Here is a 114,360-nt window from a genome sequence, read left to right as displayed (position 1 = left end):
ACTAGATCTCAATACAGCTCAAGAATGAATTTAAAGAAAACAGTCACCAGCGAGCCCAGGTCAGGGTGGAACAGGTGTGGGGTTTCTGCTTTACGGTCCCACTGCCTCACGCCGTGTGACAAGGTGGCCGTGAGGACAGACACCAGGCAGCCCCAGCCTCACGCCACCCGCCTTCCCAGGACCCTCGCTCTCCCTCTGGGCCTTCTCCAGACCTTGTGACATCTGCACGGAACAAGAGCCAGAAAGAATGAGGCTCAGTGGCCTCTGCCAGCACACCTGGCTGGGCTCCCAGCCAGCACCCCTCCGTGGAGTACGGGGAGTCCGGCTTTGCAGCCGCTGCACCAGTGAGCACGCAGGTGTCACGCACAGCCCCATCCAGGAGCGGATCTGCACATGGCGTCGCACGCCTACCCGAGCTGCCGCCGCACGTGGACATAAACACGATGCCTTTGGAAAGGCTGTAATCCCCGAGTGGTCACTTTCACAATAGCGTCATCATTATTGTTGTCGCAAAAACATTAACAAGGCACATGAAACCACAAGATGACGAGCCTTTATATTCTCAGTTGGGATCAAAGGCGGTATGGATGGTGGAGAAGGAGAGGGAGGGCTGGGAAGAGCCTGGAGCGCTGCTGAGAGAGGCTCCGACCCCGGCCTGGAGCTGGGTGCCCCATGGAAGGCGGCAGTCACCAGGGTCAGAGCCTGGGCCGCCTGCAGGTCCGGCGGAGACCTGTCCCCCAGGGCTGGGGACGTCTGCTTGCATGGAGTGGCCCACTCTGCGGCCGGGCCTTTAGAAGGGACGAAGGGAAGGGCTCATGGGCCAGGCTGCCCACAGCACTGTTCACGCCTGTGTTCACAGCCCCCGGGTGCAGCTTGGCTCCAGGCTGAGGGTCGGCCTGGGTCACAGGAGCAGCTCTCCAGTTCAGCCTCCCACCCTGTCGCTGACCAGCTGTGCGCCTGCGGGAACCACGGGGCCCCGTGGGCCGCTGTAAAATGGGGCGATGCCAGCACCAGAAACCACACAGCCTGAAACCTGGACCAGATGGTGTGTGTGAACTGCCCCCGGGCTGCCTGGACAGTAGCTCGTCAATGCGTGTTATGCGGGGGCTGGGCGCTGGGGGGCCAGGCAGCGGGGCGGGGTGCAGCGGTGAGCTGGGGAGGCCCAGCTCCGTTGAGGGGGTGACCTCAGCCACCCACGGCAGCCCACCTCCAGGGCTTGGTGCCGGCCCTGGGCTATGTGAGGTCACCACACCACCACAGACTGGAGATATGGCAGTGACACAGAGCGACGGGCACCTGCTGAGCTGAGGCCCCTGCAGGAGGTTCAGGTGCTTGGCGGGTGTTCGGGGGGTTCAGCTGAACGGAAGGGAGAGGCAAGCGGGGGCCCAAGCAGGAGGTGAGGCAGGGCAGTCTCCGGAGGCAAGGGGTAGGGGCCGATGCAGGGCAGGCGCTGCAGGGAAAGAGCAGGGAGAGCGCCCAGGGGCTGGGCGATGCGGAGGGGGCCGAGCGCAGGAGACCCCCTGCCCACTGCCCAGGAGTCCAGCCAAGGCCAAGGGGATGGGGGGCAGGGCGAAAGCAGCCCTGGGGCCCCACCCCAGCCCTTCCCTGTCCTTGATGAACCCGAGGCAGAAAGAGGCCAGCGGGTCCCCACCAGCCGGGCCAGGACCTGCAGTTGGCTTTTCCCAGAGACCCCCTCCTCTACCTCCTGTTCCCGCCAAAGGACCCTCCCCAGGGGCCTCCTGTCCACTCGGATCCCCCCACCGTCTCTCCAAGACCCAGGCTACCACCAGACAGGGAAGCTGGTTGCCTCTGAAGTCCCGGGTGGTGCCCCAGGGTCCTCTCCTGCAAGTGGAAGGGCCTCTCGGGCGCCTCCAGAATGGGGGGTGCGGGGACACGGGGTGAGAGGTAGGGTGGGGTGGGGAGCTGTCCCCCAAAGGGCCCGCGCAGAACCGCGGGGACTACTGCACCCTCGACACCCTAAGAGGCCGCCTGCCCCGGGTCCTCGTCGCCGCCTGGCGCCAGCCGCCTACGCCCCTGGTTTGGCTCCGCCCCAGCCGGAGGCGGGCGGGAGTTCCGGGGGCCGGTGCGCTGCGGGCGGCGGCCGCGAGGGGCGCTGCGGGGGCCGCGGTTAAAGGCCGGGCACGGGGGCGCGCGCTCAGAGGGAGCCGCGCCGCCGCCGCCGCTGCCGCCGCAGCTGCCTCCGCCGCCCGCCCACGCTCCCCGCGGCTGACAGGAACCCGGTCGCCGGGTCCCTGCCGCCCCCGCGGACGCCGGCCCCCGCCCCGGACCCCAGCCCGGCACCTGGGCTCGGCGCCGGGAGCGCGCGCGGGCGGGCGGGCCGGGGGCGACATGGGGAAATTCCAGTCCAAGCACGGTGAGATGCGGGGCGGCGGGCAGGCGGGCGGGCGGGCGGGCGCGCGCCGGCCACTCACTGTCCCTTCCCTCTCCCCGCGCCCTCCGGCCGCGCCGCAGCCGCTGCAGCCTTCAAGCGGAGAGAGAGCCCCGAAGGTGAGCGCGCGGGGCGGCGGCCAGGGCGCGCGACTGCCACCGGGGCTGGGACCCGAGCACAGAGCGCGACGCGCTTTCTGCCGTCGAGGCCGGGTGGGGTGGGGTGGGGTGGGGTGGGCGGGGGCGGGGAACCTTGCCTTGGGGCCTCCGGGAGCGCACAGGTTTCCCCGCCCCAGACCGCGACCCCGGTCCCCCGCCGGAGCCCCGCGCCCCAGGCCGCGCGGCGAGGGGTGGGCGCGCCTGGCGGCGGGGCATCGTCCAGGCGCAGCTCCCGCGGGCTTACCGGGCGTCTCCTTCCCTCCTCGGCGCCCCGTTTCCCGCGCGTCCGCCCACGGGGCCGCAGGGGACAGCTTCGTGGTGTCTGCGTACCTGGGTGGCCGCAGAGGCACGGAGGAGGCGGAGCGGCGGGGCTGCGTGGAGCACGGCACAAGGGACAAGCAGGTAGGCGTGGTGGGCCCGGCGGCCCCGCCGGGGCCAGGGGACCTGAGTAGCAAAGTTGTGCCCTCTGACCCGGACTCAGGACCCCAGGACAGAGAAGGCGAGGGCCCCGATGGCCCAGCGAGAGTGACTCGGGCTGGGCCAGACGGCCCCTCCCTCTGGGGGAGGGGATGTGGCGCGAGGCCTCGCTCTCCCAGGCTGGAGGAGTGGGGGCAGGGCTGGGGAATGACCTGCTGTAGGATCAGTATACCGCACAGCAGTGGCGGCCACAGCGTTAAAGGCCACCGTGCTGCCCATCTGCCGTGTGGGTGACCGCAGGCCTGCGGGGATGCTCACGGGAAAGCCCAGGGACACCCGGGCTGCAGGTGCTGTCAGGGGTCGCAGGGGTCCCACTCAGGACCCAGCGCCCCTGCGAGTGGATTTGGAAGGGTGTTCCGTCCAGGCCTGGGGCACCAGAGGGGCCTTGGGCAAACCAGACTGCGCACGTTCGCCCGGGAGGAGAGAGGCCGGTGGATGGTCTCGGGCGTTAGTGTGGACTGGAGTTGGGTCGGTGGCCGTGCCAGACGACGGAGACCCCCTCCTCCACCACTGCTTGTTCCCCTCAGAGTCCCCCGCAGACAGAGTACAGCAGCGCATGGACGTGTCAGCTTTCCTTTTGGAAAGACACTTTTCTGGCCGGTTGATAAATGAAAAGTTCTGAGTGTATTTGTAAACACTTGTGTGGCCTCGTCCCGAGAAGGGGCCCAGACACGCCCTGAGATCAAACACACAGTAGAGTTATGATTCCTGTGTCTGGGAGTGAAATTTGAATCCCACGCCTGTGAAGGTAGGAACTCCAGTTTACAGTGTTTGCTGGGCACTCATGGGAAGGTTGCATAAACGTGTGCTCCTGCGCACCACGGGGCCGCCCCAGCTGCTCTCTGGCCCTCCTTTGGTCTGATTTAGTTTGCCTGGGCAGGTGGGTGCTGATAACGGGACGGTGTTTCCTTCCCACTTGGTCCTCCTGTGTGTAGGGGGCGGCAGGTAGTCCAGAGCGGTGAAGGGCATGTCCACCACCTAACCCTGTCCTGCCAGCCACCCGGCAGGGCCGTCGTCAGCTCAGCACAGCAGGTCCCACACGCAGGCGGTGTTCGTCCCGGGCTGCGGGCTACGGAGATGGAAAACAAAACGCTTCCGCTCTGGCCGCGGGTTATAGTGCCAGGTTATGACGGTTTCTTAGGCCAATGGATTCCATGCTCTCGGGACGTTCTTGAAAGAACAGTGTGGGGTTTGGCTTGGGTTGTTCCCTTGTTGTTTTGTTCGCAGCTGTGGTCTGAATGTTTGTGTCCCCCCCCAAAATTCATGTGTTGAAACCTACCCCCCTGTGTGATACATTCAGAGGCTGGCCTTTGGGGAGGCGATTAGGCCCCGAGGGCAGAGTCCTCACGACGGGATCAGTGCCCGTATGCGAGCCCCAGAGCACCGCGCGGCGTTACGGGCAGAAGGCCAAGCCTGCCGGCCCCTCGGTCTTGGACGTCCAGCCTCCGAGACTGTGAACGATGAACTTCTGTTGTTTATGAGCCACTGCTCTGTGGTGTGTCGTCGCCGCAGCCTGAACGTACTGTGACAGCCTCATTCATGACGCCACGATGTAGGAAGAAAAGAATCTCAGGATAAGGGATGGGCCTTTAAATGTAATACATTTGATCTTTTCTCGCCTTTTCCCATCTTTCCTCATCTGGCCATGGGGCTGTGAGCCACGCTGGGAGTTTAGACCCCCCCCGGCCCAGGTGCTCAGGTTTCTCGCTGCCGCACCGCCGACCCCCCTCACCGGGCACCTCCACTCCTGCCTCTGCCCGGAAGTTGCTCTGTCGGGGGACATTGGGGTGTCAGGTCCTACGTTCCTCCTGTTTCCTGTCCTTCCCCTTGTGTGGTGTCCAGAGCCCCGTCACCGTCCCTGCCCTCCCAGGCGATGTCCCAAGGAAGGCCAGCCTGACTGTGCAGTGCCCCCAGAACACCTGACTGGGGTCAGCGAGGGGACACGTCCTCCTGTGCTTCCACGCAGGTCAATCCTGGTGCGCCGTGTTGCCACAAGAACTGTCCCAAATGACCTCGTGGAAATTAAGTGCATGTCCACCACCTAACTCTCACCTGCCCTCACTCACCATCCACCCCCCGCCCCAAAAATAAACGAAATGAGGTTGATTTTGCCCACTAATTAGTGAGCCGTGCTGGCCCCTGGTGCCCGCGTAGTGCACGTCTAATAAGGTCTCTGATAACTATTAGTGTTTTCGGGCAGGTAGATGCCCGCTTCATGGTCTAGAGTGGTCCTCCTCCTTGATTCTGAGAGACGCTGCCTCACTTCATTGCCACGGGCCCCCAGGGGCCTGGGGTTGTGCAGGTGCTGGCCAGTGACGCGGGACATTGGCAAGAGCGGCACAGAGGATGCAGCAGTGGGTGACTGAGGCTGCACGTGCGTTACAGTCCAGAGGAGAGACGGCGGTCACAGCGTCAGCGCTTGACTGCGCTGTTCCAGAGGTGGGGCTGGCGGAGGTCAGGGCGAGGCCCTGTGGGGGTCCAGCTGCCCCTCCTGGGCACGTGCTCACTTGCCATCTGCCCATCTGATTTCTCCATGCTCCCTGCGGGGCGGGAAGAGTCCAGAAGACAAGAATCACCACTAACAACTGAAACTTTGTTGTGACTGAAACCCAGATTTCTATTGAGTAAGCGCAAGAAAGGGGATTCCAGCGGCTCCAGAGGCGTGGGGGCGCCCCGAGGCTTCTGGTTGCCCCCGTCCCCTGCCCCCGTCCCAGTCACCGTGGAGCCACGGTGTGCGGTGTAAACCACACGTTACGGGGCTGTATCCTGTCCTGTGGACGCCAGGGCTCCTCCTCAGCCGTCGGGCCGCAGCCGCGTGGAAGGAGTGGCCTGGGTGGACAGGTGGTGGCGCTGTAGCCACCGTGCAGCTCCACAGGCTGACCCCTGGCCTTCCATGACCCGTGCTCTGGGGACGCGTGATCTGTGGAGTCCTGGCCTGTGTGCGGCGTCTGGGCACCACTCCAGGACCAGCCAGGGGGGCTTGGCTTTCTCTCAGGGGCCCTGTTTCTGCCCTTGGATGTGGCCTGGCCGTGTGTGAGGCCAGCACAGGTGCGCACGCAAGCCTGGGGGCTCCTCTGGGTTTGGGGGGGCACCAGCCACAGGCCTGAGGGCCCAGACCTCACAGATCGGCAGGGAATCCCCCCAAGGTCGGGTGGTGTCAGTGTCCCTCCCCCCGCCCAAGCTTCCGGAACTGCAGATGGCCTCCCTGGACGCCGCTTGGCCTACGGATGAGCCAGGTGGTCGTGACTGAGGCACCTCTGGGGGGCCGCTGGGCTGGGGACCCTGGAGCCACAAGGCTGCTTTGTGGGAAATGCCTGGAGCGGGCGGGGAGGACGGGGCGGCCTGAGGACCCTGCGAGGCAGCCCGCTGCTCAGTGTGTCCCGGGGTGACTGGCTCACGTGTGCCTCTTCCTCACCTGGAAACCTGGGTGGGTGCTGTCTGCAGGCGGGCCTCCCGGCGGGGAAGGGGAGCCACCGTGCCCCCCTGGCTGTCCCCGGGCTCGGGGGTGCAGGAGGTTGGGGTCGTTTGTGGGCCTGCAGCCAATGGCGTCTGACGGCCAGTGGGCGCCGAGGGCACGCGGACGGGCCAGACGCCATGCACGGGGCACCCGCCCCAGCCAGGTGCCCAGGGAGGGCGTGAGGGCAGAGCGTGTGCCTGCCTCGCACGTGCTCTGGCATCCTCACGTGGTTGGCAAGGGCTCTGGGATGTGGACCCGGTGAGGCTGCGGCCGGCGCCCCGACCTCAGGGCCCGGGTGGATGGGCAGAGGCTGTGCCCCAGGGCAGGACAGTGGTGGACGCAGACACCGCCCTCGGGGTGCTGGTCTCTGGAGAAGCCCCCAGCTTCGGTGGGAGACGTGGCATTTGCCTGCCTGCCCTGGGGACACATTGGCACGTGACACTGACCCACCACTCTCACGTGTGCCCTTGGGGGCAGCCCCCGAGAAGCCCCGTGTGCAGACCAGGGACGGTGGTCGGACGGAGGACGGGGAAGTTCATGGAGCGCCCCAGCTCGGGGACACTGTTTTGAGAGGAGGAGCCTGCAGGATGGCGGGGGGTCTCGAGCAGCCCAGTTGGCTGCTGGGTGAGCAGAAACATCAACTTTGCAGGAGTGAAAGCAGAGACCCGCTGTCACCCTGCTCTCCTCAGGGCGTGACAGGCCGCTGTGGGAGACCATGGTGCCACACCCAAGCGGCACCTGTCCCTTATCTCACCTTCGCTCTCCTTCGTGGAGAAGTAGTTAAAGGAACGACTTAGAGGGCTTTTGTCGAAGTCTTGCCTGTTATCTTCTTTGAAAATCCATGCCAGTCTGCAGTCTTCAGAAATCAGCCCTCAGCCCTGGTAGCTGCCCGGCGAAACTACCAGCTTTTAAGCGGGGCTGAGCGCAGACCCAGATGCAGTGGGAAACCCAGAGCGTCGGCGTGGCCCCGGCCGCCGGCCCGGCAGTGCTGCGCGGCCGGCTTGGAGCTCTGCTGAGGAGCGAGCCAGGCCCTCACAGCCTCGACGCTGTGGGGTTCGCGGTGAGATCAGGGCCGTGAGTGCCAGCGGGTAGATTCTGTCCTGGGCGCCGTGACCCCGCCGTGTGTGCCGAAGCAGACTGATCTCTCATCTGAGCCACAAAGTGACCAACGAGATCTGTAGTTTAGCTTCACGTCCCTGTTGGCGGCACCTGGTTCTCCAGCCGCCGTCACCTGGGCGGCCAGCGCTTCGCAGGGCAGCACGGCCGTGGCTCAGCCGGTCCGCAGACCCTCCCTGGGTGGGGAGGAGGCGGGCGGTGCTGCCCTGCCCCTCTGACCTGCCTCTCCAGGGGTCAGGAGTTAGGTCACGGGTCCCCATTCCCCGGCCGGGCCGCACAGCAGGAGGTGAGCGGCGGGCGAGACAGCGAAGCTTCACCTGCCGCTCCCCGTCTCCCCGTCTCTTCCCCACCGCTCCCCGTCGCTCCCCGCCGCTCCCCATCGATCCCCATCGATCCCCTGTCGCTCCCCGTCTCTCCCCGTGTCTCCCTGTTGCTCCCCGTCTCTCCCCATCGCTCCCCATCTCTCCGCATCTCTCCCCGTCTCTCCCCGTCTCTCCGCATCTCTCCCCGTCTCTCCCCGTCGCTCCCCATGTCTCCCCGTCACTCCCCATCTCTCCCCGTCGCTCCCCATGTCTCCCTGTCGCTCCCCGTCGTTCCCCGTCTCTCCCCGTCGTTCCCCGTCGCTCCCCGTCTCTCCCCGTGTCTCCCCGTGTCTCCCTGTTGCTCCCCGTCTCTCCCCATCGCTCCCCGTCTCTCCCCGTCTCTCCCGGTCGCTCCCCGTCGCTTGCACTACTGCCTGAGCCATCCCCCACCCCCGTCCGTGGAAAAATTGTCTTCCACCCCACCAGCCCCTGATGCCAAACAGGTTGGGGACCGCTGGGTTAGGCCGTCTCTTTCTCTGGAGGTGAGACATCGAGGCCACCCATGTCCCCTGTTCTCACTCCCACCGTATGGCCAGGGGGCAGCCAGCCAGGCAGCCCCAGCAAGGTTGTCACAGAAACACTGCCCGCAGGTGACGACTGGGAGCCCCGTGACGTGGCCCTTTTGAAATGTGGGCGGCTCCCCCCACCCCCAAGCCTTCCTCTATCCCGTTGTCCACGGGAGGCAGCCTGCGCAGTGGCCTCATTGCCACCCAGACCCTGCTCTGGGCTTGGAGCTGCCCGCCTGTCACTTGCCCGCACGTCTCTGGGCCACAGCCTGTGCTCCGTGGCGCGGAGGCCGCATGCCTCTGCTTGGGTCCTACGAGGAGACACGAAGCGAGGGACGTGCGGAGAGCAGGATGGGAGCGGGCGCTGGTGCCACGGGGCAGGGGCTGTGGTGGACGGCAGCCCACCCGTGGTCAGTAAGCGTGACGGGCCCGAGCTTCCTGCCTCTCACCCCAGGGCCCTGTGAGCTGCGCCCGCAGGTCAGCAGCCCCCCGAGAGACTGGGTGCTCCAGGCGGGCCCGGCGGGCGTGGGGTCGTGCTGGCCCCTTCCTCTCCTTCTCCCTGAAGAGGGGAGGCCTGTGGCTGCCGTCCCCAGTCCCCGGTCCCCGGAGTGGAGGTTCGGTCCCGGCCAGGCACAGCCCATCTCCTGAGTCTGTCCTGCGCTGGGTTCGAGGGAAGCCGCCTGCTGGGTTGCTGCATGTTGCTGCCCTGGGCCTCGGGCCTCGGGCCTCCTGGGCGTGAAGTGGAGCCTCTCCCAGGTTGACCCTGCATCAGACAGTCGCTGGCTTTGGAAGAAAACGCCTGTGTCGAATGGAAGCCCTTGAGAAGGATGCCGCGGCCGGAAGCAGGCCTGGCGTGCGGGTCACCGCAGCGCCGCTGGGTTGGTGACCAGCCCCCAGGAGTGCGCGGCGGGCCTGCCCTCCCCACGGGGCCCGGACGCCTGCGGCCCTTCCTACCCAGCAAGGTGCCCTCTGGACGGCTACGCGTGTGGAGCGAGGGGCTGACAGCATCGCAGCAGGAACCCTGGCTGCTGGGAGGGGAGGAGGGTGCCCGGCCCTCGCGGGGAGAGGTGGCGATGGGCCGAGTATGGGTTTCCTGGGGCAGCCGTAGCAAAGCCCCACGGACAGACGGACAGGCGGACGGACGGGGCGGCGGCCTGCTTGTCTCCATCCCGGAGGTGGAGGGTCCAGGTGTCCACCTGCCACTTCCCACCAGGGCCTCGCTCCCCTGCCAGGAGGCGCCGCCCCCCCTGTGTCCTCCCAGGGTCACCCCCCTGAGACGTGACGGTCTCTTCGTCAGGACACAGGCTGTGGGATCCGGGTCCGCCCCGGTGACCTCATCTTACCAGAGGGCCTCCGCGGCGACCCCACCTCCGCACACGGTCACCTTCTCGGGAATTGGGGTGCGGTGCGGCCCTAATGGGCCTGAGGCTTTCCTTGGCTCAGGGCCGGCTCTATGCCCTGCATGTCCACCCTCCACGTGCACCCCGTGCAGGCCCCGCCGCTGCTCTGACAGCCGACACTCAGCCAGCTTTCTGGGCTCTGCCGTCCCGACCAGGCCGGTGGCTTGAGTCCCTGTGCCGGTGCATCTCTGGGGCGGGGTCTCCTGGGGACAGAGGCCCGAGGGGGGCCTGGGCCTCGCACAGGGGAGGCTCCCGTGGCCATGCTGACCAAACGGTCATCCGCCCTTGTGCGGCGGCTGCCTTTGCACCCCCGCTGGGAGCTGCACGGGCGTTGCTGCCCCGGGTCCCCCTGGAAGGGCTTCGGGGAAGTGGGGCCTGGGGGAGGGGACCGCGTGCCTGCCTTTCTGGTTCCTGCCTCCAGAGCTGAGGTCTGTAATCCTCCGGTTGTCGTGCTTGGAAGAGGGTGGATATTTCTATGCTGGTTCCACGGCCTCCCGTTAACAGCTCTCATAAAAGAGCCTCCTCTGTTCTGTGGAGAAGAAACCCTTGAAACGCGCCTCCCTCCCTGAGCACTGATTCCTTTCCCTGCAACCAGGAGGCAAAGAATCTCTAGGAGGGCCGGGCCCTGGGGTGTCTCACAACCCCGGGTCTAAGCCTTGCCCGTGGGGGTCTGTCTGCAGCTCCCGGTTTCACCCCCTCCGCTCTCTTCTCCCCCCACCCCTTCCCTTCTCCCCCTCCCCCGCCTTCTTTGGGCTGTAGGAGGTTGGCGGCCCTATCCAGAGGCCAGTGGACCCTGACATCCTGGGGCACGTTGTATCCTGGCCTGAGGGCCATCTGCCCCTCAGATCTTTCTCCCCCAGGAGGACGGAGCCGTCCCTGCCTGGGGGGTTGCAGATGCCCACGTGTATACCCTAAACCCACGAGGTGCCGGCCCACTGCCCTGGGGTCCCTGGATCCTCAGGGGAGGGTTGAGCAGACCCCAGACCTCACCAGGAGGCGTTGGGAATTCTTCCTGAGGGAGGCTGGACCCGTGATCTTCCCTGTGGTCAGCAGGCACTGGGGCATCTGACCGTGGACCTTTCCAGAGTTCTAGGTCTTTGATGGCTAAAAGCACACGTTGGGAATGCCTTAAAGTTAAATGTTTTAAAGTAGTTATGTAGAAGAGAAGCCTTGGGCTCCCTTCGTGGGTCTCCTGGGGTGGCCGTGACAAAGTACCACCAACTGGTCGGCCTAAAATGACAGACGTTTACTCTCTCACCATTCTGGAGGTCAGAACTCGGACACTGAGCTGTCCCAGGGCTGCGCTCCGTCTGCAGGCCCTGCGGGGGGTCCTCCCTGCCTCTTCCAGCTTCTGGGGGCTCCAGGCCCGTGAGAATGTAGTCTAACGCCGCGGATTTCTACGTGGGTGCGAAAGGGATTCCGACACTTTCTTTCCGCGAGCTGATCGGGAAGAGGCCCTGCACCTCGCGGCCCGCAGGCCCGTCCGGGGCACCTGGTTTCTGTGTTCAGGGCTCGCGGCCTGCGCCCTTTCCTCCTCGGTACGCGCCCCTCGGTGGCCCCTCTGGCCCTTTGGCAGCAACAGGTCAAACGTCTGTGTTGGCCTCTCCCCGGCCTGGGAGCACCTGTCCGGCTGCCGCTGGGACGTCCACTCCCCACAGCCTGGGCAGAGCTCCTGATGCACCCCTGGACCTGCATCCACAGCCTGGCCTGCTTGGGACAGCCCCGTGGTCCCCGGGCCCTCAGTCTCTGGCATCCCCATCGCTCAGCAGATCTGCCAGCCCCCCGGTCGGCCTGGAGTCGAGAACTGCCCATGTGGGCCTCCTGCTGGGCCTCTGCGCCAGCCAACTGACCACACGCGGCCAGGTAGGCACGTCCCTCCGCCCAGAGCCGCCTGCTGCCCCTTGGAGCCTGTGCCGACCGACTCCCGCCTGCCACCCCGGCCACCCTCGTGTCCGGTCTGCCGGGTTTCACGTGTTGCTCCGGCCCCTGGGACTTTTGCTCAGTCCTTGGCCTGGGCCCTGCCGTGGACATCTGGCCTGTCCGGGGGGCCTCAGGCTGCCTGCTAGGACTGTCCGCCTTGCCTGTTTCAGACCCCTGCCCTTCTACCTGCCCGACTGAGTCATCTTCCCAGCACTGGCCAGCCGGAGCTGGGTCACTGAGGTCCTAAGGGTCCCGGGCTGGGGAAGCCCCGCTGCGGGGCCAGAGTCCAGCTGGCGACCTCTGTGACCTCGGCCGATCACCGCGTCTCCACCTGGGGGTGGGGGTGGGATTTGGGTGCTCCCAACCGGCGCTGGATGTGGGCTGTATCCACGCCGCCCACAGCGGTCGCTGCCGGCCACGCTGGTGCCTGGAGTGTGGCGAGTGCCAGGGGAGCTGGATTTCTAACGTGGTTTCATTCATAAATTCAAATGTAAGTAGGCACACGTGGCTGTGGCTGCCACGTGGACAGCACAGCTCCAGAACGCTCCATTTGATGTCTGCTAAGCCCCGGGGCCCCTCCCCCTGCAGCTGCAGTCTGGAGAGTGCAGAGCCCCAGTGAGCTTGGCGGGTCTCACGTATCTCAAGGAACTGTCAACGGCCAGTGTCCGCAGGCATAGGCAAATCCCTGCTCATTTTTCAACATGCTGGAGGTTTGGGTTTTCACATTGGCCGGAATCCTTTTAGATGCAAGAAAGCAAGGCAGATCGTTAGCACCAGGGGTTCAGTAGTTTTTGTTCGGTGAGCATGTAATGCACCTAAATGTACAAACGTGCAAATGGGGGCGAGGACCGTCGGAGACGCACACCTTGGCTCGGGAAGGAGGATAAACCGAAGTTCAGCAACATTGACCCCCCTCCGTCCCTCGCTGGGGCCGTGAGCAGGGAGAAGGCCGTCCTCGGTGGCCTCAGATCCAGGTGATACGCCGCGGTCTGCTTCTAGCCCACAGGACCCTCTCCCCAGAGGGGTGTCAGCAGAGCAGCAGAAGCGGTGAGGAGTCCGTCTCACACCACAAATCAAATTGGCGGGGCCGCTGCCGAGGGGCCACGGGAGAGAACACGGGCGGGCACGGCCGTGCAGCGATCGTCCGTGTCACGGCTCTTCCCACACCCGCACGTAAACGCACCCGCGAAGTCAGAGGTGCTGGAGTTTGTGGGTGAGGAAGGAGGACAGTGAAAGGAGATCTTGGAAGAGAAAGTCTGGGGTCCAGACTCCACTGGCATCAGCGTCCACGGCTGTCGAGTACACGGAACCCTCCCGGGCTGCCCGGGCAGCAGGCGGAGGACGGCAGGCTCAGGGTTCCTTCACGGGACGGCACACCCGCATCTGAAGCTGGTGTTCGTCTGGGTTTTCCTGAGTCACGTGGGGATCCCAGGTGGCTGTAAAGGGCACGCAGAGGGTGCTAGGGTGTCCGTATGGTGGGGCAGCTCCTCCAGGGGTACTGAGTGCCCTGGGATGGAGGACCCCACGCCCACCCATGAGCCCGGACACCCGCTTCTCCTCTGAGGCTCTTGAGGAAAACCTGGAGAAGGGCTGTGAGGCAAGAGCGGGTCTCCTGCGCTCGGGGTTCTTCCCATGCTCCCCAGAGTCTCCCAGACCACGCGGCTGCCCTGGGCCCGGCGTCGCTTCTGAGGCGAGATCATCGTTTAACAAAGACGCTTTTCAAAGGAAGAAATGCAGGTGGCCAACAGGCACACAAAAAGGTGCTCAGTAGCGCTAATCATCACGGAAATGCAGATCAAAACCACAAGATGTCACCTCCCACCTGTCAGGTGGCCACCATCGAAAAAAGAAGAGATAGCAAGTGTTGACGAGGGAGTGGAGAAAAGGGAACCCCCGTGCACTGCTGGTGGGAATGAAGATTGGCGCAGCCCCTGTGGAGAACAGTCTGGAGTTTCCTCAAGAAGTTAAAAACAGAACTACCACGTGATCCAGCAATCCCACTCCTGGGTGTGTATTCCAAAGAAAGCAGAAACACTAACTCAGAAAGATAACATGTGCAGCCCCACGTTCACTGCAGCACTGTTCACGATAGCCGAGACACGGAAGCCACCTGAACGTCCATGGATGGATGGATGGATAAAGAAGATGTGGTGTGTATATACAGTGGAATGTTATTCAGCAACAAAGAAGAAAATCTTGCCCAAAACATGGACGGACCTTGAGAGCATTATGCGAAGTGAAGTAAGTCAGGCAGAGAAAGACGAACGCCATGTGATCTCTCTCGTATGAGGACCAGAAATATGCAGAGACGAGAGCTCTGATTGCCGGGGCTGGGGGTGAGGGTGGGAGGAATGGTTGAAGGAGGGCTTAGGCAAGGCAAGTGCAGCTCTCCTCAAAACACTTTCTGTCTTTCACGGGTGGGGTCTTAACTCCGTTGCTTGAAGGGTGGGTTTTGGTTCCTGTGTGTAGAATTGGGGAGGGGGTGCTGGGCTCTGTCGGCCTTGACGCACGGGGGCCGGAAGCAGCCTCAGAGCCACGAGGAGGTGTTTCCACCTGACACCACACAGGTACTGCCAAAGAGAGGAAAACCCTGATCGCTCTCAGAGCTCGGCCCTCGGGCTCCGGAGCCGTGACCAAGTACAAACCGTTAGCGTCTCCAGCCTGTTTATCTCTGCTGCGGGCCCTGGCATCACTCGTGGACACGTGAGGCCTTCTAAACTAAAAACGCAAGTGCGTGGGGTTCTTTTCCACTTTGGAGTTGATCTTCCTTTGAAATAGAAAACATGAGGCTTAAATATGAATGAAAGAATGAAAAGCCCAGTGGTTTTTCCAGAGGAAGAAGCCAGATAGAGGAGGATGAATCTGGGTCTGCAGCCCAAACCCAGTGGCGTTAAACGCCGTCTGAACGGGAGCGCTGGAGGGCACGGTGGTTCAGGCACGTGGGGGACGAGGGCCTTGTTGGTATTTTGCGTGTTGTGACCGCTGCGGCCAGGAAGCTTGGAGGGCAGCAGTAGGCCCTGGAAGGATGATCGCCCGCGATCTTCCGTGTTCTGTGAAGTTCCTCGTTAGCTCTGAAGATGGAAACAGGAGCAGGCACGACCGGGAGAAAAGCCGGTCTGCAGATTTGTTGCGAAATGGTTTAGTGTTAAACAAAAAACAGAATTGCAGGGTGCTGAGAACTGAGCCACTGAAGGCGTTTTGGCATGTTTTATGCGCACTTCTCAATATTCTGGGGTAGAGATTGTGTGGGGGGGGCATGCGTGGGCCTGCATATGTGTATGTGCATGTATGTGTGTACACGTGCATGTATGTTTCCATGCATATGTATATGTGTGTACATGACGTGTATACATGTGTATACATATGCAGGGGGTGTGTGTGTATCTTCTCACTGATCCTCCTCTTCTTGTTTTCCTTGCACATGTCTTAGGGTGGAGTTATTTCCCCAGCAGGTGGCCTGTGTGCCCCTACCGCCCCGCTGTAACTTATCCACAGCCGTGGGCTGTGGACCAGCTCCTGGGCTGAGTCCCCCGGGGGGCGTGTTTTCAGGCTTTCCTGCCACACGCGTGCCAGCCGTTCTCCGGTGGGGTAAGGTGTCCTCACCCAGGAAGCAGGTTACGGCTGTGCGGGCACGTGAGGTCTGTAGGCATTTATTTTAGGAGGCCCTTTGATCCTCGAACGACTGAGTTTCTAGACCTCCAGTTCCAAATGTGGTTATTACCAGGCTGGTTAAACGGCACTAAAGCAGGGGCACCGATGGGCACATCTAGAAATGCCCCTCGGCTCCTGAAGTGCGGTTGCAACTTGGAAAGCAAGACACCGAAGGCCTCTGTGGTTGTGGGCAAGCCCCGCACTGCCCCTCCCCCGAGGCCTTTCACTTTGAAATCAGGAGCTCACAGCCACAGCCGCCGTGGCCCCTCGAGTGGAGACCCTCCGTGGCGTCGTCGCACCTGAGTAGGAATTACTAAGCCCCAGAGCTGCGTCGTCACATCTGAAACCGTTCCGCCGCTGAAGCCGAGACTCCCACCACCTGGCGTTTCCAGACAGACGCGCCAGCCTGGCGCCTTCCAGCCAGTTCTGCTCAGGCTGCCTCGGTCTCCCTTGCGGGTGTTTCTGAGATGTGTGCCCACCAGGCCTTCAGGCAGCGGGGTGGGCAGACCCCCTCTGCCCTCCGTTCTCTCCCGCCTGAGGCCACTGTCCCCCCTCCTCCCGCTGTCCCACCCTGCCTCCTTCCCCGTCCACTCTGCTGTACCCCTGACCTTTGACTCTGGGGCGTCTCCCCCGCCCAGCGCCCCAGCCCTTGGGGTTTCTGCCTTTGCCTTCTCCCGCATGGCCCGGTTCTGTCCAGTGCATGGTGAGCCCAGGCCTCCCCACCTCTCACCCCACACCAATCCCGCCACATCCGGCGTCCTGACAGCCCCGAGCTGGAGCCCGGCTTCCTCTCCGGTCCCCCCACTTGGCCCAGGTCGCCCTTGCCTAGATGTCACATCGCCCCGCCCCTTGCCCAGCCCCAGGCTCCTCCCAAACTGCCCCAAAGTAGCCTTGGTCGCCTTGGTCACTGAAGTAGCACAAGCCTGCTGGGCATGTCCCCTGAGGACCCCGGCCTCCTCGCTGAGCCCCCGAGCCCCTGGCTGCCTGGGATGCCTGCTCCGGCCCCGCATCTCCACCCTCTGCCACGACCGGGTCCCCATCCCGGTCCCCAGCGGGCCGCCCAGTTTGCAGGATTAACCACGGGTGGGGCTGCCGTCCAGGGCGGGTGCGGCTGTCCTCGTGGCTTCTGGCGAGCCAGCTCCCTGGCAGTGCTGACCGCAGAGCCGGAATCAGTGTGGCTCTGACGGCCCCTTCCAGCCGTCCCCAGGGCCCTCCCCACATGCCGCTTCAGAGCTACCTGCTTCAGCTGCCCAGGGCGGGGAGGTAAGGCCAGGCTCTGTCTCTGATGATCAGAAACCCTGCTGGACTGATCGACATTCCACGAGGGCCGACAGCCCACGCGGGGGGCCGGTGTGAGCCGGGGCCGGGGTGGAGAGCCCGTGGGGCAGCCAGGCCGTGTGGCTGGAGAGGTGCCCTGCGTCGCTGGGAGGGGCTCGCTGGGGTGGTGGGCGCGGCAGGAGCGATCTGTCTGGTTTCCGAACGGGTGGGAGCGCGTGGTGAACAGCACCTTCGGGATGGTACCTGTGACCCTGGGCGTGGGCCCCGCAGGCCCCGGGCCCCGGGCGTCCTCCTGGCACTGGGGCCACCCTCTCCTGAGGGAGCTGGGGAGCACCAAGGATGTCCTACCAGGAGCCATTAGCTCTGGAGGGTGCCCCCAGCTGGCCTGCTAGGTCCCCCTCCTCCCCGCGGCCCTCCCGCTGCTCCCCCGGGGGAGCCCCTCCCCTCCCCCTCCCCCCTCCTTTCCCCTCCCCCATCTCTCCTCCTCTCTCTGACTTCCGGTGTTGTTCTCCTCCCCCTGCTTGAACTCCCATCCACACTGGGCCCCCCTTCTACCCCCCCCCCTGCAGACATCTCACCTCGGGACTCCGGAATTCACCCAGTCCAGGCTCTCAGAAGCGGCCTTGAACTTACATCCCATGGGACTGTACTTCCAGACCCCAAGATGCTCTATGGGCTTTAGCTCCTGAGCTGCAGGGGGGCTGCAAACTTCTCTGAGTGGATCACCCCGTATTTTTACTGTTCCAAGATCAGCGGTGGGACCAGAGCCGTCCCTGGGGGTGGGTGCATGCAGCCTGGCTCTCGCAGGGGGACCGTCTGGATTCTTGAGACAGCAACGTGTCCTTGGACCCTCCGCAGAAAGGAAATTGGACTCAACACACAGAGCTAGTTTTCCGTCCTCTGGGGAAAACTGGTTCTCAGAAACGCAGGCCTGGGGCCCCCTCGGAGTCCAAAGAATCCACTGTGGGAGCAGACGCGGCTCTCAGTCCGCCCTCGCGGTTTGCGTTGTGACCCTGGCTTTGGAGCGGGGCTGCGGTCTCCCCACCCCTGAGGCCGGAGGAGGGGCCTGGTCGCAGCTGGGTTTCTGGCCAGTGTGCTTCCCTGTCTCCCCTACTTCAGGAGAAGGCCCTGTGGTTAGCGTGTGCGTGGGCAGTCACTCTGCACCCCGGCCTCGCGTCACTGGGAGGACAGCCGAGGCTGCGAGGCCGGCAGCCGGTTCAGGATTCTCAGCCGCCTTTCGGCTTCTGGGCGGTGCTGGACTCATTCTCATCCCAGGACCCACGACTGTTACCTCATATGGAAAACGGGTCTCTGCAGATGTCATTAAACTCAGGATCTAGAGACGAGAGATGGTGCTGGTGGCCCAAACCGCCACCAGGTGTATCTCTGTAAGAGGAAGGAGGGGGGCGGGGGTGCTGACCCAGAATGGAAGATGCGCCCTGGAGAGGACGCGTGGCCACAGGGCGGAGGTTGGCGGGATGCGGCCACGAGCCCAGAGACGCTGGGGCCCCCGGGAGCTGGGAGAGGCAGGAGGGACCCTCCCTGGGGCCTCCGGGGGAGCCCCTGCCACACCGTGGTTTCTGTTTCTCTGTTTTAAGCCACCCAGCTGGTGGCCGTTTGTTACGGCCGCCCCAGGACACGGACACACCGTCCTCCGGGCCCTGTGACCCTTGACAGCTCCTGCTTATTGAAGCCCAAATCCCCCAGACCCCCGCGCTAAGCCCTGGCGAAGAATCTGGGTTGAATCAACCTGGCTTTTTGAAGGAAACACAGTGCAGGGTCATCTGTTTGGAAAAGAGGAGACGCCTGCCCTTCCTGGAGCAAAACAAGGCCTGAACTAACCCCATGGGCTGCTGCCTGGAAGGGCCTTGAGTTTTCCCGGCAGCATCGGCGGGGGGTGGTGGCGGAAGGCCGGGATGTGAGCCCCCGCCCGCCCTGAGGCTTGTCACAGGCCCGCGGCCACGCCAGGACCCTGGGTGGACCCGGGTTCAGAAGCCAAGCAGCCCGGTGGATGCCGGGCACCCCTCACGGCCGACTGCAGGGAAGCAGGTTCCCATGCAGGTGGGCGGACACAGGAAGGGGCGGCCGGGCCAGAGTGGCCGGGGAGCTGGGCTGCAGGATCGACCAGGAGGTCCCCCTGGGGTCTCGAGTTTGCAGCGGATTGTAAGGTCCTTCCAGGATGCCCAGCATGTTTGTCGAGCAGTTTCTAACCAGACCCTTTAACAGGCCGATGAGGAAGCAGGTTTGTAAAGGCCATCTTTTCACATGCTCCGCCCCGTTCACGGCTCCATGGGAAGAGCAGAAACTCCGGCCGCACCGATTCCCTCGGGGATCTTCCCGGGAGTCGGGGGGCGGGGAGCCTCTGCTCCGTCAAGAGTGTGGGGTTTCCAAGGAAAACGGGCGGCCCCGAAAACCCGGGAACATGTTTCCTAAGGCCGCAGAGCCGCTGAATTTTGAAGGAATATGTGAACGTTGACGTTTGGAAAGCGGACGGTGTTCAGGAGGTGATCGTTTGCATCACCGAAGGCTTCTCCTTTTCAATCAGCCAGACATCCCCACATCCACGTGGCCTTAAACAGGAGCCCATCTCCTGCCACGCAGCCAGGCTCGCGTGAGGGGTGGACGGCCCAGCGTCGACAGCTCTGGCGGCTGGAGGGGGCACCCTGGCCGTGGGAACGTGCGGCCAGACCTCTTGGCTTTCTCACGGGAGGCCAGGGTCTGAGCTTTTAGGTGGTATGTCCCAACACCTGTGTGCCTGTAGGCCTCACCTGGGCAGATGGGCCGTCCCGGGCCTTTCGGCAGGACCTGGCCAGGCCAAGGGCCGCTTGCTGGGAAGGACCAGGAATTCAGTTTTGTGCCATGGCTCATGGAGCAGATGTTCTCGGGAGTCTGAGCTCAGGACAGAGGCACGGCAGGGTACGTGGCCTCTGGGCCCCCCCGAGAGCCCCTGCGGGTGAGGGGGGCACGGATGGGACCATGGGGACCCTGCAGCGAAGGCCGCGGCCACCCAATGTTGACGTCCAAAGAAGGACAGGGAGAATAAAGCTTCAGGATGCGTGGGCCCTGGTGCCGTCCCGGGGGGCCAGCAGAGCGCCTGGCGGATGCTGGAGAGTGAACACAGACGCTGCAGGGGCGAGGGCGGAGCTGCCCCGGCCTGGTGCCCCGGGGGTTGGCAGGGGCTCAGGCCCCGCATGGATCGTAGAGCATGGCGATCTCGTAGGCCCTCCTGGCTGATGTGGGAGTCCCGGGGCCGCGTGGGGATGGAGCCCGTGACCAGGAGAGTCAGGAGGTGGTTGGTGCCCAGGACCATCCGGTCAGGCGGGGAAGCAGGAAGCGGGAAGGTGGGGGCCGGACCGGAGAGCGAGGTGAGGGTGGAGGATTCTGTATGCAGGAGGCCGGGGCTCCTCTGGGGGCGCAAAGGGGAGCGAGGGGGGAGGTTGACGCTGGGGAGGGTCTGCAGCGGGGGCTCAGAGCAAGGGGGTGCACGCCAGCACGGGAGGGGCATCCCAGGAGGGGTGGGGCTGGACCGCCCTGGGGCAGGCGCTGCGGCGGAAGCGGGGCCCTTGAGCGGGGCCATCAGAAATGGGGCGTCTGTGTGCTCCCCGGTCGTGCTTGAGGGCCCCGGTTTTCGGGCCACTTAGGAGGTCGCCCTGCGGGGAGTGGCCGCGCATCTGGTCAGCAGCCCTGCGGGAGGTTTTTTATGTTGCAGTTAAAGCCCTTGGCCCTTGTATTGAGCCAGAGCGGTGAAGATTAAAGGGCATTTTGGTGCAACCAGGACGGATGTGAAGGCACCAGTCGCGGGAGAAGCACGGTTGCGTTCCCTGCAGCGCCTTCTGTTCCCTGAGTGCCGTGCATCGCAGCGGTGGCTGTCGACTCAGATCTTAAACGCTGCGTGTTCTAGCCTTGGGGTGTACGTGGATGAACTGCACGCGCAGCCGTATCAGGGAAGGAGGTCACGACGGGCTGTCGTATCCGTCCTGGCCCGTCGTGTCCTGACTGTGTCTGTGATTGTAGGCGAGCAGCTCAGGGTCCAGCCAAGGGTCTGTGCAGACCGTTTCTGTCTTGACCCTCCCCCAGCCCAGAGCATTTATCGTCTTGTCTGTAACCAACACAATACGCCAAAAGCAAGTCTCAAATTATTTTAGAACAAAAAATGGGATGAAGTTTTGAACTTGCAACTTTTTTAAGCTCACACGTAGAGGACTTGGGTGGGTCTTGTTTTTCTTCTGACCTCTCAGCCGGGCCAGGCGAGCGATGTGGAAACCCTGGCTTCCTGCCTGTCGCTCCAGCTGCTGGTGGCCGAGGCCTCCGGGCCAGCCGCTCCACCAGCCGTGCGCCCCGGCGCTTTCCCAGAAGTGCGTCTCGGGGCCTCAGCCGTTCCACCCCGAGACTGGCTCTTCTAGCAAGAAGTGCTGTGCTCTGTTGCCAGCTGACCTGCAAGCCTCCGGCACCTGGTCCGGAAGCCACCGCTGCTCCCCACAAATGCCTGGGACCTCAGCTTCATGACTTATTTTGATTTTACAGAAAAAAATTTAACCAAAAATCAGGTTTTCAGGAAAAGTGACTGGAAGTTATCTTAACGTCCACCCGGGAGAGAGCTCAGCCCTGTCTTTGGGCGGGAGAGGACCTTGTGAGCCCGGGCGCTGCGTGTGCAGGGCGTTCACAGGACCCCAAGGACGCTTGGAGCTATAGGCGAAGCGGGTGCTTTCGATGCCAGCAGGCTGGGTGGCCGAGGGAGTGGCGTCTTAATAATCGGGTGACTTCTTATTAAAACAAGTTCACTGCTCACCTGGCGTGCTGAGAGAACTATGGAAGTAGCCTTATTCTGAAGGGTGTGACGTGGAGGGGGTTAGGGCAGGGGATTAGGAGAGAGGAAGACGCCAGGGGCACCTGTAGGGGCTCTGGAGACAGGCGGCAGGGGTCCCCCTCCTTCCTGGGCCCAGCGACACCGTCTCCACCCCGCATCCTCCTCGAGGCTCTGTCTGGGCAGCGATGGTCCCTGCACCGTCTGGGTGCTCCTGTGGTGCCCACGGCCGTCAGAGCCCCAGGCCAGGTTCCCTGATGTCACGTGCGTAGGGGCCCCCAGCACAGCCGGGATCTCACCCAGAGGAGCCCGCGCTCTGTCCCTCGGCCCCGCCCTGCTGCACCCGCGTTCCTTGGGAGACCCCAAGGCCTGGGGGGGGGTTCCCTTCCCCACGCAGAGCGGGGCATCTGGGCCGGTCCTCACTGAACCCAGGGCAGCATGTGCGCAGAACAGGAGGTGTGCGTCTGTCTCCTCGTTCCCGTGGACCCAAGTGTCTTAGGGTGTGTTTGGCATCAAGGTCTTCTTCAAAGTAATCAGTCTGAAGATCTGGGTAACAGCATTCCAGGTGTTTTTCGTGGGGTTTGTTTTGATTTGTTTGTTCTCACAAAGAACAAGCTAGAGACGCAGAGCTGTGTTTGAGGCTGGCCTGTGTCCCCTCTCCTCCTGCCGACGGACACGGCCATCCCGAGGGCACTGGTGGGCCTGGCACGAGGGGCTGGGTCTGGCTGGTGGCATCAGGCCCCTAGATGAGGAACCTGGGAGCAGGGACCAGTGTCACAGCCGCGTGGGCCGAGCCGGCACAGGGCCTTCTGCTGTTCCGGTGGTGGCTGGGGCGCCTCGGGCTGGCAGAGGCTCTGGCACTCACCGGCCAGGGCAAGGATGCCGCCAGGCCGCCCCCGCGGGGCGCAGGCGTTGTGGCCCCCTCTCCCTGCCGCCCAGTTGGTCCCGCACGTGGCCCCTCCCGGCCGGGCCTGGTTAGCACCCTCCGAGGCACCGGCATGGGGACACTGCTTCCCACCCCCAGTCCACCTGCGTGAAAAGGCGACAGAGGGACAGTCTGACCCAACAACACCACCACGTGGAGATGACGTCAGGCCTGTTTGTGGACAGGTCGGGGCTGGTCCCCGGCCGCTGCCCGCAGCCGGAGGGGCAGCGGTCGGAACCCTCCACCATCCCCTGCGGGGCCCCGAGCTTGTGGGGTGTCAGGCGACCTGGCGGGGCAACCCCACTGGGTCTCCTGCCGAGTTGACTCCAGCCTGGGCCTGAGCCCTTGGGAGAGATGAGGGGCCCCAAGTGGCCTGGAGGTGCTGCGTCAGGAGGTGCGATAGAGCCTTGGGGCCCAAGAGGGCCGTGTAGCCAAGCAGCCTGGGGGGCCGTGTCCTCACACACATCTGAGCGTTGCATCCTTGGCCAGGCTCTCAACAGCTCTGTGGCTTCGGAGTCAGAACGGAAACGTGGGGGACAGAGACGTCCGTCTGCCCAAGAGTCACCTGGGGAAACACCCGGGTCCTGGGGGCGACGCCACGTGACCCGCCACTGGGGCCCTGGATGGAGCCGGGATCCGAGGCAGCTTCCCTGGCCGTGTCGCCCCTTCTTCCCGTCTCTGTGCTCTGACTTTTGTGGGCTGTCTCCACGGGCCACGTGAACTTCTGTTCTGTGGTTTCCTGGCTGAAACACCCTTTGGATACGTTGGAAGTCTTGTCCCGTTTTTCCGTAACTGGTCTTGGGATCGGCCCTGGAAGCCGGGGGGCTTCTGTCTGTGCCCTCGGCCCGGCCGCCCTGGAGGAGATGCCGTCCCCCTGCAGCCCCGGCCCCTGGGTTCGCGGGGGTTTCGGGGGCAGGTCACTCGGGTTCTTGCCCGGCTGTGATGGGAGGTACTGCGTGCGGGCCAGGGAGCAGAGGGCAGGCGGCTTCTGTCCGCAGCCCAGGCTTCTGGTCTGTGCCCACCTCTCACAGCAAAGGCCAGGCCGCAGCTTCGTTCTCACTGCGGCTGCGTCCTTGGGCAAAGGCCGTGCCCCTCGTGCGGGGCTCCTGTTGAAGCCCCGGCGCTCTCACGGGCGCCATGTCTCGTCCTGGAGACACTTCTCGTGGAACCAGACAACATCCAGGGATGTGCGTGTGTCTTACTTTCAAAAACCTGAGGCTTAGTGAGTGTGGAGAGGTTGGTATTTCTAGACCAAGAACTCTCGGCGCCCCAGGAGGTGGGGTCCGGTTCCGGCACCCGGAGCGCATGTGGGGGTGCACACCGTCTGCCCTGTCCTCTCTCCCTGCAGGGGCTGCCTGGCGGGGACCCCAAGGAAGGACCTTTCCGGGACGACCCGTGTCCCCTAGAGGGTAAGTCCTGCTCTCCAGACCTCACTGACGCCACACTGTACCCCAGGCACCTGCCCCCAGGACACCCTGGCAATGGGGACCACCCACACCCCACGCTTCCCGACGTATCCTAGCACACCCAGGCCAGCCCTGGCTGGTCGCGGGTCCCCACCGGTGGCCGTTTGCAGGTGCAAGCCAGGTTCCCCGGTCTTAAAAGCAAATTGTTCTGAGATGTGCTTAAAAACACATCTCACGTGGGCTCCTCCGTGGAGCAGATGACGTGGACTTCGGTCTGGGGGTTGGAGAACAAAAGGCGAATCTCAGGGCCTCTGCCCGTCCGCGTCCCTGGAGTCTCGCGAGCCCGTAGGCGGAAGGACAGGTTCCGCACGGGTGTTTCGGTGAATCCACGGGTCACCTGTGGGTGTGATGTGCCGCATTAGCGTAAGGCTGTCCAAAGTGGTCTGTGTGCGAAGCATGACCGCCCTAGTCACCGCCACACATGTGCATCTGCTGTGGAGTGGGTCCCCGTGGCGTGTGACAGTGACCACCAGGCTTGTCCGAGGGTCACCTGCCGGGTGAGCGTTCTCAGCATTACGTGGGCGGGGAGGCTGACCGCAGGGCTGCCTTTGGAGGGGCTCCGCGAGCCCTGCCCAGGAGCTCAGGCCCTGGGGGTCTCCTGGCAGCTGCGTGTCTCCCAGACACGCCCGGCTCCTGTCCTGGGGAGTAAGTGAGCCCGGAGACCAGGGCACTCCTTGTCCGTCGGGCCCAGAGATTGGGGAGGGGGCTGCCCGGCGCACAGGCAGCCTCCCGGGCTCTGGTGTTGCGGGCTGTTGGGAAACCGGACCGTGTCGCTGGGGAGGGGAAGCCAGACAGTGAAGCAACCCTCCCGGGGGCCCCTCGGGCCGGGCTGCCTGCCTGTGGGCCTGCGGGGCCGCCCTCTCCCTGCCCCAGGCTTCGAAGCCACTGCAGCCAGGGAGGCAGGAGCGCGCGTCCGGCCGCGGCTCACACCGGGGAGGGTCGCCCTGGCCTCCGCTCAGGTCCCTTGATGCCGCGTGTTCCAGAAGCCCAGGCCCTCAGCTCAGACCCGTCTGGAGAGGGGCCACACCCCCTCCCCAGCCCTGCGTCAGCCCCCGGGCCAGGCCAGGGGAGACGGGCCCGTCCCACCCCTCTCGTCCCTGCAGTGGCACTGCCGCCGGAGAAGGCCGAGGGCCGAGAGGGCCCAGGACAGCTCTTCGGCACAGACGATGGAGAAAGAGCAGTGAACTGCGAGGGCCCCCGCGGGCCGGGCAAGCGGCGCCTGAACGTGGACGTAGGTCTTTGCCCGGCTGCCCCTCCTGCAGGCGGCCAGCGCCGGGGGAGGGGCGCGTACCGCGCTAACATGGGGTCCCTGCGCCCTGCAGCTCCCACGCCGCAGGCTCTGCTGGGTGGGGGTGTCGCCCTGCACTCGGCCTGAGCTGGCCAGCATGGCCCCAAGTAATTCAGGGGACTTGCCCGGCACCAGTGCCAGCACCACGGAAGTGACCCAGGAGTCGACTGTGCAGACCTCTCAGCTCCCCAGCCCGCCCGCGGTGGGGGTCAGGGCCCCGGCGCGAGGACGAGGCTGACCCTGGCTGCCTGTCCCCGTCACCCCTGCAGGCGCTCCAGTGTGACGTCTCGGTGGAGGAGGACGACGGCCAGGAGTGGACGTTCACGCTCTACGGCTTCGACAACAGTGGCAAGGCCACCAGAGAGGTGACACTCTGCGTCTGCATCCCACGGTCCCTGGAAGGGCGCTGGCCGCAGACAGACAACGATGCCCGGGTCTCCACGATGGGGACAGGCTGAGCCCCTCCAGGGCGGCGGGAGAGGCTGGCACCCTTCATAGACGGGCTTGCGCGGGGCGGGAGGGGAGCCACCGCAGGACCCAGGTCACCGACAGAGCCGGCTGGAGTCCGTGTCCCCTCCTGCGCCCGGCTGGTGTCTCTGCGGTTCCTGACAGAGCCCTGCACGCCTGTCTCTGCCCCGGCCAGCAGCCCCTCCCCTCCGCAGGGTGGTGAGGGCCCCAGGGGTGCCCCTGGCGCTCTGCTCTGCTGGCTTGTGTGTCCAGGAGGGGCAAAGTGCCTCTTGAGAGGAAGCAGGCACGTAGGATGACTGAAATAAGTGTGTTTGTTTGAGTTAAAAGCAGAATCTGATAGTTTATCTGACTGCTAAGTCTTTTGAACATAGATTCGGTTTGAAATTTAAAAGGTCGGAAAGGTGTGATTGCAGCAGGGCTGCTGGCTCAGGTTGCGTGGTGCGTTCACAGGACTGAGGAAAGGCGTCTCAGATGAGCTGCCTCCTTTAGCTGGGCTCTGCTGGGATGCCGAGTGAATCAGGCAGGCAGCCTGGAGGTGGCAGCAGGCAGTGTGGGTGGGCGGTCCTCCCCCCGTCTGCCTGTGTCCGTGACGTCCGTGCCCGCCCTCAGGACATGTCCAGTCTGATGCACACGATCTACGAGGTCGTCGATGCCTCGGTCAACCACTCCTCGGGCAGAAGCAAGACCCTCCGGGTGAAGCTGACCGTCAGCCCTGAGCCCTCCAGCAAGAGGAAGGACGGTCCCCCCGCCAGCCAGGGTGAGGGCCTGGCTCCTGGGCTGCAGCAGCTCCCTGCTCAGATGCCCTGAAGACTCTGCTTAGACGTCAGCCCACCCCTCCTCGCAGGCAGGCTTCCTGCACCCCCTGCCCCCACACTGCATCTCCCCAGAGCTCCCACCCACCCTGCCGGGGGGTGTTAACTGTGTCTACTGTTCAGTGCCCCCATCACAGAAAAAGTCTCTATGGCCTCCTGAACATGGAAGGCGGGGCCTGGCACGGGCTCGAAGCTGTTTGTTCAGTGAAAGAATGAGTGCATGGGTGCCTGAGTGAGTGAGCGAACGAGTGAGTGAATGAATGAATGAGTGAGTGAACCAGTGGGTGATTGAATGAGTGAACGAGTGAGTGAGCGAATGAATGAGTGAACGAGTGGGTGAGAGAACGAGTGCCCACCTGCCTCTTTCAGACCGGGAGCCCACGCGATGCAGGATGGAGGGGGAGCTCCCCGAGGACCCCAGGGTGGCTGACAAGAGGCTGTCCACGCACATCAGGTGAGGGGCTGGCGTCCAGCTGTGCCCTCCTGAGATGCGAGCAGCCCAGCCACACTCCTGCGCCCACAGGCCTCAGGGGCTGTCCCCTTGGGGTGGCCCCCCAGGACGGGCACCTGGGCACAAAGGCCGGATGCGGCCAGGGAGCCCCGGTCCCTCCCTGCCATCGGGTGGGCGGCCGGCACTCGGGCTGGAGCTGGGCGCTTCCAGTGTCGTCTGAGAGGCCATGGGGCTTGAAGGGCAGCAGGCGTTCGGCCTCCAGACCCTCAGCCCAGCTGCTCCTGTGCCCTACGGCTCCACTCACTGGGGCAGCAGCCACGGAGCCCTAGCTGGCGTCCTAGGTGACACAAAGACAGCAGAGGACACTGGGTGGGACCGTGGTCCTGGGGTCCCCTTGGGCCCCTGCTTGTCATAGCGCCCACCCTTTCTGGGTGGGCGTGCTGCTCAGAGCATGAGAGAGCAAACCCTCGCCCCCCCACGCTCCACCAGGAGGCCCACCGCCGACCCCCACCCCTGCTCCGAGCGGGGGCCCTACTGTGTGGACGAGAGCACGGAGCGGAGGAACCACTACCTGGACCTGGCGGGAATCGAGAACTACGCATCTAAGTTCGGACCAGGTGGGTCCTGGAGACTGGGCCCCTGGCGCCAGGCCTGAGGGTTCCGGGTCCCTGCGGCGACCCCAGCTGGGGCCCCGAGTCCCAGAGTGGGCCGTTCAGGTGTGCGGGCAGGACCGGGTCCGGGTGGGACGTCCCAGGCCCTGCGAGGGGTCTCACGGGTGCTGTGTCTGCAGGGTCTCCCCCGGCGCAGGCCAGGCAGGAGCCCCCAGCCAGGGCCGCGCACCCGCAGGGCCGGTCCCGCTCCCAGGAGTCGGACGCGCACGCCGTGCACCATCGCCGCTGCCTGGGGCCGGCCGAGCCCGCCCTGCTGGCCGCGGAGCCCGTGCCGCGGGCCCTGGACCTGCCGCCCCGGCCGAAGGGGCCGGAGAGGCCGTTCCTGAGGTCCCCGCAGGGCTCGGGGCGGCCGCCCGGGGCCCCCAGTGGGGGCAGGCCCGGGAGAGCGTTCAGCTTTCATCCGCCGGCCCCCCAACCCCAGGCCCCGCCCCAGGACGGTCACCATGTCCCGCAGTCCCTGCCCCCGCCCTACGGCCACAGGCGCTGCCGGCAGAGGGGCCGGGAGGGCCACTCGCCGCTCAAGGCCGCACCAGGCCAGCCCGCGGCGCTGGAGCACGAGGCAGCGCGGGAGCTGCCGCCCGTGCTGCTGGGCGAGGCCTGCGCGGTGCCGGCGGTCCAGCGCCACGAGCACCACCACCACCACGAGCACCACCACCACCACCACCACCACCACCACCCGGCCTAGCGGCCCCGCCGGTGCTGGGGACCCACGCGGAGGAGCCTCCTCCCTCCTCGGCGAGGAGTGTCTCACGCCAGCGGCGTCCCCGTCCCGAAGCTTTCTGTGTCATCCATAAACACATTTGTACACTTGGACGCCTGCCCCTGCTCCTGCCGCGATACCAAAGCAAGGCCCACGGGGGCGAAGGGACCCTGCTCGGACGGCCTGGGCGTGTTTTCCTCTTGGAGCCCCGCTGGGGGCGCTTCTCCTGCGCGGCAGGGGGCGCGAGGCTTGTCACTGGCCCCGGGGGGCCGCGGGCTTTGTGGTTCCTGGGGCTCATCCACCCTGAACCGGGGAGGGGCGGCTCGGGGCAGTCGCTGCTCGGGGCCGCGTGTGCGAGGCCGGCACGGATCACGGGGAGAAGGGTGGCCCCGCGGGGGGCCAGGGAAGCGGCCGGAGTCCAGAAAGGCGGAGGTGAAAGCCAAGAGGAGGGGCGGCCAGGCAGGGCCACAGGCGGTGCCGCTAGCATCCTACGAGGACACAGACGTGGCCGGCGGGGCGAGGGAAGCGTGGGCGCCCCCGAGAACCGCACACGCGTGGACAGCTGGACAGGAGGCGGGCGGAAAACCTTGAGTGCCGGGGCACAGCCTCAGCTTTGGAAAAGCGCGATTCCCTTTGGGAGGCTGGGAAGAGGGCCGCAGGCGAGCAGGAAGCCTGGGTGTCCTGGAACCTCGGCCCGCGGATGCCCCCGAGGCAGGACGTGCCGCTGCTCCGTCTGAGGTGAGCAGCTTGTGAATTGGTGCAGCTCGTTTTGTATTTGCCTCCTTGGCGCTGTTTTTAAGGATACAGCAAAGTGGTGGTTGGTCTGTGAGTTATTCCCCAGTCATAATAAAAATACGTGCATTTTGTAACATGTCACACCTTGTTTTAAAGTGAGTTTTCAGTCGAATCGGTCTGATCCCCTGCACCAGCGTGTGGCCACGAGTGCAGACAGCTGGCCGCTCAGCCGGGACGGGCCCACGGTGCTCGGAGAGAGCACGTCCGTCGCTGTTCGTACGTTTGTAGAAGTAAAATTAACGCACACACAGCTCCGCATTTCTGCGTAACTCTTCCCCCACTTTACTGCTCTAAAAGAGCAAAATAAAGCCCTAAGCCTGAGGTTGGGTTCGTGCTGTGGGGACGCTCCACGCCTCTGTGGGGCTGCGCGGGCTGAGGCTCACGTGGAGATGCTGGCCCTTTGCGGATGCGCCCCCTCCACCTCCTCCCCCCCCTTCTAGGCGCCGTGTTCGTGGCTGCTTAAAAAATCCCTCCGGGCTTCCGAGTAGCTGGCGTCTGTGAGCTGCACCCGCATGCTTAGGGAGGCGCAGGCGTCCCATACCTCAGGGCTCCGGGGGTCTCAGAAGCAGACGCAGGCCGGGCCTGGCTGGCCCAGAGGCCAGCGGCCGGGTGTGGCCCCGCGCAGACGAGTCCACGTTCCGTTCTGTTGTCGTGAACCCAGCTCCATGTCACCTGCCCGTCGGCACCAAATGTTGGCCCCGACCCCAGTCCCTTCGTCTGTGTGCAGAGCTCCTGCACCCGGTCCCCACGTGAGGGGACTTGTAGTCCCAGCAGACCCATCCGGTCCTGCCACCGCCCACACCGCCCTCAGGCAGAGCTCGCTGGCCGGCCGGGAGTGTGGTGAGGCCTCAACTTCAGCCTGAGTCCAGACCCCGGTTTTAAAGACAAAATGTAACTGAAATGCCATTGAACGGACCAGAAGCTGAGTGTGTGTCTGCTGCCTGTGGATGCGTGGAGGAGAGAAGCCCACCCTCCCTGCCGCCAGTGCGGGTCCAGGACGGCTGAAAGGGACAGAGAAGCTGTTTGAGAGCAGCGACGAGAAAGATCGCTTATGAGCACACAGAGGGCGCCGTGTGGCCGTGGACACAGGAACTAAACGCCCACATGTGGAGAACAGCTCGTCTCTCGTGGACGCAGCGGCTTGACCTGGGGCGGGGCCCCGGGACCACATGCATCAGGGGAAGCAGCTGCCCTCCTGGAAGAAAGGCTGTGAGACAGAGATGGCCGGGGTCAGCGGAGCTGTCCAGCCTGCTGCCCGCTGGGCCTGGGCGGGGGTGACGGGGAGGAGGCCCCAGCGCCGAGTCCACCAGGGAAGCCTCGTGGTGACTGGGCAAGTACAGAGAGATGCCTTCTGTAACGGAAACAAAGAGCCTCGTTACTTATTTAAGTGTAGATCTGGCTACTGGACGATCCCCAAACTGGACCAACCTGAGTCTTACTTCCTAAGGAGGCCCTCCCGGAGAGTGTGTTGCCGGAGAAACCTGGCACGAGCGAAGGTCTTCGCGACACTAGGGGGCGTGGGCCCTCGGCTTGGCCACCCCACCTCCTGGTCCCCCGTCCGCGCGCCGGCCTCCCTCTTGCCCCCTTCCCGGGCCCGTGCTCTTGGCCGCTCCGCTCATGCGTGCGGCCCCTGCCGGCCCCCGAGCCCGGGAGTCTCTTTCCTCGTGTTCCTCTGAGCACAGACACAACGTGGTCACTTACGTCTCTGCACCCGGGGCACCTGGTAGTGGGACGAGGGAGGAGACCCTGGACCCCACTCCTGCTCCCAAGGCCACTCTCTGCCTCATTCCCTCGCTTCTGCCCTCAACCCTCGTGCTTCTCTGCACCTGAGATGAGCCCCGTGCGCCGACCCCGCGTGCCGGGCCGGGCTCGCCTGTGCCTGCTGCCCGCGGGCCCCGTTTCCGTCTGCTCCTGGGGGACCCACAGCTTGTCCGGGGACCAGGCTCTTCACGAGGGAGGCCCAGCGAGCATGGAGGGTGAGTGAGGGAATGAGCGGGTGGATGAGTGAGTGGACGCCGCCCGCCACCACCGGACACAGGACGGCTGCTGCCCAGTCTGAGCCTGGAAGGATGGGGTGGGCGGTGCCCGCCACTGGCCATCGTCCGAGAAGTGGGACCCAGGGCCTCCCATGGGCTCCGTGAGCCACACGCTCCCACCGTGCGTACGCCCACAGCACCTCTGTCAGGGTTGGGGGTGGCTGGGAGTCGCTGCCCCAGGGGGGGCCAACCAGGGACGAGCCGGCGCCCCCAGCTGCCTCTTCACCCTCCGAAGCGCCTGGCGCCGAGTCTGGCGGGGCTGCACCCCCACGGCGACCCCAGGCGCTCCAGGCTGCGGGTCCACGTGCACCGCGGCGAGGGCCTCGACCGCTCGGCGCCTCTGCAGACTCGGCGAACAGCAGGTGGGAGACACAGCAGGGCGGCCGGAGTTAGAGCCGCTGCTGGCGTCCACGGCGAGGGGGCAGCACGAGGGGGGCGCTGGGACGGAGCAGGGGTCGGACGTTGCCAGGGAAACCGGGGAGGCCCAGCCGCCAACACAGAGGTAGGGAGGCAGCACCGGGGCAGCGGCCGGGGAGGCTGAGGATTCACCACCTTCTTAGAACATTTCTCTTCACCCTAAACAGAGACCCCGTGCCCACCACGGGCCCCCAGTCTCCACCCCCGCCCCTGTGGCTGCACCGTCAGCCAGTCTGGCTCTGGCTCTGCCCACCCTGGACGTGTAACGGGAGCGTGACGGTCGTGCCCGGCATCCTTCTCACAGCAGAGTGTTCTCGAGGCCCAGCTGTACTGCAGCACTTCATCCGTCTCAGGACTGCGTTACACACCGTCACACGTGTGCACTGTGCTCGTCCACGTGCGTCAGCTGACAGGCACGTGCGCTGCTCTACAGCAGGGCGGTTGTGAGCGCTAGGAACCGGCGCTTCCACGTCTGCTCGGGCGTCCGTTCCTCTTGGCTTTGACGTCCAGGAGTGGAACTGCTGGGTCTCCTGGACCAGGGACCAGGGCCCCTGGTCACAGACTCTTTGCCGATTCCACGCTGATAGAAATTACAGGTGGAGTCGTGTCAGCCAGCAGCAGGATCTCACTGCTGTGCTGCACACCCAGCCGGGGGGGACGCGGGGCGGCTCCCCGTTGACAGCGGTTTGGTTTTTACTTCTTTCCGCCAATTCACGTGATGACTCTTTCGCCATCGGAGTGTGCTTTGGCTGATAGACCTGAAATAAAGTCCTCCAAGAAGGGGGGGGGAGCACCTCCAAACGTTTAATTTCTACGCTGAGCGAGTCACGGGAGATCCTTCAACATACTTAGATTTTATACAATTTTATTCTTCTACTAACAAAATCATACAAAGGACCTAAAAAAGAAAAACGTGAAATCAACTTTAAAATGGCTGCAGTTACGGTTACACAGTTGACAGTGTGGAAAGGATGCCCCGTGTAGACGGACACAGCAGGAAGCAGGTGGAGGGCACGGGCACCTCCGTTCCACGTGAGCCGGGGTCATGTGACTTAGGAGAGGGACTGGCGGGCCCCTCCCCAGATGCGCGAGGGGTCTGGAGGCCTAACTCGGCACTGACCCAAGACCCCCCCCTCCCCAGCCCAGCTGTGGCATTTGGCACACGCTGTGGCCGCCGAACGCTGCCCAGCCACCCCTCAGAAGCGTCTGGAAGCACATGCCTAGCCCCTGCCTGACCTGAAATCCATGCACCAGGCCGATTCCCTTGGGAGCCCACAGGAGCCAGAGAAGGCCAACGGCTGGTCTGTTTGGAGCCCCTTTCACAGAAGCTATCTCCTCAGGGTCAACTTTTATCACTGAGACTCCCCCAGGTGTTTAAATAAATAAATAAGCCATGGGGAAGTGAGGCACAAATTACTGCGACAATATACAATGGACGTGATCACGTGTGTAAAGTGCAAACAGTCCAGGATCATTGGAAGGTATCGTGTCAGTGCCCCCTCATGTCGCTGGGACCACCTGTCAGCGCCCTAAACACAGCTGGGACCACCGTCGGTGCCGGTGGGAGGGGACACACAGGCTCAGCTGACAGCCGGTTGCTGTAGCTGCTGACGTCACAGCCCTCCCGCGGCTGCAGCCTCGTCCCCTTTCTCCAGCGTGAAGTGTGGAAGCTGAGATCACAGGCAGGCGCACGTCAGATGCTCCAAGTGTGTGGCGCTCCCGGCTCCGAAGGCTCCCCCCTTTGCCTGCAGGTTCCTGGAGCATAAACGCAGGCGGACACCCAGCTGGGAAGCGCCGGGGCCTGAGCCCGGGCCCCTGAGGAGCCTGCACCCAGCTGCCGACGCTCCACCTCAGTCTGTGCGGCTTCTCGCGGGTCGGGGGGATCCGAGTGAACGTAACTGCACGACAGCCCGAAGATCCAACCCAGGGAAATCGATTCTAGAATCCAAGGGGCTTCCCACCTCCTCTGTCACCATGAGACGGCCAGCCACGTCCCAGGTCACGGCCAGCCTCGCCGGAGCGGGGGGGAAGGGGGGCACGAGGGCATCGCGCCTCCCCTCGGCCGTGAGGAAACCTTGAGTCACGTGCCGGCTCTTGGCCTGGACAGGAGAGCCCCCGGGGGCATCAGGTGCTGGTCCGCGAGCATCGCAGCGCCATCCGCACACCGCCGGGCACATCCCCGGTGCGGCCGAACGTTAGGAGTAGATGGTGACCACCTCCCGGCCGCTGCCCCTGACCAGGAGGACCCTGTTCAGCCCCTCAGTCAGGACCTCGAGGAACTCCATGTCTGGGGGCACCGAGTTAAGGACAAAGCCAACCCAACCAGGTGCGTGGCTGAAAGGGTGAACGGAGCACCTTCACCACCCAGGAGCCCACGGCCAGTTAGGCCTTGGCTGGAGAAAGAGACGAGGACGGGACAGGGAAGGCCGGGACCCAGGGCCTTCGGGGAGGAGACGGCCAGTGTGAGGGAAAGAGGAGCACTGACCCTGCCAAGGAGGAACCTGTCCACCCCCAAGACCCTGGATAGGCCGGGGAGTCCTGGTTACCACGAGGCACAGACCCGTGAAGCGTGTGGTCAGCCTGAGGCTCAGAACCCGGGACCAGGCTGCGTGCCTCCTCCCACCTCGTCCTGCCCCTGGGGGACCGACCTGTGACCCCGAGGCCAGGATGACAGCCTCGCGCCCCGCGGCTGACCCACGAGGGCTCCACCCGCCAGGGGGCTTCAGGGCACCTGGTGCCGGGAAGGGCTTGGGGATGGAGCCACGGCTCTGCCACGTCCTGGAGACGGGCAGGAAGGGACCCGGCCGGGTGGGAGCTCAGAGCCCGGCGCCGACGAGGACCCAGAGCCGGAGCTGCAGCAGGAAGGATCTGGGTCGGTCATGCGGTGACTCACCCGCCGGGTCGGTCTCTGAGGCCACGTGCTCCTCACACACCACCCTGATCCAGGGGCCACTGTGATCCTCGTGGAGGCCCCGGAAGGCCCCCTCCTCAGTCACGTGGCCACACTGCCCCTCGGCCCCACTGCTCACGCCCGAGGCGATCAGGGGCGACTCCTGGGGCTCCCCCGCCCAGCTGCCCTGGGGCCCCAGCAGCTCAAACGTGGGACAGAGAAGCACACTCGCCCGCTGGCTCGCGCCCCCTGCTGGCCACGAGGGGCCCAGGCAGCCGGCAGGAGCCGCCCGCTCGCAGCCTCTGCGTGCGTCTGCCCACAGCCCCGCGGGCGGCCCGGGGCAAAGCGGCTCTGGTCTGGGCCACCTGGGCTGGCCGCCCCGCCCGACGTCGAGGGCCCTGCGGCTCCTGACCCCTGGCCCGGGTGTCTCCGCTGAGCAGGAGAGGAGGGGGTGTTACCCTGCCGCGGCAGCGGTGCCCCGACGTGGGGGCGGCGCCCGGGAAAGGATACAGTTCTCGTCCCCCTGCCGGTTTCTGGGGGGGCCCGGCATGTTCAGCAGGACCAGCTGGGCATCCTGGGACTTGTCAAGGACGACGCCGTTGAGCTTCACGGCCGTGTGCATCCTCCGCACGTTGGACTGGTCCCTGTGGGAGGAAGACGGTCACTTGGCACCTCCAGCCGCGGTCCTGGGTGCCGGGCTCAGGCCCCACCCTGCCCGCTCCACTTCCGTCAGGAAGGGCGGGTGAAAACAGATCAGACCCGCCACCCGGAGCACCCCCGGCACGGCGGTTGCATGTGGAGGCCAAGATGACAGCCGGGCACGTCAGCTTCTGCTCCCCAAGCACTGCCCCTTGGGCGGGAGCAGCCCCTTCGACGGCACAGCGTGCACCTCCAGGTCACGGAGTGTCTCCCGTTGAGACCCCTGCCTGCAGCTGAGCCTGCCCTAAACGCTGCCCCTCGCTGCTTCCGACGCAGAGGGTGAGCGAGGAAGGGCCCAGCCCTCCGCCCGCTCTGGAGGCCCCAGGCCTGGAACAGAGCCAGAGGTGCCAGAGGCGCTGGCTGAGCGTGTCCGCCATGAGGCCCAGCCCCGGCTCCGTCCACCCGGCCGACGGCTGAAAGACGAGAGCCCCCGCCCTTGGAGACCCGGACCCTGTGCCCGTTGCTCACTGCCTGCCCGGTGCCCACACTCCTCGAAGCGGGCGGGGCATCCACTGCGCACCGGTGGTTCTCCAAGCGTCCCGGGCAACCAGGTCTGGCAGCAGCCCCCAAAGCAGGATCCCCAGGGAAGCAAGACTGGGGACACCAGCTGCGCAGGCACCTGTGCTTGTCCTCCCCCCTCCCCAGGTCCCTCCCCAGTGAGCTGGGTTCCGAGAAGCAGGGGGCAGACGCCCCGGCTGGGAAGACCCGCCTCACTGCACCAGCACCCCGCCTGCGCTGGGCGCTCCAGCACCACCGCCAACTCTGGGGCCGCACACAGGATACGCAGCTCAAAGGCCACCCGTGCCTCAGACATAAGAGGGACGGGCGGATGGGCAGACATACAGACAGAGGCCGCCACACAAGGGGTCAGGGAAAGGCCCCCAGGATGCATTCCAGGCCACACCCTTTGCTCAACGCAAGCCTTAAGCTAAATAAACCCAATTACAGCCTCCAATCACCAGGAGGGAAACAGGGAGACGGAGCCCTGCTTTCCTCTCTCCAATTTTATCCGGTGAAATTACAGCTTGGGTCTCCGTCCACAGCAGTCAGGGGTCTTTCGTTACAAGAACCGTGAATCAGGTGCCAGGATGGACCACAATTACCAGTGCGTTTGGGGACAAGGCGATCCCGGGAATGCGTGTGTGACACTGAAGGGCCTCTCAGGGTTAACAGTCTGAAAACACTTATAATCTTAAAATCAGGAGTTTGGGTCTGGACAGACCCGCAGCTCCAAGATGACAGGCCCCGTGGAGGCGAGAGAGGCGCAGACGTGGGGCGGGGCAGCCCGTGTGTCCAGGAAGTTAACGGAAACCTTCACTGCCTCCACAACCGGCCATGAGGCCACCAAATGGAAGCACGTGGCCATGTGCTGAGCCTGGAGAGGGGCTTCCCACACGGGGTCCTCTGAGGCTGGGAACTGCGGCTCGGGCGGGGGCCGCCCGGGGCGGAGGAAGGCTCCGTGGGGGCTAAGGTGGAAATCCAGACCCTTGGCTCCAGACGGAGACACGGAGGAGGCTGGCGAAACAGAGAGAGACGCCCACACGCCCGGGGGCCAGCGAATCCGCCGCAGGGCGCCCACCGTGGGGAGCTTTAGTTGGGCGCATGCCACTTGTGGGCCGACCTCCAACCTTCCGGGAGCCCCTCCAGCCCACCCCGAGGAGAAGCCAGATGGGAGTGGGGTTCCGTCTGCCGCTCGCACCCTGCGGACCCCCGCCAGGCGCACGCGGGGCACGGGCCCACGGCTCACCACGCCTTCTGGGGGGGACACGCACTCCTGTGTCCACGGGTTTGTTTTTGTCTTTTTAATTAGGAGGCTTTACTCGTGGGGCACTTCGAGGTCGTGAAAACACGGCAGGAAGTGCAGGACTCGGCCCAGCGTTCCCCGACTCATCTGCACGTTTTGCTCCCTCAGGGTGTGTTGCCCTCGGGTTTCGGGGCTGGAACAGGAAGTGCACCCCAAGTCCCGAGGCTCCACGGAGCACGCTGGCCGGGCTCCCACGGGAGGGACAGCAGTCGGAAAATCATGGGGGAACAAGGGGTGGACAGATGCACAGACAGACAGCAACCCCAGGCGGGCCCTGGAGGCCTGGCCCTAAGCCTTCAGGGGCCGGCCACGCAGAGGTTCATCCACATCCCTTCCCACGAGACTAAAGGTGGCAGCTTCCTATGGGGCAAAAAGGCACCCGGTGCTGGGCAGACAGGAGGAAACGCCGTCCCGGACGAGCTGAGATGAGGTCCGAACCCCCAGCCCCAAGGGATGTGGGTGAACGATCGCTACCAGCTACAGGCACAGCACACGCTCTGCTCCGCTGCAGAGCCGCTCGGGACCAACCTCCCTCCAACCTCAGCCCTCACGTGCTGCCCAGAGAGGGATTTGGGGGGTGCGCCCTGAGCCGCTCCAAACAGAGTGAGCAAACTAAACGGGCGAGCGCCACCTGCACACGGACATGCGCACGTGGCCCAGGCACATATACACGGACACGCACACACGGGCCAGACGCATATACAAGGACGTGCACACACACCCAGACACATACACGTGGCCCAGGCACATATACGTGAACACGCACACACACAGACATGCGCACACGGCCGAGGCACACGTACACGGACATGCGTACACACCTGCTGAGCACACATACTGGGACGTGCGTGCACACACAGAACTTGGCACACACACAGGGCCGAGCACGTATGCACGGACACATGCACATACACCGGGACGTGCGCACACATGTACTCACGGGCACACCCACACATGGGGCCCTGCACACACACAGGGCTGTGCACACACTCGGACATGCACACACGGTTCACGGGGGCTGTGCGTGCAGCGCATGCCAAGGCAACCACGTCTACGAGGTCCTGCGTAAAGGGAGTGACTTACAGGCTTCCCCATTCTCTACATGGAAGAAAAAACAGAGAGCACGTTACTTTAAGCGGAAACACGACACACGCTTTGAACCGCTACTCGGCTCATCCCCGCTGCCCCTCTCATCTGACTGTGGCCCTCCTCAAGCACACTGACCCCTCGGGCCCCCTCGGGCCCCCCAGGCCCTGCCGATGACTCAGGGCTCCAGGGCTCTGCTCCGCCACCGAAGACCCGGGAGATACTGTCCTAGTCTCGCACTCGGAACCCCTCCCCAGGTCCAGCCACGCCACCGACTGGCACCTGTGCCAGCCCTGGGGGCCCTCAGCTCAACAGCACGGCCAAGAGCCGAGGAGGGGGACGGGCCCCGGCCTGACGGGCAGCCTGGACGTCACCACGGGGGTTCAGGCCTGACCCCTAGGTGCTGGGACACCCACCAGGAACACTGACGGTGGCACCGCCGCCAACCCGCCACCCGCGTCCCCGCTGACTGGCGCTGGAAGGAGGCTGCGGCCCGGGGCCGGCTCCGGCCTCTCCGAGGCTGGATGTGCCCGCCGCTCCTCGCGGAGGCAAAGGGGCCCCTCGTGGCTGCGGGCTGCTGCGGGTGGACACTCACGGCTTCAGGCTGAAGAGGTCCTTGAACCCGGACATGCTGGTGTCCTTGTTCCGGTACTTCTCAGCGACCAGCTTCTCCTTCGTCCAGGTCATCTGCACCTTGTCCAGCGTGCACGGGGCCTGGGTCCTGGCGGCCACGGCAGAGTGGGAGGTGGTGTTCCTGTCGTGGATTAGCTGAGCCTGGAGGGAGAGCAGGACAGTGACCAGCCTTGCCACGACGGCAGGAACCCAGCCCGGGGGAGGGTGCGTGCACGGGGAGAGGAGCCGGCCAGCCCCGGGCCCCACACAGAGCACAGCCGACGGGGCCTGGGGACGTCTGGACCAGCCCTCCCAGGCCCCTCCTCCTGGGCTTCCAGACCAAACCCATCGTTACATTTCTGTCTCCTCCTGTCCCAACTCTGAAAGCCCCTGAGAAAGGACCTCTTCAGACGTGCTGACGGGAGATGTTGACATGCACGTCTCTGCACTGCACAGAGCCCCGCCCCCCGCACACACAGGCTCTGCCTCGACCTGCTCATCCATCCATCGATCCACCTGTCCATTCATCCGTCTGTCCATCCATCCTTCCCCTCACCCACCCACCCACCCACCCATCCGTCCATCCTTCCATCCATCCTTCCATCCATCCATCCTTCCCCTCACCCGTTCACCCCCCCCTCACTCGTCAACAGCAAAGGGGCTGTCAGGGAGCCCACATCCTTGGGGTGGGGCTGTGAGAGCCATGGAGTCTGGGGAAGGGGAGGTGCAGGGGGAAGGAGCTCCCACGTCACACGAGGTGCCCGGGAGCTGTATGCAAAGATGGCACTGACGACAGCTAGGAGCCGAAGGCCTGTGGGGTGAGGGGTCAGGGTCCCCAGGAAACCGCAGCGGCCTGTGTGGCGAGGGCGAAGGTCACTCAGGCAGGGACAGGGTTGGGCCGTGCAAGGCCGCGGGGACACGTGAGCCAGGACAAGGTTGGGAGGGGTGTAACGAGTTGGTGGCTGCTGGTTTGAGGATGGAGGGACAGGAGGAGGTGGCCGGTCGGGATATGATGTAAGAGAGGCGGGGCCGTGCACGAGCAGGACGGCCGGGGCCGGGCAGACACGGGCCCTGACCCCGGAGGCCTGTGAGGGCGTGACCTCGAGCCACGTGGCGAGGGGAGGTGGGGGCAGAAGCCGCGCCACCAGCTGTTCACAAAACCAGGTGTGGGGACAAAAGCTCGAGGAGGCCTCAGGGACACTGTCCTGGCAGTCACACGGGGTCCGGGAAAGGACAGGCCAGTGCGGCAGCGGGGGACACAGCCCACGCTGTCCAGGGGCCCAGCAGCACCCCCGTGTGGCCCCACGCACCTCCCGCTCCTGTTCCGTCTTGGACAGCTGCATCTGCTTCAGCATCTGCGACCTCTGCTCCATCACCAGCGTCCGCTCGTAGGTGAAGGCCGAGATGTCGTTCTCCACCTACAGGTTCCGAGGCACGGAAGCAGACGCGAGCACAGACTGATCACCACTCACCCCCCGTCCCCCAGCGAGCGTGCTGCGGGCCCGGGGGCCCCCGGGCCGCCCTCTGTGGCTCACAGCCCCGGCCCCGGCGTCCCCACCCCTACGCGTGACCGTGCAGGTCACGACTGAACGCCCTCCACCTGCCCCGGGACCCACATTCACTGACACACGAGACACCCACGAAAAGGCACCACAACCGTGGGCTCCGGACACAGGCCGGCCCACGCGCGCCCCACAGGACCGACCGTAACCCTCCCGCTGGCCCCGGAGCTCAGATCCCCCAGGAGGCGGCCAGCCCCGTGGTCAAGCCCGGTCCAGCCGGGTCCTCCTCCCGTGAACCCACGACCCAGTCCAGCCACGAGAAAAGCATCAGGCGAACCTAAACTGAGGGACTCACTACACATCGCCTGACCCTCCTTGAAGCTGTCGAGGTCACAGAAAAGGAAGGAAGGAACCCGAGCTGCCGTCACAGCCAGAGGACAGAGAAGATGCCGCGACGGCCCAGCAGGCCGGCCCTGGGCTGTAAGGGCCGTGGGGACCCTGCAGGTGAGAGCTGCGTCCGCCCAGTGCCCGGCTCCCTCACCATCTCCACCACCTCCACCTCGGCGCTGATGCGCAAGTGGTACAGGAATGTCTGCAAGTCCTTCTTCATCTGAATGCTGTTGTCGTGCACCTGGGCCACCGTGAAGATGCGCATCTGGCACCTCCTCCACACCTGAGGGGCGGGGGGCGGTCACTCCTGCCCGCTGTCCACTCCCTTCCCCAGTGGGGCCCCTCCCCCGTGTGGCCCCTCCCCATGAACCCGCTCCCCGTGTGGCCCCTCCCCCGTGACCCCCTCCCCGTGACCCCGCTCCCCGTGTGGCCCCTCCCCCGTGTGACCTCCCTCCCCCGTGTGACCCCCTCCCCATGACCCCGCTCCCCGTGTGACCTCCCTCCCCCATGTGACCCCCTCCCCATGACCCCCTCACCCGTGTGACCCCCTCCCCCATGTGACCCCCTCCCCATGACCCCGCTCCCCATGTGGCCCCTCCCCCGTGTGGCCCCCTCCCCATGACCCCGCTCCCCGTGTGGCCCCTCCCCCGTGACCCCCATGACCCCGCCCCCTACGCGACCCCGCTCCCTACGCGACCCCGCCCACACCTTGTGCTGGCGCAGCAGGAAAGGCAGCAGCATAAGCAGACCCCCGTCGTGCACGATCCACCACACGTCGATGTGCCCGTCGCTGAAGCGCTCCTGGTTTTGCGGAAACAGATCCACGTTCTTGGCCACCAGCAGGGCCTGCTGCGCCGCCGTGGTGTCCCGGACGGTGTCTGTGGAGAGGCGGGCAGGTCACGGGGTCACAGGCCCACCCAGCAGAACCGAGCGGCCTGGACTCACCAGCGGGACGGGGGCAGGGGAGCCCGGGGTCCCCACCAAGCCCCTCGTGGGGCACGCCCCCCCATCACTCTGCGGCCCAGCCGGGGCGCCCCCGGGAACCGCCCCATGGGGGCAAGGCCAGGGAGAGGGGATCCCGTCACGCGGCTTCCGAACGGCCCGACCCACCAACGAAGTTCTTCCAGGAGAAGGGGCTGTCTTCCCGCTTCCAGGCCTCGGGCCAGGCCATGAGCACCGTGTTATGCTTCATGCCCCCCAGGCCAGCCGACTGGATCAGGTGGGACATGCCGTCCCGAAGGTTGGACGACACCACCAGCTGGCAGAAGCCCTTGGCCTTCTCGGCGCCCATCAGGGCCCGGATGTTCTGCAGACACAGGCGGGTCGGGCTTGGGGTGAGGGGTGGGCTGGGGGCAGCAGGTCCCAGCACACACCCGCCTACTACACGGGGCCGGGCGGGCCCCAGGTGGGCTCACAGCCTCACGCGTGGGGGCCAGAGGCTCAGCGGGCGCCCCTCGGTACCCGAAGTCGAGGCCAGGGCCCGGCGCTCTCGGGCACTGCCTGCGTGTGCACGTGAGCACCAGTGCACACACGCGTGCGTGCCCACAGGAGAGCGGGGTCACAGGCCACCCCCTACTGCACATGGACACCCTGGCCCTCACTCCTAGCTTGCGGGAACCTTGGTCAGGAAGCATCAAACCACACAGCTCTTCCTAGAAGGCGGTGGTGCGGGAGTGAAGTGCCCGGCGGGTGCACTGCTGCCCCTCCGCCACGTGCCACGCGTCCGACTGGGGCAGCTCCGCGTCACAGCGCAGCCCGGCACACTGTGACCACGGCAGGCCTCCTGTCGAGGTAGCGCCACCTGTGCAGCGGGTCCTCTGCCGGCCGTGCCGACTGGCCCTCGGGGGCCTGGCTTGGGGGTGGGGCCTCAAGCCACAGGGAAGCACTGCCGGCCGACACCAAATGGAACTGCCCCCTGGAGTCCAACCCCCCCGGCTCCTCCAACCTGTGCCTCCCCGGCTGGGACGTGTCCCCCGTGCAGGTCCCGCAATGCACTTTGGAACGTGGACTGCTTATCTCCGAGTCGCACAGGCTGTGGGCAGAGGGGTTCTGCCCCAGGATGGACTCCACTCAGAACCTCACCCACACCTGAGCCAGGTGATTTAGAAGACGAGATTTGGGACCTTTGAACTGCGGGTACGTAGACGAAATTCCTCACTTACTTGACGTTGTAAGGGGTTGAGACTTGGGAGGATGCAGTGATGAGATAACATACTTTGCACATCAGGCAGGTGTGCATTCTGGGGGCCAGAAGACAGACCACAGTGGGTTGATGGTGGCCCCCAAAAGATACACCCACCTCCTAATCCTGAGAACCTGTGAATGTGGCCTTATTGGAAAAAAGTCTTTGCTGATGTAATTAAGTTAAGGGTCTTGACGTGAAACCTCCTGGATTATCCAGGTGGTCCCAAATCCAATGTCAGGGACAGGAGAGAAGGCAGACACAGAGAAGCCATGTAAAGACAGAGGTGGAGGGCTTCCCTGGTGGCGCAGTGGTTGGGAGTCCGCCTGCAGATGCAGGGGGCGTGGGTTCGTGCCCCGGTCCAGGAGGATACCGCGTGCCGTGGAGTAGCTGCGCCCGTGGGCCGTGGCTGCTGAGCCTGCGCGTCTGGAGCCTGTGCTCCGCAACGGGAGAGGCCACAACAGTGAGAGGCACGCGTACCGCAAAAAATAAAACAAAAACAAAACAAAACAAAACAAGACAGAGGTGGAGACCGAAGGGACGTGGCCAGGAGCCCAGGGACACCTGGAGCCCCGGGAGCTGGACGAGGCAGGAAGGACCCTCCCCTGGAGCTCAGGAGGGAGCTTGGCCCTGGGGCACCTCGATGTGTGACTTTTGGCCTCAGAGCGCAGACAGAGTGAATCTTGGCTGTTCTAAGCCCCTGTTGCTGATACTTGGGATGGACGCCCCAGGACCTCATATGGAAGGTTGGAGCCACGTCCCCCCTCGACCACCCGGACTTGAGCCACCAGGTCAAAGGGCTGCTGGCTCAAGAAGGAAGAGTCCAAACAGGTGCGTGGATGTGACCCAGGGCTGCCGTGGTGCAGCCGCAGTGCAGTTCAGGGATCCCTGGACCCACGCTTCCTGGAGACCAGAGGCCAGGGGCTCAGCCCCATCAGGACACGGTCGCTCAAGGGGCTTAAAGGTCGCATGCTCTAGCTTTGAGACCAACAGCTTCTCAGGTCACTGGTGGAAATGCTGACCTGATGCTATGGCTTCAGGGAGACACAGCGGGGTTTTGTGGTTCTTCTGTCCTGCTGCTGGAAAGCCCACTCCGCGGCCTTGTGAGGTGTCGGCGCCCCCGCTACCCTGGCCTCGCGGGAACTTCGAGGGCCCAGCGGTATCTTCGGGGCCTCGGGCACTACCTCCACACCCAGCTCCTGGGGCCCTGAGGACCAGGCCCTGTGGGACCTCAAAGTCAACGTGTGAGCCCTTCCCTGCCCCACAGAAGACCAGCCTCGTTCACGCCCCCGGGAAGGGGAGTGCAGAGCACGGCCTCTCCCACAACCCGGCCAGCGCGTCTCAGCTGCTGAGCCATCTGACGTGAGCTGCTCAATCCCCCTAACCCAGCAGGAACCCAGAGGGCTCTCCCCTCACGAGGCCTCTGCTTCCGCGGCGGGACACACGCTGAAAAACTCGAGGAAGGTCCAAGTGCACTGCCCGGTCTTCGACCTACAAAACCGGGTGGGTGCCCAGTGACCCTCCAGCGGGTGAGATGCTGTGGGCTGCACCCGACTGCAGCATCCCTGGGGTCCTCACCCTCTGAGACCCCGTGAGTGCCTCCACCCAGCCCCTCCCCTCGGGAACACACTTGGCCCTGAGCTGCATCCGTGCCGGACATCTGGGGCGAAACCCCGCTGTGCCGTCCTCTTCCCATGGGAGCAACGGGACAGAGCCCTCCCAGTAAGAGACGCGGCAGAGAGGGGCCTGGGGTCCCCCTGTTCCCGGCCACACGGACCGGCCTTTACGTAAACTACCCGGCAGACCAGAACTGGAACCTGGCTCAGAGCCTCAGGGGCACGGCACCAGGAAGGGAGGCTCTAACCCCAAGAATCCATCCTAAGAGCAACCCCCGTGGACTACATCTAAGCGGTGCTCACACCACACTTCCTGACACCAAGGCAATGGGAACCACCTCCGTCCCCAGGACAGCAATTCCACGGAATAAAACTCAGAGCACGTCCACGAAACAAACACTGTGCGGCCGTCATAAACAAAACAAGCACCCGGCCGACTGGAGAAGCAACAGTTCAAAGCAGAGTAAGTGTGTGAAACGGTATTTCTGCGGGATCGTCTGTTTAAAACAAACCAACAGGAGAAAGTCCAAAAGGACACATACCGGGCTATGACGTTCTTGTCTGGAAAGAGGGCTGTGAACCCAGCCGAGTCAGTGCCATTCCAGGCAGGGGCCCGGAGCCTTCAACCCCCCGCTCGGTGCTGGAGCCCACCTCCCCAGCCCCACTGTGCCCCCGCCCATCCCCAGAGACGCTGGGAGGACAAGAGGACCCGTGAGTGTGAGAGAGGGAAAACGCTCCATCAGCGCCTGGGCAACGTCGCAACGAGAGCTGGGACCTTCCCACCCTCGGACACGGGTCTAGAGCTTCTTCACACCGACGCAGGGAGCTGTCGAGAAGGCCGAGGCGCCAGCACAAGGAGGCTGTCCCACCAGCGAGAATGACACACCACGTCTACACCCAGGGTCACGGCCACGACCCCGGCATCTACACCCAGGGTCACGGCCATGACCCCGGCATCTACACCCAGGATCACGGCCACAACCCTGGTGTCTACACCCATGGCTCACAGATGGCCAAGGTCACCAAAGAAAATGTGTGAGATCACCCAGGGAACTGTAACCCCTAAGGGTTGGGCAGGGGAAAAGCAGTCCAAGAGTGAATGAAACTGGAATGCCAGACAGGGAGGATACAATTCTCAGACAACCCTGGCATCTACACCCACGGCTCACAACCAAAACTGGCATCTACACCCAGGGTCACAGCCATGACTCCAGCGTCTACAGACAGGATCACGGCCACAACCCCCGCGTCTACACCTGGGATCGCAGCCACAGCGCCGGCGTCTACACCCCCAGCCAACACCAACAACTACCGCGTTAAAGCTCTGGGTCACGACGATGCTGAGAGAATGGCTGGTGCCGCTGGCTGCCAGGGCGGGTCCCCAGGGGCCGGCTGTCCGGCCAACCAAGGAAGGGGCTGTCGACGCCTCGGGCTACACAGGCCACGACCCCCTCCAAGCAGCCGTGCCTCCCCCAGGTGCTCTGGAGACCTCTGGGCGCAGCCCGGTTTACAGACGCCTGGACAGCAGGGCTGACCCGGATGCCCGGGCACAGCGGGCAACCCTGACGTGGGGACGGCTGACGAAGGACCCACCCGAGAGCAAGACCCCGACGCCCCAGCCAGACAGGAGCCGCCCGAGGCCGGCAGGCTGGACGCGGCCTGTGGACGGCCGGGCGTGGTAGGGCTGCTGTGCGAATCGCCTCCTGTTTCAGAGACAGACACGCGGGGTCTGGGGTGAAAAGAGTGAGTGGTGGGCCGGTGTTGACACTCCCGGGGTGGGGCGGGCAGGTAGAGGTGACAGGACGTGGGCCACGCTGGGACGGCCACGTGGTACATCTGCTGTTTCTACATGTCTGAAATTGCCCACGAGACGGGGTTTGAGGCTCAGGCACTGGGGCTGCCCCGGACCGAGATCAGAGGTCGCAGTGGCACCAGCTGAGCATCCGAGTCAGGGTGACGGAGGCCTGGCCTGGGTGCCCGTGACCCGCCGCCCCCTCTCTGGTCCGTGGAGCCTCTGGACGGGCTGACCCGGCAGCACAGGCCCCAAACGTGGGAGCAGATGCGACAGGTGTGGGGCCCGCCTGTCGGGAGACCTGCCCCGAGGCTGCTCTCAACAGCCCGGAGCCCCTCTGCCGTCTTGAGGTCCTGGGGCCACGCACGTCACACTCTCCTCTGCAGGTTTCCCTCCTGCTGGTTTCAAACTGAGAAAGTGCCACCCAGGTTGAGACAGGACGCAGCGCGACACGCAGGGCTGCGCTCGGGCGCACGGCTGGAAACGCGACGGCGCGGCCCCGCCGCCCCCCCCCCCCCCGGCGCCTGGCCCACCTCTTCGGCTTGCCGGGCCTCCACGTGCTGGTCCAGGAAGGTGCCCTCTAGCACGGAGCCCACGATGGTCAGGCCCTTGCCGGCCTTGAGCTGCGAGGTGAAGGACAGCAGGCGGGGGTGCTTCACGCACTGCTCGGCGTTCAGGTTCACCAGCACCAGCACCTGCGGCCTGCCGGGGCGGGGGGCAGGGAGCTGTCACCACGGCGACTCGCCCCCACTCTCACGCCAGGTGAGCTGCGTGAGCCCCCTCCCGGGCCACGTGCCCCAGGCTCCCTGCTGGGCAGCGGGCTTTCCGTGCAGCTAAGCCTCGGGTTCTGCAGGGGCAGCCTCCCCTCCCTCCTCCCAGAGGCGAGAAGACCGTCAGCGCCCTCCATCCACGGCAGGCCCCCGGGTGGGTCAGCTCGCCGCCCTCATCCCCCTCCACCCCCGATGCATGACCAGCGGGCGCTGAGACCCGAGCTGACCAGCCCAGGCTGACGCAGGGACAAAGGTGCTAACAGCTTCCTTGACAACCGTCTCCTGACGGAGGGGGGGGGGGTGGGCACCGTCTTCTCTCTGCAGCCTGCTTTTAGGAACAGGCATCCGTGGGGTCAGAGGGCATGGGGACACTCACCTCCAGTTCTTGGTGTGGAGGGGGCCGTGCTCCACGTGCAGCAGGGCGTAGCGGGCGGCGTTCAGCGACAGCCCCCGGATGCCGTCGCCCCACTCCTTCTCGGCCCTGCGGTGGGGGTGCAGTGGTGAGGCCCCGCCCACAGCGCACCCAGGTGGCCACTCAGGGCCTCTCGGCGCTCCTGTGACAGAGGAGGGGGCTCCCCAGAACGGGCGGGAGTACGAAGCAGCAGGACATGGGGAGGGGCACCTGATGGCACGGGGAGGGTGGCGGCGGCACTGGCACCCACGCAGGATCTCAGAGTCGGGGCCATCGATGGGGCAGAGGAAGGAGAGGACGTGGGGTGGGGGGGGGACTCTGACTCACAGGCCGTGGCCCGGCTCACCAGCAGGAGTGGTCACGGCCCCCAGACCCTCCTTCCAAGCCACCCTGCAAGAGCTGGGAGGGACTTCAGGCAGTGTCCCTGGAGGCCCTCCCACCCCCCGTGCCCTGAGAAGCCCACCCCATGTCCCACCTCCCCAGGGCCTCGCCCCCTGGAGGGGTCCAGGGGGTCCAGGGGAAATGCCCCAGTGACGGACCAGGGGCTCTGAGATGCACTTAACCTGCCCACCGCTTCGGTTTTTTACGGTGTACCTTTCAGAAACGTCTATTTCTGAAAATCCATTGCACGTCAGTGCTACCGTTAAATAGATTTCAAAGTTTACAAGGAGCACTGCTAGAAAAGTACGTTACACTTACACACAGATACACGTAGATAAACCTAACGAAACGTCGTAACAAACGACGTCAATTAGAAAGAGTAAACGTGGCCATCCACTGGTTAGGAGCTACAGGCAGAAATCCACGCAGCCCCCCGCAGGAGGCACGGGCTTTGACCCCTCCGCCGCTAGAGGCCCCTGAGCCCTCACCCGGGAGAGGGGCCGGCAGCAGCTCACCCACGGTACTCGATGTACTTGTAGATGCAGCCGGCAATGAGCATGGCACAGAGCGCGTAGTACCAAGAGCAGATGAACATCAGGGCGAAGCACAGGCTCATGCCCAGGAAGGAGAGCGTCCTGGGGGACACGCAGCTCAGAGGGGGCCCACCTCACCGCCCGGACCCCCAGGCCGGCACCTGAGCAGCCGCCTCGGGCCCCAGCAGAACCCTGGCTTTGGTCTCGTCAAGAGCACAGCAAGGATGCTGGGACCGGCTTCTCCACCCGGACCATCCCAAGGGCTGAAACGGCCCCGAGGCGCCTACAAGAGACCCGGCTCGGAGACCGGGCCGGTCCCACGAAGGCTAGCCAGGGACCCGGGTGGCAGCTGGCCCCCAAGACGCACCGCGTGCCCCAGAGGAGGGAGGGGACCGGGCTCCCCACGGCCACTCACCAGTGGTAATACTTGAAGCGCGGGCGCCAGTTGGGCGTGCGCAACAGGGTCTGCAGGGCGCAGGCCAGGTTCACGAACATGTAGCACATGAGGAAAAACCTGGGGACGTGAACAGCGGCGTGAGGGGCGGGCCAGGTCCCGCAGGGTCCCGCTGAGCTGCCTGAGCCCCCTTGCCCACATCGCGGTCCCCTCCCGTGGGGTCCGCCTGCCCCGTCACCCACCACCTGGCCCCCTCCTCTGCCCTATGCCCTCCCGTCTGCCGTCCCGAGCAGGGGCCTCACGTCCCAAGGGTGGCTGCCAACGGGGCCAGTGGCCACTCACATGGAGAGAATGGGGGCCACACTGTCCAGAGAGGCGATGAGGATGCCGGTCTCACAGATCAGGGCCGTCAGCAGCAGGGCCCACGTGGGCTCCCCGTTGGCCTTCCCGTGGCCAAACACCTGCCAGGAGAAAGGCAGGTGGGCTGGGGCCACGGGCAGTTGGCCGCGGCGGGCGTAGGACGCAGGAGAAAGAGCTCGTGTTCAGGCGAGAAGCCGAGCTAGCCGGGTCCAACCCAAAAGCGGTCTCGGAGTTGCGGCAGAAACAGAGACGGACTTTTCACGACATGGCCTGGACCTCACCCAGCCACGTCCAGGAAGAAAGCCCGACACCCAGAGGGCAGACGGCGGCCCAGGTACCGTCAGACCCCAGACGCCCTCATCGAGCGCAGGCAAGGAGGCGACACCCTCGAGCACTGGACGGGGCTCTCCCCACGGCACACACCCGCTGGGAGGATTCTGTGAGGGCCCGGCTGCAGGCCCTGGGTCCTGGAGCACAGCCCTGCGGGAGGGCAGGGCTCAGGAGGCTTTCCCACCAGCTTTCCCCCTGCGCGGCAGTCCTGAGAAGGGAAATTCAGAACATGCAGCAGACACAGGGTGGAACAGAAATGCAGGCCTCGGGGTGGGCTACCAGTCTGGAGGTGGGGATGTGGGTCCCACCATCTTCAACCGTAAACATCATGCTCCCGGGCAGGATCTCTGGCCCCTCCTGACGCACTCCTTCCGGGGTGGGGGAGTGGGGGGGCGGTTCCCGCTCTCAGCAGCGGGCTCACCTGAAGGAAAGGGATGATGCCGTCCCGGGCGATGGCCTGCAGCAGGCGTGGGGCCCCCGTCAGGCTCTGCAGGCCAGCCCCACAGGTGGAGAAGAAGGACCCAATGACGATGACCCAGGGGGACGGCCAGGCCAGCATGCCAATGACGAGGTTCCCCTGCAGGGCCTCCCCGAACCTGGAGGGGCGGCGAGCTTTCAGACACGAGCTGGAGACAGAAACCTCCTCCCACCTGCTGAGTGGGAACGGCCTCTCCCGGGAGCTCCCGCACCCCAGCTCTACCGGGGTCTGAGGTCACTGTGCGGGCCCCCAGCTCCAGGCTTGAGCGGGAGACAGATGCACAGATCAGACCCCAACACGTGGCCACAGGGCCACCTGCGACAAAGCTAGAAATCCTGGGGTTCTCAAACTCAAAGCTAAAATCACCTTCGAGAAAACCAGCCCTGGCCCCAGGAGTTCCCAGAAGCCATAAATGAAACGTACTTATCCCGTAAGATCACGCCTTCGATGCAAGCCCCGAAGAGCACAATGCAGGACAGGTCTGCGGCTCGGGTCAAGGACGTGGCGGGCACGATGCAGTAGCTGAACCAGCCCTGGACCGACCCCACACCCTGCCCACCCCGCCCTGGGCCCCGGGCCATGTCCTTGCTCTGGGGACCTCAGGTCAGTCACGATGGGCCTGGCCTGCAGGGTGACCACCACAGGCACCAGGGTGGAGACCTCGCCGGCTGGAAAGGGATGAGCTCAGTGAGAAAGGCTCCGCTGGCACCTCAAAGCCAGTGAGCCCACCTGACAAGACCGTGACGTGAGCACACGCGTGGCTACACGTTAGTGACACGTCACAGTGTGGTTACTACGCGTGGTTCTCGGACAAAGCCATGTTCTACCACCAGCCCAGGCTGGCGTCCAGGAGTCTGTGTTTATTTTCCTAAGTCAGGCCAACGCCAGCCCAGCCCCCTCTGAGAACGGGTGTTGGGCCAGAACTACCCAAAGCAGGGAGGCCCGCCCGGAGGCACAGGGGCCCGGCAGTGAGTGGAGAAGGGCACAGAGCCGTCCGGCCCTCAGCACCCGGCCCCCACGCTCGACCCCCCAAAGATACAAATGAAAGACGTGGTCACGATGGCCAGAATGGTTCCAGTGGGGATGGACTTCTGGGCGTCCTTGAGGTCCCCGGACCGGTTAGAGCCCGCCATGATGCCTACGGAGATGGAGGGAGAACTGATGGGTCACAGGGACTGATGGCGCCTGGGAGATGCCACCCGCCTGCCCGCCCACCCTGGCCCATCTGGGGCAGAGTCAGAACGGGCCTGGGACTTCCTCACGACGCAAAGGAGAGACCCGCAGCCTGCACGCCGGGCCTCACAGAGCCAGGCTGGACCTCTCTTCACGTCTCGGGCAGGCTGCTGCAGGGCACGTGGACAGGTGCCCCAATGTCCCCCACGCTCTCCACGGGGACAGCCAGCCCAGATGTGAAGTAAGTCACGGTGGAGGCTAGGGCACGGCTCATCCCAGACACTCGCCACGGACGCCAAGACCAGACCTGGCCTCCGAGTGCATGGGCCCCGACCGCATCCCCACTGTGATCTCTGTTGATCCCCGTGGCCGGGAGTGAGAAACTCCCTGGAGAGGGAGGCCAAGTGCTGACTCACTTCCGGGGCCAGGCCTGGGTCAGAGCGTAGCTCAGCCTCAGCACAGACTCCTCGCTGGCCTCAACCCTCCTCCTTCCCACGCGGTGACTGGCCACCGCCACCTCTGCGGCCGCCGCCCCCCACCCCACACCGGTCACTCCACCTGGCACATAAAGTGTAAGTGATTCCTACTGGGATCAAAGAAAATCCAGGTGGCGGCAGGTTCGCTCGACACCTGTGATCCTGTCCCAGGCGTGGCCTATGCGCCAGCACAGAGCCCGTGGGCGTGCCACGGGGCGTGAAAAGACCCACATCCACAGAGGAGGTGTCCCCACCCTGATCACTGACAGCGGGGGGACAGGAGTACAGGAGAAAGACCCCCCAGGGGCCAGATCCACAACCCCCCACGCCCGTCCAGGTGGCGCCGTGACCCCGCCTTCGCGGGGAGGGACCTGCCCCAGCTCCGGGCCTCGGGGAAGGCGGAGGTGAAGTTCGGCGCGGGGCAAGCAGCCCCTGGCAGGCCAGCCTCCCGGAGCGTGGGGACAGGCCAGAGTGGGGGCCAGGCGCGAGGATGGCCCCGGGCCCCTCGGTCGGCCAGCGCCAGCCTGGGGGGCCGGGGCTCCACTGTGCTGCGCCAGGCTGAGGAGCCCCCAGGAGCAGGTGTGCGCCCACGGGTGCGTGTGTGAGCGTGCGGACTAGTGTGTGTGTGTGTGTGCACGTGTGGGGGACTGTGCACCGGGGCCCTCCGGGGGCTCAGCAGACCCTTTTATAAGGACACGGACGCTGCAGTTCCCGGCCTCTGACGGCCCTCGGGTCCACTGCTAAGGGTCAAGGTCGCAGGGCCACTCCGAATAACCTGGCTCTCTCACAAGAACACGGACAAGCCCCTTGACGCCCATAGCTCCTGAGCCCCCGGCTCAGACACGTGGGGAACGGAGACCCCGAAGCTCATCTTTGAGCCAAAAGGAAAAGAAAGACGGGGCGGGGGTGGGCGCGTTAGAGCCGACGGGGCCCTGACCCGCCGGGAGCACCGCGGCCTCACCGGTCACGGAGGGGAAGTAGATGCCGACCAGCATGGTGAAGTAGGTCGTGATGTCGGTGAGCACGTAGGGCAGCCCGCCCGCCCTACTCTCCTCCGGCACAGGCACCGAGGGCACGCCCTTCTTCTCCACAAACACCCCCTTCTCCGCGTAGGCACTCCACAGGTTATCTGCGGGGGGAACAGGCGCGTCACGAGACTCCACACCTGCCATCAGGGCTCCGGCATCGGGTGCCCATCCCCACCCCAGCCTCCAACTTCACACCAGGACAAGGACGACTGACCCGGAGAAACTGCCTTCTAAGAAAACCATCCTCTCCTGATCTCTGAATGAAAAATTTTGGTCCTTAAGTCAAGTCTGATGAAAAAACTTACCTCGTACCCCTGACGAGCTGCGTGAGGGACCCCACCCGTTAATTATTTCCCTTATCGACATGCGAATCCCCCGTGCCTGCCACTTTGCAATTCTAAAGATAAAGGGTCAACTCTGAAGCCCTTACCTGTTGCCTGCAAGATTCGCCTGGCGTCTACGGCTCTGGGGAGAATCAGCCCAGAGGGACCCCAATGGGCCAGCAGCTGGGGGCGGGGTGACGTGGCCACAGGTTGGGCGGAAGGACAGGACCCAAGGGACCAGGCTCAGAAGGCCCGGCCCCGGCGGAGACCCGCCGGACGCTCACCCAGGAGGACGCCGCTGACCACACCGGGGATGCCCTGGACCTCCGTGACGTTGTTCTGGGCGAAGTACTGGTCGCAGGAGATGCTGGCCGTGGAGCCGTTGCAGAAGAGGCCCCAGAGCGCAGTGGTCACCGAGCCATTGCTGGTGGCGTGGACTTTGGCACAGACGTCGAAGCTACGTCGGGACAGCGTGCGGTTCCCCAGCAGACAGACCCTGGGCGGGAGCAGGTGGTGAGACGCCTCGCCCACCACTCTTCTCCGTAACCGAGTGGAGTTCGCAGGTCCCTCGTGAGGCGCTTCAGACCCCCGCCACTCAGGGCGACAAGGGCATTCGCGTGAGGGACCGGCCCTCGGCAGGTTTCCGGCAGCACCGGGCCCCAGTCCGTCCTGCCGCCCTCCGCTCTGGGGCGCCTGACGCGGAGTGAATGGCCCGCGTGGCGTGTCCACGTGCGCAGAGCGGCCGCCCCCACCCCGGGCTCCTCCTGGCTCAGCCCAGTGGGGCCGCACGGGGGCTCGCGCGCTCGCTCTGGAGCTACCCCGTTCCGCACGGCATCCTCTCCCGGCAGGGGACAAGAGAAGACCCTGCTCAGGGGCTTCCATGAGGACAGGGCCATGGCCGGGAGGAGCTCGGTGCTGCTGGAGTCACCAGGCCTGTCCTGTCCTCGCAGACAGCACGGCCACGAGAGCACCATGACCTGTTCGCCCTCGACCTGGCCAGAGTGGGGACGTCTGCGGGCACAGGGCGCCATGCCCAGCCCAGCCAACGTGGTCAGCGGTTAAGGCCCGGGCCACAGACTGGGCCGGAAGCCGGCCCGGAGCCAGGCGGAGGACTCACGGGATGTCAGGTGGGTCGAAGGCGGTCTTGACGACGCCGGCATAGATGGCAAGGATGGACAGCACGACGCAGGCCAGGAACACCAGGGCCAACTTGTTGACGTACTTGACGCCCACGAAGACCACCGTGGCCATGAGGGCCAGCGTGCAGGTCCCGTACACACGCATGTTGTGCAGCAGGGCTGTGGCCTCGCCGCCCGCCCCCTCAGCCCGCACGATGGCCGCGCTGGGGGAGATGTAGGTCTGCAGGGCAAAGCGCGGTCACCCACCCCTTCCCAAGATGACCGCACGGGAGCGCGGGGCCAGGCGCGCCCCTGCACCTCCCAACGGGCCCTCTCTGAGGGGGCGCGGCACCGGGCTCCCCCCGCCCCGTGAGCCTCCACGCCAGCAGACGCCTCTGGGACACACCCTCAGGTCGCGCATCTGCGGCCTGGACAAGGGAACCCGCACGAAACATTGCACTTACCAAAAAAATCTCAATGGTCCCCAAAATGTACATGGCCCCCGCGAACGTGGTGCCCAGGTAGAAGCAGAGGCCTACGGCGCCCCCGAACTCCGGCCCCAGAGACCGCGATATCATGTAGTAGGAGCCGCCCGCTGCAAACACGCCAAACGGGAGCAGCGGGTTACGGACCTGCCGCCGACCGCGAGCACAGGCCTCCCGGGGCAGACGGCCTCGTCCACGGGGTGGGGAGCCCGGCCGCGAGGGTGGGGACACGCGCCTGAGTCCACGGGCGCCCTCCCCCTGCTGGCGGCCGTCTTCGGAAGCTGTGACTAAAGGAGGGCGAGCCACAGTCAGGGGCCTGGACCCCGACGGCCGTGCCCGTACGAGGCCTGCGGCTGACATCACACCCGAAACCTCGACTCAGCTTTCACCAAGAAGATTTAAAATACCAAGAGCTCTTCAGTCATCCTCTGTGTGTCACACCTACAGACACAGTGACACCCACGGCCTCGCCAGCCTGTCCCCGGTCGTCCTGTCGGCCGGCTGAGACCCCACTCGGACACTGACCAGGGACCGTGCGTGACACTGGGCACCTGGAGGACACCTCAGGGTGCAGCCCCCCCCCCAAAGAGCAAGTAGTGGACAGCGTGAACGCGACAAGAAAATCCCTGGAGGCATTTACGTAGATTCCCCGAGGAGAACCCCAATTTCTCAGGGACCCCAAGTGCACGGGCAGGCTCTGGGGGACGAGCCGCAGGGGTCACCCCTCCCTGGCCTTAGAAAAGCCCCACTGTGCCCTCGATGGGGGGGGCACGCCGGGGGGAGCGTCAGGTGGGGGCCGGGAGCCGCCTGAGTTCCGCTGCCCAATGGCAGGGTCACTGCCGACGGGGCCTCCGGAAGGGAAGGGGCTGGCCGCACCACGGGGATGTCCACCCCTCCAGATGTGGGGATCCATCCTGCAGGCGGGTGAGGGCGTGTCTGCGCTGGGACCCGCCCTCTGCCACCCCTGAGGCCGCCCGGGGTGAAGGGTGAACGTCACACTCCGTCCACAGCGGAGCCCGCTCGGTCACTCCCCGCCATTCCCAGCTCCCCGCGGCACCCTCACCTGGGACCATGCCATTGGTCGCGATCGCACTCATGGAGATTGCGGTCAGCATCGTCTGCAGAAAGACGGGGGCCTTTTAGAAGAACGAGCATTTCCAAGTGCCACCCCGGGAGGCGGACGGCACCAGCCTGGGGCGGCGCCCGCCTGCCGACTCCCGGCTGCCGACCTCAGAGCGCTGCTGGGTAACCGGGCGCCATAATGCTCAGGACCGCAGCCCTGCTCTCTCCCAGTAACCCCCAAAGCTGAGCTCCCGTGAGCCCCCAGGAAACACCCAACTCGGGACCGCCTCCTGCTTCCAGGGGGACCCCCCTGTAGGCCCCCACCCCACGGGGCTGGGGGACTGTCAGAGCCTGTCCAGGGCGGGCCTTCTCACCCGCTGCGCAGGAAAGCGGCCACACCTGTGGGCTGGGGAGCAATTACTTCACAACCCGAGGACCGGAAGAAACAGCCCCCGGGAAGCCTGCAGCCTCAGTGCCCACCTGACTGGCTCCTGCCAGGGACATTTCTAGCTTGACAAAGGCCCTGCTCTGTCTCCTGCTTTTCATCGGCTCTTATTGGGGGAGAGGCGGGGTGATTGCTCCAAAGACACTTCCAGGCTCATTAAGCGAATGCAGCACGTGCGGAACAGCGAGAACCTTCAGGCAAGACCTTCAGACACGACAGCACAGGAGCGGGAAGGCCGTGGACAGAGGCGGCCCGGGGCGGCCGGGGGACGCAGCTGGGGGACAGGCAGGGCAGCAGGCTGGGGTCGAGGGGACCCTGGCTCATCTGCGTCGTTGGATTCTTTCAGGCAGGTGGCACTTGGGGGGCTCAGAGCAGCGGAATCACCCTCCTCGTAACAGCGATGGAGAAAGGGGAGGAGGCAGGCGGGGGGGGGGGGGCAGGTGCTGAGGGCCACTTAGGGGTTGAACCAGGCACGACAAGCTGTCGCAAGAAAAGGCTCCTGGGCCGCTAAGGCAGACGGGGACGTGGGTGCGGAGGCCATGTGGAGGAGGGCCTGGTGAGCCGGGTGCAGGGCTGAACGCGTCACCAGCGGGCAGGGGACCTGGTCTAAATGCAGGACGGGATGGCCGTGAGTGGTGGCCACCAGGGGACGCTGACCCTTGGCTTCTGCGGAGGCGGGCCCACGAGACTGCCCCCGGCCCGTCAGCAGCCGGGTGCTGACCTGCGCCCACACCAGCGCAGGTGAGGGGTACCCTTGGGGCCGGGGACCCCGGAAAGCCCCGACGTCCAGCTGCCCCCGCCCCACTCACGCAGGTGCAGCACATGGACACGATGAGGAAGGACTCCAGGACGCCGGCCGCCCCCACGATCCAGGTCAGGCGCAGGAAGAGGATGACACCCAGGATGTTCTGCAGGCACGGCAGGTAGACGCCGATGAGGGTGCCCATGCGGGGGCTCTGGAAGAGAGCGGAGCAGGTTCCGGGGCCGGCAGCGCCTCCCCCAGAGCCCCCCTGCCCCCGCCGGGCGCCGAGTCCACACCGTGGGTCCCAGAGACTGTGAAGAGGTCAGGGGACAGGAAGACGAACGAAGACCAGCAAAGGCCCAGCTTCAGTCACGCGGAAAGCGGCTGACGGGAGGCCAGGGCGTGGACAGAACCCACAGTAGGACACCCTGAAACTGTGTACAAGCCCCTGGGTCCTGGTCTGACTCAAGAGTGAATGACTGGGAAACGTGAAGACGTTATCAACAGAGACAGACAATAGCTGTTGGCCTGGGGAACTGGCAGTAATTCAGACTATAATTCTGCCGCGTCTCAGAGTCACGAACTCCCAGTTCCCCGAAACACATAGATAAAGGCCTGACACACCTTCCTAAGTTGTTTCTGCGGGAAGCAGACGCCCACCAGATGGAACCTGCAGATGGAACCTGCTGGCCACAAGCACACAGACCCCAGACCAGCTGAAACCAGAAGGCGGACGATGCTTGAAACTTCACCTTGATGCCAACCAATCCGAGAGCTGTCCATGAGCTGACCACGCCCTGCTCCACGAGCTGACCACGCCCTGCTCCTTGACCACTGTAAGACTACCCCTGCAGGGTGGGCAGTTCCTGAGGCGCTAGCCCGCTGTGTTCCCTCTTTGCCTGGCAAAGAAATAAAGCTACTCTTTCTCTTCCCTCCAAAACTGTCTCCGTATTTCTATTCAGCACTGGCGTACAGAGGCCAAGATTTTGGCAACACCCTCACTGCCCAGGAGCAGGGGGGCGGGGGCAAAACCATGTCACTGCCCCAGGGGAAGGGAGGGGAGAGACGGGCTCGGCGCCCCCTCCATCAGGGGCACAGCGGGAAGGTGGGGAAGTTGGAGAGAAGACGAGGAGCAAGCCGACCTGGGCTCTGCCCGCAGCAACTGCAGCGCAGGTCCTCAGGAGAGCGCGAACTGGGGGGAAACGAGAGGCCGGAAGGAAGGGTTAGGGACCGGCCACCACTCCCTAGGCCGCAAGGGCGCAGAAGCACCAAGTCCAGAGAGAAATCTGCCGCGTCTTGACCCACCTGGAGAAGTGCCCAGCGAGGGGAGGGGACCCAGCGAGAGTTCAGAGAGGACGAGCCCCCTGTGAGCGACCCCCTTCCCGAAGGCCCCGCAGCACGGCCGACCAGATGCGGCCTGGGAGAGGGTCACCCCGCCGCGGGGTAACCGCAGGAGGGTGCCTGACAGAAACGTCTTCCGTAACCCCAGACAGACTACAGCTGAGCAAAGCTGCCCAGAGGGGAGCTCGGGAACGAGGCCGGGGGCCAGCCCAGCCTGCCCGCCGGCCAGCGTGACGGCAGCGTCAGGCGACACAGCCGGGATTTGGGGACACCTGGCTAAAAGAGCAAGAGAACGTTTAATGGGGAAGCTGCTTAAACTTAGGTGAATAAAAGGAAAAAAAGCTGGAAAGATCTGCTTTGGAAACATTTCCCGTGAAAGGGGACAGGCTGCCTGAAACGAGGCGTCCTGTGGAGGCTGGGGAGACGTGGCCCAGCCCGCTCGCTGGGCCGAAAGGCGGACCCCCCTCAAAGGAAGCCGGGGGGCTTCTCAGGGTGAGAATGGAAGGTCGACCCACAGGAATGCCCGCAGCGAGAGAGTTGGCATGGGGCTGGCATGGAGCAGAGACCCCGGGGAAGTAACCCAAGGGGGCGCCCGGGGAGCATGGAGGTGGGTCAGAAGCCTTGGGCAGACTCGGCCTGAGGCCTGGACAGCACCCGGCAGCTGGCTTTTCACACCTGGGCCCTGAGCGCCCGTGTCCGGGGCAGCCCGCCCCACCGCGGACCCGTGTCCTGTTTGTGGATGACGGAAGCGTGGCGGTTCCTGGCTGGGCGCAGGACGGTGGAGAAGGGTGAGGGCAACACAAGCTGAGAGTGGCTCCGGCCCCTGCCTTTGGCTCAAGGACCGTGAAACACCAGAAGCAAACCCTCCAGTCTCACGGGCGCGGGGCCCCCACCCGCCTGGCCCGGCCCTGTACAGTGGCGAGATGACCGAGTTGTCCTGAAAGGCCGTGACGGGGCCCCCGGCACTCCCATAGAAGGCAGCTTTGAAGGATCAACCTGGCCGGTTACAAGGCCCAAGATACTAGAGGCGCCCAGACCCTGGAGAAGGCACTTTTGGGGGACCGAGCCCCCATCTCTGTGCCCCCTGGTCAGAGGGACAACAAGGGCCGCTCCCACGGACCCATGCCCGGGGGTGGGGCGGCCGGGTCATCCCGCCAAACCCGCCCACCTGGCCACACACGGTCGTGCTGAGGGTCACGGGTGGCCTGCGTCAGCCTCTGGCACAGGCTCCCGGGTGCCCTGGGGACAGAGGCCAGGAGCTGCCCGCTCGGGTCCCGATCTGCCCCACGCATTGCGCGCAGCTCGGCAGGCTGGGCTTACGGAACCGCCCCAAGGTCTCTGCACAGAATCCTCGGAGAGCTGGGCGCATCTTAGGAGAGGCTCCCAGAGGTAAACCCTCAGAAATAAGGCTCCCAGGAAGGTGGCAGCAGGACAAGTCCCGCGACTGAGAAGCGAAGGGGGTGGTTCCAGGGGATCCGGTGGGGGAGGGCGGCCCTGGCGTGGGGCGGGGCCGGGCTGGGGCACCTTGGCCTGGCGCCGCCGGCTGTCCTCGGCCTCCTCGTGTTCTACCACGCCCTGGCTCAGGTTGGTGTAGTTGGCCAGCTTGTTGAGTAGCGAGGACACCATGGGGTTGCTGTCCATCTCCTCCTGTTTGGGGCCGAGGCGTGGAGTTAGTGACCTCCCCACCCCGAGACGCCCCAGACCGACCAAACCAACCTCCCAGCAGGGCTCCCGCTCTACGTGCCCAGCGGGTCAACGGTCAGGGCTCGGGGCCCCGGGGCTCCCCGGACGGCCCAGGCCCAGCCCCTCCGCGGGGCTCCCTGAGGCCTCTGCCCGGACCCCAGGGCACCGTTAGGCCGGGCTCTTCTCTCGCGGGCACTGCCGCCTCCGCTCTGAAGGGGAGAGCAGGGGGCGGTGACCCACCTCAAAGAGCGCCATGCTCTTCCTTTCGAAGGCTCTCTCTCCGTCCACATCCATGCTGCCGATGAACGGGCTGTTCTCCCCGGGGTTTCCATCTCCTGTGGGGAAGGGCTCGCTCAGATGTGAAAGGAATTAAAGGCCACGAGGGAACAGGAGGAGGGGCCCGCCAGGCGCTTGTCTACGTGCCTCGGACTTTCCTAAGTTACCTGTCAGGGGGCGAGGGGCCAGGTAGAGAGAAGGCCAAAGGTGGCGCTGGGTCCAGGAACCTCAAGTCCCACCCCGGCCCTTTTGGGTCCCGCGGGACAAACGGCTCGAGACCAGCAGATCCGGACAGGCTGGCCTGCGACCGTCCTCGGCGGGGACGGGGTGGGGACCAGCACTTGCACCAGGCGGCACAGAGGTTCGCTGCTGTGTTCTGACAGCAGCTCAGCTTTCCAATCCCCCCAATCCTGGTGGATTACGGCGGCCTCACTGGCGACCCCATTAGCTCAGAGCACAGTCCCCGCGGGGAGTGCCACGGAGCCCACACGTAGGCGCACGGCCGGCAGGTGGCCCATCGCGGCTGCTGTCTCCATGGCTGTTTCTGTCAGGAAGCCCTGGCCCGCCGTCCCCAGCTAGAGTATATCAAGGCCCTCGGTGTGGCCAGGCCACAGAGGAGCGAAGGGTCAGCCCCGACTCACCCTGGGAGCTCCTCCCAGATCCTGAAACGCGAGCCTTACCACGTTCTCCCATCAAAGCAGAGAGAAAAACCCGATGGCATCGCTCTGACTCCCAGCCCTGCCCCATCCCACCGGACCTGGAGCAATGCCATCCCAGAAGCCGCCAGCAGGGACGTGGGGTGAGCTTGGAGACACCGGCACCCCCACCTGGGCCCACCTGCACGTCAGCCCCACCCACAGGCCTTCCGCGTGATGTGGCCCTGTATCAGGAGGACCGAGCGAGGACACCAGGAAAAAGCGCTCCAAACTGGCTTTTCTCAGGCCCCCAGGGGCCCTGGGGCAACCCGGAGCATGACCTTAGCGGGGAATCACCTGCTCACCGGGTCCCGTCAGAGGTGACACCCGAGTTCCTGATGGAATCTCCCAGAGCCCAGACGCACAGGGAAGGGGAGCCCACAGTCCGTCCCCTGTGAACTCACGTGCCCGCCCCTCACAACGGACACAAATTCGGGAGCCACCAGGGTCCAGGCATCGCCCCTCACCCCCCACTCAGCTGTCCAGTCCCCCCGAAATCCACAGAACCCCCCCCCCGGAAAGTTCCCAGGGTCCAGCCTGCGGAGGCCGCATGGCAGGCAGAGCCCTGCCCTCCTGCCGGACGGACCCTGTGCCCCTCACTGCCGAGCCCCAGTGACCAGCTCAGGGGCAGCAGAAGGCCCGAGGAAGCCAGTGGCGGGGAACCGCTTGGCGAGGGAACCACCAGCAGATGCTGGGACCAGGGGCGACACCTGGAGGGGACGGGGCAAGGACCCCCCCACACACACCACGGCCCCACGAGCCACCTGCTCAGTACCATGGGGCAGGGGCAGTGCCAGGAAGAGCCAACCACCCACCGAACCAGGGGTCAAGGTGAACACGAGGGTCGCAGGCTGACTGACACCCAGGGGAGGACATGACTGCCTGGGTCCCCGGATTCCAGCATGAGGAGCTTGAAGCAAAGCAAAGGAGCCGCCGGCCCTCTTCAGAGGCCTCGGAGGACACGGGCCGGCTCTGGAACGTTCTGGAAAGAGGAAGAAGATGGAAGCAGCCCGATTCTTTCCATAAAGGACATTATTGGGCTGACGGCAAGATCTAAGTAAGACTTCAGTCAATGAAAACGTCCTGACTTTGGAAACCGTACTACAGGCATCATGAGAGGAAACGTGCTTGTTTTAGGAAACACACAAAGGGCATCGCACCTGCTGCCTGTTCTCAGCACATCGGGAAGGAACGTGTGAAAAGGGGGAGGGGGAGGCAGAAGGCAGGTGGGACCAGTGCTCAGGCAGATGACACGTGATCCCGTGCTCTTGAAAGTTTTCTCAAGTCCAAGTTCTGAAGTTGGGTCAAAACAAAGCTTAAAAAATGCAACCACATTCAATTAAACAAGAAATCCCTCCTAAGCGCCCTCCCCCGTTCTGCAGGCGTCTGCGGGAGGGCGCCAGCCTGTCTCCCTCCTTCCTGCTTCAAGCGGGCTCCTGCCCGGCACCTTCTTCCTGGTGATAATGACTGTATTTTTCTGGTGGTAACAATCCTGTTTCCGACTGGGTTTCTGGTGTAAACGGAAGCCGCAAAGAGCTCTCTGCAGACCAGACTCTGGAGGACACGTAGGCCGGCTCTGTCCCGGTCAACAGGCTTCAGCCACGCAGGCCAGGGTGCCGGCCACCCCGGGAGGGGTGTTGGGTTCTCCCTCTGCCCCAACCTTGGACAAATTCGTGGCTCCCAGGCCTTGTGTTTCTCGTCCAGGGAGAGGCGGCCACCACGGACAGGGCCTCCACTCAGCTCAGGCCCGGCTGCCCCGGTGCCCCTGCCGCCCCCGCCCGGGAAGCACAGCCTGGTCCAGGGGGCTCTGGGGGTCTGTCTGAATGCCCACCGGGCACGGGGCAGATGGGCACCTGCAACCATGTTCAATCCACAGAGACAACATCTTTCTTGGAGCATGTGATGCTCCTGCTGGCTGGGAAAGTGAACCACGACCTCAAACAGGAGCTGAGACAGCTGGCCCGTCCGCCGCGATGAGGGCCGGGGGGTGGCCCGGAGCCGAGGGTCGGAAAGGAGCAGAACGGGCGAGAAGCGCCTGGGCGAGGGGGCCCAGGGAGACGGCCAGGATCAACTGATTCGAGGCAGGCAGACGGTAGTGGCTTATTTACACACAGGACGACCGTGGAGACCGGGGAGTGGGAAACGGTGCCGTGAACGCCCCACAAAGGCCAGGATGGCCCACCCCGTGGGGACACGTGTGCTGGGCACGTGTGCACAGGAAGCCCGGGGACGGCCAGGACTGGGCTGTCAGGCCATGAGGCTCTGGTCTTCCGGCTCGCTGCCTATAACCAGAATTAACGCACAGAGAATGGGGGCACACACACAAAACGCACCGGAGGAACAGCAACACACGCCCCAGCGTCTCCGTAAATCCCCCCACCCCGACTCCCCTGGTTTGGGGGCTGCACCGCCCACACCAGAGGTTACGGCCAACAGGGAGTCTCCTTATCCATCGTAAACCACCGTCTTAATCGCTAATCCTTTAACGAGAACACGTTTCCCTTCATTTCTGAGAAGGCAGTCCTCGGGCGTGCTTTCCGAAGCGCTGGGGGACCCAGCGGAGAGAAGAGGCTCCCGTGGGAGCCTCAGGCAGCCGTCTCCTCCTCGACCTGCTGGAGCCGAGACTCTTGGTTAAAAACCAAACGCTTCGGGCTTCCCTGGTGGCGCAGTGGTTGGGAGTCTGCCTGCCGATGCAGGGGACACGGGTTCGTGCCCCGGTCCGGGAAGATCCCACATGCCGCGGAGCGGCTGGGCCCGTGAGCCATGGCCGCTGAGCCTGTGCATCCGGAGCCTGTGCTCAGCAACGGGAGAGGCCACAACAGTGAGAGGCCCGCGTACCGCAAAAACAAAAAAAATCAAACGCTTCTACCTGAGGGACACACCTGCGATCCCATCCCACAAAATGCAAAACCGTCACAAGCTACCCGGGTGAGCCTTAAAATCCCTTAATTGCTTTCACCGCTGGAGAACACTCAAATCTCAGTTCTTATTTTTCAAGGGAGGGGCAGGTTACAACTCAAGTCTTCACAAAGGAAACTGGTACAAACCCCGCCAGGGCCTGAGCCCTTGGTACACGCTGGGGGCTCTGAAGACCTCAGGCTCCGGGTGGACACCCCTCCCGCCTCCACCGGGACTCTGATGGCGCCCGGCACGACCCTGCCAGGCCCGGTCGTGGCTCTGAAGAGCAGGGGTCCTCCTCTGGCTGAGACCCTCCCCCCACGTTTCGGGGAGGAGGCCGCTCACCTGGGCTTGCGCCAGCTGCGTACTCTGCTTGGTCACGACAATGAGGACCCAGGACAAGCCCGAGCAGAGGGGATCCTGGGGGCGCAGGGCCCGCCTCACCGGCCCCACCGCCTCCGTCCTCCTGGGGCGGGTCCCCCGTGGTGCCCCCGCCAGGCACACAGCCCGGAGGTCACCGGGCGCCCTTGCTGCGCAGCGGTGGCTGCCGGGCCATGTGGGAGGGGCCCCCCGACGGTCAGGTGTCCTGGGCCACGCCGGCCGGGAGGGCAGGACCCACACCTGCTGTCTCCGGGCAGGAGCGCTCAGGCCTCGTTCACCTCTCACTTGCTCTAACAGACGGGCAGGGCTGGGCCGTCAGCTGTGTAGTCAAACAGAAACGGCCCTGGAGGCCACGCGATTAACACTCCCCACCACCAGCAGAGCTGGCTCCCCGCCTCGCGCACAGGTGGGGCTTTCGGCCTGCTCGTTTCACGCGGCAGGGGCGCCGCCGGTGGGGCTCACTGCGCAGAGATCACAGCCTGACGCGGTCCAAGGTCACAGCCCCCCGCAAGCCCGGGACCCCCGGACCCCTAGTGTCCAGCCGGGCGGGCGCAGTGGGCGGGGAGGCCCTGCCAGGCCGGGAGGTCCCTCAGAGCCCAGCCACCTTGCATGTGACTCACCCCTCTCGTCACCGAGGAAGGAGACTGATTCGGTTTTAAAACAAGGATCCTTCGGCCAGTAAACCCACGGGACACCATGGCCGGGACACGTCCAACCGGCGGGGGACGGCCACGCTGTGGACGCGGCACCAGGAAAGAGGGGCCGAAGGTGCCCGGGGCCCGAGGGGACAGGAGGGAACTGGGGGTGACGCGCAGAAACAGCTGACGAACACGTAGGACACGCCCACGGCACCACCCCACACGCTGGCATGGGGAGGGCGGGCGCCCGCGCGCAGAGCTGCCCGCCAGGGAGTCCGGAGCCTGGGACAGGTGACCCCCAGCCCGCTCACAGCTGGTGAGTTCAAACAGCCCGGGGGCCGCGGGCAGGCACACAGGGCCCGAGCGCCGGCCGCTCGGTTTACGGCCCCTTGGCCTCTGGACTGCCGACGTGCGCGCACACCCGAGTTTTGCTTTTCCAGGACACAGCAGCCAGGTGCCGTAACTAACCTTTTTAAGCCTTTACGATGTATATTTACTGGCCGCCCCTGCAGCGCAGGCAGCGGCAGGCTGAGTAGGAGGACAGAGCGGCACCGGGCGCTGGCTGAAAAGGAGGCGCCCACAAAGCCAGGATCCACTCGTTCCAAAGGCTGGGGCGGGGGTGCTGCAGAAACGAGGGGCTTCACGGAAGAACCTGACGGACACCCCAGTGCTGAGCCCCGGTGCCGGTGAGAATTCACGTTCCCTCCGGGGCCTCCCGTTAAACCCACACCCCGCCGAGCTGCGAGAAAACCATCAGACAGATGCCAGTCGACGGCACCTGCAACACACCTGGCCAGCAACCCTCAGAACTGCCCAGATCACAAAAACTAGGAAGCTCTGTCACAGCCTAGGAGTGGCCTGTTCAAAGCCCCCTCCCGTGCTCCCGGCGCCCCCCGCGCTCGAGGAGCCCGAGGAAGCCAGCGCTTCAGGGGTGGCTCCCAGCGCGGCCCAGCCAGGCCTTAGTGTCCACCCACCTGCTGGTCTCCCTCCAGGTTCTAAAGAAAGTTCCAGTAACCTGCAGCACCTTTTGAACACGGCACACCAAGCCCACCGTCCCCAGGGGCCGGGGCGGCATCCTGCCCTGGGCTCCCAGGATGACTGGCCAGCAAGGCCGGACCAGACCAGGCCCAGGACCCAGAGCTGCAGACCAGCCTCGGCCCAAGGCCACCAAGGAGCCCCCCCAGAAATGGGCGAACAGCGGGTGCCTGGCAGTGAGAGCCCAAGGCCCAGAGAGCAACCGTGGCCAGGAAGGGGCGAAGTGGGCAGGGCAGCCCTCCTCCTCCCCGTGAGGGGAGGCAGCAGCGAGCTTCGCATGAGGCCGTGTGTCTTGTGTCATCACGGGCGTCCTGAGAAGCCCCCGCGCCCGCAAGCGCCGGCCACACATCCAAGCGGACCCTCCCCATCCGGTGCAGGCCTGACGCAGCTCAGAGCGCCGCTGCCTCCACCAGCCCGCGCGCCCGGCCCTCGGAGACACACGGCCCCCCGCCGAGGCGGCCTCTGCTCTTTCCACCCATCCTCGATCTGCTTCTCCCACATCCGTTTTGATGCCCGGTTTCTGGCTCCATGAAATGCAAACTTAACCCTGAGTAAACGTGGTGGTCACCAGGGACAGCATGGGACCTGGTGCTCTGGACGAGGGGGCGGGAACAGGAAGCCACCAGGAGAGGCGCGTGCGTCCTCAGCATCGAGCGAACGCAGCAGGGCCTTCGGGGAGGGAGGGGACGGCCCAGGCCAGAGAGGCAGGCGGGACGGGGGCGCCAGCTCAGGGGCCAAGTGGAGCCCGGCAGGCCCGGACCCAGTGGTCAGAGCCCCAACCCCACTGAGGGTCCCGAGTGCAGCGTCCTCCGTCTCTGGTCACAGCCTCCGCCAGCCCCGCTGCAACCTCTGCGCACAAGCCCTCCCCTCCCAGTGTGCCAGCCTCCCCCACACCCTCACCCCCGGGCCAGCGTTCGGGATTTCTACCACCGTCTCTTTCTCTTCAGGAAGAGCTCCCAGGGGAGGAGCAGAGAGTGACCTCTGAGGCTCAGAGCCAGAGGCGTTCCGAGGGTCAGCTGGGCCGGGCCTGCACCGAGGCACGGGCAGCGGGCAGCCCGCAGTCCTGCCCTGGGGCCGCGGGGCCCCTCCCACCTGCCAACCTAACAGTGCGTCCGACTGGCCAGCCCCCGAGGCTGCATCCCCTTCCAAGTGGTTCAGCACTGCAGCGGAGTTTTTAGGTTCCACGACCCTCGGGGTTAACTAATGCCCTCTGGCCCTTGCCCCCTGCTCTCCGTGCTTTGCAGCCAGGATCAATGCTGGATCTGAAATCCAGCGGCCTGGCCACCTGGGCCAGTGGACTCTCCGAGGGGCACAGCCTGAGAAGAAACCGTTTGGCGTTCAAGCCAGAAAAAAAGGAAATGCTTGAGGTCGAGAGCTCCCGTGCTTTCACAGCAAGTTTCTGGCTAAAACAGAAACCCGTTCTCTGGCGAAGACAGGGGAAACACTGACAGGACAGGAACCACCCACAGCCCGGCCAGCGGGACGCGGCCCCTTGCCGGGGCACCTCCCAACGTCCTCTCCCGGAGGGCTGCCTGGGCCTCCCACCCAGGCCTCTGGAGCGAGAACTGCCTGCCCACAGGCGAGAGCCGAGAGGGCAGGAGGTGGATGTGCCCCTGCCCCTCGGACCTCCATGGGCCCTTGCCCAACCCTCAGGCGTGGCCTGCGGGGGCACCTTGCCGGCTGGAGGCCCAGACGTCCAGAGATGCTACTTCCCAAGGGCCTCGCCAGGTGACCCTGTGCGCCTGGCCCCCAGCTGCCCCCACCAAGCACAGACCCCGCTGCCTGGGGCCGGAAGCAGCACCGTCCAGGCCCAGGACCACGGGCACGCGGGTGGCGGCAGGCCGGCTCCGCCCTACCCGAGAGTGCTGTGCGCGTGTGCCGGCACCTGGAACCCAGCACCTGGCGGGGCGCGGCGGGTGTCCGCTGGGAGAGGCGGGCAGGGCCGGATCACAGCACCTCTGCGAGGCCTTCCGGAAATGACACAGCCCTCACTTCTGGGAGCACCCTGCCACCAGCGCCCCCCGTGACACCAGGTCCCAGCCAAAATCAGAAGCAGGCGGCACAACCGAGGGGAAAGAGCCTGCCTGGCCCAGACGTGCCCCTGTGCCCGCTAAGCTGCCCCTGCCGTGCCCCCTGCACCCACTAAGCTGCCCCTGCCGTGCCCCCTGCACCTGCTAAGCTGCCCCTGCCGTGCCCCCTGTGCCCGCTAAGCTGCCCCCGCCACCCTGCGCCCGGGGGGAGGGTTCTCCCGGGCGACCCCAAGGACCGGGGTGCTCGTACACAAGGACTCAGGAAGGCTGCGGGCACTGGAGGGACACAGCCGCCCTTCAACCCGGACCAAGGTCACGGCCACCGCCCCGGCGTCCGCTGCTCCACCAAGGGCTTCGGCCCAGCCGTCGGGCCAAAGACACCAGCTCTGGCACCTTCTCCTCAAACCTGACACTCGCACAGTCGAGACAACAAGGAAAGTACCGGGATTCTCGGCTACTAAGAGGCAAGAACACAGAGGAACCAGCCAGCCACACACGTTAACACACGTGTGCAAGCACACAGAGGCACACGGGGCACGGCTGGGGACCACGGCTCTGTGAGCTGCTTCCCCAGAACAGTAAGTGCTTCAGGGACTTCCCGCCCGTCCAAAGGACCTGCCCTCCCAGGCTGGACGCGCTCCCTCCTGGGCAGCGTGGGCCTCCGGTGGACTCGGGGACCCGGCTCCCCGCCACCCCTCGGGGTCTGCTGTCGATCCGACCTCTCCCTCCTCGGGAACTGGCAGTCGTGATCCCAGCCTGGGGGTGGGGGGAAGGGCTCAGGACGGCAGGGCCGGCCCAGTGGGGGCAAAGGCGGGAGGTGGGCAGCCGGGAGCCCCACCAGCCTCCCGGGGTGGCTCCCGTTACCGACTCAGGCTCCTGCCGGGCTGCGGCCAAGACCCTCCATCAGAGGGAAGAGGAAACCCAAGAACCACCCGGCGCGTCTCTCCTCTGATATCGGCTCCACAGGCTCCCTCCCCAGTGACCGTCCGGAGAACCTCCCTGAGAACCCAGGCCTGACCCGTGGGCGCCGTGACCAGATGGGGCCCAGGACACGGCCACCTCTGGGACAGGCCGGCTCCAGGAGAAGGAGACAGGCACACGGAGAACCCCCAGGACGGCGCGGGGCCTGCACAAGGCCTCCCCATCACCCTGGGGGGGCGTCCCGCTCACGTGGACTCGTGGGGTGCCCCCGCCTCGCAGACGGCGCCAGGCCACAGGCACACGCGGACGCCCAGACGGGCTCAGCTGCAGGGCGGCTGCAGGCCGCTTAGACGGGAAGCAGTTCTGGCTGCGAGCAGTAAACGCAGGCCCAGGAGCCCAACACCCAGCAGAGACCCCAGCGCCACAGGCACAGGGAGCCAGGGACTGCCCGAGAGCAGCCCTGAGCACAGGGAACTCACAGCTGGTCACAGGGCCCACCCAAGCCTCAGGAAGCTCAGAAACAGAGCTTCCCCCTCCTCCCCGATTGTGTTCTCAAAGAGAGAACCGCCCCAGGAAAGAAAGAGGAAACAAACCCAGCCCAGGGCCCCAGGGCCTTGCCGCTGAGCCTGGCCAGAGGCGCGGGCAGCGAGGCCACGCAGACCTGGCACCCACACTTCACCCCCTTCCTGGCCAGGAGCACGGCCCTGCAACCCCCCCAGCCATAGGGGCACCTGGACGGGGCCCCTCACCAGCGCTCCCGGCACGGGGCTCCAGGGCCGACACGGCGCCAGGGGCCACAGACGGAGGAGCGGCCATGGATCGGGGGACCGGGGCGCCTCATTCTTCGGCTGGTCCTGCTGAAGCTGCAGGCTTATCTGCACAGACCAGACCTCTGCTCTGAAGAGGGAGTTCCCGCTTTCTCATAAAAGCAAGGTGTAACCCTTTGTGCTCTGCTCTCTGTGCCGGGTGGCCCTGCCCCAGGGTCCCCCAGAAGGGAGCCCAGGGCAGCCACCCGCTGGAGCCCGGACGGCCCCTGACCGTCACCCTGGCCGGCCTCACACTCCCAGAGCCGCTTGCAGACGCCTGCTCCCCGCCAGCAGCACTGCTGCAAAGCGACTATGAGAGGGACGCCCCCAAAAAGCACCAGGCTGCGCACACGGCAGCTGACACTCACGCCAAACAGCAGCCTCTGCCCTCCAGCCTCACGTGCCCAGCAATGCCCAGCCCTTCAGGGGGTAACGGGAGACTCCCAGAGACCAGCCAGCAGCACCGTCTTCCCATCCGCCTGTGCCTCCAATGTCCGCCCCGAGCATGACCACAGTCCCGCTGCTGTGCCCCGAGGACACTGGCCCTGGGAAGGAACCCCCGGCCCAAGGCCACCCACCGCCCAGGGCAGGAGCCTGGGCCAACCCAGTCAGGTGCCAGGACCTGCTCGGGTCCGCTCAGGACTGTGGCCACAGGCCTGCTGAGCAGAGGCCTCCCTCCACGGCCTGGTCCCCCGGGGGCAGGGAAAGGACAGCCCCCTCGCCTGCGGGGTCCGACCTGGCAGACGCCCCTGGCCATCCCGGCCGCCCCCTGCTCAGTCTGTGATGCCCTGAGCTGCAGTAAATCAAGACCCTGGGTGACCTGGGCCCACACAAGGCCCCTCACCCTCTCTAGGCAGGCCCCTGCCCCAGCGGCCCCGCGAGAATTCCCCCCCACCACCGCCAAGCGGAGAGTAAGCCCGCTGCCCACCTCCAAGCAAGGGACACGTGGGATCAATTATTTGAAAACAACGGGGTCCGCGCGGAGACCATGGGCTGCAGGGCCATTCTGGTTCTGAAGCCCTGGCCGTGTGACCGTCCGGCCAGAGGGGCCTCTGAGCTGCAGGCTCTCTGTGCGGTGGGGGCCCCGTGTCACTGGGAGCTGCTCTGCCCAGGTGGGGCCACCTGCCCCCGTTCATAAGGTGGTTGTGGCCTCAGGCGCGGAGCGGCTGGCCCTGCAGACAGACCCCCTCTGCTCGTGTAGCCACCTCCAGTGACATGGGCACTCTCGTGGGCCTGGCCGCACAAGGGGACCGGTGGGATTCAGCCTGTCCATGTGCAACAAGGACCAGCAGCAGCCTGTCCCCCGAAATTCAGCCCCCGGGATGGGACGGGGTGAGCCGGCCTGAGACAGGCCCCTCGGGGCAACGAGTCAGGGTCTGACGCCATGGGGCGCTGAGCTGGCCCAGGGGGATTCCACAGAAGGGTGGCATGGAGCCAGCTGGGGTGGGGCTGTCCTGCCGCGCGCACGCGCGCGCGTGTCTGTGTGCATCTGGGAGGACTACTGGGAGGACTGCCTGGTGTGTGTGTCCTGGGCGGCCCCTGGCAGAGCGGAGCCGTGGGCTTGGCTGGGCTCTCTGTTAGGCAAGGAGAGGGCCCCAGCGGCCAGCAGGGCTTACGTGCGCCGAGCGTCCTGGGGCACGCTAACTGCCTCTCTGCCCGGCGCCTCCTGGGGGCTGGGGGGCAGTGGGATTCCCCGCTGGTTGGTGATGCCCTGTGCGCTGCTGGAGAATGGGGGACCCCTCCTCGCCCTGGGGCCCCGGGAGACACGGCACCGCCCACTCTTCCCTCGGTGGATGAGGTGCAACCGACTTTCAGGGGTCAGCCCTTCGGACAGCCTGCGCCGCCTGCCCTTCCTGCTCAGACGTCCCCCGCGCCAGCATGACGCATCCCTTCCTTCCTGGACCCAGTGGCGGAGCAACGCTCGAGGCTCTGTCTCGGGCCCACTCTCCGGCCGAACTCACGTCCCAGCGCCCAGGGCCTCGGCTTTGTGCTCCGACCACCCCAGCGGCAGCAGACCCTCGAGGGCAGCGGGCACACGCATCAGCACACATCCCGCTCCCCGTGACCCATGAGCCCCGCAGGACAAAGGTGATGCTCCCAGGGCTGCCTGGGTCAGTGGCTGGGGGCGCGGGTCCCCTTCACAGGGGGCAAGAGAAGACCCCCGGGTGACCCATGGGACCTGAGCGGCAGAGCATGAAATCACGGGAAAGGAATCCAGAAAGAGGAACAAGGAAGGAAGAGGAAGCCCCAGCAGAGCTGCGGGCAGCTCCCGGGAGGAACCGGCAGGAACAGCGGCCCTCCAGGGCCCAGCCCACGGGCCTGCGGTGGGGGGCAGTGTGGTCGGGGCCACCCCTCTGGGGGTGCACGTGGACCCCCCACCTCACTGCCCGCAGGCCACCTTCCCAGCTCTAAAGCACCAACTGTGGGCCTGCCGAGCGGACACGGCCAAGGTCAAAATAGCAGGGGCAGTTCAAGGTCAACACGTGGTATTGGCCACCGCAGCCTGATGAGGCCCAGAGCCTCCGACAGCCAGGAAACGGGCCCCGGCTTCACAGGCTGACAATGGGGCTCCCCGGCAGGCCCAGCCTGGACACAGGGACCGAAGGCAGCCCAGGCAGCCGCCCCGTGTCGCAGGCTCACCGCCTAGGCCGTCAGCCTCAGGCCAGGCACAACCAAGGCCAGTCCCACCAAGCTCTGGGTCAGCCAGGTGGGCCTGCAGACGTGAGCGCGGGCCCCCCTCACCTCCCTCCCACCCTCGCCCTGGCGTCCCACGCTCCCTATTCCCACGACAGCCCCAGGTACACCTCGGGAGGGTATCCCCAAACCTGCTTCACCAGCACCACCGGGAGGCCCTCCCAGAAAGCCAGGTGCCTCCCTGGAGGTTCTAAGGCCGGCCACGGAGTCAGGAAGGAACTTCAGTGACTGCAATGAGCAGGTGTGGCCACAAGCTGGACCACAGGGTAAGGGCCCCGCACGCGGGTCTTCAAAGGGGCTCCACCCAGCGGTTCCGGCTCCCGCAGGACTGTCCCACCAATGAGCAGGGCGTGAGGCTGCTTCCCAGGCTCCCCTGTCACGCTGGCGCCACAGGGCCTCTCCGGGCACCGACTGGTCTGACGGCTTGCGTTAAAACTCAGAACCCAGCTGAGCAGACCCCGAAAGGCAACAGCACGCCTGCCTGTGACCCCGTAGCGGGCTCCGGCCAGTTCCCCAAGGCCTTCTGCGGCTGTCTCTCTAAGGGAGCACGAGGACGAGCGAAGAACACAGGCTTCCCAGGTTGAAGTTCTGCGCCAGCTCATCTAAGTGTCACAGGTGCAGCTCAGACCCTAAAGGGTTTGTTGAAAAGCATGCAGGATGCCCACACTTAGCGTTTGCCGTCGCTCCCGCCTCTGAGAGCACACAGGCAAGGCGGGTTCCAGACGAGCCGGGAGAGAGATTAGGGCTGAGAAAGCAAGAGCCTTGGACTGAGGGCGGCTGGGGGCTCGAGGCCAGCCGGGCAGGCGACACCACGGCCCTCCTGGCAGCCCTGAGCGCAGGCCCAGGGGCACCGAGCTTACAGAGAGCCACCGAGGCCCGTCCGAGAAGGAGCCGGCAGGCAGGGGCCGCACACCCGGGAGGGCTGAGGGTCCCCGAGGACACGACGGCTCCTGGTGGCCGGTGAAACGCCGCTCGCCCAGAAAGCCCACACCGGGACGCGCTAATCGGAGACGCAGTGAGAGAAAGGCTGGGCTTATGGACTCTGCCTTCAAGTCCGGCCTGGTTTCGGCCTCCGTGCCCACTCCCACACCCACACCCACGTGCAGAGGAAAGCCGGCGGGCACCCGAGGGGTGGGGCGGGACCCTGCCGACCCGCCCCTGCCCACTAGGACGGCGTGCTTCCCGCAGGGGGTGCCCGGCCTCTCCTGCCAGGCCCCAGGACCTGTGGCCTCCACTGACCTCGCCCCTTTTCCTGCCTGGAGCAGGACACCTCTTCCCCAACCCTCCATTTCTAGAAGGGTGCTGAGCCCCAGATGAAGCAGCGGACTCAGGATGACCAACCTATCAGCTGCAGAGAAGCCCGGGCCTGGAGCCCAGATGATGGAGGAACAGGCCTGGGGATGCCCCGCACCAAGAGAAAGTGAAAGTGCCAGAGACCTCCTGATTCCAGGAGCGAAGTGGGCAAGGAGGACCCTCAGCCTGAGTGCGGCTCCCCCCCGCCCCGGCAGGGACCTGCAGTCCTTCCTGCTCAAGACCCCCCAGAGTGCCGGCCTGTCCCCAGTCAGCCGGGCTTATCTGACTGGCAGCCCTTTGCCCCACCGCCCGAGAGCAGAGACGAGCAAAGCAGAGGTGGCTGGGAAGGAAGCAGCCAGGCGCTCCTGCCCCGAGGAGCCTTACCACGGGTGGGGACCCCACCAGGTCACCGGGCCTGGGGGGCCTGGGAACTCTCGGAGGAAGAGCCCCTCCTCGGTCTCCACAGCTACCCAGGGCGTCTCACACCTCCCCAGGGGCCCACCCCGAGTGGGAGAAAGGTGCTTCCTAGGCCCCGGGGGGGGCATGGGGGCGCAGCAGAGGAGGGCCCACCGCCCCTGAGGCCCTCGCCCAGCGCCTCCACCACTAAGCCTGGAGAGGGGGCTCGGCAGGCAGGAGTGGGGGGCGGTGAGACGGGAACCACAGAAGCAGGCAAAGCGGTGGAAACTAGTGAGGAGTGAGAGGAAGGCGCGGGCTGGGTATCGGGGAGGGGGAGCGGAGAGCAGCCCCACACCCCTTCCTCGGGCGACGTCCCGGGCCCAGGTCGACCCCCTCCCTGCCACCCATGCCACCCCCTCCGCCGCGGCCTCCCTCCCCTCCCCCTCCTCCCACCCCACCCCCTCCCTCCAGGGCCGCCCCCTCCTCCCTCCCCTCCCTCCCTCCCCTCCCCTCCCCTCCCCTCCCCACCGGCCGCCAGCCCCGCGCAGCCCGGCCTCCGCCTTTGTCCCGCGGGCAGGTGCGGCCGCGCTCACCCTGGCTCGGGCAGTTGGGCTCACCGCCCTCGGGGGGGCCCGGCGCCTCGGTCTGCTCGGGACCCTCATCCTGGCCGCCGTCCGCCCGCGCCTCCACAGGCACCACGGTGAAGTTGGTGGGCATGGCTCGCCCGGCGCCCCGGCCACTCCGCGCGCTCCCGCCGACGAGGCCGGACTAGGGCGCAGGGGCGGGGTCAGCGCGGTCCGCCCCCGCCCCGCCCCACCCCACGTGACCGCACCTGGCTTCCCCGCGAGCCCTGGAAAAGTTTGCGCTCGGTGGGCCGGGGCGGGGCTCCTTCCGCTGAGGACCCGCCCCCAGCCTGCGTCCGGGCGCTGCCCGCGCCCCCGGACCCCCAGTGCCGCCCCGCCCCCAGCGGCTGACTTTCGGTTCCTGCACAGCCCGCTCCCCCGCTGCCCCAGGCAGGCCTCTGGCCGGTCTGTCCCCCTTGCCCCCGCCCGCACGGCCATCCCCCTGCCCGCAACTGTACCCCCCTCCGCCCTCACTGTCCCGCTCACCCCTAGAGTGGGACTGTCCACCCCGGCCGAGATCTGATCTCCCCTCCCCTCCCCCTTGCCTGACTGAGGCTCACCGAGCGCTTCGTTTAGGGAAGCGCTTCCAACTGAAGGCAGCCACGGTTAGCAGGGCGCCGGGTCCACAACGGACACAACCGCGAAGCCACAAGTCACCAGGGCTCTGCGGCAGGACCCCGCCCACCGGGGACCCCAGGCCCATCCCTGCCAGCTCGGGGGAGACCTCCCCTGCCCCCACCCCACTAGGTTCTGTCTGGGGAGGCCCCCGGGAAAGGAAGCTTGTAGGCTAGAGCAGGGAAGGCACAAGGTGGGACCCAGACCCAAGCCAGGCACTCCCCAGGATGCCACCTGCCTTGTAACCTGCCATCACCTGGTAGTTTCTTAAAGACACAGGAAATCTGTGTCCAAGTGTCCATCAAAGAGAAATTAGCCCCCAAAGTTGTAGCATTCAGGTGCAGTGAATCACCCCAAAACAGTTTTACAAAAATAAGGCAGAAATACAGGTGGTGTGGGCAGAAACGGTCACGACGTACTGTAGCAGAATAGTCCGCCGCTCTGACCCTGTTTGAAGGTGCACGTGAGTTTCTATGAAGACGGGGGAGGCCCATGCCTGTCTCTGGGCAGGGATCGCAGGGACACGCCTTTCCCTGCACTGTGCTCTGTCAGCGACCAATCGCAGAAAATCAAAACCCGAAAAGCCGCCGCCTCCAGGCAGGGGGGCCCAGGCTCCCACCTCTGTCCCGGGTTCCTGGCAGAAGGGGGCCTGGCCCCCCAGGAGTGCTCCCCTGTCAGCAGCCCCACCCAGGAGCAGCACTCGCCTCCTGAGGCGGCGGCGCCCTTGGCCTGGGCCGCGGTCACAGCCCACCTTGCACCGAGGGGGGATCTGCAGGCCCGTGGAAGGGGCGGCAGTGTCGGACGTTAGAGATCAGGGCTGCGATGGTGCTGGGTGGCGTCAGCGGCTCTCCAGGTCAGCAGCGTGGAAGGTGGGGAAAGGGCCGCCCCCAAAGGACGGGAGCGCTTCCAGATGTCCTTCGGTGAGGGACCAGCTCCGTGGGGAAGGTGGGGGCACCGCCCGGGGGCAGCACGGCAACAGATGTGGTGCTGAAGGGGGTGGGCGGAGCACAGACCCCCTCCCTGACGTTGCCCACAAGGACCCCATGTCTGACCCCCATGTGGTGGCTCAGAGATGGGCTGTGGCCTCTTCCCTGGACCTGCGGCCCTCTGCGCACGCGACCCCGGCCCCCGCACACCCTTCCGGACAGCAAGTCCCAGCCTGGAAAGATGAGGCTGCAGCTGAACCTTGGGCGGCAAAGTCGGAGGACCAAACACAGGCTCTGAACAGGAAAGGAGATGCCCCCCCAACCCCTGCCGACGACCCTCGGCCTCTGGCCTCGGTCTCCTCATCTGTAAAATGAAGGGGCTGGACTTGCTGATGAGCTCCCGTGGTCACCAACAAAGCTGGACGGAGCTGAGACCCCCGGTCTGTGGGGAGGCTGGCAGCCCCCCTGCCCTCGGGGCTCTGCCGATGAAACCTCAACCCCCACTGCCCCCCAGAGGTGGCAGTAACTTGGGGTGGCAGTCAGTACTGAGCTTGCAGAAGGCTTTGTCGGTGACCCTGCATCCAGCTCCCCACTCTGACCCCCTCTGTGGCCCCAAGTCCAGGACCCCCACCCTGGGCCCCGGCTGTGCTGACCCAAGGCCCACCCACGCAGAAGCCCTGCGGCCAGGCTGCCTGCCCAGGACCTAACTGGCCCTGGGTTCTGCAGAACAATGGCCTGGCCCCTGAATCACGTCATTGTCACCTGAGAAGCAAAGGAAACCCAGCCCTCAGCAGGTGAAAGGCCTGAGGGGTGGATGGGACGGCAAGGGCAGGTGTCAAGGACATCACTGGGCTGAGTGCGTGTCCTTGCACTATTCTTGCGCTTTTCTGTACGTTTGGAATTTTTCAAAATAAAATAATTTTATAATTCTAGATAAATAAAGTTCCTTGTTTCACTACACGTAAAATAGATAAACAAGGACCTACTGTATAGCACAAGGAAGTATACTCAGTATCTTGTAATAAACTTTAATGGAAAAGAATCTGAAGAAGAATTTAGCTATGTGTAACTGAATCACTTTGCTGTACACCTGGAGTTCACACAAGTTTGTGAATCAACTAGACTTCAATTAAAACAACAAAACAAACAGAAGTTCCTTGTTTCTAAGTGACGCGCAGCCGTATCTTGAAACTCGGTCTCCACACCCTCCTTTCCTCCTGCCCCCAGCTGGCCCCGCTCTGCCTGTCCCCAGCTCAGGACGTCATGTGCCTGGTGGCTGGGTGGCCCACTCTTGGTGCCACGATGCCCCAGGCTCGCCCACCCTGCCCCTCCGCCTCCGGGATCGGGGTGCACACACAGGAGCAGGCAGCACCTCCCCCAAAAGTCCCTGTCGGGTGGCATCTGAAGATGTGCAGGTGGGACCCCCACCAGCACCCCCCTCCCCTCGCTGAGAGACCTTGCTGGGCGGAGGAAAGGAAGTAACATTAAAAGAACACACAGGTAGAAAGCACAGGGCTGAGCACTAGAGGGCAGGGATCCAGTCATAAGGCCCACCCTCTGGGAGACCCCACTGGGCCTTCCGGGGGCATCTCCTGGGGGTGGGGGATGGGGGATGGGGGTGGGGTAAGGGGATGGGGAATGGGGTGGGGGATGGGTGGGGTAGGTGTTGGGGGATGGGGATGGGGGTGGGGTAGGGGGATGGGGGATGGGTGGGGCAAGGGTGGGGTAGGTGTTGGGGGATGGGGTGGGGTAGGAGGGTGGGGTAGGGTAGGGGGATGGGGTGGGGTAGGTGGATGGGGGGATGGGGTGGGGTAGGGGGGTGGGAGATGGGGTGGGGTAGGGGATGGGGGGATGGGGTGGGGTGGGGTGGGGTGGGGTGGGGGGCACAGCCCTGGGAACCCGGTTTTGCCCGAGTTCCCCCAGGAGGACCCAGAGCCCCTTGACAAAAGAGAGAAGCCCCCACCCTGAGAAACCTTTCCCTGTAACCTGAGGAGTTTGCAAAGAGCTTTCCAAAAACCGCAGGGAAGGAACGCAGGCCAGCTCAGCAGAACCGCGAGCGACCCGGCCAGGCCCAGCAGGACTCGCGACAGTCACCCCATGGAATGTTCTGACAACCGGACAAACTCAATCACCAACCAGGGCCAAAGAAGGCTGCTCTGGGCATGACTGGTCTCAGGGAGTCTCCTGCCGGAGACTGGGGTCTTCCCACCAGGAAAGTGAGAGTGGGTCTGGGAGGAGGTGGGACATGGCCCAGGACAGGCCAGAGAGGACTTGGGGGAGTCGCCGGCTACAGGCTGACCCCAGACAGCCGCACTCAGAATGAACTGAGCTGAAACCCCGAAGACGCCGACTGTTCCTGGGGGTTCTTCCCGGTGCGCCTGGGCAGCTGGCGAGCCTCGGCCTGGCTTACGGGAAGAGAGTCGGGGTCCGATCAGTCGTGGGGGGGACGGGGAGAGTGGCAGGCCCGGCTCCCGGAACCCCACAGCCTCGGTGATCAGAGCCCCTATTGTTTTAATTCTCAAAAAAAGGAAGTGGTGGCTCCCCGTGGTCAGAGGAGAGCACGGCAGACCTCCCCGCTGGCTGGCGGACGGTCTGGAAGAGGGGGGAGCTGCATTTTATAACTGGGCCAGCAAGGAGGGCCCTGACCCATTTTTGTGAAACCGAAGTCTGGTATGTGAAAATTCAACCTGGGAAAGTACAAGTGCTCCTCCTAACCTGAGACCATACGTGCTGGAGGCAAAGACGTTCTAGGCGAGCTTAAAGAATTCGTTCTCTGATTCACAGGACATTTGAAGTCTCACCAGTGACGCTGAAGGAAGCACCACTGACAACACAGCGTTTTTCAAGCAACTGGGATCGGGGATGCAAAGGCCAGACCCATGGTCACCGCCGCCACCTTTCCCAACCCTGTCCTGGGGGCCACAGCCGGAGCCCAGACGCCCGGGGCCCTCGCCAGCACCCCACGGTGCTCCCCAGAACCCCCGAGGACCGTCAGCTCCATGGAAACTCTGGGAGCAGGCGCATGCCTCCGCTTGGCAATGCGCGCGTGTGAAACCGTCTCCCGTCCACTCCTGTCCATATACAGCTATCACGCTGCCCGTCTCGCCCATGGTCAAGTGCGCCAGGGCCCCGGCAGCCAGTCCCAGCCTCAGGAACAGCCGGGACTCTCAGGGCATCAGGGGTCCAGGCCGCGTGTCTCACCCACCCTGCCATCTCCGCGCCAGCCCCCAGCCCCCTGGGCTCCCCTGCCTCACACCCCCAGGCCCGAGATGGCTCAGGGCGCCGGCAGGGGTCCTCCCACCCTTCCCCAGGAGGCCACATCTCAGGGTGCAGAGCAGGGACACAGCCACCCCCTCTGGACTTCCCCAAGAGTTCCAGGATGGGCGGCATGGGCTGGCCCCGGCTTCCTGTGCCAGGACGGGGCAGGGGCTGGGGGGACAGGAGCACCCAGCTTCAAGCTCTAGTGCTTCTGACCTCCCTTCAGGCCCAACGGCTCCCCTTTGCTGCTCTGTCTTCCCTCCAAAATCCTGTCCCCCGCAGCCTGGCACACGTGCAGGCGGTTCCCAGCCTTGCGGTCCCACTAAAAGCCGTCAGGTTCCACCACGTGGCACTGGTGTCGACTTGGGACCTTTCTGCTGACGTGGTGGCCAGGCTCCCCCTTTCACCCTTCTGAGTGCCGTGGGTCTCTCTGGGGCTGCAGTGAGCCTGGCCTCCTGGCAGGCTCCCAGGGCACCCTGTGGGGCGGCCCCTAGGTTGGCCAGCCCGTGAGGCCATCGGGGAGGCCCGAGGCCTGCAGGAGCACAGCCTGAAGTCAGGGCTGCAAAACACAGAAGTACACAGAAGTGATGACTGGGGACTCCTTCGTGGCCTGGAACCCTCCATGAAAGGAAACTAAGCGGTCTTCAGTAGCATCAGACACTGCTCCTCAAAGACGCCATCGGGGCAGGAAAGTGGGCCCCAGAGCCCAAGGCCGCTGCCAGCCGTGTTACCGACCCAGGCCTGCCCGGACTGTATAAGGACCACTGATACACTGGGGGTGTGGACTCCACAGTGGAGGTGGGGCAGCCCCTCCAGGGACGGGGTCCACCCATCACTGCAGGAAGGCCCACTGCGGGCCAGGGCGGGACACGGGGACTTCCTGACACGCCGGGCATGTAAAACAGGCTCCGTCACCACCCAGCGACGCGTGTGCGCCAGAGACACCCAGGACGGTCCCAGCAGCACCGTCGGGTCGGCCCGGCTGTGAACACGCACACGCCCATCAACAGCGACGGGCAAACGGGAGGGCGCGTGCATCGGGTGGGATGCGCGCGGCCACGGGACGAGAGGAGGCTGCCCCGTCCTGCCCACCAGGTGCTCCAAGGCAGGAAGACCTGCGCGTGGCCAGGCGCCAGAATGGCAGCTCCCAGGCAGGCAGGCGCGTCTGGAGTGCAGACCGGGCCCCGCTCTGACCTGGATGGGGCTGCGCGGGCATCCCGGGCACAGAACACTCAGGGCGTGGAACGGTGGGCGCATCCCTCACAGGAGAAGGACAGCAGGGCTCCGAGGCGTGTTCTGAGTCAGAGTCAGGCTCAAACCGACCCGTGGCATCCAGTCCCGTCTGCAACTCGCAGGGAAGAACGCGGACCCCTGAATCACGGCAGGTCCGCACCCCTCATCTTCCTGGCAGCTTCTGTCCGACCGTAAGAGCAGCCAGCAAACACCTGTGACATCACAAAGCCGTGTGCCCGGCATCGGAGCCCATCGGAGGTGCCTCGGTCCCCAGAACACGGTCTGCTTAGCCCAGCTGGCAGGAGGCCCTGATGGGGGCGGGCGCCTGTTCCCCTCAGGTAGCTCACAGCCTCCTGGGGAGGGTGGGGCCGGCGTCCAGGCCCCCAGCAGGGCTTGTCCCTGGCGCTCCCTGAGTCAGGGGCTGCTCGGACCCTTCGTGCAGAGGACCTCAACTAATCACGGAGGAAGAAAAAGACGACCGACCGCAGGCACAATAAAGACACCCGTTCTGCGGGGCCCAGAGAGGCTGTGCGACTTGCTAGATGTCACACAGCCTATGGGGGCTGGGACGGGGCTGTGCCTTTCCTGGACGCGAGCCCGCTGTCGTCGGGACCTCGCCTGGCCCACATCCACGGGTGTCCTCGGGAGCCAGTACGAGCTCTCCTAGGGAAGGACAGCTACGTGCGCACGCAGCCTGGGAGGGGCCGGGGCAGTGGTTTCCCTGATGGGGGCCGTGAGAGGGTGGGGTCACAAGGCTCTGGGGGAAGCGTGGGCTCCTTCACTGACCAGTTCCTTCATCAGCTCAACGCTCCATCCCCCAGCACTACAGCTGAGGCTGGACACACAGCATGGACCAGCAGGGCCATCTGGTCTGGGAGGCGAGTCCCCAGGCTAGAAGACGGAGGTGGACCAAACACAGGGCACGAGGAGTGGGCACAGGGGGAAGGAGGCCCGGCCAGCAGGCGGATGGAGGGGCAGCGGCGTGGGGAGGCCCTGTGGTACCAGCTTGGGGCCCAGGCCCAAGGGGAGCAGACTGCAGGCATCTCCCCGGACGGGCTGTGGCATGGGGGCTGGCCAGGAGGCCGCCGGCTGCGCTGGGTGCTGCGTGGACGGGGAAAACGGAAGACGCCGGGGCGGGGAGGACGTCTGCCTTCCTCTGGCCAGCGTCTGCTCGAGGCATCTCGCCGGTCACCTGGGGGTCTGTGCCCCAGACTCCCAACCCCGGGGCAGCTGAGTAGGGCCTCTAAGCCTCCTCAGGGGACTGGCCTGCCTGGGGGCCAGGAAGCAGGCCAGGCGCTGTCTCAGAGGAGAGACCCCTGCCGCCCCAGCCCCAGCCTCAGCCTCCGTCACTTCCCACCCTTTCGGGGCTCCCTGTGCTCAGCAGGGGACACCCTCTGGGTCCCCACAGCAGTGCTGGGCGGGGCCCCCGCCTGCAGGTTCCTGAGGGGTCTCAGGAAGGCTGAGCGTCGGGCACTGCAGCCCTGTGGCCCGGGTGGGGCTGCAGTCCTGGCCCCTCTGGTCCCAGCGTCCCTACTCTGTCTCTCAGGACCGGCAGCCACGTCGCTCCCCCTCTCCCCGAGCCCCCACGGGGGATGGCCGCTGGGTCACTGGGTCAGCCTGGAGTCCGCCACCGGCAGACACAGCGTCCACCTCTGACCCCCTCGCAGGCCCGGTGAGGACCAGCTGAGGTTTTGGGGTGCAGCTCAAACCCGCCGAGTGTCACCCTACATCAGCGGGGACCTCGGGCTGTGGCTCAGAAACGCATCACACCGTCTACTCCTCTCAGCTTTTCTTTCCCTTTTTAAAAAAATGAATTTTGTTTAATTGTGGTCAAACACCCAGAACATAAAGTTAACCATTTTAGCTGTAATTGAGTGAGCAGGCCAGTGGCATCAGGAACTCCCACGCTGGCAACCACAGTAAATCAAGGAGGCCACTACGTGGGGTCACTCTGGTGCCCTGGTGGCCGAGACGTCAAACGGAAGCCCAGCCACAGTCAGAGCGGGAAGCGCGAGACCCCCGTCACACGGAGCCACCGTCACAGAGAGGGGGCTCCCCAGGGAGGCCACACCCCGGCTAGGCCCACCAAGCCCTGCTGTCTCCACAAATGCCCCCATTCCTAGCGGGTGGGGCCCCACAGACACTGCCAGGTTCAGATCCGTGCTCACTCACACAAGCTCTGTGTCTCCGTGTATTTCACCTTTCACCACGTGGGTGTGCGGCCATCACCGCCTCCATCTCCGGGGCTCTTTCATCTTGCAAAACCCTAACTCCCCGCCCCCTCCCCGGCCCCAGGGACCCGCCACCGCCACCCTGGTCTCCGTCTCTATGAACCTCATTCCTCCTGTCCTTATACAGGGGACATGCACGGTGCCTGTCCCTTCCCGACCAGCTCAGCAGGGTCCTCAAAGATCTTCCCGTTGCAGCTTGTGTCCGAATGTCCTTCCTCTGAAGGCTGAATCATAGTCTGTGGTCTGAACGGACCACACTGTGTTTGTCCGTCATCCGTCGATGGACACCTGGGTTGCTTCCACCTCTTGACTATCTGCTTTAGTACATGCTTTCCCCTGTACAGAGTGGTGGGGAACACTGTCCGGGGTTCGTATCTAAGTAAGAAACACGAGCATCTGAACTATGTTCCCCTTTGCGTGAGGAATCACACAGAGGTGCGCACGCATGCACAACCCCCCCCCCAACCCCCGGCCCCGGGAGGAGACAGGCGGCATCTCCACGGCTGGAGGGGAAGGCGCTGGATGCTTTCCTGGACCTGCTGCATTTGGGGGCATGTGCCAGACTCACTGAGACAAAAATACTTTACAATCTTTTAAATTAAACAGCTGCTGAAGCCCAGAGATAAGCAGGTCACCCTCCAGCGCCCCGGGGCAGTGATTTCTATCCTATTATTACCCACAGCACAGATAAAGTGACCGGGACCTGTCCCAAGGTCACACCAACGGTCCTGAGGCCCAGGGAGAGGACCTACCGCCCACGGGCTGGGGCCCCGCGTGGCTCTGGGCTGAGACCTCTGCACACGAGCCTCTGAGGGACGCACGTGTGCGTGTCTGGGGGCCGCGGGGACACAGACCTGGCTGCAGCCGATTCTGCCAAACGTTTCCCAAGCAGGCTGAGCCGCCACCCCAGGCTTTAAACTTCAGATCTGCTTGGCAAACTGAACCAAACCCACCTCCTTTCCTTGGCTTTCTTCTGCTCCATGAAGAGACAGAAGGGAAGTATGTCTTTTTTTTTTTAAATAGATCTTTGTTGGAGTATAATTGCTTCACAATACTGTGTTAGTTTCTGTTGTACAACAAAGTGAATCAGTTATACATATACATATGTTCCCGTATCTCTTCCCTCTTGTGTCTCCCTCCCACCCTCCCTATCCCACCCCTCTAGGTGGTCACAAAGCACCGAGCTGATCTCCCTGTGCTATGCAGCTGCTTCCCACCAGCCATCTATTTCACATGAGGTAGTGTATATATGTTGATGCCACTCTCACTTCGCCCCTGCTTCCCCTCCCACCCCTGTCTTCAAGTTCATTGTCTATGTCTACCTGTTTATTCCTGCCCAGCAACTAGGTTCATCAGTCCTTTTTTTTTTTTTAGATTCCACATATATGCGTTAGCATACAGTATTTGTTTTTCTCTTTCTGACTTGCTTCACTCTGTATGACAGTCTCTAGGTCCATCCACCTCACTACAAATAACTCAATTTTGTTTCTTTTTATGGCTGAGTAATATTCCATTGCATATATGTGCCACATCTTCTTTATCCATTCATCTGTCGATGGACAGCAAAGGAAACCATAAACAAGACAAAAAGACAACCCTCAGAATGGGAGAAAATATTTGCAAATGAAACAAAAAAACAACAAAAGGATTAATCTCCAAAATATACAAACAGCTCATGGAGCTCAATACCAAAAAAACAAACAATCCAGTTAAAAAATGGGTGGAAGACCCAAATAGACATTTCACCAAGGAAGACATACAGACGGTCAAGAGGCACATGAAAAGATGCTCAACATCACTAATTATTAGAGAAATGCAAATCAAAAACTACAATGAGGGATCACCTCACTCCGGTCAGAATGGCCGTCATCAAAAAATCTACAAACAACAAATGCTGGAGAGGGTGTGGAGAAAAGGGAACTCTCCTGCACTGTTGGTGGGAATGGGAATTGGTACAGCCACTACGGAGAACAGTATGGAGGTTCCTTAAAAAGCTACAAATAGAACTACCATATGACCCAGCATTCCCACTACTGGGCCTATACCCTGAGAAAACCGTAATTCAAAAAGAGTCATGTTCCACAACGTTCACTGCAGCACTATTTACAGTAGCCAGGACATGGAGAAGGCAAGTATGTTTGGTTAACAGTTTCTGAGTTAGATAACTATCTCTCAGTTTACCTCATTTAAACCTTAAATTCTTGGCTTGAATCACGTGAGAGCAGAGAGGGCTGCGCTAATAAGAATAACTTACATCCTGCTTTTACAGAGAACAGCTTTTTGTGTGTAAATACTGCAAGCCACTAATTTCTATTTTCTCAGGGCAATGAGTTAAAAATACATTTTAAAAATAAGCTCTGATTTCCACTGAAGGCCAAGGTCACTCAGAATCCGCCAAGTCAATCTGTGCCCAACACAAGAGCCCGATCCTCCCAGAGACAAAGTCCAGGGGCCAAACTCTGTGATGCAAAGGAGTGCTGAGCACAGAGGAGAAATAAAATCAGGGATGAGACCGTCTAACTGCTACACTCGGCTCCCGAGGAGAAAGGGGATGCACATCAAAAAAGCAAAACCAGAAAAGACGTGCAGCTCCAGCTTGGGAGGCAGTCAGAGGAGGGACGAGGCCAGAGGGGACAGGAAGAGTGTTTAAGGTGCCCAAGGAAAGCGGCTGCCCACCCAGGTGCCCACGCCAGCAAATGTGGTGGTTGAAAAGGAGAGATGCCTGCACCCCGATGTTCACTGCAGCACTAATTACAATGGCCGGGACATGGAAGCAGCCTAAGTGTCATTGACAGAGGAGTGGATAAAGGAGATGTGGCACATATACACAATGGAATACTACTCAGCCATAAAAAAGAGTGAGATGATGCCATTTGCAGCAACATGGATGGACCTAGAGATTGTCATACTAACTGAAGTAAGTCAGAGAAAGACAAATATCATATGATGTTGCTTATATGTGGAATCTAAAAAAAAGATACAAGTGAACTTATTTACAAAGCAGAAACAGACCCCCAGACATAGGAAACAAACTTATGGTTACCAAAGGGGAAGTGGGGGAGGGATAAATTAGGAGTTTGGGATTTAACATGTACTCACGACTATATATCCAATAGATAAATGACAAGGACCTACTGTACAGCACAGGGAACTATACTCAGTACTTTGTAATAACCTACAAGCGAAAAGAATCTGAAAAAGAAAATATATATGTGTGTGTGTGTTCACATGTGGGTGAGCTGTACACCCGAAACTAACACGACATTGTAACTCAACTCTACTTTCATTTGAAAAAAGGCAGGCAAATAAAGACACCTCCAGACGAGCAAAACCTCAGAGAGTTCTTCTCCAAGCTGGAAGCAGCTAGAATAAGGTGCTCAACAGAAGCACAGAAACACAGAACAACCGAAGCATAAGGACATAGGGAAATGGGCCAGAACGTGACTGCAGAAGCCGGCAACGGCCACGGGGTCAGTGTTTAAACGCGCAAAGCCTTAAACACATCGGTGGGTTAAACACAAGCAATGGCGCCCAAGAGGCGGGGGGAGTCCTGGGTTCCTGGGCTGTGTGGAAAGTGCTAATTTCCCCGAACAGGCAGAGGGCAACGCCACCAAGAACAGGAGGACACGTGACTAACCAGCTAACGGGAGACAGCACAAGGGTAAACATACTGGAGACCAAAGAAGGCGGTGGAGGGAGACCCACTGAGGGGGGAGCCCCCGGCCCCTGCATTCGTGACAGAGCCCCACACGGCAGGGTGACAGAGGAAACGAGGAGACACTTCACTCCGACAGAGAGCCTGAGATGCCTCTCTAGCGATAGGACAAGTGGACCAAAAAAACTCCCGAAGCTGTAGAGATAAAGATTTGAACCACGCAGGTAACGAGACGGACCTAACTGACAGATTCCAGAACACTCACCCACCAACCACAGACCCTCATTCTCCCCAAATTCACTAAAACAGTAAGTAAAACAGTAAGCAAAACGGATCATGGTCTGCACCACAGAGCCAATCTCAACTGATTTCAAAGAGTGAAATAACAGAGCCGCATCCTGGACCCCAGAGACACGTGCAGGAAATCAGCCTGAGAAGTAATGGGACCCCCAGGTGCCTGCAGCTCAGCAACTCATTCCAAGAAACCCATGTGCTGGAGAAGAAGCCACAGTTGAAGGCAGATAATATTTTGAATTAAATGATAATGAAAATACAGCCTAGCAAAACGTGTGAGAAAATGTGGTCAGCACGGCAGAGCCTGCGAAAACGACAAAGGCAGTGTGGTGGTTCCAACTGGGTCCCCCAAAGACGCACTGATGCCCTAATACCCAACAGCTGTGAACTTGGCCGTATTGGGAATAGGGTCATTGGAGAGGCAAGTGAGTTAAGGTTAGGTGGTAGGGGTTGGGGTGGCCCTAATCCAGCACAACTGATGTCTGTAAGAGAGATTTGAAGACACCAGAGGAGAGATAACAGGGCAGGAGGTCAAGCGTCCACAGAGGCAGAGGGCAGAGAGATGCAGCCACAAGCCAGAGACACCTGGAGCCCTGGGAGCTGGAGCGGGCAGGAAAGGTCCTCCCAGAGCCTCTGGAGGGAGCGCACACCTTGATTTAGGACTCGTAGCTTCCAGACTGTGCGAGGGCACATTTGTGCTGCTTTAAGCTACCAGTTTGGATCATTTGTTGCAGTAGTTTGAAGAATTTGATACGGATAGTAAGAAGATATCATGGATTCACCTCCAGGATCCCCAGCGGTGGGAAAGGGGTGGCCTCCAGGTGCCCGGCCGGCATTGGCCACCTCCACCCCAAATGCCACTGGCCTCGATCCAGGGCCGGGCCAGGGCCTCCGAAACTGCCACGGAATAAACATGAGAGCACCCAGGAGTCATTGTCTTGGGGGAAAGTTACAGCCTGACTCTGGTGGGGTATAACTGACATGATTAAATTGGAAGGAAATAAAAGATCCCGGCTGGGATTACATTCACAAATGCCAGACAGCCCGCTTCCACGGCGCTGCATTATTCCTCTGCCCCGAAACCAGGTGATTCAGAAGGAGAAGACGTCTGGCTGTCGTCAGAGGCTGGGAATCTGTGCTGCGCCCTGTCACCCGACTCCTGGGCCGCGAGCCTGCAGGCGGGGGTCAGCCCACGTGGGAGGGACATCCACGCCAGGGCAGTCCAGGGCACCCGATGCTAGTCTCCCCTGGAAAGGAAAGTTAAAAAGCCCAGGAAGCCTTTGATGTCACCTCCATGACTTTATTTCTGGATGTGGTTCAGAAAATAGGGTGAAAATCACCGAAAATGGCACCTGTTTGGTCTACACAAGGCTAGTGACCTTCTGCTGCCCATCAAGGTGGCAGCTTCGGCAGCTCCAGGACCCTCCAGAGGCCACGGCACTGACTTCTGCCCGGTGCCCTCGCGTCGACAGCAGGGGGAAGGGGAGAGGCTGCCGCCCGTCCCTGGACCTGCAGCCTCGGACACACCTGGACGGGCACCAGTAGAGAACCCTGGGCTTCCAGGCCGCCTGGGGCGGGGGGAAGGCAGAGGATGAGGGCCACCAGAGGCGACAGGGGAGGGGGCCGGGAGGGGACACGGCCCAGCCTGGCATGGGGGAGGCGGAGCTGCTTCCTCTCACCCAGGGGAACCCCTAGGCCAGTCTGAAGGGTGCAGGCCAGGGAGCCAGATGGCGGGGGCCAGGGGCCTGTAGGCATCTGTCCAGGGAGGGTGGTCTGGGGGCCGGGGGCGGGGGAGACACCCTGAGACGAGCTGGGGGGTTGGCAGGAAGGGGAGGGCCCAGGAGTAAGTAAGGATAGGAGGTGGGACTGCAGCCTTCGGTATCTCCTCCCCAGACCCCCGGCCTCCTGCAGGATCTGAGAGGAGCCAGGGAGAGCGGAGGTTGGCCCGCGGCCCAAGGAGACCCGAGGACAAGGCAGCTCCCAAGGAAACAGGCTGGGGCAGCAGGACCAGGTGTGACTCGGAGCCCCCGTCCACGCGGTCCTCCCTGACCCTTACCGGCTGTCCCGTTACTCGCCCGACGGTCACCTGGAGGCCCAGCGCCTGGACGCCGCCCTCGGCGCTGGAGCCCCGCTGCAGGGCTGAGGAGGAGGCCGATGTTGGCTCCACATGTGGAAGGTTCTGGAAACTCACGACCCCCCTCGCCAGCCTCGGGACACACACAGCCCCAGACGGCCACCCCGCTTGTCGGTGGTCACCCTGGGCCCTGAGGACAGCAGAGGCGGCCAGTCCAGGGTCCCCACCCCTGCTCCGTGTTGGGGACCTTCCCTGCCCTCTCTCACCTCGCCGTCCTCACCCGTAACCAGGTGCCGCCGGGGGCCGCCACCCTCAGCCCCACGTCCCCTCTGGGCAGGTGGCAGCCGAGCTGGGCCCCGGCCGGACTCCGGCCCTGAGCAGCGGCCAGGCCTCCTGGGCACTGGGCGCAGCTTCCCAAGAGCGACGGTGGAGATTTAGGGACGAACGGTGTGCTGGCTCCGTCCACTCAGCCTGCTGCGCTGACCTGCCTCTGCTCTTTCCCTGCTCTTCCCGGAGACGCCGTCCACTCTCCAGACTCTGCCCCTTGGGCATCTCCCCAGTCCCCGAGGTTGTCCCGCCGCCCCCTCCCCTGCCGTTTCCTCCGCCAGTTCAGGTCCCTCCCGCCAAGCGTGGTCCCGGCCTCCTTCCCACCAGGGCCTGGGGGCACCACCACGTCCTAAAATCACTCTAGGGTCAGAGACAAGACGGCAGAGCAGAGGGACCTCAGCCGTGAGCACAGCAAACTCACAAGTAACCGCTGAACGACGTCAGCAAAGAGGACTGGGTCAGCCGGAAACCATACTCCACGTCCAAAGACACAAGGAAGAGAGCCAGCGAGACGGTGGGAAGGGCGCACGAGCGATACGACAGATGCCATACCCGGGGGTGGGGGGACCTGCAAACCAGAGAATAATGACGCCGCAGGGCTGCCCCACAGGAGTGAGAGTTCCCAGCCGCAGGTCAGGCTCCCCAGCCCGGGCTCTGGCAGCGGGAGGAGGAACCCCCCGAGCATCGGGCTGCGACGCTGGCGGGGCTCGAGTGCAGGAGCTGCGCGGAACTGGGAGAAGCAGTGCGCACCGGGCCTGACCAGCCTGCGGGTCTCGGAGGGTCTCCCGGGGAGGCGGGCTCAGGGGTGGCTGCAGCCCTCTCTGAATCGCTCTGGGACGACGTCCACGGCCACAGGGCACCGATGGGGGTTGCCGGTAAACACACGGTGCTGGTCAAATTCAAATTTCCAGTCAATACTGATTCTTTGGTACGTGTGTCCCACACGTTGCTCGCCCTAAGAATTATTTGTGTGTATCTGGCGCTTGAACGTAACGGTGCCCGTGCCACGGGCTGGGCCTGCCCGCCCTGCCCGGGTGAGGGTGGAGGTGCGGATGGGCAAAGCTGGCCCCGCCGCTGAGGTGTGGCAGCCTCGGCCTCGAGGTCTCCGGACCTGAGCGGAAGATTCTCCAGTGGCCGGGGACTTGGCCCGCAGGCCCCCCGGGGGGACGATTAGGCCAGAGGAGTCCAGCAGTTAGGGGCGTATTTTCATCTCTTTCGTAGGGGACGGGACCTTGCAGCCGGGGTTGGGGGTTGGGGGTCGGGGGGCGTCCCAGTAAGTGCCTCCCGGCAGCAGACCCGGCCACGCTGGGGGTCATCACTGACCAGTGTCTACACAGTGGCATCCCCCAGAGAGCGGGGGTGGGCAGGAGGCTAGAGGGGCCTCCTGGAGAGGCTCCTGCTTCCGACTGGACTGTCAGGCTTCCTCAAAGAAGTCAGAGACTGGGGGCTCGGCTGCTACGCTAGTCACCTCCCCGGGTACCCCAGGTAGCCGAGATACGTCCAGACCACGAGGCAGCGACCGTGTGACAGGCAGGCAGAGGCAGTCCCCCGCCCCCTGCCTTCAGGTGCGCGTGCGCAGCAGGGAGAGCGGCTCGGCCGGGCACCGCGGCTGCTCTCGGGACAGCCCGCCAGAGCCCGTCGAATGTAATGGTGCCGCGGCCCTGAGCGAGCCACAGCGCTGGTCCCCAGGCAGCTCCAGCTCCCTGACCTGGGGCAGCACACGTCCCCAGCGGGTTAGGAAACCTCAACGCCCGTTAGGGTGGCTGTTATCAAGCAAACAGGCTAACAGGCGAGGACGCTGAGAAGCGGGAGCCCCCGCACGCTCTTGGAGGGAACGTGAGGCGGTGCAGCCGTCCTGGAAAACGGAACGGAGGCTCCTCCAAAGATTAAGCGGAGCTACCGTGTGGCCCAGCAATTCCACTCCCGGCACCGACCCAAAGACCTGAAAGCAGGGTCTTGAGAGATGTACGTCCACCCAAGTTCACAGCAGCATATTCACAATAGCCAAGAGGTGGAGGCAGCCCAAGTGTCCATCAGCAGATGAAGGGTAAACACACGGTGGTCCGTTCACACAGCGGAACATTATTCAGCCTTAGAAAGGAAGGCAATTCCCACACAGGCTTCAGCGTGGATGGACCTTGAGGACAGACGTTATGCTCAGTGAGATACACCAGTCACAGAAGGACAGATCCTGTAGGATTCCACTCACGTAAGGGACCCAGAGGAGTCAGATTCCTGGAGACAGAGGAGGACGGTGGGGCCGGGGGCTGGGGGAGGGGGAGGAGGAGCTAGTGTTCAACGGGTGCACAGGATCGGCTTAGGAAGATGAGAAAGTTCTGGAGAGGATGGTGGTGACGGCTGCACAGCAATGTGGGTGTGCTCAACAGCAGTGCCAGCACTGGCCCAGTCTCCCGCTCACCGCAGGCATCCTTCCTGGCCCCTGCTGGACGCGCACTGCTGCCCAGGACCAGGAGATGAGTGGGTCCTTGAGGGGGTGGGGAAGGCAGGCCAAGCTTCCCAGCTGGACATCAGGGTGTGGGGCTGTGCCCCTGGGGCAGGTGTGGGACCCCTGGGGCAGCGGTGAGCCGGGGGTGGCCGGGAGGGGAGCCTGGAGAGAGGAACAGCGGGGTCTGGACAACAGAATGGGCACCGGCAGAGCTGGACGGCCTCCAGTGCCTGCCCTGCCCAGCCCCAGGACTGGAGGGAGGACGAGGGCAAAGGGCACCTGTGTCTGGGGTGTGTTTCCACTACCTCGGCGAACCCGCAGGGGAAAAGGAAGGATCCTTCTCCAGACCCGCAGGCCTCCGCGAGATGCCGAGGGCGTCTGGGATTGTAGGACCGTGACCGTGACCGTGGCCGTGGCCGGGGCTGTGACCGCAGCCGTGCCCGCAGCCGTGCCCACAGCCGTGGCCGGGGCTGTGACTGGAGCTGTGACCGGGGCTGTGACCACGCCCGGCCGGGTGAAATCAGCTCCTCACACCCTCCCAGGGGCCTGTGTGGGGACCGAGCTGCTCTGCCGGTTACACCGCGGGTGACTCATGACTCAGCATCCGTGGGGACTTTTCCTCGGAACAGAATCGCACCCTCCTATCGCAAGGAGGCCAGGGACCTGGGAGAGAGGCGATCAAGGCCCAGAGAGTGAAAGAGAAAGCGGTCGACACGGGCCGCCTGGCCAGCTCACAGGTCGGGGGTGTGAATTCTCCAAGCCGGCGGCCGGCCTGGCTCCCTCCAGTTGCTGTTTGGCGGGTCTGCCGTGGAGGCTGACACCTGCGTCCCCAGGCCCAGGCCTCACCCTTCAAGTCACGCCCGGGTGCCTGCAGCTGCAGGGACTTTGCTCCGGACTAAGTGCCTCTCGGTGAGCCCCACCACCCGGCTGGCAACTGTCCCTTGGCCATCACGAGGTTCCAGCTCCCCTGTGTCCACCCCACACAGGCAGGGCCACGTGTTCCCCTCCGGAAACCTAAAAACGTGCCAACAGCCAGAACATTCGAGTCCCGCTCCGCACGCAGCCCCGTCACCTGCCCCACAGACACCGAGTGCACGGCAGCCAGACCACAGGTGACCACGGCTCCTTGGCCCACGACCTCTGCAGCCACCAGCCCAGAAGCCGAACTGCAGCCTCGGCAGCGACGGGCCCCGGTCAGCACCAGTCTTCTTCCAGCTCGGGACCGACCACAGAGGCTCAGCGCTCCCCTCACCAACCTTGTGGGACGCCACCTTCCAGCCCCCCTCGGCCTCCCTGGACCACGGCCCCTGTTGGGGCACCCGTGCCCGCTCTCGGCTGGGATGCTCTCCCCCGCGCCCGCCTGGGGTTTTCTGCCGAACAAGGGATTGGCGGGGCCGCCCCCTCACCCTGTGAGCTCAGCAGGTCTTCACTCACATCCACAGCCCCATCCTGGAGCCGGCACTGCCCCAGGGCCTTTGCACTTGGCAGCCAAGGACACATCTTCCTGGAAGTGGCCCTTGCAGCTGAGGCCCCCCTTCTCATCCCAGAGCATCATCAGAACCCACGGTCAGGACGGAGTGGGGAGACGGCCGGGCACCGACATCTGAGCTGTGCCCGCGGCAGTCAGATCAGGGCCCCGCACGCGGTAGGCAATCCATCCCCCCGGCCCCGCTTCTGAGACCAGGGACGTTTTGCACCCCCACTTCGCAACCTGCCTTTAGGTTGGGGATAATCGCCAGGTTGAAGCTTATGACGCCCGGGCAGGTGCCGCTCCGGGAGAAACCACTGGCCTCCACGGGCAACCCCACGGTGCTGGGCAGCTCTGGGGCCTCAGCCAGTCCGAGGTCCGCCTGCCACCCTCACTCCCTGTGCTCGGGCCACCAGCGGCCTCTGCCGGGCCCCACACCCTCCCGGCCTCTGAAGCCGGTGAAGGTGCCCCCCCGGGGTCAACCAGGCTTTACCTGGACAACGCAGGGCCCCTCTGAGGCTGCTTGCGGCGGGGCCGCTCCCTCCGGGGGTTGCACTGATTCGAGGGCCTTCCGGTGGGGAGGGCTCGCCCACAGGCATCCCGTCACCCATGAGAGGCGCCAGTCGGCACCACCGCGAGTGGTGGGACTGCCATCAGCAAGCCCTGCGAGCGCCCTTTGCCGTCAAATAAGAGTGAGTGAGAACGAGGCGCCCACCGCCCCACCCAGGCACCACCTCCCCGCTTGGGCAGACGGCACCCGCGGGTCCTCACCCAGCTCCTCTCGCGCACGCGCTCCGTGCCAAGGATGCTGCGGTGGCCTCAGCCTGGGGCGGCGCCCTCCGCATCCCCAGGACCGTTGTCCCGTCTGCCCCTGACATCATCACTGGCAACCCTGGAGCCGCCCCCGTGCTGCCGCAGCAGCGGGCAGGCGGGCGAGACACTCGCCCCACAGGTTCCAGGTCACGACCAGCTTCCGCGCAGAGCGAGTCTGTGCCCAAATGTGAACCAACTTCACGCCGCCCGCGGTCACCGCCGGGACAGGACACAGCGGCCCAGGGACGGACACGGCCCCGCTGAATTCCAGGGGACACCTTTGTCCCCGCAAGCCAGCAGCTGATGCGAGAACGCTCACGGCCTGTGCTCGGTGCCGCGTCCCCGTGGACACCGTGAGGGGCGCTCGGCCGAGGCGCCGGGGGGGGACCCCTGGGTCTGAACAAGGGTCTGCGTGGGAGGGCGCTTTGGCCACGGGGAGCCGGTGGGGGTCCCTCCTGCAGGGCTGCTCTGAAGGCTCCGGATCACCGAGTGGCACTGGGGGTGGCGAGGCTGCAGGGCACCGGTTGGGGGTGGCGCTCCGCCACTCGCCAGGTCGCAGCCTCTGTGAGCTCCTCGGGTCACCCCTCAGTCCCACTCTCTCACTGTCCAGCCCACCGGCTCCAGGACACAACGATCCCCTCCCACTGGTTCCAGGGCCGCTTGGGAGCGGGTCCAGCCCCCTCCTCCTGGTGTAAGCAGACAGTGGGAGTCCCTGAAGACAGAGAACCAGGCACGGCTTCCTTGACCTCAGAGAAGCCGTTTTTTGGCCTAAGCCACTTCATCACTGAAGCCTGGCCACAGCCTGCCCTTGGACAGGTCTCGGTAATCAGTGATCTTTAGGGAAGTGAGGGAAAGTCGGAACAAACGACAGTAGTCAAGGAACAGGAGTTCAAGGAACGCCAGTTCCGTTCATCCCTAGTTCCTCCTCGAGGGACGTACACCACAGCCTGATCCAGCCTCTGAGCGGTCCTGCAGGAACTGCGGCCCCCACCCAGAGGAGGAAGGACAGCGTGATGATGCAGACCCGCCCGACTTCAATACCTGCCCCAGCTCTGTGCTGATCTCTCCTCTGCTCAAGCCCCTTCCGGGAAATGCATGTCCCGTTCACTTGAAACTGCCCCAATCTTGCTTTTCGGGGAGACCCTGCTTTGAGGAAGATCCCGGGTGTTCTCCTTATTGCCGCAAGCAGTAACACATCCTTCCTCTCCCGCCCTCTAGCTTGGTTGTGCCTTTGGGCTCAGCACCCACCAAGAGGCGGACCCGGTTTTGGGGTAACACTGGGGCCGCCTCAGGAAGCCCTGTGAGCCCCAGGGAAGGCGGGTCCGTGGTTCTCGGGGAGGACGTGCAGGGCTCCTGGGCTGCAGGGTGGGCGCTCCAGGACGGGCTGTGGGTGCAGGCTGGGGCCTGCTGCCCCCTGGCTCCCCCTCCAGCTCTGTAGATGCAGACGGTGGCGCTGCCCGCAGGCCAAACCAGGTGCCCAGAGCAGCGAACGGAAGACCCCCGGATGGCGGCCACACGATGCCACGACGATGCCACACGGCGGGGACGCCCTCGGAAGTCTGGAGAGGCAGGCGTTGTGCCTAGTCTCCTCTGCACCCAGGGGGCTCAGGGAGCCCCAGAGACACCTCCAGGCAAACCCATCTGGCCCCCAGTGGCACCGCTCAAGAGCCCGTGTGAGGGTCCTGCAGCTGCTGTGACCCGGAACCAGGAGCCGGTGGCTTAACTCAGAAACGTCCGCTCCCGGCTCCGGGGCTGGAAGTCTGACGGCGAGGTGTCGCAGGCCGCTCCCTCCGGAGGCTCTGGGGGAGGGTCCTTCCCGCCTCGTCCAGCTTCTGAGGCTCCAGGCGGTCCTGGGCTCGTGGCCACGTCCCTCCAGCCTGTGCCTCCGTCTTCACGTGGCCTCTCTTCTGTGGGCCTGTCTCTTCCCCTCTGTGTCTCTTAAGGACACATGTCTTGGATTCAGGGCCCTCGGGTAACCCAGGATGACCTCATCTCCAGACCCTTAATCACATCTGCAAAGACCCTTTTCCCGGTAAGGTCCCATCACAGGAACCGAGGGTCAGGGCAAAGGACACATCTTTTGGGATCACCATTCGGCCCACTAATAGCCTCAGAACCGGGTCCCACACACATGCCCAGAGCAGGGGCTGAGGGCCGCGCACGCAGGGTGGGCAGTGCAGAAAGCAGCGAGTGCCCTGAGCCCCCGGCCCCCCCGTGGGGGGCACAGCCCGGCAGAGACTTGGGGCAGTGAGGCCTGGCCCGCCCAGCAGACAAGGCTCTCTGACACGTGGTCCCAGACGGGCGGAGAGGCCTCGCTGGACCCCTGGGCAGCCAGGCTCCGCATCCGCGACCTGAGTCCCCCACCGCGGGTCTGCTCATCTTACGTGCATCCGTGAGCGCCCCTCCCCATCGTCCCAGCCCCCCACGTTCTGAGGCCCTCACGATCTGCCCTTAAAGCGCGTTTCCAGGACCCCCTGAGTGCCCATGCTTCCGGCCACCAGGCCCGGGAAGTGCGCAGCTAAGACCTCTGGCCACAGACGCGCCGCGGCCCCCGGCACATCCTCGTCTCAATTCATCGTAGGCAGCGGGCACAGACACCTCCAGCCCAGCGTTTCAGACCGAGGTGTGATCGGGGCTTCCCTGCAGCGGTCGGCGCCCCGAGGCAGCCACCCTCAGCAGACCCGTGGCAACACTGCTCTCGTCAGGGGCGCCGTGAGGACCTGCAGGCACTACGCGCGTCGGACGGCGAAACCCTGCAGGGCGGCAAGGACCAGGCAGGTTTGAAGGTCGGGACCCCGCAGAGGGCGTGCAGTGGGCAGGTGCCCACGCCCTGCAGGCCACCACAGGGACCTTGTCCACGGGAGGCAGGGGTCTCGCCTTGTGCCATCTGCTCGGGGGAGCACCAGGCGCTCAGGACCCGCAGCCCCTGCCCAGGTAGGGGAGCCGTGGCCTGTGCGGCGTGGGCAGCCTGGCGGCAGCCGGCTCCACCCGTGCTGTGGCCCAGGGGCCCCTGAGGTCCCGGGGGCAAACGCTGACCGCTCTCTGAACACGGGCACATCTGTGTCTGGTCCCCTCGGCTCTCTAACACCCCAGGCCAGTGGACACAGGTGGGTGGGACGGAGGTGGGCTGCTGGCCTCACCTGCCAGCTTCACGGCCCCTCCCGCCCCCCCCCCAGGGAGGTGGCCTTTGGTAACAGGGGATGAGGGCTCAGCGGCTGCCCAGTGTGCCCGGCACGGCCTTGGCCTTTGCTCGTAAGCACGGTACCGCCTGCTCTGCTCAGTCTAATCCAGGCGGAAGGAGCGCTCGGGTTTCCAGGCAACAAGAACAGGAGCCCGGCCCGGGGGAGGGCTCAGGTGGCCGGCAGGGGGCGGGGCCAGGGTCGGCAAGGAGGCTGAGCTGAGACAGGCCCGCCTACGGGGACGGAGGCCGCGACCCGCTCACGCGTAACGAGCACCTGTGTCCTCCTGCGGTCGTCCCTCTGCGCGCGTCTGTGTCCTGAGCTCCTCTTGTAGGGACGGGTGCGACGAGGGCTACTCTAGTGACCTCCTCTACCTTAATTGCCTGTTTACAGGCCCGTCTCCAAAGACAGTCACATTCTGAGGTCCTGGGGCTCAGGGCTCCGATAGAAGAATGTTGGGGACACAAGCCGGTCCGCAGCACGGCCGTCACGGTGTCACAGCATCACAGTGTCACGATGTCACGGTGTCACAGCTGCCCCTGGTCCACCACCTGTCATCTCCTGGACGGAAGCCCCGAGGTCCCGGGGTTCTGTTTTCTCCTTTGCTGTGTCCCCAGCTCCTGGACTGTCTGACTCAGCAGCTGCTAAGCACACGTGGTCAGTTAAGCTTAAATTTAAATTAATTAAAAAATTTAAAAGTTAAATCCAGCTCCTGGGTTGCACTGGCTGCATTTCAAGCGGTCAGTGGGCACCTGTGGCCAATGGCCGCCGTACGGACAGCACAGACGTTCTGTAGGACACCTCCGCCCAGGGTACAGGGCTCACAGGAATGAATGAATGAACGCACGCCAGCATGGCCTCCCGTGCCACGCGGTGAGAGAGAAATGAACGTTCACTGTGTCAAAGCCACTGTAACTCGGAGACCCAAGTCCCATCCCGTGAGGCGAGTCGGAAGCGCTCAGGGGTCAAGGGCTGTGGTCACCACCTGGAACGACGGCCACTGCCTGCAGACCCGGGAGCTGGGCACGGCCTCTGTCGTGGCCCCGGGGCCTCGGTGCCGAGCCTCACCCCAGCCACACTCGGCCACAGTCACGCTGCTCTGCCTCTGGGCCCTGCGGGGCCGGCCACCCTCCCGGTGGACAGGGCCACCCCACAGAGACCTGGACTGACCCGGTCCCTACACGCTCCACGGGCCGGAGCGGCACAGGGCTGCAAACCCTGGTGACCTTCCTAACGGAGGAGGAAAGCGTGCTCTCCCCCCTTCTCCCCAACCCCCTCCTTCTCTGTCTGCATCTCTCTGTCTCTGTCTCTCTCTCTGCCCCCCTCCCCCAGGCTGAACTTACTGCCCAGAAAACCTGGCAGTGAGCTGCCCGCTGACCTGCCCCGGGCCACTGGCCATGTGGTACCACCCCACGGGGCCCATCCCCCCACACCCCCACTCTCCTGGTGGCCCCCGCTCTCCACGGGGCCCATCCCTCCACCCCCGCACTCTCCTGGTGGACCCCGCTCTCCAGGCAGCGTGTGTGGAGCTCAGGGCAGACAAACGCAGCTGGACAACCAGAGAAGAAAACGGACTTTACCCCCCCCCGTTCCCACCGCAGCGTGGGTGCCGGGTCCTGAGCGCTGGCGGAGGCCAGCAGGGGCCGAGGAGGGCGCGGTCCTGTGCATCAGGAGACGCACTTCCCCTGAGGGAGGCCCTGTGTGTGCCCCGCCTGCCCCGGAGCCTCCAGCACCCCCGGCAGCCCCCCTGGAAGGCGGCCGTCCCCACAGCCCCAGAGGTGAGCCCGCCCACGGAGCTCCGGAACGTCCCAAGCATCCCTCCCCAAAAAGCTGGAGATGCTCTGAGCCGTGTGGAGTGTGAACCTCCCCGACTCTTCTTGGGTCCTGCCCCGCTCTCCCACCCGAGCTCCAGGCAGGGAGGCAGGGAGGCCGGCGCCACACACCTGCCTCACTCAGAGGCCGCCCGAAAGGACCCGGCAGCCCCACAGAGGTCAGAGGGCGGCTGGATGGCGGGAGGGGAAGGCTGCCTGGACCAGTGGGCTCTGAGCCCCTCGCAAGGGCCTCGCCGCCACACACATGTGCACACACGGACACTCGTGCACACAGAGACACAGGAGCACATAGACACACATGCACGCGCACGCACGCACACACACACACACGCTCCCTGCCCGTGGTCAAGACACAGCACACACGTCAACCCAGGGCACCGCCCACCTGCTGGGTCTCACCTCGCGTGTGGCCCCTCCAGGGCACGAAGCTGGGACTGGAGCCCCCCAGGCCGACTCTGAGCAGGGAGGCTCAGCGGGCCCCGAGCGGGCAGCAGCGTCTCCCCGTCGCTGGGCAGAGGACCCACAACCGCTGAGGCCGCGAGAAAGGATCCCGAGGCCGAGAGCCCCAGGGCGCCCAGCACCCAGCACCCGCCCTTCCTTCGACCAGAGATCTGGCCGCCCGCCCTGTCTGTGGTTGGGGACCGCCAGCAGGAGAGGGAGGGGGACTCCGGTCTGTGCCGCCTGCTGAGGGAGGCCCTGGAGCTAACAGGGGCCAGTCTGCAGAGACCCCCGGGCGTCCGGGGGAGGGGGCGGAGGCGCCTGACGGGACGCCCTTCTGTTTCCGCTGGGTGACCGAGCCCCATGGGGAGCCGGTCAGGGGTGGCAGTGTGGACCGGGTCGTCCTGACCTGTCGCCCCCCTCCGCTGCCAGGACCAGGAAGGGCCACACAGGAGGTCACTTGAAACAGGAAGGTCCCTGGACAAACACACGCTGGTAAGAGGCCTGGCCTCGCACCCTGCAGAGAGTAATTTCGATTAAAAAGGACCACTCCTGGGAGAGCCTGCGTGGTGTGAATTGATTTAATCAACGTGGCCTCTCCCGGAAGACAAAAGGCCAGGGCTCCGTGGGAGGAACGGGGCCTGGGGGAGAATTGAGTTTTCCTCTCAGCCCAGCCCTTCTCTCCTGTTTGCGTTTTTTGGGTATTTTTTTGTATTATGGTAAAATATATATGGCAGAAAACTACATTTTCAGCCATTTAAAAGCACACAGCTCAGCAGCACTGAGTACATTCATGTGGTTGTGCGACCATTACCACCATCATCTCTAGAACTTCATCTTCCCAAACAGACGTCTGTCCTCATTTGACACTGACTTCCGCTCCCTCTGCTCCAGCCCCTGCCCCCACCATCCTACTCTGTCTGTCTCTATGGACTTGGTGCTCGGGGGACCTCACCTAAGCAAAACCCTACAAGGTCTGTCCTTTTGAGCCTGGCTTATTCCACTGAGCATGATGTCCTCAGGGTTCACCCATGCTGCAGCAGGTGTCAGATCGTCCCTCCCGTTTAAGGCTGAACCCCATCCCATCGCACGTAGAGACCACGTTCTGTGGACGCACGCACGCATCCGTCGACAGACACCTGGGCTGTTTCCACAGGGCTGCTGTGAACACGGTGCACGGGCGTCTGTCCAAGCCCCCGCTTTCAGTTCCTTTGGGTGCGCCCCCAGGAGTGGAGCCTCTGAGTCAGGTGGTAATCCTATGTTTAATTTTTGGAGGAATCGCCAAATTGTTCTCCACAGGGGCTGCAGCATCTTCTATTCCCATCCGCAGCGCACGGGCGTTGCTATTTCTGCATATCCTCAGCAACGCTTGGTATTTTCTTATAACAGCCATTCAAATGGTAGCTGGTTGTGGTCTTCATTTGTGTTTCCCTGGTGACCAGTGATGTCAAGCAACTTTCCACATTCTTACTGGCCATTCGTATGTCTTCTGTGGAGAAACGTCTATTCGAGACCTTTGCCCATTTTCTAACCGGTTGGATTTGTTGTTGTTGAGTTGTGGGAGCTCTTTATATATTCTGGATACTAATCCCTTATCACACAAGTGAGTTACAAAGGTTTCCTCCCAAGTGTGGGCTGTCTTTTGACAGTTGCGTTTTTCAACCCTGTGTTTGTAGTTACCTTTTTACCGCCCCCCCCCGCAACATACTGGTCCAGTAGCCAGCACTGTGGACACACATCGAGAACGCCAGCCTGAGCCCATGTTTGCAGGCACAGCCCTGCTCATGGGGACAGAGGCCGGGTGGGAGGAGGCGAGGGCAGGGCATCTGGGGGCCAGGCGGGTAGCACAGGGCAGCAGGGCAGCAGGAAGGCAGTCCTGGCAGCGGGGCAGCTGCAGGGGCCCCCCTCTGTGGAGCTGACCTGTCCTCGCAGCCTCCGGTGGGTGAAGGACATCTGCGGTAGCCGCCCGAACACGACACCTCGTGTTTGTTTCCGGTGTGCACTGGCCACGTGCAGGACGGGCAGTGTGGATGCTGGGAGCCAGGCTCACCCAGGCGTCAGGGGCCGAGGCCCTGCCCCGCTGCCTGTCACACTGGGCCCGGACTCTCTCATTGGGGTATTAAAGCTTCTATTTAAAGAAAAGTTTGATGCGTAAAGGGAGCTGGTGCCTCAAAACCCATGACGCCTCACCCCCTCCTCCCTGGAAGAGACCTGAGCTGAACGTTGGTTAGCAAAGAAGAGAAGCGAGGGACGCGCCTTGGGGCGGTTTAAGCCGCAGCAGGGATCCCTGGGCGGGAGCCCTTCGGCCGCTGAGCCACAAGCCTGCGAGCCTCTGCTCCTTCCCTCCGCGCTTACACATTGACCGGCGGCTGCGCTCTGGGAAATCCTGAAGCCGCAGGGGATGGAGCGTGCCTGGCGGGGCTAGGCCGCCACCGCCCAGACGGCTGCTGCACTCCCGAAGGGAAGCTCCGATGCAGCCAGAGAAACAGGACGCTTCCCTGAAACGCACCTCGAGCAGAGACTACGGCTGACGCCCTGGATGAAGGCGTGACCCACATGTGCAGCCGTGTGAAGGCACACAAGCACCGTCAGGGCGGGAGGTGGGCTCTCCCCGGGTCCACGCCCGGCACAGGGCCCGGCACAGAGGGTGACAGGGGAGCAGCTCCCCACGGACAGAAGTGTCGGGGCCAGGGCCTCCCTTCTGGCGCCTGGCAGAGGGGGGACAGCGGGCGGAACCTGAGGTCGGCTCTGGGCCTCGTCCCCTTCATGTCACCGGGTCCCCCGGGTCCCAACTCATGAAGGAGCTTTGTCCTCCAAGTTTGGGCCCCTGCACTGGAGGCGTCGGGTCCTCAATTGTTCTCCAGCCGGAGCAGTTCCCAAGGCTCAGTGGTCAACTCTTCATCCCCTGATCAGTGAACAGCCAAAACACACACACACACACACACACACACACACACACACAAGGACACACAAGGACACACACACAGACACACAGACACACAGACAGTACACACAGACACACACAGACACCACGAAGCACACTCCCTCCAGTTCAGAGCGAGAAGCCTGCACTACAACCCTCCGGGCATAACCCTGCGGGTCTGCAGGACTCCGGCCCCACCAGCATAACAGCCCCAGCTTCAGAAGGACCAGAAGGGCCAACCCAAATCCGACCCGGTGGAAACCGGCCTGTACCAGGGCAGGATGGGGGCGGGAGGCACCGGGGCGAGGGCCCCTGGCCAGCACCCCCTCACCCCGCCTCTCCGAGAGCCCAGACACAGGGCAGGCCCACAGAGGCAGCTGAGCTCCCTGGAGCCCCTCAGCCTCAGGCCCCTGTCTCCCCCGACCCCAGGCCTGCAGACCTGCCCCGCTGACGTCGGGACTGGGACGTGGGGCCCGGACCAGGCAGGACAGAGGCTCCTAAGGCCCGTGCCCATGCCGCGGGCGCTGCTGGGAACCCTGGCAGAGGGCCTGCTGTGTCCACAACCCCCTCCTCCCCGGGCAGCTGTGGGCTGACCAGACCGGGGGCCTCAGCTCCTGCCGCCCAGAGGGACGGGCCGGCTGGTCCTCGTGTTCCCTTGGCCAGTGCAGTGCAGACAGCCTTCCGCAGGCCCCGTCAGCCCAGGCGGAGACCCCCTCCCAGACGGCCCCCACGGAAGTGACAGGCTGCTGCCCACTGGCTCTGAGCCACAGCGCGGGGCCTCGGCCCTCGCTTCCAGAACCTTCCACTCAGAGTCTCTTTCAGCTGCGGCCTGCCCCAGGCCACGCAGACATGGAGGTGGCCGAGGGGAATCTGGGCCTGGGGAGTCAAGCTGACCTCTGAGAGGTGTGGGCCTCTGGGTGCGGGGCCCATGGGAGAAGGGGGGGATCTGGAACCCCTGTCGATCCTACCGAAGGAACTGCACTGGCGTCTCTGCCCAGCATCCCTTCCCCGGGGAGGGGGGAGGACTGGTTCCCCACTCACTCCCAGGTCCTCCCAGACCATCTGTGACACTGCTCGTCCCCCGAGGCTGGGCCGCTCCTGGGAGGAGGCTGTGCGGTCGCCTCACCTGCCCAACTGCCCTCCAGCCCTGCGCGCTCGGCCAAGTCGGTGACCAGACCCGCGGGAGGCCCCCTCCGGGTCGTGAGCAGCCAAGAGGCCGGGGAGGGCTACTGACAGCCTCAGCCTGTGCGCCGAGAGGCCGGGTGTCTCCCGAGGATGAGAAGCCCCCGCCCCGTCACCCAGCGCACACCTGCCAGTGAAGGGCAGTTCAGCACAGTGCCTCCACTCCACTTCCGGGCTCTGGCCCAAGGTGTGCCAACAGCCCGCATCCCCGTTCTTAAACTTCGCCTACGTTGTCTTAACAGCAGCATCAAACAATAGGTCCTTTGTCCTCACATAGTGGGAATGACAGAAAATCACTTGACTGGTCCTCGGCTGGCACTGTGCCCTGTAACTCCTGCACCACTGGAGCCCAGCTGTCCTTGGCCGGGCGGCCGGGCAGTGGCCGCGGGCTCAGCACAGTTTCCACACCCGAGGGCCGGACCGGGGAACGGGTGGGGTCCCCCGGCCCTGAGCGTCAGCAGGGGAGGGAGGGGCAGGGGGGAGGGAAGCCTGAGCTCCGACAGCCGCCCCACGAGAAGAGGTGTGTGGGGGTGGGGGGAGTCCTAGGGCGGGGGGCTCCCCGTTCTCCCACCTGCATCGTCAAGGACTCGGGGTGATGCCCTCCTTACATGTCAGCGTGAGGATGAAGACAGCAAGAGCCCGGCAGGGGGCGTCCCCAGCGGCTCAGGCCAGTGTACTGGGCACCGAGGGCGGGCAAAGCGGCGGGGCCAGAAAGGGCAATGAGGTGCAAAGAGGGCCTGGAGGGTCGGCCTGACCCAGGCCCTTCTGGGGTGAGAGCCGCCCTAAGCAGGGTGGCGCCCGCCAGGAGTCCAGCCAAGAGGCAAGGCTGCGGCCCGCGGAGGCCCTGGCTCCTGTGGGGAGGAGGGTGGGGGGCCAGTAAGCCCAGGCTGGGGTCCTGGGGGAGCCTAGACCGGCTCCCTCAGGGTCCAGGAGACCTGGCGCCTCTACGGCTGCCGGCCACTCTCACCGGCACTCATGCTCGGGCTCCCTCTGTCAAGCCACCTACTTCCGTCAGGACAGACCCAATGCTGCACGGCACCCCAGAAGTAACGCACTGCTCTGACTCACGCTCGCCTGCTCACAGGGTTCCTGGGTATGCCGGAGCTGGACAGCCCAGCCCGTCTGGGGAGTGCCCTCCGTGGCGGCTGACTGAGGGCTGCCGTGGGGAGGGTCCCCTCCGCTTCTGGGGTTGAGACCACAGGTCACTCATCAGGTGCCACACGCACCCCTCCTGGAGCCCAAGAAATGGCTCCCGGGGCCAAGAGGGTGACCTGAGAACCAGCAGTGGTGACAAGTGTCCAGTCGCCCCTGACCTAGAGCTCAGAGCAGATCAGACGGGGGCATGTGCCCCATGCCCATCACCCTCCTCAGGGTTCTGGGACCGAAGGTGAGCTGCAGGCAGAAGTTCAGGGATTAAAGGCAGGGTTGGGGGCACCGGGGAAAGACACAGCGAGGGGCTGACGGGAGGGCGGTGCAGTCACACAAGCACATCGACCAGACAGGAGGAACCGGCCACTTCCTCGGCGGTCTCCAAGCCCCCTCCCCCCACACACCGGAATGTGACTTGGCCTGGACCCCGCGCTCCAGGAGCAATGAGGTCAGAGGGCGCCAGGGGCTGTCACCAGCCAGTCCCCGCAGACAACCGCCCAGGACTCCAATTCCTGTCCAAGCCCCACCACAGGGCGGCCGCTGATGGGGGGCGTTAGCGCCAAGGTCCCCGGGGAGAGCGCGGAGGACGTGCGGTACCAGATCAACACCAGGTGGACACCAGCTCGACGCCACGCGCGGACCCCAAGGCCAGCGCCTGGGCAGCCCTCCCGCCCGACCACCGGCCACCGCCTGGGACCCACCCGACGCCCGACCCGGCTCCGCGCCCCGACGCGGAGGACGCCGCGCCCCGAGGAGACTGCCCGCACCTACCGTAGCGGCTCGGCTCGCGGCTGTAGTGCAAGATGGGCAGCGCGTCCATCCCCGGCGGCTCCGGGGAGGCTGCGGGGTCCGGGTCAGGCCCCCGGCAGGGACTGGAGCTCCGGCTGCCGCCGCCCCCGGGTCTGGGCCCCGCGTCCCCCGCCCCGCCCGCCGCAGGGGTCACCACGAAGCGCTGGGACATGGTGGCCCCAGCGCCAGCCCCAGCCTCCGGTCCGGGCGGGCGCGGCGAAGGCTGCGGGGACGCGGGCGGGGCGGGGCGGGGCGGGGCGGGGGACGTGGGCGGGGCGGCGCCGCGGGAGGAGGCAGGATGCACCCGAGCCATCAGGGACCCGGGAGTGAGCGGGGGCTGTGTGGGCCTTGGGGGTGCCGGGGGCCGGGCGGGGCAGCAGGAGCGCGGCGGGGGGCGAGGGCACCAGGGAAAGCCGTCGGGCAGCGGGCGGAGGCAGTGCCCACCTTCGCCGAGGTCCCCTGCCCCCCGTGAGACACGGAAACCTGATCTGGGAGCCACAATGGTCCCTTCAGAAGAGCGCAGCCTCGGGGACTCCTTACAGGACCTTGGAGACCCCACCCCAGGCGCCAGGGCTCAGCACCGGGTCCTGGTCTGGGGAGGGACAGGCCAGGGACGCTGGAGATCTGGCTTTGGTGTGGGAAGGTTGACCACCCCAGCGCCAGGCAGTGGCCTGGGGACCACTGAGGATGCCCACTGAAGGCCAGGACCAAAGATTCCAGGGGTGAGTGAGGGTGAAGGCCTCCCACGGGGAGGGTCCCGAGGGAGGGAGCCCTGGACGTTTGGGGGGCATTTCCACCCCCCACCTCTGGCCTCTTGGCCACCAGGGTCCAGCCATTCAGTCCCAGGAGGTCAGGCCGATGGCCTCCCTCAGAATTCTACCTGGTGGAAGCCCCCGGGAGGGCGGAGGTGGGGCTGGGGAGCCAGGAAGGCCCCGGGCGGGAACCAGCCCTTCTGCACGCGGACGCCTGAAGGAGGCCCCAGGGGTGCTCCAGTTTGCTGTCCCTCCACGTCTCAGGTTAGTCTGCCACCACCTCACACTTACCTGGTAGCAATTCATTCGTTCACTCATTCATTCATTCATTCATTCACTCACTCATTCATTCATTCAGTGAATGTGTATTGGTGCCTAGCAGTGCCGTAAGGAGGCAGGAATCCCTGCTTCTTTGAAGCCTGCATTCTAGAGGAGAGGCAGCCGTAAGAGCTCTGATTAAGAGGCAAACAACGAAGGGGTCTGGGGGATGAAATTTTAAATGGGGTGTCTGGGGTGGCACCAGGAGGAGGTGAGATTCAAGCAGTGACTTGAAGGAGGTCGGTGGTCAGTTGTGTCTGGCTTCTACTCACTCACCTCATGACCCATGATGGCTGCTCCTGGTCCAGCCATCACATTTGTATTCCAGCAATGGGTGGAGGAAACGGTGGAAGGGCAACTAGCACCCTCCCCAAGAGCACGACCCAGAAGTTGCACACAGCACCTTTGCTTAACCCATTATCCGGAACGTAGTCATGTGGCCACAGCTGCCCATTAGGAAGACTGGGACGTGTGCCTGCCAATGTCTGGGGCTCTGCTAAGGAGGAAGGACGAGAGGTTAGGGTCAGCGGCACCTGGAGCACAGGAGGAGAGACGGAGGGCAGTGGACGGTGACACCCCCTTTCTTGCACCCATTCACGTGGCAGCGGAGGGGATGACCAGGCCCCAGGCTCTCCCAACGGCAGGCACACCTGGCCTTGGGCACACCTTGGGCTCTTCTGGGTGCTCCGGAGCCCTCCTGGCGGGAGGGGGGCCTCCACAGATCCCAGGCTTTCCGTGATTCGCGGAGATGGCGGCTCTGCCCCTCCCCCACCCCGTTCTTCAATATTTTCTAGGCCATTTTTGCCCATTGATTTTTTCTTTTTCCCCCAACATGAATGTTTGAATCATGGTGGAAAGTTTTCCCCCAAGTACCTTCATGTTTTGGTTGAAAAATCAATCTAAAAATAAATTTGCTGAGAACTCTCTTTATGGTGTCTGACCTTTCTACCCAGGTTCCACACATCTTTCTCGTAAACTTAAGTCATACGAATTCACATTTTTTGTTGCTACTGTAATGGATCTTGCAACTATGCTGAAATCTGTTAATAAAAACAGAAACAAGACCAACATGATTGGCCGTTGTGTATTTATTTTGTAGCCTGCTATCTCCCAGAGCTCTAAATTCTATTGTTCGCTTGTTTTTCTAGTTTCCTCTGTGGTTTTGCTGGGACTCTTTTTACCCGTAAAGAATGATAGCTTTGTCGTTTTTCGTTGCTTTTACCTCTTCTGTTTTCTTCCCCCCCTTTTGTCCTTGTTTTGGAATTTTCTAGAAATTGCAGGGAAATAAATAACATGCTTGCTAGAGCTCCTTGTCTGGTCAGAACTGAAATGGCAACAGCACTGGTGGTCATCCCCGGTCATCAGAAGCCCCCCGATCTGGGAAAGGACCACTGAGCTCCGCTCAGCCCTGAGACACCACCCCTAAGACCGGAGGCGTCCTGGACAGGCTGGACTGTGGAGGCCTGGAACGAAGATGCCTTCTCTTCCCTCTGTCCAGGGCGCATCAGGTGAGGGGCCCTCCCGGCCTCTGCCCGAGGACAGCCTGCGTCCCCAGACTTCCGTCCACGACGCCCAAAGTTGCTTGGTCCAGCCAGGCTCCCTCTCTGCCCACCCAGACCCTCAGGACGTGGCTGGGAATCCGGAAGACTCAGGCCATGCCGACCTCGGCTAGTGGGCCTCAGGCGAACGGGCTCACTGCATCCCCCAGGTCCTCGGCACCACGTGGGCGGGTCCTGCCTGTCCTGTGGCGTGGTTGGGACCTGACCCGTGGAAGCCCACCTGGCTCCAGATCCCGGCTCCACGGCAGCGAGAGAGGGGAGATGGAAAATATCTGTTTCTTCTTTAAAATGTTCAGAACAGAGAAATGCAGCCTGGTCCACGTTAAGTTCTCCTGTGCATGGTGAGCGGAGAGGTGAAGGCTGGAGGGCAGAGGACTGGCCATCACCCTGCCTGCCCCTCCTCCAGTGCACGACATCCTGCTGCCCTTCTCATCACCTCTTCCTGTGCACACTTTCCTGCTACCGCCTTGGTCCGAATACTCAGTTTAAGAAACCTGATCTGCATTGTGTCTTGGCAAATAAACAGAACATTGAAGACTAGAATTTTCCTCTGAAAATAGCTTTGGCCTCGTTGCTGAGGTTGGTCTTTTCTGAGCATCCTCTCAGTGTCACTGTTTTATACGTAAACTGTAATTATAATTTTATCTCATCAGCTAACTACCAGTTTATAGCCTCGAATTTTAAAAATTTGTTTTTTATGTCTGTGTGTATTCACTGATTTACTAACTGAGGTCTAACGTATAGGCAGTACGGTTCACCATTTCCCGGCGGAGTTCCCCAGGTTCTGAGGAATGGGACCAGCAGGAAAATGGAAATGGAAAATTGCAAAGCAGCATTAAAAGTGCCCATCCTGGCCATGAAAGCGTCTTAGGGAAGCACTTGTACGCACCGTCTAACTTCCAGAAGCCGGGCCTCCAGGCTGCAGTCCTGGCAAAGCACAGGCTCTTTCGGGGGACCCAAAACGCACAGCTTCAGGGTGGTTTGTGCGCAGAAGATGGTGGGCAGCAGGCACGCCTGCGTGGGACTGTGTGCGTGTGTGGAGGGGCTCTGGGCGTCCATGAGGGTCAGCGTGCCATCAGTCGTCCGAACAGGAGCCCCCTCTGCCCCTGCTGCTGGCCTGAGCCCCTGGCGGTCACTCCAGGGGCTCGGACCACACAGACCCCGCTGATGGCAGTGGCTGTCCTGGGCTGTCCCGGACCGCTGTGACCAGAGCAGAGGAACCGACAGCTCGGGTGACGGCAGGACTGTCTCTAGCAGGTGCGGACAGCCCAGGGCCCTCTGTCAGCCGCCCGAGGGAGGACTACCCCACTACACGCGTGCGCGTGCACACGCACACACACACACGCACACGCGCACACGCGCACACACGGGGCGCCTCGGGGCTTCATTCCGTGGCCAGGGAGCTCCTCCAGGGCGGCTTAGGGAAGCCCACGGTCAGAGGCCTGAGCAACTACTCCAGGGGTCTGGGCTCTGCTACCTCACTCAGCAGGCCTTCTGCTGGGAGACCCTGGGGGCCTCATCACAAACCTGGAGGCTGCACCGCACCCCAACCCCCGCTGTCAGCAGGTCCTGTGAGGACCTCAAGAAGGTGAGCGTCCCCAGGTAACATGTCCCCTATCCCACCCCAGGAGCAGGCTCCCGGGCAGAGAGAGCGGGGGCGTGGGCAGAGGAGGAAGAGACAGACACAGACACCGAGGAGGGAAACAGATGGAGACACAGAGAGGACAGAGAGAGGGAGAGAGAGACAGACGGGGAGGGGCGGGGCCTGCTGGCCCTCCTGCTGTCCCCTGAGCCGGGTGGGCCCTGCGTGACCCATGCCCTCCTAGCCTGTACAGCACAGGGCGTACTTGGGCCTTGGGACCCCTCTGGGCCCTCGTGGGTCTGACTTTCCTTCGGAGGTGAAGAGAGGACGGGGAAGGGGGGAGATGAGGTGAGGGGTGCACAGCGCCGTTGGGGGGGATCGCCCCTCGGTGTCCGAGGCCAGCCCCCTGAGCCTCCCAGGCAGCGCGAGTCCAGGGTGTGGGAAGGCTTCGGCGTGGACCTGCACCTGACGCCACAGGCAGCCGTGAGGGCAGACGGGGCCGGGGAGGCGGCTGGGGCCCAGGCCCTGCGTCTGGGTCTGTGACTGGGCTGAGCCCTGTGGTTGCAAGGCCTGGGCCGGTACACCTGTGACGGCAGCAAGGATGCCGCGCGGCCGGGGCTCTGTGCGTGGGTCAGGAGCCCCTGCGGGGGCTGGGCTGTCGCAAGCAGCCCCCCGCAGCTCCTTACTGCAGCTCTTTACTGCAGGGGTCTGACCCTGCGGAGGCAGGCGGCTTGACCTGACGCCCGCCCCGCCCTGGCTCGGCCCGAGCCCCACACAGGTGGGTCCAACCCACCTGTGTCGTCGGGAACAAAACCCAGTCGTCAGAGGGCCTCACCTGCAAGTGACTCTTTTATTTAACAAGCCCAACCCCCTCCCTCCGTGGACACAAGCCCAAGGCTCCGTGCTCTCTCCCTCCCAGCTGAAGGCAGAGCTTCCCGGGGCTCAGAGAAGACAGACCCACCCGTGTGGGACGCGTGGTCCTCCCGTGAAGGCGGGGAGAGGACGGGGCGCCCGGCCGTCCTGCTCTGCTGCTGGGTCCCCCGAAGTGGACGTTCTCTCCACTCCTTGGCTGTCTTGCTATTGCGCCCCCCGCACCCTGGGGCCCAGGCCTGGAGGGCGGGCAGCGAGGCCTCGGGCCCTCCCACCGCCCCATCCCCACAGCAGCCCCTCAGTCCTGCCTTCTGAGCCCAGATCTGGGAGCCGCTTCTGCTGTCCTGAAAGCTCAGGCAAGTTCACAAAGGAGTGAAGATTACATCATAACAGCCGCGCCAATAACGTGTCAAGGTCGGTTCGTCAAGTGTTATAAACTAACGGATGACGCTCCGAAATCCTGGTGGGGAGCTGCAGCCGTCTGTCCTTTCCAACAAATTTGTCTGTAAGCCTGAAACTGCTCTAAAAAATAAAGTCTGCAAGTTAAAAAAAATCAAGTGAATGGGGCAGGCAGCGACCGCCAGGAGGGGCTGGGGGCACAGGCGTGAAGTCCAGGCCTCACGTGCCAGGCCCTCCACCGGCCCAAGGCAGGGTCTCCCCATCCAGGACGGAGGCCCCTGCCAGGCGGGTCACGCGCAGCCCCCGTGTGAGCGGGAAGGCAGGCACACGCTGGGCCCTGCTCCGGCCCGAGGCGCTCGTTCTGCAGCCCTGCGAGGGCCTGAGGGGGCGCGGCCTTCCTGGGCCTGGCGGGGGCCCCAGCCCCGGACACGGGTAAGGGACCGCGCAGTGCGGCTCCCGCAGGGGCACCCGCCTCCCTCCTCAGGCCTCAAGGGGGCGCTCCCGTTTGCTCTGGACAGGACGCCAGGAGGCGCTCCTCCAGGGCTGCCTGGAGCTGCGGGCCGAGGCGCCCAGGCGCTCCAGGCAGAGCCAGCGGCCAGTCTGGGCTGGGGCCCCCACTGTCCTGCCGCCTCTGTGGCCGGAGTGGCTGATTTCCATCCCGCTCCGTCACGGGCCCCCTGGGAGTTTTTGGAGGACGGCCCCTCACGGCGGGGGGCTTCCTGCCCCAGTGGTGCTGGGTTGGCCAGGCTGGCTTGTTCCCCGGTGTCACCATGACAGGGACGTGCCCGGCCAGCCCACTGGCCCTGGAGGAGGAGAGCCGGGGGCAGGTCTGGGCGCACCTGCAGCCTGGCACCACGGCCAGGTGAGCCAGCGGACGGTGACGCATGAGGGGAGGCGACAGGCGTAGTTCTGGGCGGCAGCTAAGGGGCTTGTGCGCTCTCAAAGCCTTGGCTTCCCGGCTTACGAGGTGGGGATAACAGTGGTGCCCCCCCTCAGGGCTGGCTCGAGTGCGAGGTGACTTGGGTCCTGGGAATTAACTGCGCGGCTCAGCGAGCTTCCAGTGAACGGGGTCCCCGGTCACCTGACAGGCCGCCAGGACCAGGTGAGACGGCAGACCGCCTGGTGTGTCCTAACGCTGTAGAGTGTCGTGTGACGCTTTGGGCTCAGAGCCGGGCTTTGCGTGTCCCAAGCTGTCGAGCATGCTGCTGTGAGGAAGACCCGCTCCCCCAAGGTGGACGCGTCACGGTCACTCCCTCACGTCTCCTGGGTTTGGTTTCAGATGGAGACAGGCTTCCTTTAGGGCTCCAGGCTGCGAGGGCCAAGCCCACCTTGTCTGCAGAAGATGAAGCACAGGCCCACTGCTGCCTGTGATTCGGTGGAAGGCTGGGCACCCCGTTAGCAGCTCTGAGACTTTCCTGGAGGGGGACAGGTTCAGGGTTGGGTGTGTTATGGGCACGGCACTGCCCTCGGGAAATGGGGGCCCTGCCGGTGACAGGACACAAAGCCCCTACCTGGGGGGGCTTGGCGTGCCCAGCCCCGGGCGGGGGCATCTGCTGAGCAGCCCACCCAGCCTCAGCACTCCCTTCCCCTCAGCAGGGAGCGCAGAGGCCCACAGCGGCCACCCCCATCCCAGCCCTGGAGTCTGGGATGCTCCCCTGGGCCCTGGAGCACAGGGGCCGCTTTCTGTCCCAGCTGCCCAGCCCAGCCCTCTGTGGCTGGCCATGAGGAGCCCAAGGGAGGGGTGCAGTGAGGGGGTTAGGGGTGAGGCTGGGGTGGGGGTGTGATGGAGGGTGCTGGGTGTGTGCTGGGCTCTGACACCAACTGGAAGTGACTCACGCTAAAGACTGAGGCGTTGATGGGGGCCTCAGGAGGGGTCAGGAAAGCCACCCCCCACGCCTCTGAAAGATGATTCCTGGCTGGAGGGTCCTCACTAGGCCAAAAAGGGGTGCCCCAGCCTTTCTGGGTAAGCAGAGGTAGACCCCTTACATGCAGGGCCACAGCAGGTGCCCCCCGGGGTCCGTATGGCAACCCACGGGGGAGTTGGTTTTCTTTCGGTTTCACCCTCCCGACTTTTAGAATGTCCTCCTTAGGCTCAGAACCATCCCAGTGCCCACTGGGTGGCACCCGTCAGCCCACCACACCCCTCTTGGACGACGCAGCTGCCTGTGGCCCTTGGTTCTCCCCAGAGACACTTCTGTATTACTTCCTGCTTTGCTCCGGCACCCAGGATGGTGTGCAGTGCCTCTGACATTCAGAAACTGATGTGGAATGTGAGTGGATGGATAGTAGATGGATGGAGGGCTGAGCGGGTGCAGGGATGACGGATGCTGGGGTGAAGGGGTGGATGGATGATGGATGGGTGGATGGAGCGAGGGATGAAGGATGAAAGGACGGACGATGGACGGGGTTGGGTGGATGATGGATGGTGGATGGTGGATGGTGGATGGTGGATGACGGATGACGGATGGTGGATGAGGATGGTGGATGGTGGATGGTGGATGATGGATGGTGGATGGTGGATGGTGGATGGTGGATGGTGGATGGATTGTGGATGGTGGATGATGGATGATGGATGGTGGATGGTGGATGATGGATGGTGGATGGTGGATGGTGGATGGTGGATGGATTGTGGATGGTGGATGGATGGATGGTGGATGGTGGATGGTGGATGGTGGATGGTGGATGGTGGATGGTGGATGGTGGATGGATTGTGGATGGTGGATGGTGGATGGATTGTGGATGGTGGATGGTGGATGGTGGAAGGTGGATGGTGGATGGATTGTGGATGGTGGATGATGGATGGTGGATGGTGGATGGTGGATGATGGATGACGGATGGTGGATGGTGGATGGTGGATGGTGGATGGTGGATGGATTGTGGATGGTGGATGGATGGATGGTGAATGGTGGATGGTGGATGGTGGATGGATGGACGTGGTTGGTGGATGGTGGATGGTGGATAGTGGATGGTGGATGGTGGATGGTGGATGGATGGATGGTGGATGGTGGATGGATGGATGGTGGATGGTGGATGGTGGATGGTGGATGGATTGTGGATGGTGGATGGATGGATGGTGGATGGTGGATGGTGGATGGTGGATGGATGGATGGTGGATGGTGGATGGTGGATGGTGGATGGATTGTGGATGGTGGATGGTGGATGGATTGTGGATGGTGGATGGTGGATGGTGGATGGTGGATGGTGGATGGATTGTGGATGGTGGATGATGGATGGTGGATGGTGGATGGTGGATGATGGATGACAGATGGTGGATGGTGGATGGTGGATGGTGGATGGTGGATGGATTGTGGATGGTGGATGGATGGATGGTGGATGGTGGATGGTGGATGGTGGATGGATGGACGTGGTTGGTGGATGCTGGATGGTGGATAGTGGATGGTGGATGGTGGATGGTGGATGGATGGATGGTGGATGGTGGATGGATGGGTGGTGGATGGTGGATGGTGGATGGTGGATGGTGGGTGGATGGGTGGTGGATGGTGGATGGTGGATGGTGGCTGGTGGATGGTGGTTGGATGGATGGTGGATGGTGGATGGTGGATGGATGGGTGGTGGGTGGTGGATGGTGGATGGTGGTTGGATGGATGGTGGATGGTGGATGGTGGATGGTGGATGGTGGGTGGTGGATGGTGGATGGTGGGTGGTGGATGGAGGATGGATGGATGGTGGATAGTGGATGGTGGATGG

At 64.1% G+C, this 114,360-nt stretch overlaps 2 protein-coding genes across 5 annotated transcripts; one reads left to right on the top strand and one right to left on the bottom strand.

The window, feature by feature from the left end:
• Window positions 1–2,180: 2,180 nt before the first annotated feature.
• Window positions 2,181–29,175, top strand: NKD2 (NKD inhibitor of WNT signaling pathway 2). 2 transcript variants are annotated; one of them, XM_033436640.2, is made up of 10 exons: window positions 2,181–2,374; window positions 2,473–2,508; window positions 2,852–2,949; window positions 23,792–23,852; window positions 25,013–25,140; window positions 25,467–25,562; window positions 26,275–26,422; window positions 26,847–26,931; window positions 27,418–27,545; window positions 27,719–29,175. In XM_033436640.2, the coding sequence occupies exons 1-10, from the start codon at window positions 2,350–2,352 to the stop codon at window positions 28,282–28,284; spliced, it is 1,371 nt and encodes a 456-aa protein (XP_033292531.1). In that variant the 5' UTR covers window positions 2,181–2,349; the 3' UTR covers window positions 28,285–29,175. The 2 variants fall into 2 exon arrangements, with proteins under 2 accessions (XP_033292531.1, XP_049564230.1); XM_049708273.1 differs by lacking the exon at window positions 2,181–2,374 and adding an exon at window positions 3,552–3,772 and having other exon boundaries at window positions 23,792–25,140.
• Window positions 29,176–32,397: 3,222 nt separating this feature from the next.
• SLC12A7 (solute carrier family 12 member 7) lies at window positions 32,398–74,502 on the bottom strand. 3 transcript variants are annotated; one of them, XM_012534719.3, is made up of 25 exons: window positions 74,311–74,502; window positions 59,895–59,989; window positions 59,496–59,618; window positions 56,698–56,844; window positions 55,445–55,499; window positions 54,361–54,491; window positions 53,896–54,137; window positions 53,063–53,274; window positions 52,389–52,556; window positions 50,818–50,916; window positions 50,202–50,259; window positions 49,722–49,896; window positions 48,953–49,071; window positions 48,632–48,730; window positions 48,199–48,318; window positions 47,267–47,371; window positions 46,654–46,822; window positions 41,641–41,836; window positions 41,239–41,408; window positions 40,682–40,813; window positions 39,949–40,056; window positions 38,622–38,800; window positions 38,024–38,038; window positions 34,948–35,081; window positions 32,398–33,834 (listed from the first exon to the last, which is right to left on the bottom strand). In XM_012534719.3, exons 1-25 carry the CDS (start codon window positions 74,432–74,434, stop codon window positions 33,743–33,745), a joined length of 3,267 nt encoding a protein of 1,088 aa, XP_012390173.1. In that variant the 5' UTR covers window positions 74,435–74,502; the 3' UTR covers window positions 32,398–33,742. The 3 variants fall into 3 exon arrangements, with proteins under 3 accessions (XP_012390173.1, XP_033292530.1, XP_033292529.1); XM_033436639.2 differs by lacking the exon at window positions 74,311–74,502 and adding an exon at window positions 68,778–69,382; XM_033436638.2 differs by lacking the exon at window positions 38,024–38,038.
• Window positions 74,503–114,360: the final 39,858 nt, after the last annotated feature.

Source organism: Orcinus orca, chromosome 3 (assembly GCF_937001465.1).
Source record: "Orcinus orca chromosome 3, mOrcOrc1.1, whole genome shotgun sequence".
Classification (NCBI taxonomy): domain Eukaryota; kingdom Metazoa; phylum Chordata; class Mammalia; order Artiodactyla; family Delphinidae; genus Orcinus; species Orcinus orca.
The sequence above is the reverse complement of the archived record's forward strand: the minus strand, read 5'-3'. Positions and strand labels throughout refer to the sequence as shown.

Coding starts and splice junctions, on each gene's coding strand:
- NKD2 (XM_033436640.2), top strand. CDS start 2,350: ATGGGGAAATTCCAGTCCAAGCACG. Junction 25,141..25,466: donor AGCGGCGCCTGAACGTGGAC/GTAGGTCTTTGC, acceptor TCACCCCTGCAG/GCGCTCCAGTGTGACGTCTC. Junction 25,563..26,274: donor GTGGCAAGGCCACCAGAGAG/GTGACACTCTGC, acceptor GCCCGCCCTCAG/GACATGTCCAGTCTGATGCA.
- SLC12A7 (XM_012534719.3), bottom strand. CDS start 74,434: ATGCCCACCAACTTCACCGTGGTGCCTGTGGAGGCGCGGGCGGACGGC. Junction 54,492..55,444: donor GACCAATGGCATGGTCCCAG/GTGAGGGTGCCG, acceptor GCGTGTTTGCAG/CGGGCGGCTCCTACTACATG. Junction 49,072..49,721: donor GCATCATCCCTTTCCTTCAG/GTGAGCCCGCTG, acceptor TTCTCCTGGCAG/GTGTTTGGCCACGGGAAGGC.